This window comes from Bufo bufo, chromosome 6 (assembly GCF_905171765.1).
Source record: "Bufo bufo chromosome 6, aBufBuf1.1, whole genome shotgun sequence".
Taxonomy (NCBI): domain Eukaryota; kingdom Metazoa; phylum Chordata; class Amphibia; order Anura; family Bufonidae; genus Bufo; species Bufo bufo.
The window spans coordinates 291,495,181-291,639,359 of NC_053394.1; the positions used below are offsets into that span (position 1 = coordinate 291,495,181).

At 43.2% G+C, this 144,179-nt stretch overlaps 2 protein-coding genes across 4 annotated transcripts; one reads left to right on the forward strand and one right to left on the reverse strand.

Annotated features, from left to right (window-relative positions):
- Positions 1-5,891: 5,891 nt before the first annotated feature.
- On the reverse strand, positions 5,892-58,905 carry ABI3 (ABI family member 3). 2 transcript variants are annotated; one of them, XM_040437259.1, is made up of 10 exons: positions 58,546-58,904; positions 56,760-56,927; positions 53,980-54,153; positions 49,599-49,684; positions 48,886-48,954; positions 40,114-40,223; positions 34,388-34,492; positions 25,856-25,957; positions 6,003-6,091; positions 5,892-5,942 (listed from the first exon to the last, which is right to left on the reverse strand). In XM_040437259.1, exons 1-9 carry the CDS (start codon positions 58,699-58,701, stop codon positions 6,030-6,032), a joined length of 1,032 nt encoding a protein of 343 aa, XP_040293193.1. In that variant the 5' UTR covers positions 58,702-58,904; the 3' UTR covers positions 5,892-5,942; positions 6,003-6,029. The 2 variants fall into 2 exon arrangements, with proteins under 2 accessions (XP_040293193.1, XP_040293195.1); XM_040437261.1 differs by lacking the exon at positions 25,856-25,957 and having other exon boundaries at positions 58,546-58,905.
- On the forward strand, positions 54,741-66,797 carry GNGT2 (G protein subunit gamma transducin 2). 2 transcript variants are annotated; one of them, XM_040437263.1, is made up of 4 exons: positions 54,741-54,753; positions 60,947-60,955; positions 62,948-63,021; positions 66,654-66,797. In XM_040437263.1, the coding sequence occupies exons 1-4, from the start codon at positions 54,741-54,743 to the stop codon at positions 66,777-66,779; spliced, it is 222 nt and encodes a 73-aa protein (XP_040293197.1). In that variant the 3' UTR covers positions 66,780-66,797. The 2 variants fall into 2 exon arrangements, with proteins under 2 accessions (XP_040293197.1, XP_040293196.1); XM_040437262.1 differs by lacking the exons at positions 54,741-54,753; positions 60,947-60,955 and having other exon boundaries at positions 62,902-63,021.
- The last annotated feature ends 77,382 nt before the right edge of the window (positions 66,798-144,179 follow it).

Consider the following 144,179-nt stretch of genomic DNA (forward strand, 5'->3'; position numbering starts at 1 on the left):
TGAGCTGAGCCCTAGATAGTGAACAGGGCGGTGGGAACACTAGTCCGCACCACTAGCTCTAAAGGAAAACACCAAGGGGAGGACAAACAACACAGACTCAACATATAATCCCAGGTGGGCGACAACAGGAGACAACAAGAAGCCCAACAGGGATCCGGAGGGTAGCACTCTGGAACGACAACCAGGATTCACAACTCCAGTGGGTCAGTATAGAAGTCCAGGCAGGAAGCTCTATAACTGGCAACTAGAGAAGTGTGAGGGGAGAATATAAGGAGGTTGGGAGTGGCAGACAAGAAACAGCTGAGGAGGAGAAGCTACGGATCCCTGAGTGAGACAAAAAGGATAGCAAGGCAAACACAGAAAACAATCACTAAGAAACAACATGATCTTTAGATATAGAGCGCGCAGCCACCCGCTGCGACTTCCTGACCCCGGGTATAACGGAGTCAGACGTGGCTCTTGATACCCTCGTGACAGAAAATAAAGAAAACTCTTTGAATGAGAAGGTGTGTCCAAACTTTTGGTCTGTACTGTATATATATATTCTACATCATGGCAGAGAAGATAATGAAGCCTACATTTTTGTTGGTCATCTGTTCCACCAGCCTTAAAGGGGAACCCAATTTTCATAATTAATTTTTTTTATCTGCCCAGAGTACCCCAAACACTACATATTTTTGCCTCATATGCCTGTTGTTCATGTCAGCACTGTCCTTGTCTTTTTCTCAGCATCATGGAAGGATGTTTACATGCAGAATCTCCTGCTTTTATCTTCCAACCCAGCTTGCTTCTCTCTACAGGGAGTGCAGAATTATTAGGCAAGTTGTATTTTTGAGGATTAATTTTATTATTGAACAACAACCATGTTCTCAATGAACCCAAAAAACTCATTAATATCAAAGCTGAATATTTTTGGAAGTAGTTTTTAGTTTGTTTAGTTTTAGCTATTTTAGGGGGATATCTGTGTGTGCAGGTGACTATTACTGTGCATAATTATTAGGTAACTTAACAAAAAACAAATATATATAGCCATTTCAATTATTTATTTTTACCAGTGAAACCAATATAACATCTCAACATTCACAAATATACATTTCTGACATTCAAAAACAAAACAAAAACAAATCAGTGACCAATATAGCCACCTTTCTTTGCAAGGACACTCAAAAGCCTGCCATCCATGGATTCTGTCAGTGTTTTGATCTGTTCACCATCAACATTGCGTGCAGCAGCAACCACAGCCTCCCAGACACTGTTCAGAGAGGTGTACTGTTTTCCCTCCTTGTAAATCTCACATTTGATGATGGACCACAGGTTCTCAATGGGGTTCAGATCAGGTGAACAAGGAGGCCATGTCATTAGATTTTCTTCTTTTATACCCTTTCTTGCCAGCCACGCTGTGGAGTACTTGGACGCGTGTGATGGAGCATTGTCCTGCATGAAAATCATGTTTTTCTTGAAGGATGCAGACTTCTTCCTGTACCACTGCTTGAAGAAGGTGTCTTCCAGAAACTGGGAGTTGAGCTTGACTCCATCCTCAACCCGAAAAGGCCCCACAAGCTCATCTTTGATGATACCAGCCCAAACCAGTACTCCACCTCCACCTTGCTGGTGTCTGAGTCGGACTGGAGCTCTCTGCCCTTTACCAATCCAGCCACGGGCCCATCCATCTGGCCCATCAAGACTCACTCTCATTTCATCAGTCCATAAAACCTTAGAAAAATCAGTCTTGAGATATTTCTTGGCCCAGTCTTGACGTTTCAGCTTGTGTGTCTTGTTCAGTGGTGGTCGTCTTTCAGCCTTTCTTACCTTGGCCATGTCTCTGAGTATTGCACACCTTGTGCTTTTGGGCACTCCAGTGATGTTGCAGCTCTGAAATATGGCCAAACTGGTGGCAAGTGGCATCTTGGCAGCTGCACGCTTGACTTTTCTCAGTTCATGGACAGTTATTCTGCGCCTTGGTTTTTCCACACGCTTCTTGCGACCCTGTTGACTATTTTGAATGAAACGCTTGATTGTTCGATGATCACGCTTCAGAAGCTTTGCAATTTTAAGAGTGCTGCATCCCTCTGCAAGATATCTCACTATTTTTGACTTTTCTGAGCCTGTCAAGTCCTTCTTTTGACCCATTTTGCCAAAGGAAAGGAAGTTGCCTAATAATTATGCACACCTAATATAGGGTGTTGATGTCATTAGACCAGACCCCTTCTCATTACAGAGATGCACATCACCTAATATGCTTAATTGGTAGTAGGCTTTCGAGCCTATACAGCTTGGAGTAAGACAACATGCATAAAGAGGATGATGTGGTCAAAATACTCATTTGCCTAATAATTCTGCACGCAGTGTATAGTGTTTCTCAGGGCTTGTCCCACCAAACTAACTACTGCATGTGTCCACCATTCTTCTGGATGCACATGGTTTAATTGTAATTCCAGTCTTCATGAACACACTGAAAAACCGCAGGTGATACTTCTTCACAGCACTGTAGAAGTCACTATGTTGCGCAATACGCAATATTGCTCACCTTAAATAGCGAATACAAGAACCTGTGGTTCTTCAGCTTGTTCATGAAGACTGGATGAAATGTTAAACCATGTGCATCCAGCATAATGGTGGAGACATATAACACATCATGTAAAGTACTTTAGGAAATAATGACCTCGCATTAATCCTAAACAGGTCAAAACTGACATTTCCATTGCATTTCTGAGTAAATTCTAGTCAAGATTAATATATCATGTGACCTCCTTCCCATTAAAAACACTCCCCTGAGGTGAAATCAATGTGGCGGATTTCAAAATGGCAGCCGACAACATTTCCTCCACCAAATAACACAGCCTCTCTCCCGGTTAATACTTTCACACATTTTTACAAATTACATCAGTTAAAGGGTGCGTCCAGACTTTTGACAAACTCTCTGTATATACAATGCTTTTGGAGGTCTTTAGAACGCATTGACATAAGTATTTTGACCCTTTACTCAGGTTTTAGTTGAAGCCCCTTTGGCAGCGATTACAGCCTCCAGTCTTCTTGGGTATGACACCACAAGGTCTGCACACCTGGATTTTCTGCCATTCTTCACTGCAGATTCTCTCAGGTTGGATGGGAACTGTCAATGGACAGTCATTTTCAGGTCTCTCCAGAGATGTATTACAAGGGGTCCCTTAAAATGAAAGAGGTTTTGTTGTGACGCCAGTTGCATTTCAACAACAGGGAACGGAGTCCCCTTAAGTAGATGGTGTTGATGATAGATGGTACCCAGGTGTAGGAATGGCAGAGTGGGGCAAGGGTAGCCTAGAATGTCCCTTTAGGTGTTGTGGATGTGTCACGGTGCTCCTACTTGGATATCCTGAAACCCCAGGTGTTGTTATCCAAAGCAGTGCAAACAGGGGGAATGGTTGAGGGATTTGTAGAAAGGATTGAGTCCATACTTTGTATATAGGTGATAACAACTTTACTTGAATAAACTTGCATCAGAAAACAATCTTCCAACTTTATCTTGGTTACCATCAGGTTTTGGCATACATTCTGGCAGGCAAACACATTCGGCCCTGCTACATCTGTCACTCTCTTTAGCTCTGCTGTGCTATCAGGATTAAATAAAAACTTTTCCTTTCTGCTGAATTTAGCTTTCTGTAGTCTGGTCTGTTTTTATCTTTATCCAAGGAACATTACTCCTGGCTTGTGAGGCTTGCAGCTTGGGCCTCTATTCCCAGCAGAGCTGAAGGTGTGCTCTACTGGCTTGCACACACCCTTCCCCTTACAGGGGGTAAGCTAGACTGACCTTCAATAACTAAAACGCCTCTCTCTCTAGAGAGGGCTAGAATGGAAAGAGGGTTCCATTCTAGCTAACACAGCTCTGCTATAGGTGCCACCATCTGCTGGTGAACCAGGTACATTACACTTAAACATCATAAAGTAAATACAATTACACATTATGAAGGACCTGGAAATAAATACACATGGTGACACAGAATCAACCGTAGGAGATAGTAGGGGTGCAAAAGGTGGTAATGCCACTCTGGGGCGTTACAGATTCAAGTCAGGACCCGATATGGATATTCAAGGACATTCACAAAGTTGTTCCTAAGCCACTCCTGTGTGGACTTGGCTGTGTGCTTAGTGTCATTGTCTTGTTGGATGGGAACCTTCAGCCCAGTTTGAGGTCCAGAGAACTCTGGATACATTTTTCATTAAGAATATCTTTTTACTTTTCCAACATCATGCCTCACTGTAGAGATGGTATTGGGCAGGTGATGAGTGCAATCTTGGTTTATTCAGAAGAGATAATCTTGCTAGAGTGCTGCAGTGATAGTTGACTTTTTCGAAGGTTTCTCCCATCAGCACACAGGATCTTTGCAGCTAAGCCAGAGTGACCATTGGGTTCTCGGCCACCTCTCTTACAGAGGTCCTTTCCTTCGATTACTTAGTTTGGTGGTACGGCCAGCTCTAGGAAGAGTCCTGGTTGTTCCAAACTTGTTCCATTTAAGAATTATGGAGGCCACTTTGCTCTTGGGAATTTTCAGTGCAGCAGACATTTTTTTTGTACTCTTTCCCCAAATCTGTGCTTACACACAATCCTGTCTGAGCTCTACATGCAGTTCTTTCCTCATCATGACTTGGTTTTTGCTCTGAAATGCATTGTCAGCTGTGAGAGCTTATATAGACAGCGGTGTGTCTTTTTAAATCTTGTCCAATCAGCTGAATTTATCAGAGGTGGACTCCAATCAAGGTGCAGAAACATCTCATAGATGATCAAAAGAAATAGGAGGCCCCCAGAGCTAAATTTCAAATATCATAGCAAAGGGTCTGAATGTCCATGCAAAATTTTAGTATTTCCTTTTTAATAAATTTGCTAACATTTCTAAAATTCTGTTTTCATTTTCTCATTAAGGGGAACTGAGTCCAGATTCATGGGGGGAAACTTGACTTTTCTTTTTCTTTTCAGCACAAGGCTGCTACATAATGAAGTATGAAAAAATTGAAAGGGTCTGAACACTTTCCAAATATATATAATCTGGGTACTCTGGGTAATTAGCTGCTTAAAGAGGCTGCAGTGCTCTGGTGAGCATGGTGGCGTCTTCCTAGGCCAGAGATGTCAAGTACATCGGTCATCTGGCCCAGGTTTAGCTCAGTTCCATTCAAGTAAATACTGTAGGTCTGGGCTGCAACACCAAGCACAGCCGTTTTACAATGTACTGCACTGTGTTTGCTAAGTTGTGAGAGGGGCGCTGCGCTCAGCGGAGAGCCATAGCCTCTTCAAACTGCTGATTGAGAAAGTGCTGGGTGTGAGGGTAAGTCATCAATGTTCTACTCTCCGAAAACCCCTTTTTACTTGAGATAATGGTTGAACGTATCGATTTTAGAGCGTTTCGACCAACCATCTCGTGTATGTCCTGCTCTTTGCCTGTCAGGGTAGAAAGGGATGCAAATGAGCTCTTAACAACCTCTGCCTCTGATGCCACCAGATGTAAGGCAGCTATCTTATAAGTCAATGTTTGACCCTTTAAATAGGCCTTGAAACATGACTTGGATACTAAATAGGCCAGCATCTCATCTGCAGACAGCTGTTTCGGGATGATTCCCCCTCTTCAGTGCAGTACTGAGTATTGATTTAACTGGGTGAGAGGCCTAAGTCAGCATGTATGGCCTATAAGTCTCCTTATGCCGCTTAAGGCACTATCTCCCCAAGTAGAGATAGTACCCCCAAATCCTGAATTAGGCCTCTCACCAAGTTAAGCCAGTGCTCTCTGCACTGATGAGGGGCAATCACTCTGAAACAGCTGTCACTCCACTTAAGGCACTCTCTCCCCAAGGAGAGATAGTACCCCCCAAAGCCTGTCAGGGCGAAAGAGTGTACAATCAGATAAATGAACACAACCAACTTCTTATTCAACATGTTATGTTTATTAGTCAGAAAAAAACAGTTGTGAGGAAATGTTTAGATACATTGCTGGGTTGTAGGAACAGGAAAGTTGCGCTGCGTGCTGCTCTTACATCGTAGTTCTGAGTATGCCGCCGGTTGTTTACAAGTCACAAGGAGGAGGAGGGAGGTCATCCAAAGAAGTAGAGCTCTCCGTGATATCATCTTCAAGATTATAAAAAAAATAAAGCTTTTAATATTAGTATGAAAACTGACTAGAACAAAATATACGTAAAACAGTTTCTCATCTTAACAAATTATTAGGGAGTCACATATAACATTATTATGTGTGCAGTATATGGCATCATTATATTGCCATTACATGGCGGAATTATGTGGACACTGTATTTGGGCATAAAATGGAGGGAATTATATAACATTGTTATGTGGGCAATATATGGTAGTATTATTTGGATATTGAATGGCAGCATTATTATAGTGCTTTCGCTCTGGTAGATAGGGTAAGCGGGCGCAGTACAGAGGCAAAATACAAGTTCTTAACTCAAAACGTCAATGTTTATTCACTTTTGAGACAATTGCACAAAACAGCAAGTAACTTTGCAGTCTTGGTGTTAATTCTCACACAATGGAAAGTTCATATAACACAAGTCACCTTGCTGGCAGTTCTGCCTCCAGTAGTCCACAGGAGGCTTTAGGGGCCTGTTTCCCCAGCATGCGGCTCTCAGCCCTCCAGCACGGCACCAGGCCTCAGATCCCAAAACAGAGCCCAGCTGCCTATTTAAGGACAGCCAGGTGCTGCCAAAATCGGGACCGGCGCTTAAACTCTGGTCCGGTATTTGACCTCACTTGGCTGGAAACCAGCCCAGCCGCACATGCTGGGAGGAAAATACCTGCCTTGCCAGACACAACCCCTCACTGTGTCACATATTCCCCCCTTTGTTCAACCCTGAGTGGGTGGACACACGCCATACAATGCACCCGGGACAGGGCATCCGCGTTTCCCTGTAACCAGCGTGCTCTGTGTTCTACCGAGAACTTAAAGTTCTGCAGGGACAAAAAACATCTGGTGACCCGGGTATTCCTGTCTTTGGCCTGGCTCATCCACTTGAGAGGGGAGTGGTCGGTCACCAGGCAGAACTTTCTCCCCAACAAATAGTAGCGGAGAGACTTGAGTGCCCACTTGATAGCCAGGCACTCTCTCTCCACTATACTGTACCTGGTTTTGGCTGGGGTGAGCTTGCGGCTTAGGAAGAGAACAGGATGCTCCTCCCCGTTGACTTCCTAAGACTGTACAGCACCGAGGCATTTGTTTGTACCACGAACTCCCTCTTGAAGTCAGACGTCACCAAAACGGGTAACCCACACAGGGCCGACTTTTAAAGCGGCAAAAGCCTCCTCCGCCCGATCATCCCAGCGAACCATCACTGATTTTCGTCCCTTCAAGAGCCCTGTCAAGAGCACGGCTAGAGTAGCAAAGTGGGGAACAAACCTCATGTAATAGCCCACCATTCCCAGGAATGATTTTATTTGCCTAGCGGTGACAGGTCGGGGCCAATTCCGTATCGCCACTATTTTGTTCACTTGGGGTTTGATGACTCCGTGCCAAATGATATACCCAAGTTACTTAGTCTCTTCTAACACTATCGCACATTTTTTTGGGTTAGCGGTTAGGCCAGCTTTCTGAAGGGAGTCCACTACAGCCTGCACTTTGGGTAGGTGACTTTCCCAGTTGGTACTGTGGATGACAATATCGTTCAGGCAAGCCGAAGCGTACCGACGATGTGGACGAAGCACAATGTCCATCAGTCGCTGAAAAGTGGTGGGGGCACCATGCAGACCAATGGGTAAGACCTTATATTGATACAGCCCCTCAGGCGTGATGAAGGCAGCCTCTATTAAGGGCACCTGCCAGTACCCTTTCGTGAGGTCCAAAACAGAAAAATACCAGGCTTATCCTAACCTCTCGATGAGCTCATCCACCCGGGGCATGGGATACGCAAAGGGGGGCAAAAGAGTGATAATCCAGCAGTCCGACTGCCCCCTGGAACAATGCCAGAAGATGCCAGTAGCACAAAGGTTAGGAAATGACAAGCTCAGAACCTTGTCTACAAATGCTCACAGTTTAGGGAAAAGGGATCAATGAACTTGAGTCTATAATGGCATCTGAGAATATACAGGGTGGGCCATTTATATGGATACACCTTAATAAAATGGGAATGGTTGGTGATATTAAATTCCTGTTTGTGGCACATTAGTATATGTGAGGGGGGAAACTTTTCAAGATGGGTGGTGACCATGGTGGCCATTTTGAATCCAACTTTTGTTTTTTCAATAGGAAGAGGGTCATTTGAAACATCAAACTTATTGGGAATTTCACAAGAAAAACAATGGTGTGCTTGGTTTTAACGTAACTTTATTCTTTCATGAGTTATTTACAAGTTTCTGACCACTTACAAAATGTGTTCAATGTGCTGCCCATTGTGTTGGATTGTCAATGCAACCCTTTTCTCCCATTCTTCACACACTGATAGCAACACCGCAGGAGAAATGCTAGCACAGGCTTCCAGTATCCGTAGTTTCAGGTGCTGCGCATATCGTATCATCTGAAGGCAATCGTCTATGCTGTGAACATACGAGATGTGCAGCACCTGAAACTACGGATACTGGAAGCCTGTGCTAGCATTTCTCCTGCGGTGTTGCTATCAATGTGTGAAGAGTAGGAGAAAAGGGTTGCATTGACAATCCAACACAATGGGCAGCACATTGAACACATTTTGTAAGTGGTCAGAAACTTGTAAATAACTCATGAAAGAATAAAGTTACGTTAAAACCAAGCACACCATTGTTTTTCTTGTGAAATTCCCAATAAGTTTGATGTGTCAAATGACCCTCTTCCTATTGAAAAAACAAAAGTTGGATTCAAAATGGCTGACTTCATAATGGCCGCCATGGTCACCACCCATCTTGAAAAGTTTCCCCCCTCACATATACTAATGTGCCACAAACAGGAAGTTAATATCACCAACCATTCCCATTTTATTAAGGTGTATCCATATAAATGGCCCACCCTGTAGATTTAGTGGCTGTTACTGAGACATGGTTCAATGAGAGTAATGACTGGGATATAACAATACCAGGGTTCTCTCTATATAGGAAAGACATAAAAGGCAAGAAATGGGGAGGGGTGGCCCTTTATGTGAAAGATAGCATAAAATCTAATTTAATACAAGTTAGCGAGACCAATTTAGAGTCAGTTTGGGTTACGTTGCAGCTTAATAATCATAAGGTAACTTGTGTAGGTGTGATATATAGACCACCTGGACAGGTCAAAGAATTAGATGATCTACTAGTTTAGGAAATAGCTAAAATGACATTGAAAGGGGAAGTTATCATTATGGGAGACTTTAATCTTCCTGAAGTAAACTGGAAAACCAAAATAGCTAGTTTTGCCAGGAGTACAGATATTCTAAATTCCCTACTGGGATTATCTCTACAGCAAGTAGTTCAGGAGCCAACCGGAAAGGAGGCCATTTTAGATTTGGTATTCACAAATGGGAATTTGGTATCTGATATTACTGTAGGAGAAAGCTTGGGCTCTAGTGATCACCAGTCAGTGTGGTTTACTATAAGTACAGTGAGTCACACCACACAAAAACAAAAGTTTTAAATATTAGAAAAACTGGCTTTTCTAAAATTAGGTTAGTGGTATACGAGTCCCTATCAGATTGGAACAGTTTGAATGGCGTCCAGGAAAAATGGGACTACTTAAAAGTTGCACTATTGAAGGCAACAAATAATTGCATTAGGCTTGAAAGTAAAAGCAAAAAAAGGAAGAGACCACTGTGGTACTCAGCAGAAGTGGCCAAAATCATTAAAAACAAAAAGATAGCATTTAGTAATTATAAAAAAAAAAATAAAAAAACGGGAAATTTATAAGATTAGGCAGAGAGAGAGAACTACTAAAGCACAGGCAGAAGAGAAATTAGCTCAGTCAGTGAAAAAAGGTGATAAGACATTCTTCAGATACATAAATGAAAAAAGGAAACTAAAACAAGGAATTACCAAATTAAAAACAAAAGAAGGAAGGTATAGGGAACAAGATAAAGAACTAGCTGACTGCCTCAATGAATACTTGTGTTCAGTTTTTACAAAGGAAAATGAAGGAGAAGGACCTCAGGGAGGAAGACTAATGAATCTTTTGATGCATGTGTCTTTACAGAGGAAGAGGTTCGAAGTCAGCTGTCTAAAATTAATACAAATAAGTTACAGGGGCCTGATGGGATACACCCAAAGCTATTAAAAGAGCTTAGCGGTGTACTAGCAAAACCATTAACAGATTTATTTAACCAATCACTGGTAACAGGAGTCGTCCAAAAAGATTGGAAATTAGCAAATGTTGTGCCCATTCACAAGAAAGGTAGTAGGGAGGAATCGGGCAACTATAGGCCAGTAAGCCTGACATCAATAATGGGGTAATTAATGGAAACCATACTTAAGGAGAGGATTGTGGAACATCTAAAATCATGTTTACTTCAGGGAGATCATGTCAAACTAATCTTATTGATTTTTTTGATTGGGTGACTAAAATAATAGATGGCGGAGGTGCAGTAGACATTGCTTATCTAGACTTTAGTAGGGCTTTTGATACTGTCCCACATAGAAGGCTTATCAATAAATTGCAGTCATTGTGCTTGGACTCTCATATTGTTGAATGGATTAGGCAGTGGCTGAGGGACAGACAACAGAGGGTTGTAGTCAATGGAGTATATTCAGACCATGGTCTTGTTACCAGTGTGGTACCTCAGGGATCTGTTCTGGGACCCATATTGTTTAATATCTTTATCAGTGAAATTGCAGAAGGCCTCGATGGTAAGGTGTGTCTTTTTGCTGATAACACAAAGATTTGTAACATGGTTGATGTTCCTGGAGGGATATACCAAATGGAAAAGGATTTGGGAAAACTAGAGGAATGGTCAAAAATCTAGCAACTAAAATTTTATGTTGATAAGTGCAAGATAATGCACCTGGGGCGCAAAAACCCAAGAGCAGAATTTAAAATCTGTGATACAGTCCTAACCTCAGTATCTAAGGAAAGGGATTTAGGGGTCATTATTTCAGAAGACTTAAAAGGTAGGCATGCAATGTCATAGAGCAGCAGGAAATGCTAGCAGAATGCTTGGGTGTATAGGGAGAGGAATTAACAGTAGAAAGAGGGAGGTGCTCATGCCGCTCTACAGAGCACTAGTGAGACCTAATTTGGAGTATTGTGCGCAGTACTGGAGGCCATATCTCCAGAAGGGTATTGATACTTTGGAGAGAGTTCAGAGAAGAGCTACTAAACTAGTACATGGATTGCAGGATAAAACTTACCAGGAAAGATTAAAGGACCTTAACATGTATAGTCTGGAAGAAAGACGAGACAGAGGGGATATGATAGAAACTTTTAAATACATAAAGGGAATCAACACGGTAAAAGAGGAGAGAATATTTAAAAGAAGAAAAACTGCTACAAGGAGGACATCGTTTTAAATTAGAGGGGCAAAGGTTTAAAAGTAATATCAGGAAGTATTACTTTACTGAGAGAGTAGTGGATGCATGGAATAGTCTTCCTGCAGGAGTGGTAGCTGCAAATACAGTGAAGGAGTTTAACCCCTTAGGGACCCATGACGTACCGGTACGGCATGGTTCCCGAGTCCTTAAGGACCAATGACGTACCAGTACGTCATGTATAGTTCCGATCACCGCTGCTCGGCGGGCGGTGATCGGAACCCAGTGCCTGCTTAAATCATTGAGCAGGCACCTTGGCTAAATGCGCGGGGGGTCCCGTGACGCCCCCGTGTCAGCGATCGCCGCAAACCGCAGGTCAATTAAGACCTGCGGCTTTTACCTGGTGCGGCGGCGGTGGTGCCATCGGGTCCCCATGGGGCTGTAGGGGGGACCCGATGGCATGGAAGGCAGCGCGATGCCTTCCTGAGGCTTCGTGCTGCCTTCCGGTGAAAAGCCTGTGAGATCCAGCCCCCTGGATCTCACAGGCCGGAAGCTGTATGAGTAATACACACAGTATTACTCATACAGCCAATGCATTCCAATACAGAAGTATTGGAATGCATTGTAAAGGATTAGACACCAAAAAGTTCAAGTCCCAAAGTGGGACAAAAAATAAAGTGAAGAAAAAAAAGTTTAAAAAATAAAGTTTTCCCCCCAAAAAATTAAAAGTTTCAGGTAAAAATAAACAAAAACTTAATTTTCCCCGAATAAAGGTAAAAAATAGGGGGAAAAAGTATACATATTAGGTATCGCCGCGTCCGTATCGACCGGCTCTATAAACATGTCACATGACCTAACCCCTCAGATGAACACTGTAAAAAAAAAAAAAAAAGAACTGTGCTAAATAAACCATTTTGTCACTTTACATCACAAAAAGTATAACAGCAAGCGATCAAAAAGGCGTTTGCCCACCAAAATAGTACCAATCTAACCGTCACCTCATCCCGCAAAAAATGAGCCGCTACCTGAGACAATCGCCCAAAAAAAAAAAAAAATATGGCTCAGAATATGGAGACACTAAAACATAATTTTTTTTGTTTTAAAAAAGTTGTTATTGTGTAAAACTTGCATAAATAAAAAAAGTATACATATTTGTTATCGCCGCGTTCGTATCGAACGCCTCTTTAAAAATATCACATGACCTAACCCCTCATATGAACACCGTAAAAAATTTAAAATAAAAACTGTGCTAAATAAACCATTTTTTGTCACCTTACATCACAAAAAGTGTAATAGCAAGCGATCAAAAAGTCACACGCACCCCAAAATAGTGCCAATAAAACCATTATCTCATCCTGCAAAAATCATACCCTACCCAAGGTAATCACCCAAAAACTGAAAAAATTATGGCTCTCAGACTATGGAAACACTAAAACATGCTTTTTTTTTGCTTCAAAAATGAAATCATTGTGTAAAACTTACAGAAATACCAAAAAGTATACATATTAGGTATCGCCGCGTTCGTATCGACCGCCTCTTTAAAAATATCACATGACCTAACCCCTCATATGAACACCGTAAAAAATGTAAAATAAAAACTGTGCTAAATAAAAATTTTTTGTCACCTTACATCATAAAAAGTGTAATAGCAAGCGATCAAAAAGTCACACGCACCCCAAAATAGTGCCAATAAAACAGTCATCTCATCCCGCAAAAATCATACCCTACCCAAGGTAATCGCCTATGGCTCTCAGCCTATGGAAACACTAATAAAGAAATCATTGTGTAAAACTTACATAAATAAAAAAAAGTATACATATTGGGTATCGACGCATCCGTGACAATCTGGTCTATAAAAATAGTACATGATCTAACCTGTCAGATGAATGTTGTAAATAACAAAAAATAAAAACGGTGCCAAAACAGCTATTTCTTGTTATCTTGCCTCACAAAAAGTGTAATATAGAGCAACCAAAAATCATATGTACCCTAAACCAGTACCAACAATACTGCCACCCTATCCCGTAGTTTCTAAAATGGGGCCACTTTTTTGGAGTTTCTACTCTAGGGGTGCATCAGGGGGGCTTCAAATGGGACATGGTGTAAAAAAAAAAAAAAAACAGTCCAGCAAAATCTGCTTCCAAAAACCGTATGGCATTCCTTTCCTTCTGCGCCCTGCCGTGTGCCCGTACAGCCGTTTACGTCCACATATGGGGTGTTTCTGTAAACTACAGAATCAGGGCCATAAATATTGTTTTGTTTGGCTGTTAACCCTTGCTTTGTTACTGGGAAAAATGGATTAAAATAGAATTTCTGAAATTTCATCTCCATTTGCCAATAACTCTTGTGGAACACCTAAAGGGTTAACGACATTTGTAAAATCAGTTTTGAATACATTGAGAGGTGTAGTTTATAGAATGGGGTCATTTTTGGGTGGTTTCTATTATGTAAGCCTCGCAAAGTGACTTCAGACCTGAACTGGTCCCTAAAAATTGGGTTTTTGAAAATTTCAGAAAAATTTCAAGATTTGCTTCTAAAATTCTAAGCCTTGTAACATCCCCAAAAAATAAAAAATCATTCCCAAAATGATCCAAACATGAAGTAGACATATGGGGAATGTAAAGTAATAACTATTTTTGGAGGTATTACTATGTATTATAGAAGTAGAGACTTTTTTGGTAAATTTGGTATTTTTTTATAAATAAAAATGAATTTTTTTTACTTCATTTTACCAGTGTCATGAAGTACAATATGTGACGAAAAAACAATCTCAGAATGGCCTGGATAAGTCAAAGCGTTTTAAAGTTATCAGCACTTAAAGTGACACTTGTCAGATGGGTCAAATGGTTCTTATCTGCCGACACATTCTATGTTTCTATTTGGAAACCTCGTTAAGTTTTTGAAAGTCGTTACAAAACCGCAACGTCCCGTCCGGCATTTGGTATTAATACTATAGGACTGGCTCACTCACTTTTTGACTCCTCAACGAGGTCTAGCTGCAACATTAGCTGCACCTCCTCCGATATGGCTTGTCGCCGAGCCTCGGGTACCCAGTATGGTTTTAATCTGACTTTTGCCTGAGGCTCAGTGACAATGTCATGCTGGATTATGGAAGTGCATCCAGAGAGGTCCAAGAACACATCCGTGTTTCTACTAACGAACTCCCCGGCCTCCTGAGTCTGTTTAGAGGAGAGGCTGTCAGCAATTTTTACTGCATATGGGGCCGGTACCTCTTCTCCTAGAAAACCTGGCCACGGGCTGTCTTCTGTACAGGTTTCCCTATCTTTCCACTGTAAATTCACATGGTAAACCTGCTCCTGGCTTGTGTAACTTGTAATTTACATCTCCAATTTTCTCGAGTACCTAGTAGGGCCCCTGACACCTAGCCAGGAACTTACTGTGCGTGGTCGGCACCAGAACCAAAACCCGATCACCCGGGTTAAAGATCCGGACCCAAGCCTGCTGATTATAGACCCGACTCTGGGCTCGCTGAGCTGCCTCCATATGCTCCCTTACAAGAGGCAACACTGTCTCTATCTGGCCAACATACTCAATGACACTTTTATGTGGAGTGGGTTGTTGTTCCCACTCCTCTTTGGCCACGTCCAAGAGACCGCGAGGGTGTCTGCCATATAGCAGTTCAAAGGGTGAGAACCCAGAAGAGACCTGGGGTACCTCTTGCAGTGCAAACATAAGATAGGGCAGAAGGAGGTCCCACGTCTTTAGACACTACCTTTTTCAACATATTTTTTAATGTTTGGTTAAACTGTTCTACCAGACCGTCCGTTTGCGGATGGTAAACGGAAGTCCGTAGTTGTTTTATGTCCAGCAACTTACAGAGTTCCTTCATCACCTTGGACATAAAATGGGCCCCTTGGTCGGTCAGAACCTCTTTAGGTAGTCCCACTCGGGAAAACATCTCCATTAACTCCTTAGCTATTCGGTCAAACGGTACTTCAATAATCAGGAGAGGTACTAGGGGACTACGGAAATGTGGCTGGGGGCTAGTTATCTGGCAGGTCAGGCAAGACTTACAAAACTCTTCCACTTCTTTGAATATGCTGAGCCAGTAAAACCACTGTAGAATACGATCCTGAGTTTTCTGCAGCCCCAGGCGACCCCCGAGAACGTGTTGGTGGGCTAGATCAAACACAAGCTTGCGATAAGCCTTGGGGACCACCAACTGTTCAATAGGCTCACCCCGTAGTTGGTTTACCCGATACAACATCTTGATGAACCACAAAACGAGGAAACACTGACTCTGCCCCAGGTTGTTGTGGTTCACCATCTACTATTAACACATTTTCCCCAGGCACGGGATAAGGTTGGGTCCCGACATTGGGCGGTACCAAAATTATCCCCGGAGACATTGAGGTCTGCCAATTCAGGACCCGACGGCAAGTCCTCCACGTCTCCCACCATTACACTTAGCGGGGTTGTCTCCCCCTCTTCCACTGAAGTGGCGGTCACCCTTACCGATGGCCCTTCGGTCTCAGGTTCCCAGGGTTCTGGCCTCCCCCCTGAGCCGGGCCACTCTGCTAGGGTTACCCCTGTCTCATGGGTATCAGTCACTCTCATAGCATGCCACAGTGCCGGGAAGCCCGGGAAGTCTCTCTCTATTATAAGTTCATAGTGTAAATTTGTGGCAACTGCCACTTCGTGAGTCCATATGCCAGCCCCTTTTGGTTAGAGACACCAGGGCAGTGGGATAGTCTTTTAAGTGTCCATGGATGCACATGACCCTGACTTTCCGGCCAGTATACTCCGCTGACTGTACCAGGAGATCCCCAAGATCACCAGACTTCCTGAGTCCAGTAGAGCCTCCGCTGGAGTGTCTCCTACCTCCACCTGGCTCAGGTGGTTTAGAGTTTTTGGGGTACCTGCTGCACACAGCTTCCTGGCATATATCGACTGACGGTAGCCATAGTTAGTATCCATGGGTTCCACCTGATGGGGACAGTCAGCTCTTACATGGCTCGGCTCTTGACACCACCATCAGACTATCGGAGCCAGGTCCGTAGAGGGTACACCCTGGGTGGGTTTGGTTGGTACAAGTTGCCAGGTCTGGGATGGAGATTTACGGGGGTTGACTGCCCCCCTCCCAAAAGAACCCCCTGTAACAGTCTTAGTAGCCTCGTAGCGCTCCACCAGGTCCACCATTTCTAGAGCATTGCCAGGAGACACCTGGCCAATCCAGTTCTTGAGAGGGGGTCGGAGAGCCCTCCAGAACATATCAGCCAATAGAGCTTTTGTCTCTTTGGAGTCTCCATTCTCTTTGACAGCCTTCTCATCCTTCTCAGCTATGGCGTCATATACCGGCACTCTTAATTTCTTTGTTTCTTTCTCAAAGTTTGAGGTACAGGGAATATTGGGGTCCTTATCATCCTCTTCATCTTTCTCTTCTGGTATTCCCTCCAAAGGGTCACCTAGGACAGCCATCTCAGAGAAGTAGACAGCATCTGTATATTGGTCGTCCATCTCACTGTACTTCATCCCTAGAAGGCTGCAGACTTCTTGGAAGCCATTGATGGCGGAGGGGATGTTTCTCATGACCAGGTCCCTGTTACTCACTGCCATGCGTCTCTTGGCCTCCGCATCCACATCAGCCCTTTCAACTTGTTCAACAGAAACTTCTTCCATCTTCTCTGCCTTGGTCGGCACCGCAGCGCCACCATCTTCAGACCCAATCTCAACAGGTACTGGCTTGGACTTCTTGGCCTCTTTCAAAGGACTCTCCTTCTCAGGTTTCCCATTTACCTGCTTCCTCTTACACGGGTTAGCATAGGATCCCCGAGTTTAGCCATCCCAAAGTTAACTCTTGTAACTGACAATTCACTTTGCACCTTATCTGCACCATTGTTTTCAATAGTCATTTCACTTAGACCATTGGGTTCAATGTGCATCTCCCTCACACCTTCATTTAAAGGGATAGGCACAAGTTCTGCAGATGTTTCATCACTTGCTGCAGAAGTGTTTCCATTTCCCCACAACTTCCAGAATAATGGGAAATCACGGACCAACATTACATCATGCATGAGCGTATTTGCAACTTCAAGTTTATAAGTCCCAGTTCCCACTGGAGTCTCACCCTCAGTGAGAGCCACCGGATAGTCCTTGCTATCCACATGAATGTCCACCAATGCTTGGACCGGACTGCCATCCACCACAATGTCACACATATTTGTAGCAGTCTCCAGTCCCGACTCGGCAGGTGCAGCTGCCGCCGACTCACACCACAGTTCATGGCGTCTGAGGTACCAGGGCACTGGTCAGCAACATGCCCAATCTTCAGAGCCTTGCTCACTGTGCAGCCAGCCAGAACAGCAGGGGCAACATGTGAGGTGCACGGTGAGCCGATGAGGGGCCAAATAACAACACAGTTCATCAGTTTACTCACGGTTAGCAGAAAGCCTCCCTGGGCTGGCAGCACAGTGTTGAGGAAGACAGCACAAAATCCTCCGGTGCCCTTGATGGCAGTGGTGTTTAGGGTGCTTGTGGCGGCTGGGTCCCTTGGTGGTATTTGTCGTGACGCCAGTACCGTTAATGGTGGTACAACCAGTGGTAAGAATGAAGTAGACAGTGGTAGGATACAACTCACAACTTTTACTGATGTTGGTTCCAGTTGCGGCATATACATCCAGACAGAATACAGTCTTTTGCAATTTAGAGGAATTCTGTTGATCCACTGTTAATAGGTTTGGCTGGGTTTAGCTTAGCTTGAAGGTTCTGTATCAGTAGTTCTGGTAGGTGACTCTGCTTCAGGTCCCTAGTAAACCAGAGTTATTTGGTGAGGTTGCCTGTGGCTATAGTATCCTTCACCTTGGTTCCCAAAGGTCTTTTATGCCTGGTTTGTGACTTTTATCCTTTGGATTTCAATCTTTCCTTTCTTTTGTCCCTTCCTGGACTCGACTTTTATCTGAGCAGAAGTGCTAGATCTGCACTCTCTCAAACTCAGCAACAGACTACTGACTACTAATCACACTGTCCCACTAGGCCTGACCTAAGTATTTATATGACCTAAGTACTATCCCCATCTAGTGGTGGGATGTATAAATTACACCAGACCAGCCTATGAACAGGGATACAACAGGTTTTGCAATACAAAATGACATACAAGAGGATAATGCCATTTCACAGTAATTTTGCAGTTCCCACGTGTCCTGAGTGGGACGCTGCAACTATCACTTTGTCTGGTACCCAAGCAACAACAGGAACTGTCACTTTGTCTGCTACACAAGCAATAACAGAAATGCTCTTACCCATTAACGCCACAGGCTCGGCACTCCTGGGAGATAAGGGTGCTCCAGGAACATCTTTCCCGAAGTCATCATCCTTTTCCTGGATCTTAGGAACCTCCGGCCCTTGGTTCCTGGTGCCACAATCACATGTAGACTCCTCCATGCAGTGGTTGCCATGGGAAACACCTTGGCCTTGAATCCCGTCTTTTCCCGGACGATCAGTCCCACACTCTACTGAAGGCTATCCCTCAGATTTTCCAGCTGCTCAATTTGAAGCACTTTGCGCCCGTTGGCTGCCCTTAGCAACAGCACACATTGCCTTTTCCTCTGGAACCTTACAAAGTGTCCCCACAGCGTTGAAGAAAATTTTCTCCACAGATCGGTCTCTTTCACTGGGGCTTCTGGCCCTTTGAATCACTGCAAGATTTCCTTGCAACACAGCAAAAATTGTCCAAATCTGCAACAACAGATTCACCGGAGAAACAGGCTTCCGGCTGTTTAACTCCAACACCGTAGCATTCAGCAGCAACGGCTCTTTCGGTCATGTCGTTGCCCCTGGCAACACTTTGCCTTTTCACTTTCTGTTGCCCCTAGCAACAATGTTGGGCCCTTTTAGCATGGACACTTGCTGGATGCACGCATCCTCCACCAATTGTAAGGGATTGCGCTCTCTCAGGGGGTCACAATCACAGACTTTTTCGCAGACAACAGTATTTAATGTCCAAACTGGGGCTTTATTTTGGCACTTCAGCACCCACACAAACATAAACATTAAATAAACACCTGCCCGTCTAGGCACTTCCTAATACACAGTAGTTTTCCCTGACTCACCTCTAAGCACAGCTTGTACACAGGGTCTCAGGCTCCAAGCCTTAACAGGTCTGCTCATCAGACACAAGTCCAGACAGGGAAGAGATCGGGCTACATGTAGCCTCGTGGACCCTCAGCCTTCCTGGATGAGACCACCCAGAGCCTCTGTAGGCCTCTGTTTCCAAGTTTTCTCTCTACAGACTGACACACAGAGGGTTGGTTTTATCCCTCCTTGATTACAGCAGGCCTCACCTGCGATGACCTCAGGTAAAAGACAATATCCGGACTGGAAGGGTGTGGACTGGCAGATCCCAGTAGTGGCGTCGCTAGGGGGGGGGGCGAGGGGGGGCAATCGCCCCCCCTATGTTGTCCTTTGCCCCCCCGGTTGCCCCCCGCTGATTCCCCCACGTGAATACTAATGAGCGCTTCCATTATGGAAGCGCTCATTAGAACCGAGAGACCAGGAAGTGGTGAACGATCTGTACTCACCACTTCCTGGTCCTCGGCTGTCGGCTGTGCAGGGCTGCGCACAGCGTGAGGGCGCTCTGTGACCTCACGCTGTGCGCGCCATGTCAGAGCACAGTCGATTGAGGAGAGGCAGGCGGCGTCCAGGAGCAGGAGAGGTAAGTGATTTTTTATTTTATAAAATATGTGGCTGCTGGGGGCATAAGGGGGCTAATGATGAGAGGCATTTGGGGGGCTAATGATGAGAGGCATTTGGGGGGCTAATGATGAGAGGCATTTGGGGGGCTAATGATGAGAGGCATTTGGGGGGCTAATGATGAGAGGCATTTGGGGGGCTAATGATGAGAGGCATTTGGGGGGCTAATGATGAGAGGCATTTGGGGGGCTAATAATGAGAGGCATTTGGGGGGCTAATGAGAGGCATTTGGGGGGCTAATGATGAGAGGCATTTGGGGGGCTAATGATGAGAGGCATTTGGGGGGCTAATGATGAGAGGCATTTGGGGGGCTAATGATGAGAGGCATTTGGGGGGCTAATGATGAGAGGCATTTGGGGGGCTAATGATGAGAGGCATTTGGGGGGCTAATGATGAGAGGCATAAGGGGGCTAATGATGAGAGGCATATGGGGGCTAATGATGAGAGGCATATGGGGGCTAATGATGAGAGGCATATGGGGGCTAATGATGAGAGGCATATGGGGGCTAATGATGAGAGGCAGCATATGGGGGCTAATGATGAGAGGCAGCATATGGGGGCTAATGAGGCATAAGGGCTGATATGGGGGCTAATGAGAGGCATGGGGGCTAATAAGAGGCATAATAACAGTGTCATCCACAGATGCCCCCATAACAGTGTGTCTTCCACAGATCCACCATAACAGTACGCCTGCGCACTGACGAGAGACAGAAAGAAGGGGAAAGAATCCGCGGAAGCAAGCAGAGGACGGCACAGCAGACGACTGAATGGCTTCTTTTGTAAGTAAATAGTTTTAGTATAAATGTATCCCTGCAGACCGCAATTCTCTGGTATTTTGTAATCTTATTTATATATACTTAATTTGTTTTTGCCCCCCCATTTTTGACTGTGGTATCTTTGTGCCCCCCCTATATATTGATCCTAGAGTCGCCACTGGATCCCAGTAACAAACCTATCCACCAGTCCAAATGAAATCCAGCCCAGAACAAAATGTAAACAAAGCTGTCTCGGCAAGCTATGCTTTGCTGAAACCCCTGCAGCTTTCTGGATTTTATTTATCTCACCCAGCTGAGGTATCTGGGTGGGATATACACACCTTCCAGCACTCACACCGTACACACAAACTCTGTCCTAATCACACATATTCTATTAGTTGGTCCTGCTCCAGATGCTCACACTCTGTAGTTAGTAGCAGACATTTTATCAGGTGCACATCTTGGCTGCCATTACTCATGTGGCTCCTTCATGAACTACAACCAACGAGTTGCAATAACACAGTTGTACAAATCTCTAAGTAGTGAGACCCCTAGAGGCCATACACAGCATATAACATATTGCTACAAAACAGGAGGACAAGTTACTTCAAAGCACTGAGCTAAAGAGCTGCCTCATCCTCCTCTCTGCTCTACTTGTCAGGTATTATTATCCTGAATACAGCTGATAAGAGCTTAAGCTGAATCACTATAGGAATAGAGTTCATGAAGAAACATGAAGTACAGAGAGGGCGGACCGGACAGACTGTGGTAATGTGGGGCTGTGGTAATGGAGACTGCATACAAGTGCTGCTGCTCATTAGCCACATCCCCACCTCATCTCTGTACCTCATGTCTCCTCATTAGCTCCATTCCTACAGAGATTCAGCTGAAGATCTTATCAGCTGAATTCAGTATCATAATCCCTGACAAGCAGAGCAGAGAAGAGGATGAGGCAGCTCTTTTGTGTGTACTAATAGGATGGCAGCCATTTTTTTTGCCCTGATGATTGCTACCTGGACAAAATGAGCCATTATAACTAATGAAAGATATTTGGGAATATATTTATAATAAATTAATATTTAAGTATTTTCAGTAATTGTATTAATTCATGGAGAACCCCTTTAACGCCCCTAGGGACCGGGCTCATTTTCACCTTAAGGACCAGGCCATTTTTTGCAAATCTGACCAGTGTCACTTTATGTGGTGATAACTTTAAAATGCTTTGACTTATCCAGGCCATTCTGAGATTGTTTTTTCATCACATATTGTACTTCATGACACTGGTAAAATGGAGTAAAAAAAAAGAAATTTTTATTTATAAAAAAAATACCAAATTTAGGCTACTTTCACACTAGCGTTGTTTGAATCCGGCGTTCAATTCCATCACCGGAATTGCCCGCCGGATCTGGAAAAACGTGTGAAAACTGATTACATTTGAATCCTGATCAGGATTTTGATCACAATGAAAAAATGCATTGGAAAAAACGGATCCGCCATTTATGGACTTTAACTGTTTTTTCACATTTTTCGGGTTTAACATGCAAAAGCCGTTCCGGTTTGACGGAACACACCGCGCCGGATCCGGCATTAATGCAAGTCAATGGGAAAAAGGCCGGATCCGGCGTTCAGTCAAAGTGTTCTGGATTTTTGGCCGGAGGTAAAAATACAACATGCTATGGTTTTCTGAAAAGCCTGATCAGTCAAAAAGACTGAACTGAAGACATCCTCATGCACCCTGAACGGATTGCTCTCCATTCAGAATGAATGGGGATAAAACTGATCAGTTCTTTTCCGGATTTAAGCCCCTAGGACAGAACTTAGAGCCGGAAAAGAAAAACGCTAGTGTGAAAGTAGCCTTACCCAAAATTTGGAAAAATTTGCTAATTTCCAAGTTTCAATTTCTCTACTTCTATAATACATAGAAATACCTACAAAAATAGTTATTACTTTACATTCCCCATATGTCTACTTCATGTTTGGATCATTTTGGGAATTACATTTTCTTTTTTGGGGATGTTACAAGGCTTAGAAGTTTAGAAGCAAATCTTGAAATTTTTCAGAAATTTTCAAAAACTCACTTTTTAAGGACCAGTTCAGGTCTGAAGTCACTTTGTGAGGCTTACATAATTTACAGAAACACCCCATATGTGGTCGTAAACTGCTGTACGGGCACACGGCAGGGCACAGAAGGAAAGGAATGCCATACGGTTTTTGGAAGGCAGATTTTGCTGGACTGGTTTTTTGACACCATGTTCCATTTGAAGCCCCCCTGATGCACCCCTAGAGTAGAAACTCCAAAAAAGTGACCCCATTTTAGAAACTACACCCCTCAAGGTATTCAAAACAGTTTTTACAAACTTTGATAACCCTTTAGGTGTTCCACAAAAATTAATGTAAAATAGAGATAATATTTCTAAATTTCACTTTTTTTGTAAATTTTCCATTTTAGTATTTTTTTTCCGGTTACAAACCAAGGGTTAACAGCCAAACAAAACTCAATATTTATGGCTCTGATTCTGTAGTTTACAGAAACACCCCATATGTGGTCATAAACTGCTGTACGGGCACATGGCAGGGCGCAGAAGGAAAGGAATGCCATACGGTTTTTGGATGGCAGATTTAGCTGGACTGTTTTTTTGACACCATGTCCCATTTAAAGCCCCCCTGATGCACCACTAGAGTAGAAACTCCAAAAAAGTGACCACATTTTAGAAACTACGGGATAGGGTGGCAGTTTTGTTGGTACTAGTTTAGGGTACATATGATTTTTGGTTGCTCTATATTACACTTTTTGTGAGGCAAGGTAACAAGAAATAGATATTTTTTTGTTATTTACAACATTCATCTGACAGGTTAGATCATGTGATATTTTCATAGAGCAGGTTATTACGGACGCGGCGATACCTAATATGTACTATTTATTTATTTATGTAAGTTTTACACAATTATTTCATTTTTTAAACAAAAAAAAACATGTTTTAGCGTCTCCATAGTCTGAGAACCTTAGTTTTTTCAATTTTTGGGCGATTATCTTGGGTAGGGTATGATTTTTGCAGGATGAGATGACGGTTTGATTGCCACTATTTTGGGGTGCGTATGACTTTTTGATCGCTTGCTATTACACTTTTTGTGATGTAAGGTGACAAAAAATGGCTTTTTTTACACCGTTTTTTTTTTTATTTTTTACGGTGTTCACCTGAGGGGTTAGGTCATGTGATATTTTTATAGAGCAGGTTATTATGGATGCGGCGATACCTAATATGTATACTTTTTTTTATTTATGGAAGTTTTACACAATAATATCATTTTTGAAACAAAATAAAATCATGTTTTAGTGTCTCCATATTCTGAGAGCCATAGTTTTTTCAGTATTTGGGCGATTATCTTAGGTAGGGTCTTATTTTTTGCGGGATGAGATGACGGTTTGATTTGCACTATTTTGGGGTGCATATGACTTTTTGATCGCTTGCTATTACACTTTTTGTGATGTAAGATGACAAAAAATTGCTTTTTTTTTACAGTGTTCATCTGAGGAGTTAGGTCATGTGATATTTTTATAGAGCAGGTTATTACGGACGCGGCGATACCTAATATGTATACATTTTTAATTTAATTAAGTTTTATACAATAACAGCTTTTTTAAAACAAAAAAAATGATGTTTCAGTGTCTCCTGCCGGCCTATTTCCCATCTGTTTGAGCCATTTCCGTCTGAGATCTGTTTTTTAAGATGGGAAAAAAAGTCCTGCATGCAGGATCCTGGATCCTGAACAAGATCAGTTTTCCTTTGCACCAGTTTTGATAAATCTCCCCCAATGATTATATACATAAACTGGAAAAATCCTGAAGGGAGCTATTGTACTGCTGTTCTATACTGACATCTAGTGGTCCCATTGCAGTTAGCAAGGGTTCTGTATAGTTCTTTGGTTTTAAATATTTAGTGTTATTTACAGTATACATTTCTGTGATAGTCATAGTAGTGTGCCTAAACGGTGACACAAACAAAGGTTTATATATATATATATATATATATATATATATATTATATATACAGTACAGACCAAAAGTTTGGACACACCTTCTCATTCAAAGAGTTTTCTTTATTTTCATGACTATGAAGGCATCAAAACTATGAATTAACACATGTGGAATTATATACATAACAAACAAGTGTGAAACAACTGAAAATATGTCATATTCTAGGTTCTTCAAAGTAGCCAACTTTTGCTTTGATTACTGCTTTGCACACTCTTGGCATTCTCTTGATGAACTTCAAGAGGTAGTCCCCTGAAATGGTTTTCACTTCACAGGTGTGCCCTGTCAGGTTTAATAAGTGGGATTTCTTGCCTTATAAATGGGGTTGGGACCATCAGTGGCGTTGAGGAGAAGTTAGGTGGATACACAGCTGATAGTCCTACTGAATAGACTGTTAGAATTTGTATTATGGAAAGAAAAAAGCAGCTAAGTAAAGAAAAACGAGTGGCCATCATTACTTTAAGAAATGAAGGTCAGTCAGTCAGCCGAAAAATTGGGTAAACTTTGAAAGTAAGGGATATTTAACCATGAAGGAGAGTGATGGGGTGCTGCGCCAGATGACCTGGCCTCCAAAGTCACCGGACCTGAACCCAATCGAGATGGTTTGGGGTGAGCTGGACCGCAGAGTGAAGGCAAAAGGGTCAACAAGTTCTAAGCATCTCTGGGAACTCCTTCAAGACTGTTGGAAGACCATTTCAGGGGACTACCTCTTGAAGCTCATCAAGAGAATGCCAAGAGTGTGCAAAGCAGTAATCAAAGCAAAAGGTAGCTACTTTGAAGAACCTAGAATATGACATATTTTCAGTTGTTTCACACTTGTTTGTTATGTATATAATTCCACATGTGTTAATTCATAGTTTTGATGCCTTCATAGTCATGAAAATAAAGAAAACTCTTTGAATGAGAAGGTGTGTCCAAACTTTTGGTCTGTACTGTATATATATATAATATGGCATACAATATTGGCATCTACACCTGACATACCGTTCTCCCCTGGCCAGAATATCTGTGTGATTTCATAGTCTGGAGCAGGAGGTGGAGGGATGTCATCAGCAGAATGTTGTGTCCAAACTGAGGATGTCAGACCTGCAAGCATATGAATATATAATATTATATATACTATAGGACCATGGCGTTGGGATAGTCATGACCAATCTGCATAGCTTTGTTTTTGCCCCTGTTCAGGCATTGGTAGACTCCTCTGGAGAATTTTGTTACCTTTAGTTACCAATCCATATATTCTACATATGTTCTATATTTGTCCATAAGTCTATGGACACCTTTGAAGTTACTTTTATTTTTTATTTTTGCATTCTCATTATCTTGAGCTAAAAAAATAATTTTTTCCAATTGGTCTTAATAGGTTGTCCTCTGCCTTCAGTTTCACTGGATCTGCAGACTGTGGCTTCTCCTTCTCACTGAATTCTCCATCTGTAGCTCTGACCTCTAGTTTCCTGACAGCCAGGGGCGGATTGGGAACCTAAAGTGGCACTGGAAAAAAATACCTAAAAGTGTCCCCATATTGTAGGAGGGTCTAAATTGACAGGAGGCGGGGCAACAAAAGTAGGCGTGTCAGCAATACCATAGTGCAAAATACCACATACCACAGTGCCATTCAATGTACTGCCCCAAAAGCTGTCCCTCTGAGTTGGCCATCAATAGAGGCCATTTCCTATCCTCCTCTTCCAGTTGTCTCTGATTAAGATATGGAGAAGGGTGCTTAGGAGGTGAGATGAGGGACATAGTTGAATTCAGGAGGACATGTCGCTGGCTGGGTACATGAGTACCCAATTCTAATAGAGTTAATTACCACTGATAGCTTATTATGTACCCAGCCAGCGGCCAAAATAGGGGCTTGGGCGGCCCTCTGTAAGGTCTATGGCCAATCCGCCCCTGCTGACAGCTCATTAAAAACTCATTTTAACCATATTCGTATCAGCTTGATAAATATTTAGCTTAAAGTAGCACTCTGTTGTTTTTTTTTTTTTACATATATTTCTAACGGACCACCAGTATTCTAGCAGTGTAATATGTCACACCCTTAAAGGGATTCTCTGGGAATTAAGAAAATGAAAATACTTAAATATTACTTTATTATAAATATATTCCCAAATACCGTTCATTAGTTATAATGGCTCATTTTGTCTATGGAGCAATCATCAGGGACAGGGGCGTAGCTAAAGGCTCATGGGGCCTGGTGCAAGAGTTCACCTTACCCCCCTTCCCCTTCACTCAGCGCTGGCGCACCTAGCTTTTCTGCGGCCCGAGGCAAAAATGTAAACCCCCCCCCCCCCCATGCCAAATTCTCAACATAACCCCTTCCTTCCAGTCCTATTGTTAAAGGGGTAGTCCTCTTTTTACTACTGATGACCTATCCTCAGGATAGGTCATAAATATCAGATCGGTGGGGGTCAGATACCCAGCACCCCCGCCGATCAGCTGTTTGAAGAGAGGGCAGCGCTCATATGAGAGCTGCTTTCTCTGCTCTGTTCACCTGCTCGTTGCAGCATTTGCAGTGATGAGCAGGTAAACAGAGCAGAGAAGGCAGCGCTAGTACGAAAAAACAACAACTGACAGCCCCATTAAAGACATACTTGGAAAACATTCCATACAGCGCTACAGAACATACAGGGTCATGCAGCGCCACATATGTACCTCTTACATCTAGTGACTTCTCTTCTCTGATGTAGACGTTCTCTTTCCTCTTCTTTTCCTGTCAGACCAGACCACCATGGTGACTTCTTTCAGCCGTGCCTCGTCTCTGCAGAGTTTATAGGGCTTCTACCACCATAAATACTGTTATGTAGCTGACTGATATAGCGATGCGCTAATGTCAGCACTACATAACAGTATGTTTCTAACATTAGTTCCTGCAGCCGTTTTTGTAAAATAAGCACTTTTATAATATGCTAATGAGCCTCTAGGTGCTATGTGGGTGTAAAATCAGCACCTAGAGGCTCCGTCCACTCATGCTTTATCCCGCCCAGGTCCCCTGTTCTTCCCGCCCAGCTCCTCTTGATTAATACCACGGTCCACCGCATTGTTGACGAAATCCCGCGCCTGCGCCGTTTACTTCTGTCTTCGGCGCAGGCGCAGTGAGTGAATGATGCGCTTCTGGTGTCGGATTCCTCACTGCGCCTGCGCCGACTACGTCACAGTGAGGAAGCCGGCATCAGGAGAGCGGCCTTCACTCACTGCGCCTGCGCCGAAGACAGAGGTAAACAGCGCAGGCGTGGGATTTCGTCAACGATGCGGTGGACCATGGCATCAATCAAGAGGAGCTGGGCGGGCAGAACAGAGGAACTGGGCGGGATAAAGCGTGAGTGGACAGAGCCTCTAGGTGCTGATTTTACGCCCACATAGCACCTAGAGGCTCATTAGCATATTATAATAGTGCTTATTTTACAAAAAAGGCTGCAGGGACAAATGTTAGAAACATACTGTTATGTAGTGCTGACATTAGCGCATCGCTAATGTCAGTCAGCTACATAACAGTATTTCTGCTGGTAGAAGCCCTTTAACAAACAGACATCTTACTTTCCTACTTTTCCATCATCCTCCCACCTTCTCAACAGCCCATCCTGCCACCCCCAATACTGTGTCCACTGTGCTCCCCAGTACTTTTCTGCGGGAACAGTCCCCCTGAAAATACTGGTACCACACAGTACAAAAACACCCCTTTATATTGTGCGCTAGTAAAAAAATATACCCCCTTCCTTTCAGATCAGACCCCCATATAAAACCCTAAATAAGATCCCCCCATCTGAGACCAAACCCCATTTAACCTCTATGTCAGACCCCAGTTTTAGACCTCAGATCAGACCCCCATTAGACCTTCATGTAAGACCCCGACCCAATATCAGACCTCAGATAAGACCCTCTAGACCTCCAGACCCTCAGACCAGACCTTCAGACCCCCGTATCAGATCTCAGACCAGACCTCCAGAGCCCCATTACACTCCAGACCCCCATATCTGACCGCCAGTCAGACCTCCAGACCCCCATTAGACCACTCCAGACCCTGAGTCAGACCTCCAGAGCCCCCATTAGACCACTCCAGACCCCCAGTCAAACCTCCAGACCCCCCCATTAGACCTCCCCAGTGTGAAGTCTCCAGACCCCCAGTGAAACCAATCCAGACCCCCCAGTCAGACCCCTCCATTAGACCTCCATATCAGACCTCAGATCAGACTGTAAAATAATAAAGTAACTTACCTCTCCTGCCGCCACTCTCCTTGTCCTGGCTGTCTTCTCTTCTCAGGGCCCGCGCTGCAGTCACCTGACCTAATCTAGCTTCAGGTCAGAGTGCACTCTGTACGTCCTGATGCTGCAGGCAGCCAGGACACAGCAGCACGGGCCCTGAGAAGAGCTAGCAGGAAGAGGGGTAAGTACAGGACAGCACTCACAGCGCTTCTCTCTCCTCCTCCTGCATACTAGTGAGTGCTTCCGTTGTGGAAGCGATCACTAGTATTCCCTTTATAAGATGCATTGCATCTTATAAAGGGAAAGGTACAGTACAACTGGCAAGTGGGGCCCTACGGGGGGCAACTGCGACCACTGAGACCCCTATAGTTACGCCAGTGATCAGGAGAAATAAAATGGCCGCCGTCCTATTAGTACACAGAAAACCTGTTCTAATCAAACAGGAGAACAAGTTACTTCAGAAGACTGAGCTAAAGAGCTGCCTCGTCCTCCTCTCTGCTCTGCTTGTCAGGGATTATGATCCTGCATACAGCTGATAAGATCTTCAGATGAATCTCTATAGGAATGGAGTCACGAGGAGACATGAAGTACAGAGAGGAGGTGGTGATGTGAATAATGAGCAGCAGTCTCCATTACCACAGCTCCACATTACTACAGTCTGTCCTGTCCGTCCTCTCTGTACTTCATGTCTCCTCATGAACTCCATTCCTACAGAGATTCAGCTGAAGATCTTATCATCTATATTCAGGATCATAATCCCCGACAAGCAGAGCAGAGAGGAGGATAAAGCAGCTCTTTAGCTCAGTGTTGTGAAGTAACTTGTCCTACTGTGTGATTAGGACAGATTTGTATGTACTAATAGGATGGCAGCCATTTTATTTCCCTGATTGCTCCTTATACAAAATGAGCCATTATATCTAATGAAAGGTACTTGGGAATGTATTTATAGTTAAGTTATATTTAAAGGCGTTGTCTGGGTTCAGAGCTGAACCCGGACATACCCATAATTTCACCCAGGCAGCCCCCCTGATGTTAGCATTGGAGCATTTTATGCTCCGATGCTCTCCTTTGCCCTGCGCTGGATCGCGCAGGGCAAGGGCTCTTTTATTTACAATAACACACTGCCGGGCGGAGGCTTCTGCCCAGCAGTGTGTTCGGTGATGTCACCGGCTTTGATGGGCGGGCTTAAGCGCTGCCCTAGACGTTTTACAGGCTAGGGCAGCGCTAAAGCCCGCCCATCAGTGCCGGTGATGTCACTGGGCTCACTGCTGGGCGGAAGCCTCCGCCCGGCAGTGTGTTATTGTAAATAAAAGAACCCTTGCCCTGCACTATCCAGCGCAGGGCAAAGGAGAGCATTGGAGCATGAAATGCTCCGATGCTAACATCAGGGGGGCTGCCTGGGTGAAATTATGGGTATGTCCGGGTTTAGCTCTGAACCCGGACAACCCCTTTAAATATTGTCATTTTTTTAATTCCCGGTGAACCCATTTAACTAAGATGCATCCATACATTTTTTAGCTTTTACATTATGAGAACTTTCTGACCCACACTGCCTGTTCATACTATGTGTGCTGACTCTCCAGTGTAGTTCTATGGGATGTAGCTTAACACTGGTCTTCCTGCCTTCTGCATGTAAGAGCTGACAGGGCAGACAAGCTAAGGCCCCATTCACACGACCGTATTTTTGCTCCGCATCCAATGTGGATTGGATGTGGACCCATTAATTTCAATTGGGCCGCAAACAATGTGGATAACACATCCTAGTCTTGTCCATTTGTGGAAAAGAATAGGAATTATTACAATGGATCTGCAAAAAACAAGCAAAAAAATATAAAAAAGCCTAACAGGACACCAAACTAACATATGCCATTACTGGTGTACTTTATGTGGCAGAGGGGCCTTTGGACCCTCCCAGGTACCAGGGTCCAGGTGCAACTGCTAATACTGCACCTCCCATAGCTACCCCTCTGGGTTCCTTCTTACAGTCAACCATGAATGAATAATAGCATAACTCTCTGGAACTTACTGCAGTGCCTGCTTCTGATGTGTGTGGTACTGCAGTTCATCCCCATAGCACCAGATACAGCCACACGGAGGTGCTGTGTTAGGTACTACCATGGTGTTCCAGCAAGTGTCATGGTCTCTCCATTCTGCTGGTGAATGAACGGACTTGCACCAATTACATATTTATGGCCTGCCCTACCCTACATATGGACCAGCAATGTTCCATAAAAACTTCTTTAAACTTATCTTACACTCCATATTCCAAATGACAGAAGCCCCATATTTAAAATGTACATAATATTCTCAATTTGTGCAAAAAACATTTATTCACCACTGGAAATGTGTTATAAATAGAGGTTGGATCAAAGGTAAAATAACATACTATTTCCTAATGGCCATAGTAAATGCTCTTCATTGTCAAAGGCTAGTGGAGGTTGGAAACATTTACTACTGTGGATTTACTGTGGATTTACAAATGGGCATTTGGACATCTAAAAAGGGTGAAATTATTGCAATCAGTACTACAAGCCAGATAAAATGAATGAAGCCTCAGAAAACCTCACTGTGCCATCTAGTGGTAAAACTGATAACTGCATTCATCTCTGCAGGTTATTTACTAAGGGCTGTATTACACCAACAGATTATCTGACAGATTTTCTGACCAATCATTGGTCAAATGGCTGTTTACACACACAGATCTTGTGTTATACACACACCAACTATTGGTCTGATTGGACAGAAATTGGTCAGATAATCTGTTGGTGTAATACAGCCCTAACACATATTTTTTTTTGATCAGGGTTGGTGGAACCTGGATTTTTCTAAGGCCTCGTTGACATCTCTTTCAAGGAGATGCGGCTGCTTGATCTGGCACAAATACCGGCGGTTGGCGGGGCAAAAAACTGTTGCATCCAGTGTTTTTTGACTAGCCGAAACCTGGTATTTATACTGGAAAGTGGCTGGATCACTGCTGAACCTCATTACAGTCAGGGCCAGGATGAGGGGTAGGTGAGTAGAGTGGCACAAAAGGTCAAGCGCCCACGTACACCGGATTTCGCATGATCATGTCATAGTGTGGCCTGCATCCATCTCAAATGGCGGCGGAGGAATGGGAGTGAGGTATGTGGTTTTTTGTTGTTGTTTTTTTTATATACTGGCACTACAGGGGGAGGGGGGTGCATCATATACTGGCACTACAGGGGGGAAGGGGGTGCATTATAAACTGGCACTGCAGGGGGGTTCATTGTATACTGGCACTACAGGGGGTAGGGGGTGCATTATATACTGGCACTACAGGGGGAGGGAGTGCATTATATACTGGCACAAGGATGGGGAGGGGGAGCATTATATACTGGCACTAGGATGGGGAGCATTATATACTGGCACTAGGATGGGGAGGGGGAGCATTATATACTGGCACTAGGATGGGGAGGGGGAGTATTATATAATGCCACTAGGGTGGGTGAGCATTATATACTGGCACTAGAGTGGCACTTTGATGGAGGGGGGAGAGCATTTTATACTGGCACTAGGGTGGGGGGATGCATTTTATACTGGCACTAGGATAGGGGGAGAGCATTATATACTGCTACTAGGGTAGGGGGAAGAGTATTATATACTGCAACTAGGGTTGAGGAGAATTATATACTGGCACTATGGTGGGGGGAGCATTATATACTGGCACCAGCGTGGAGGGGGGGGGGGGGCGGGGCATTATATACTGGCACTAGGGTCGGGGAGAGCATTTTATACTGGCACCTGGGGTTGGGGGGGATGCATTTTATACTGCCACTAGAGTGGGAAGAGGAGCATGATATACTGGCACTAGGGTGGGGGGAGGAGCATTATATACTAGCACTAGGTTGGGGAAAGCATTAAATACTGGCAGTTGGGTGGGGAGAGCATTATATACTGGCACTAGTGTAGGAGGAGGAGCATTATATACTGCCACTAGGGTGGGGGGAGGAGCATTATATACTAGCACTAGGTTGGGGAAAGCATTATATACTGGCAGGGGGTGGGGAGAGCATTATATAGTGGCACTAGTGTAGGAGGAGGAGCATTATATACTGCCACTAGGGTGGGGGGAAGAGTATTATATACTGCTACTATGGTGGGTTGAGCATTTTATACTGGCACTAAAGTGGGGGAGAGAGCATTATATACTGGCGCTAGGTGGGTGGGGAGGCATTATATACTGGCACCAGGGTGGTAAGTATTAAATACTGACACTAGGCTGTGTGTGTGTGTGTGTGTGTGGGGGGGGGGGCATTTTACTGTAACAGTCCCCTATCTACCATGTGTCATATAGTAATACTGGTCTTATGTGGCAGATGGGGCTGCAGACCCCTGACCAAAGGCGTGCCCATGATGGTCTGGAGTCTGGACCAAATGGGGAAGAAAAGGAAAGTGAACAAATTAAATCCATGGGGACTTCACCTGTAAGTCACTGGATCTGCCCTTCACTGCTTCTTGTGTGCGTTAATATTTTTATTAGTAGTAATGTTGCTTTTAATTGTTTTTATTTTTTATTTTTTTTGGGGGAGGAAGCAATTTGCCTGCTCCACCTAGGGCGACGAAATACATTGCCCCGGCCCTGATTACAGTCAATGGGGATCCAGCAGTCTACTCTGTGCTGGAACAACCTTAGTGGTTTTGTCAACCCAGGATATGTCATAAATGTCACACCTCTCAGACCCCCACCTATTGGGAGAACGAAAGACCCCCCGATCCCCCTTTGCTGGTTGCTGCATTGAGTAAGAAATTAAATGAAGACATGGCCATGCATGTCTCCAGTGTGGCGCTCTCCATACAAGTGGTTCTTCATTCCATTCTACATCACTGGAACTCTCATAGACTTGAATGGAGAGAGCTGTGAACATGAGTGGTCACCTCTCCATTTGGTCTTCGCTTAGATACAGCAGCTTCCTCATCTGGCAATACAGGTATCAGAAGACCTCCTTACTCTAGATGTGGGACCTCAACCTATTATGGACATGCCATAAATGTCTATGGCAGGAAAACCTATTAAAGTTATATTAAATGTTTGCGGAGGGGTCAAAAAAGTCCTGCTATGTACAATAGCTCCACTAGATGGCACCAATCTACACAAACTTCAAGTAAAGAAATAAGCTGAATGTAAATATGCTGAGTGTAAATATGCTGAGTGTACAGTATACTGTAAAATATGTAAGAACAGCTTCAGTGTTGCTCTTTTGGATTCTGCCTGTCTGTATTATTCAGTGATGCTTCCCATTTTTATAGGGCATGATTAGGATATAAAGTTCCAAAATAAGTTTGCAAAAATACCTTCTATAACAGGAGCAGGGAGCCACAGTGAACCATTTACTTCAGGCTCTGGAGGAGGAGGGAGGTCACTGCTTTGTAGAAAACATGGGTCAGGAAAGATGGAGCCTGAACAATGAAGGAAATAAAAAGCAAAAAACTATTGATGGGAATAAATAGTAACTCTGATATCTGTCACTGAAATTAATGCAGCAATAAGCAAAGGGTTTATAAAGATTTGATGCTGCTCCTGGGTTGTAAAAAATATATTGGAATATTGATGCTGTCTGAATTATTAAAAAATGCCGCACAATGCAGCAATTTTCTTAAAAGAATGTATACTCACCCATTTCATCCCCGAGCACTTTTCCAGTGTTGCCTTTACAGTGATTACTTGGCCCTGTGTAGTACCCCAGAGGGGGCACTACCATTCCTACACCTAGCTACTGTCTCTTATGGCTAGCAAAGAATGTCACATGTGTATTTAATTCCAGATCCTGTGATACTGTATCTGGCAGAGAGTACCTTTAGATAGAATGGAACTTACCATTCCATTCTCCCCTTTTTGGGCAGAAGTGGGCTAGTCCTGTTTCCTACCAAGGGGAAGGGGGGTTGGAGGAATCTGTAGTAGATTCCAGTGTGGAGAAGTTGAGAGTTGGAGCAAGAAAGTGAAGTAGCATGATGTGTTGAGGGAGTGTTTCCCTTGACTGCTGCAGGAGGTTTTGGAAAGTAGCTCAGAGAGCAGCACACTCCTAAAATATAAAAGGACTTAGTACCTCTAAGAGGCAAAACAGAGCCAAAGACCACTACTCAGCAAAACAGGTCACAGGTCACAGGTCACCTCACTCTTATAAGAGACAGCGAGAGATTAGAACAGCAGCAGAAAAATAAAGCAAAGTATTCAAGTTTACTTGATTAGAAAGTAGTATGGCACACCTTCATTCAGCTGCACATGGGGAGTTTGTGTAAACAATATATTTTATTCAAACCAAATGGTATGTTATATCACATAAAATCCTTATTAAACATATATAATCGCATGCTATATGGTATTTATAAAATCAATAAATGAATATAAATGAATATAAATTAAAATGAGAATAAGATCATAGAGGAATTAGTCCTGGTGAATTCCTCAGTTTAAGGCCTCATGCACACGACTGTTGTGTGCATCCGTGGCCGTTGTGCCGTTTTCAGTTTTTTTTCGCGGACCCATTGACTTTCAATGGGTCCGTGGAAAAATTGGAAAATGCACCGTTTTGCAGCCGCATCCGTGATCCGTGTTTCCTGTCCGTCAAAAAATTAGGACCTGTCCTATTTTTTTGACGGACAACGGTTCACGGACCCATTCAAGTCAATGGGTCCATGAAAGAACACGGATGCACACAAGATTGGCATCCGTGGCCGTAGGTTACTTTCATACAGACAGATCCGAAGATCCGTCTGCATAAAAGCTTTTTCAGAGATGAGTTTTCACTTCGTGAAAACTCAAATCCGACAGTATATTCTAACACTTATAGCCCCCTATAAGAGATCAGGGGCTGCCAGGAAGCAGGGGGCAGACCCCCCTCCCTCCCCAGTTTGAATATCATTGGTGGCCAGTGTGCGCCCCCCCCATTTTGTAATATCATTGGTGGCCAGTGTGCGGCCTCCCCCGCCCCCCCTCTATTGTAATATCATTGGTGGCCAGTGTGCGCCCCCCCCCATTGTAATATCATTGGTGGCCAGTGTGCGCCCCCCCCCATTGTAATATCATTGGTGGCCAGTGTGCGGCCCCCCCGCCTATTGTAATATCATTGGTGGCCAGTGTGCGGCCTCCCCTCCCCCCCCCAATCATTGGTGGCAGCGGAGAGTTCCGATCGGAGTCCCAGTTTAATTGCTCTGGGGCTCCGATCGGTAACCATGGCAACCAGGACGCTACTGCAGGCCTGGTTGCCATGGTTACTTAGCAATATTACAATATTAGAAGCATCATACTTACCTGCTGGCTGCTGCGCTGTCTGTGACCGGCCGGGAGCTCCTCCTACTGGTAAGTGACAGATCATTAAGCAATGCGCCGCACAGACCTGTCACTTACCAGTAGGAGGAGCTCCCGGCCGGACACAGACAGCGCAGCAGCCAGCAGGTAAGTATGATGCTTCTAATATTGTAATATTGCTAAGTAACCATGGCAACCAGGCCTGCAGTAGCGTCCTGGTTGCCATGGTTACCGATCGGATCCCCAGAGCGATTAAACTGGGACTCCGATTGGAACTCTCCGCTGCCACCAATGATCGGGGGGGGGGAGGCCGCACACTGGCCACCAATGATATTAATACAATAGAGGGGGGGCCGGGGGGGCCGCACACTGGCCACCAATGATATTACAATTGAGGGGGGGGGCGGGGGGGGGGCCGCACCCTGGCCACCAATGATATTACAATAGAGGGAGGGGGGGGGCTGGGGAGGCCGCACACTGGCCACCAATGATATTACAATAGAGGGGGGGCCGGGGGGGGCGCACACTGGCCACCAATGATATTCAAACTGGGGAGGGAGGGGGGTCTGCCCCCTGCTGCCTGGCAGCCCCTGATCTCTTACAGGGGGCTATGATACACACAATTAACCCCTTCAGGTGCGGCACCTGAAGGGTTAATTGTGCTGATCACAGCCTGTAAAAGATCGGGTGCTGCCAGGCAGCAGGGGGCAGTCATGTACACAGTTCATCGTATATTCTAACTAGAAGCGTCCCCATCACTATGGGAACGCCTCTGTGTTAGAATATACTGTCGGATCTGAGTTTCACGATGTAACTCAAATCCGATGGTATATTCTAACATAGAGGCGTTCCCATGGTGATGGGGACGCTTCAAGTTAAAATATACCATCGAATTGGAGAAAACTCCGATCCTATGGTATATTAACTCCTGACTTTACATTGAAAGTCAATGGTGGACGGATCCGTTTAAAATTGCACCATATTGTGTCAACGTCAAACGGATCCGTCCCCATTGACTTGCATTGTAATTCAGGACGGATCCGTTTGGCTCCGCACGGCCAGGCGGTCACCAAAATGACTTTTTTTTCATGTCCGTGGATCCTCCAAAAATCAAGGAAGACCCACGGACGAAAAAACGGTCACGGATCACGGACCAACGGAACCCCGTTTTGCGGACCGTGAAAAAAAACGGTCGTGTGCATGAGGCCTAGTTATGGCTTCCTACAACTCTGTATAAACGTATTGCATTGTTCATCCAGAAAATTTAGTTGCCCAACTAAACATTACAGTCGGCAGTGTTAGAGTTAAGGAAGATAGTTATGAGCAAACTTCATTATGGTCCAATAGAATCTTTAATATAGTCACTTGTATTTCTTTGGTTAGATCATTAGTGTCTCAGATACCTCTGTCTGCATGTGCACTAACTCGGCATTTAGTTTTACTCGCGGTTTTGCAGAGTTTTGCCGGTTGTGCTGCGACTATCGTGGCGTCCCACGTGTAGTACGATTACTGCAGGCAGTGTTATGGCTTCCGGGAGGTTTCTCTGTAGGTTTGCTTAATCAAGCGTCAGGTCAGGTTTTCACTGCGGCTTTCAATTTTCGATTTCTCCTTTAAAAGTTTCGATACCGATCCCTCTCCTTGTATTCAGCTTGAAGCGCTTCAATATCCCAGTCCTATGCTTGATTTTTATGGGGTCATCATTCACCAGGTCATTCTGGTGAATGATAACCCCATGAAATCAAGTATAGGACTGGGATATTGAAGCGCTACAAGCTGAATACAAGGAGAGGGATCGGTATCGAAAATTGAAAGCCGCAATGAAAACCTGACCTGATGCTTGATTAAGCAAACCTACAGAGAAACCTCCCGGAAGCCATAACACTGCCTGCAGTAATCGTACTACACGTGGGACGCCACGATAGTCGCAGCACAACCGGCAAAACTCAGCAAAACCGCGAGTAAAACTAAATGCCGAGTTAGTGCACATGCAGACAGAGGTATCTGAGACACTAATGATCTAACCAAAGAAATACAAGTGACTATATTAAAGATTCTATCGGACCATACTAAGTTTGCTCATAACTATCTTCCTTAACTCTAACACTGCCGACTGTAATGTTTAGTTGGGCAACTAAATTTTCTGGATGAACAATGCAATACGTTTATACAGAGTTGTAGGAAGCCATAATTAAACTGAGGAATTCACCAGGACTAATTCCTCTATGATCTTATTCTCATTTTAATTTATATTCATTTATTGATTTTATTGATTTTATAAATACCATATAGCATGCGATTATATATGTTTAATAAGGATTTTATGTGATATAACATACCATTTGGTTTGAATAAAATATATTGTTTACACAAACTCCCCATGTGCAGCTGAATGAAGGTGTGCCATACTACTTTCTAATCTGCTATACTTTTTTCTTGAAGATTGGGTGAAATCTTCCTTGTAGGTGCACCCACTCCATTTTTGTTTGAGAGATGAGCCTTCTCTAAATACATTTCTCATTCAAGTTTACTTGCCAGTTTACCATTAGCCTGCTGGAGCCAAGAGAAAGATCAAATATTGTTTGGATGACACAAGTTTATTGCAAGTTCATTCAAGTAAAAAATGTTAAACTTCACCAATTCTGGATTCTACTTACTCCACCTACTGCAACTCCTTTGTTGCTATGACCCGGTCGGTCCTGGGGCGCGGCACGCCGCACCTATACTCCATGTGACTGCTGCAGGTAGTGACTGGGCTCTTGTGATGTATAATACTCAGGTCAGTGATTGGCTGCAATGAGCATGTACAAAACACGTTTTTACAGCTCACCATATCTTTCCCATGCGTGGAACAGACCGGACCAGTCTTCCCTTGAAACACAAAGAAGAAAAATGTTCCAGCATTTAGGGTAAAAACCTTACCTAACTCGTAGTTACGAGTAAGGCAACCTTGGCGTGGTGAGAGGGCTTATGCCTTTTGATCAAAATGTACACTAAGGCCTCATTTAGCATATAGCATAGGAGGCGGTACACATGCGCTATTTAGTGCTGTCTCCTGCAGTGCCAGTAGTAATAGGGATGAGATCAAAGCATTAGCAGTGGATGTGCGATTCATTTCTTGTCTCTTCTCCCTTTAGTAGTTACGAGTAAGGACTAACAAGCCCGAAACATGTCAACCTAGCAGTGGAGGGAGATGTTGTCCACGAATGTGAATTGTGACCATTACAAATAAAGAGAATGGCAAGGTTTTTACCCTAAATGCTGGAACATTTTTCTTCTTTGTATTGGCTGCAATAGTTTCTGGTGTGTATGGGAACATACGGTAATTGCTGCATTGAAGAAGATGACATCATGGCTGCAGTAGAGGGGAGGATTGGAGCAGCATCTTTGGAAGTCGCAGAGGATGAAATACTGTAGATACGTTTCTTCTATTTTAATATGATTGCTGACTTGGGGAACACTTTATAATATTTGGGACAACACCTTTAAACAAAGACTGTTTCTGAACTATAAATACATGACTGTGAAATATAAATGGAAACCCAGCACTGTCAGTCAAGATGCTGAGAGAGATGGAAAGAAACCTGCTTTACACCAGTTTCGGATGAGTGTTTTCCCAACTGCGAGTTCAGGCAGGGATGCTCATCCACAATAGGGATGCAGAAATTCGTCCAGAATGCTCTAATTTGAAACTGGCCTAATGCTGATTTCACATGCGATTTGCAATGTGAAATATTGATTATAAAGGGCAAACTAATCACCCGTCTTCACTCACCTGTCTCTAGTGATTGTTGTGTCTGAAGGTTAGAAAGAGGCGGGGGCAAAGGTAAGTCATCGTTCATTGTAGTAGAATAAAGGAAACTGGGAGAGATCGTGTCTGGACTTCTGCAAGCAATACAGGAAAGATATAGTTATGTCACCTAATGGTTGTATAGAGTAATATAGGAATATGTTATATGGAGTAACAGGAGGAGATATAGGGAGAGGTTATATGGAGTAATAGGAGGAGATATAGGGAGAGGTTATATGGAGTAAAAGCAGGAATAATAGTAGAAGATATAGGGAGAGGTTATATGGAGTAATAGGAGGGGATATAGGGAGAGGGTATATGGAGTAATAGGAAGAAATATAGGGAGAGGTTATGTGGAGTAATAGGAGGAGATATAGGGAAAGGTTATATGGAGTAATAGGAGGAGATCTAGGGAGAGGGTTTATAGAATAATAGGAGGAGAAATAGAGAGTGGTTGTATAGAGTAATAGTAGGAGATATAGTGAGTAGTGATGAGCGAGCACCAAAGTATTCGGGTGTTCAGCCTGAACACATTGCTATATTCGTGTGCTCGGCCGAGCACCTGAGTATAATGGAAGTCAATGGGAAACAACCAGGCACCCCATGCTCGGAAGAGAAGAGGGTGTCTGGTTCCTAAAAAAGGTTAGAAATTGATGGAAACCCCATCAAAATGGCTTGGAAATAGCATTAAGAGGATAGCTGGATGCATCTTAGACTCCTATTATGTACAACATATAACCACACAAAGGCTACATGCCAAAAGCCAGGTATGTACAAGCCATCCATCTATCCATGAGACAGATAACAGCCAGCATCCCTTACAATGGCAGCTTTGCACACTATGAGATATTCCAAACCAGCTTTCATCTGACTGAGAACCAGTAAACCTCAAAGTTATTTTGCATCTGTTGGATGGCTTGGGTGGACCTGCACACCTAGATCAATATCATTAGGGCGACAAAAGGTTTTCCGATTGTTCTAACATAATATTCAATAACCTTTCTATACAGTTTTGTCATGTAAAAACGAATTTGCATAAACATGGGCATATGGGAAAGACATGCAAATGAGCAGAATCTGTCTTGTTTTTCAGCTGTCATAAGACTATGAAAACCAATAGATGGCGCTATTGAGTTATGAATAGCGCCCTCTATTGGTTTTACAGTCTTATGACAAGACAAATATTCTTGTCAGAAGACTATGAAACCAATAAAGGGCGCTATTGAGTTATGAACAGCGCCCTCTATTGGTTTCACAGTATTAGAATGTTCGCAATCTACACTAGGATGATATCTGACACTGGGAAAGCTAGGTAATAACTCGTGATCTACACTGAGTTATTACCCAGCTTCTCCAGTGTCAGATATTATCACTGACTTACCGTATTTTTCGCCCTATAAGACGCACCGGCCCATAAGACACACCTAGGTTTTTGAGGAGGAAAATAAGAAAAAAAATATTTTGAACCAATAGGTGTGCTTTTGGTGGGTTTTGAACTAATTGTGGTCTGTGGATGGCACACTGTTATGGGGGATCTGTGGGTGACGCACTGTTATGGGGGATCTGCGGGTGACGCACTGTTATGGGGGATCTGTGGGTGACGCACTGTTATGGGGGATCTGTGGGTGACGCACTGTTATGGGGGATCTGTGGGTGACGCACTGTTATGGGGGATCTGTGGGTGGCTCTTATTGGGGTCTCTGGATGGCACTGTTATGGGGATCTGTGTATGACACTGTTATGGGGGGGATCTGTGGATGACACATATATAGCATCTTATGCTATGTGTCATCCACATATCCCCTCCATAACAGTGTCCCTGTAGTGAATGACCCTCAATACAAGGGGTGGGGGTCGCATCTGCTTTTATAATGACAGCGGGGCCTGTGCAGTGACTGTATTCTACTACACGGGCCCCGCTCACTGTATAATCGTATCTGTATTCTGTAATAGTTAATTGTGTATATAATGTAATCGCATATTCAGCGCTACTTACAACTACAAGCGCTCAGTAGGTAGCAGAGAGGAGGGAGGAGGCAGGCCGGGAGGACGGGCGCTGGCAGCGTGAGTCACTACGTCATGCGCCCACGCCGCCTGCTTCATTCATAAAGTGGGCGGCGCAGGCGCGTGACGTAGTGAGTGACGCGCCGCCCGCCCGTCCTCCCGGCCTGCCTCCTCCCTCCTACCTACCGAGCGCTTGTAGTTGTAAGTAGCGCTGATTATGCGATTACATTATATACACAATTAACTATTACAGAATACAGATACAATTATACAGTGAGCGGGGCCCGTGTAGTAGAATACAGTCACTGCACGGGCCCCGCTGTCATTATAAATGCAGATGCGACCCCCAGCCCCTCCTCCCTCACAGCTGATACACCCGCCGCGCGTCATCGCGGCGGGTGTATCATTGAAAATACGGCAAAATCAGCAGCATTCGCTGTATAAGACGCACTGCTATTTTCCCCCCACTTTTGGGGGGAAAAAGTGCGTCTTATACTGCGAAAAATACCGTACTACATAATTTATGTAGTAAGTCAGTGATAATATCTGACACTGGAAAAGCTGGGTAATAACTCAGTGTAGATCGCGAGTTATTACCCAGCTTTCCCAGTGTCAGATTTTATCACTGAGTTATTACCCAGCTTTCCCAGTGTCAGATATCATCTTAGTGTAGATCGCAAATATTCTAATCGCGATTTTCCATGCAAAAGGCTGCACTAATAAGCTTGTCATAAGACTCAGTCTAATATTCTTGTCAGAAGACTATGAAACCAATAGAGGTTTCATAGTCTATTGAGTTATGAAAAGTGCCCTCTATTGGTTTCATAGTCTTCTGGCAAGAATATTTGTCTTGTCATAAGACTGTAAAACCAATAGAGGGCACTATTCGTAACTCAATAGCGGCATCTATTGGTTTTCATAGTCTTATGACAGCTGAAGAACAAGGCAGATTCTGCTCATTTGAGGTTTACTGGTTCTCAGTCAGATGAGAGCTGGTTTGGAATATCTCATAGTGCACAAGGCTGCCATTGTAAGGTATGCTGGCTGTTATCTGTCTCATGGATAGATGGATGGCTTGTACATACTTGTCTTTTGGCATGTAGCCTTTGTGTGGTTGTCTATTGTATGTCGTACATAATAGGAGTCTAAGATGCATCCAGCTATTATCTTAATGCTGTTGCCAAACCTTTTTGATGGGGTTTCCATCAATTTCTAACTTTTTTTTAAGAACCAGACACCCTCTTCTCTTCCAAGCAGGGGGTGCCTGGGGTTCTCCCATTGACTTCCATTATATTAAATTGTATTCGAGCACTTGGATCTGCTGAGCATAGCGATGCTCGAGCCGAACAGGTATTCGGCCGATCATGCCCGCTCATCACTAATAATGAGAGGTTATATGGAGTTATAGTAAGAGATATATAGGGGAGGTTATATAGAGTAATAGGAGAGTATATAGCAAGAGTTTATATGGAGTAATAGTAGGAGATATATAGGGACAAGTTATAGGGAGTAATAGGAGGAGATATAGGGAGAGGTTATATGGAATAATAGGAGGAGATATAGGGAGAGGTTATATGGAGTTAAAAGAATAAAAAATAGGGAGAGGGTATATGTAGTAATAGGAGGAGATATAAGAGGAGGTTATATAAAGTAATAGGAGATATAGGGAGAGGTTATATGGAATAATAGGAGGAGATATAGGGAGAGGTTATATGGAGTTAAAAGAATATAAAATAGGGAGAGGGTATATGTAGTAATAGGAGGAGATATAAGAGGAGGTTATATAAAGTAATAGGAGATATAGGGAGAGGTTATATGGAGTAATAGGAGGAGAAATAGGGAGAGGTTATATAAGGTAATAGGAGGAGACATAGGGAGAGGTTATATGGAGTAATAGGAGGAGATATAGGGAGAGGTTATATGGAGTAATAGGAGGAGATATAGGGAGAGATTATATGGAGTTATAGAAGGAGATATAGGGAAAGGTTATATGGAGTAATAGGGGGGTATAGGGAGAGAGTATATGGAGTAATAGGAGGAGAAATAGAGTGTGGTCATATGGAGTAATAGTAGGAGATATAGTGAGAGGTTATATGGATTAATAGGAGGAGATATAGGGGCATGTTATATAGAATAATAGGAGGACTGGAGATATAGGTAGAGGTTATATGGAGTAATAGAAGGAGATGTAAGAGGAGGTTATATGGAGTAATAGGAGGATATATAGAAAAAGGTTATATGGAGTAATAGGAGGAGATATAGAAAAAGGTTATATGGAGTAATAGGAGGAGATATAGGGAGAGGTTATAAGGAGTAATAGGAGGAAATATAGGGGCATGTTATATAGAATAATAGGAGGACTGGAGATATAGGTAGAGGTTATATGGAGTAATAGAAGGCAGGTAAGTTTATAAACATTATGCTCCTGGAAAACTTCTTTAATTTTCAAGGAAATATTACAATTTCGTATGGTCTGTAATTCAGACGTGCCATAGTAGATAGTGTCCTTTATATGATAAAAATTTAAATATATATATGTATTTAGTTCCATTCAAAAGTTTGGACTAGAGATGAGCAAATTTCCACTCATGAAATTCGTTCACACTTCGTTTGGTGGTAAAAGGTGAATTGCGTTATGGATTCAGTTACCACGGACCATAACGCAATTCTATGACGTCCCATTTCCATTATGCAGGAGAGGACTCCCCTGCATAAGAGAAACGGGACAGATCCGTTTTACTGCCCATAGACCTCTATTATGACGGAATGAATAACGGAATTCCTCTAAAGGCATTCCGTTATGCATTCCTTCATAGAATTGTGTTACGGTCCGTGGTAACGGAATCCATAACAATTCACCTTTTACCACCAAACGAAGTGTGAACGAATTTCAAAATATGAAATTCGCTCATCTCTAGTTTGGACACCTTTTCATTCCATGTTTTTTTTTCTACATTGTAGATTCATATTGGAGACAATGAAGCAACACATATGGATTTAAGTAGTACACAAAAAGTATTAAATAAGCCAGAATATGTTGTATATTTAAAATTTTTCACAGTTGCCCGACTTTGTTTTCATGACTACTTTGCACACTTGGCATTCTCTCAATCATCTTCATGAGGAAGTCACCTGGAATGGTTTTCATTTAACAGTTATGCCTTGTTAGGCTACTTTCACACTCGTGTTTGGTGCGGATCCGTCATGGATCTGCACAAACGCATCCGTTCAGATAATACAACCACATGCATCCGTTCAGAACGGATCCGTTTGTATTATCTTTAACATAGCCAAAAATGGTCCATCTTGAACTCCATTGAAAGTCAATGGGGGACGGATCAGTTTTTTATTGTGCCGTGATGTGTCAGTGAAAACGGATTCGTCCCCATTGACTTACATTGTGTGTCAGGACAGATCCGTTTGGCTCAGTTTCGTCAGACGGACACCAAAACGCTGCAAGCAGCGTTTTGGTGTTCGCCTCCAAATCGGAATGGAGGCGGAACGGAGGCAAACTGAGCCAAACTGATGCATTCTGAGCGGATCCTTATCCATTCAGAATGCATTAAGGGCAAAACTGATCCGTTTTGGACCGCTTGTGAGAGCCCTGAACTAGGGAGGTAATTTGTGAAATGTCTTGCCTTCATATTGTGTTTGTGACTATCAGTTGTGTTCTGCAGAGGAAGGATTCGTACACAGTTTCATACAATGTTTAGCTCTATTGTACTATTATTCCAATCCACATTATGACAATAACCACTCAGCTAAGTAAAGAGAAATGACAGTCCATCATTACTTTAAAGAGGGCCTTTCACTACAATAAAAAATCTAAACTAAGCATACAGACATGGAGAGCGGCGCCCAGGGATCTCCCTGCACTTACTATTATCCCTGGGCGCCGCTCCGTTCTCCCAGTATAGGCTCTGGTATCTTCAGATTTTCGGCTCAACTGGAAGGAGCCTGCTGGCGTCTCCTTCTCTTAGGCTGGAGTGATGGCCAATCGCAGTGCTCAGCTCATAGCCTGGCAGAAAAAAGGCTATGAGCTGAGCGCTGCGATTGGCCAGCGCTACAGCCTGGGAGAAGGAGACGCCGGCAGGCTCCTCCCAGTTGACCCGAAGATCTGAAGATACCAGAGCCTATACCGGGAGAACGGAGCGGCGCCCAGGGATAATAGTAAGTGCAGGGAGATCCCTGGGCACCGCTCTCCATGTCTGCATGCTTAGTTTAGATTTTTTATTGTAATGAATGGTCCTCTTTAGGACATTCCAGAAAATTTCCTGAACTTTGAAGGTATCCTCAAGTGCAGTCATGAAAACCATCAAACTCTATAAACTGGCTATCATGAGGACTGCCCCAGGAAATGAAGACAAGGAGTTACCTCTGCTGCAGAGGATAAGTTCATTAGAGTTACCAGCCTCAAATGAACAGCACCTCAAATTAGAGCCTATATAAATGCTTTATAGAGGTCAAGTACCAGACACATCTCAACATCAACTGGTCAGAGGGGTCTGAGAGAATGAGGCTTTTATTTTTCTGTGACACAGAAAAGGTGTGAAGCATGAAGAAGGAGGTGTGATGGTGTGGTGGTGCTTTGTAGGTGACACTATTGGTCATTAATTCAAAATTCAAAGCACAATTTACCAGCATGGCAATCACAGTATGCTGCAGGGGCGTATTGCCATAGACCTTACAGGGAAATCTCCTGGTGGGCCGATGCCCTGGGGTCCGCCCGAGCCCTCCTCACTGCCTCTGGCAGAGTACATAAGAGCTCTCAGCAGTAATTAACACTGTGAAAATCAGGCATTCATGTACCTGGCCAGTGACCGCACATGCCCTCATAATTCAACTGCTCTGGCCCACATGTCACCTCTTAAGTCCCCTGCTCCATTTCTTAATCAAAGACAACAGGAGGAGGACATAAAATGGCAGCTATTGGTGGCCAACACAGAGGGACAGCTTTTGAGGCTGTATATTGCGCTGCACATGGGATAGGCCATTAGCACATGGGACTGTGTTTTTTGCTATGGTATTGCTAACCCCGCCTACCTGTGTTGCCATGCCTTCTGTCAATTTGGACCCACCTACAACAAGGGGCCACTTTTAGTTTTTTTTCCAGGGCCACTTTAAGGTCCTAGTCCTTCCCTGGTATGCTGCAGTAACAAGACATGACATCCAGTCTGGTTTGCGCCTAGTGGGACCATTTGTTTTTGAACAGGGCAATGACCCCAAACACACCACCAGTCTGTGAAAGGACTATCTGGCCAAGATGGAGAGTGATGGAGTGCTGCATCAGATGACATGGCCTCCACAATCACCTGACAGTCAAATTGAGATGGTTTGGGATGACTTGGACAGCAGAGTGAAGGAAAAGCAGCCAATAAGCGCTCAGCACCTCTGGGAACTCCTTCAAGCCTGAAAAACCATTCCAGGCAACTACCTTATGAAGATAACTGAGAGAATGTTAAGAGTGTGCAAAGCTGTCAACAAAACCAAAGGGGGCTTATAATCTAAAATACAAAACATATTCTCGTTTTTTCACTACTTCATTCCATATGTGTTCCTTTATCATTTTCATGTCTTTAATATGAATCTACAATGTAGAAAATAAAAAGAAACAAGAAAAAACATACACACACACTAGATACCAAAATTATTGGGACAACTACACATTACACCTACAGGAGCTTTTATGATATCTCATTCTAAATCCCATTCATCCACAAGAGCATTTGTGGAGTTAGACATTGATGTTGGACAACAGGCCCTGGATCTCCATTCTAGTTCATCCCGAAGGTGTTCCATGGGGTTGAGGTCAGGCCTCTGTGAAGACCAGGCAAATTATTCAACAGCAAACTTGGCTAACCATGCCTTTATGGACCCTGCTTTGTGTACTGGGGGAACAGTCATGCTGGAACAGAAAAGGGTCTTTTCCAAACTGTTGCTTCTAATGACTGGCCACAGTGGTGACATGTCCCCAAGTAGAATGTCACTGCTAGGTTATGTGTCACACATCATCGCCGAGGCCAGTCATTGGCTGTAGTGAAGCACATGATCCCATCCATTCTGTAAGTTTACATGTGTGGCCTGTTAACAGTAGTGGACCTAGGGAGCCAAAACCGAGTAGTGGGGAATAGGTATGTATGCTTCCCTTTACAGATTAAGCAGGGAGGGGGTAATTTAAAATATAAGAGAATCATGGACAACCCCTTTAGCCCAATGCCTTAAAAATAACCTCATTGAATTATCCCTCCTCCACCAAACTTTACAGTTGACACAATGCAGTCAGGCAGGTAATGTTCTCGTCATTTGCCAAATCAAAATATTACTATAAAGAACGCGTTTCTACTTTTCCAGAGTCCAGTGGTAGTGTGCAAGAATGTTGTTTACTTTTATAAACTATGTGACCCCGCTCTGTAACTTCACATGGTCTGCTACTTTGTGGCTGAGTAGCCGTGGTTCCTGAAAGCTTCCACTTTGCAGTAATACTACTCACAGTTGATGATGAGATATCTAGGAAGGAAGAAATTTCACAAGCTAACTTGTTGCAACGGTGCCACTCTATAACAGGACCACGTTCAAATTTAGTTAGCTCTTTAGAATGAATCATTCTGAAAGCAGGCTGCATGGATATGGGCTGGATTTCATACATCTGTAGTAATGGGACTGAATGAAACACCTGAATTCAAAGATTAAGAACTGTGTCCCAATACTTTTGTCTATATATTTTACATAATGAAAACAAAATTCAATACCTACATTGGACATGGAACCTTTCGTGCTGGGATGAATGGAGGGGCTATAGGTTCCCTGACTTGAGAATTTCTCCTGTAAGAAATGATGCCTTATTACTAAAACAAAGTAACGTTACTAAATATTGCACATTACTATTTCCTCATCAGTTATCAATCACAACATAATGGCAATACTCTGAATCACAAATAAGTGCTTATAGTATATTTTGCCAGTGCATTATCTATACAATAGTCTAGCTACATGTACATGTCCAAAGAGTGGTACTATATCTAGTAGTGGGCATGTAATTGTGCCAGAAGCATACTGTGGGGCACATTTATTAAGACAGGCGTTTTAGACCCCAGTCTAAAGCCCCATAGAAGAGGTGCTGGCCTCTCCATAACTTCAGTGCATCCACCGCCAGTCTAAATGTAAGACAGCTTCCTTTCTGTCTTACATTTAGACCATTCTCTACGCCTAAAACAGGCATTAAAAATGATGAATGAGACAGGCCTGCCGGCCTGTCCCCTTCCCCACCCACGCCACGTCCACAATTTTAGACATGGTGTGAACGGGGAGAAGTTGCCTGAAATATGTCTAATATCGGCGTATTTACCAGCCCCCCAACTACACACTTGGTGATAATTTGCATGTTACTATTACTGTACAATACATCTTCATATATTCTAATCTCTTTCAGGCGTTGATATCTGATGCCTTTACCATACTGTACTTACCCCAGTGAACTATGTGTCTGGGTCATGTTTTTCATACTTATCTTGCGGGACATAGTTCCAGTTCTAGATAATTGTGAGTCGGAATCCTAAGATATTGGAAGCAGATAGAAGTCTCTAGTTATTAGTGTGAACATATAGGGTCCTCCAGATGCAAAAAATGTACCATGGCCCTCATCATTTATAGTAATGACTGCTCATATGGGACAGAGAGGTCTTTTGGGCCCTCTTAATGAAATTCAAAACCATTTGAAAAATAAATCTGGTCTAGATCAGGGATTGACGTCTCAAAGAGCTGATCTTTTGCAGGGACATACATATCATGAAGTCAGCCAAGGCTGCTTCTATGTGGGCCATGAAATAAGGGGTCCAATTGATTTGTATCATGTTTCCTAAACATGGTTAGTGTTAACCTGAGAAGGGATCCTTCCAAGGTGTGGGTGAGCAAGAGTACATAGTGGCATGAACCAGGAAGGGGTGGGCATTTTGTTCTCAATATGATGCAAATTCTCTTATTCGTACACCCCATGAATTTAACCTTTTTTTTTTCAGGAGAACCATCTATGTAGAAGAACATGGTCATCATATATACTTGATTCATCATAGGTCTTTGTGTCTCAGGTCTAGCCTTTTGGTCAAGCATATGCTTCATCCTGGGTAGCCATTTCCTTGCAATATTCTCAAGGCAAATTGCTATTTTCTAGAATAATGAGGCTGTATAAGCAGCATGATCAAGTATGAAGAAAACCAGGTCTATACACAAACTTCCTTAAAGAACATTTCCACCATTGATGTGAATAGGACTGAGATGTAATGCTACACACAACCGGTTGACAAATGTTTTTCTTTAAAGCGGTTTTCCAGGCTCCTGATATTGATAACCTATCCTCACTAATATCTGATCAGTTACTGGGTTACTTCCGCTCATCTCCCATGAAAGAGAATGTATGGCCAATACACTTTGAACAGAGCAGTGATTCCTGTTCCATTCAAAGTGCTAGTTCCAGCATCAGAGGCTGCAGGAAACAGCTGATCAGTGGGGGTTCAGGGTATCTGACCCTCACCCATCTGATATTAATGACCTATCCTGGCGATAGGTTATCAATGTCAGGAGCCAGGAAAACCTCTTTAAAGTGAGGGTCTACGTTTGAGTAGCTTTTTTCCGAAAGAAAGGCAATAGAATGTGTTAGAGCTGAACCTGGACACAATCTGATCTACACTCATTCACCATGAATGAGAGGAGCATTGGAGCTTTTTACACTTCTTTTTTAGATTTTTGTTTTTAGATCCGGTGATGTACCAGGCTTCTGTGGAGATTTCTGCCTAGCAATGAGCCTGATGACGTCACCAGCACTAATGGGCGGTCTTTAGTGCTGCCCTAGCCTGTTTTTTCAGGTTAAGGGCTCATGCACACGACCGTTATTGTCTTGCGTTCCATTTTTCACGGATCTGTTGTTCCGTATCTGAGTTGTTTTTTCTCTGATTTAAGTCCTCTTCCGTTCCATTATTTCACAAAACCGTATGGTTTCTCTATTTGATCCGTTTTTTGCGGATCGGAAACAGTAACTTATCAATCACCAAACACATGAGCAATATGGGCTGGGCATAGCATTTCTACAGTATAGATCCGCAAAATACGGATGACATACGGATGTGTTCTGTGTGCGTTCCGTATTTTTTGCGGACCCATTGACTTGAATGGGGCCTCGGACCATGATTTGCGGACAATAATAGTGCATGCACTACTTTTTTGCGGAACGGAAATACGGAAACGGAAGTCACACAGAGTACCTTCCGTTGTTTTTGCGGACCCATTGAAGTGAATGGCTCCGGATACGGTCCGCAAAAAAATGGAACGGAAGAGGAAAGAAAATACGTTCGTGTGCATGAGCCCTAAGGCAGTGCTAAAGACCGTCCATTAGAGACAGTGACGTCACTGGGAACACTGCTAGGTGGAGGCCTCTGCTTAGCAGTGTTGAAATGTACAGCCCTTGCCCTGGGCGATGCTGTACATTTCAACACTGGAGGAGCATCGGAGTACCCATTCTCCACTCATCATGGTGAATGAGTGCAGATCAGGTTTTAGTTTCTTTTGGTCTTGGTGGAGACAGCTGCTGACTCCACCAAGGAGGAAGTGCTCTGATATCAGTCTTCTGCCTGGAAACAACAGACATAAACTCAGTGTCTTATTCAACAAAAGGCACATAGAGAAGTGTAGTGCAAGCTGGGTGGGACAAACTCAAAGGCAGGGGCTTCACAATGCACCATCACACGATTATAGATATTCTTGTAACAGGCACTGTTCTGCTACTAATGAGTGTTTTCCCTGTTCACAACCCCGTACTACTAATCAGAGAGGAAAGGTGCTACAGAGGGTGTCTCATGCTCTGGAGGACCCACCACGTCTGTACATTATGTGGACAGTCCATTGACTTAAATGAGAACTGTCAACAATGATCAAAATAGCACTCTGCAATAATACATATACTGTATATATAAAAAAATACCATCTTTATTGCAACGACTAGATAAGAACACATATAATCAAAAGGACACATACACCACAAGGCGAGTGCCTAGTTAGTTCAATCATCAACTGTTGCTCCACCTGTAGTATACCATGACCTGATTCAGAACCTCACTCAGGTTCCACAATTATATCCACATAATCCACTCAGTCGTATTAAGGCTCATGCACACGCGGATCCGTCTCACAAATGCATTGCAAGGACGGATCCGTCTCTCCGCTTGTCATGCGGACAGACGGATCCGTCTTGTATCTTTTTTCACATTTTTACCGGTCTGTGCATGCGCAGGCCGGAAGGACGGATCCGGCATTCAGTTTTTTTGAATGCCAGATCCAGCACTAATACATTCCTATGGAAAAAATGCCGGATCTGGCATTCAGGCATGTCTTCAGTTTTTTCAACGGATTACTCTCCATTCAGAATGCATGGGGATAAAACTGATCAGTTCTTTCCCGGTATAGAGCCCCTGTGACGGAACTCTATGCTGGAAAAGAAAAACGCTAGTGTGAAAGTACCCTTAGTTGCCCACAGCAACATGAAAGCTGTGCTGATTGGTTGCTACAGGCAACAAGGACAGTTTTTCTTTTAGACAGTTTAATAAATCTTCTCAAAAGTGGTTTCTTTTTAAAGGTATTAATTGTGCAGCCCCATAATAGTGCTTAAGGTGTCTGGCTAAGCTGCCCCTTCCTGCTTGTGCCAGTCACGTTGCATGGCGATACAGACCATTCAAAGTACGCTCCTGCCAGATACTGCACCAACAACACGTGGTCACTGCAGCTAATCACTGGCCTCAGCAGTGCTCCCAAAGAAGCCAGGGATTGGCTGCAGTGGTTACATGTGGTCAATATGACATCCCCACTGCTGTCCGACTGGGAGAACTGGAGTGGCAGAGTGGCATTTGGCAGGTAAATACTTTCCCATTCTTCAATGCAAATTTTTTCAGAGAGTTGTCTGGTTTAATCCTGAGACTTGACAACCCCTTTAAGGTACTCTTTTTTTCATGGCGCTGTTATGATAGGCAAATCCCCCAGTGTTTCTTTCATGCTCTCTTGGAGGTCTGGGTCTACAACTGGGAAACTGTTTCGTTCATATTTTTGTCTCTTTATAACCACTTCTCCTTTTCAGTATTGCTCAATGTTCCTGTAGTAGTCTGGATGGCGCCTCTCTGTACCGCTGACACTAGTGTAATATCAGGGAGGATGCCTCTGATAGACAGAAGTAATATTTTATTACACAGTCTGATCTATTTGTGAAGACAGATTTTTTTTAGTTATGAAACCGCACTGATGGCTATCGGACATTAAATGTGTCTCTACATGAATGGATATGAAAATATATTATATCTGTCACTTTTCTATCATTTGTATGGGAATGCCCATGGTGCAAGCTGGAGACCAAGGGAAAGGTATAAAAATGTCTGTGAATCTAAACAAGATCCGATCATAGGTCAGAACATGGCCCAGAACAACAAGCAATGTGTCCCTCTCTCTCCATTTTAGACATGATCATAGTGAAAGGATTCATTGTAAATTCTCTAGTGGTCTAGCCCAGTGAAGGAGTCAGTGATAAATCTAGGTTGCTTCTGGCTGCTCCCATCCTTGGTAGGTCCTTATGAAATTATGGCTGTGGGCAAGTGCCCGGTTTGCTCCACTTCCCTAGAGCTGCTCACAAACATTCAATCTGTATGAAATCAAAAACACCATTGCAATGAATCTGGTCACTGGAATCATCACATCAGGTGACCACATAGGCCAGTAGCTGATATCATCCACAGTGACATCATCATCATAGTGGCCAGCCATTAACTACTGTAGTCTTGTGATAAATGTTCACATTTAGAGCAGTATAAGTCTCACCATTATCCCATGGCCAGTATTATCAAGAGAAGTGAAGTTAATTGGTATTCTGGTATAAGAGGCCAAAAGTCTGTTCTGTCCATTCTGGATTTTCTGAGTGTGCTGAAATTTCTTAGCTGTTGTCAACTTCCCAATGTTCTGGCGGGCAACTTTTTCCACATGGATGTCTAGTAACTGCAGATATAAAGCATTAGTCTTTTGGCAAATAAGTTCTGTAATTTTATTTTACAAACTGTTTTTATTAAGATTTTTGAATGCATAACACAGGGTTACAGCATAGGCGATGTTGTATGGATAATTGAGGTCTATACAAGAAAAATAAAATGCATATTCATTGTTATTGCCTCATTCCTGTATAATAATGTAATGTATAACCTTTCTGCATAGATAAGGCTTCCAGGGCCAACTGATTTAAAAGTAGGATAGAAGGATCTGGAAAACAAACTGACAATAAAGGGTAGACAGACCGATGATGTACTAGGAAAAAAGAGGAAGGGTAGCGGGGGGTTCTCGCAGGGTGGTAGGCCTAGCAGGTATAAGGTATGCAAAAGCAGGGGCTTCACTCCTGCTTGTGGGCTTTGACCTATGGGAACTTGGGCAACCAGCGACAGAAATAAGAAAAAGGTGGACAGACGAGCAAGCCCAGACCAGACACCACAGGACCCACGAGAAACCAGATCCTAAATAGAGACAAGTGAAGTACGAGAATGATCCTGAACAGAATAGTCAAACCAGGGTGTCCAAATCTCCATGAACCAGTCATGCCAGTCCTTGGTGATCACAGTTAGTTTCTCATTTATCACGTAGAAGTCCAGTCTGTACTTTACTGTGGATAGTCTAGGGACGATTTCTTCCAAACTGCTGCTATTGTCGGTTTTGCGGGCAAAAATAAAAAACTTATTAATCGTCTTGAGTGTGCAGGGATTTGTGGGATCTTTTTATTGAGTAGTGCTTCCCATGGATCTTTTTTATGTTACAACCTGTCACTGAATGAACAAGGTTGTACACCTGTATCCATTATCTATTCAGTCTCGGACAATCCCACCAGTCGTGGAACATATCACCTGGTGAGGGGCAACCCCTAAAGCATGTTGGAGGGTAGCCTGGCACTGCATGGGCTATACAGGAGGGGACTAGGTACCAATGGAGTAGTACTTTATAGGAGGTTTCTAACATTAGAGTATTCAGGGCACACTTGTATGTCGCTTCCCAGATTTGTTTCCATTGGGCATCAGGTAGAGTTGGGCTGATATCAGCTTCCCATTTAGAAACATAGGAGTGACGTGTTATGCATGAATTATGGGTGAGGTCAGAATATATGGCCCGAGATGAGGCCTCTAGAGTGGGGTTAACGGAGGCAATAGGTCTCAAAATCGGTCAAAGAAAGTGGGGAGGATGTGTTTCTAAGGGAGCTGACAAAGTGTTTTAGTTGGAGATTGCTCATACTTGCTTTGCAATGAAGCAAAGGAGGCGATACCATTATGGGTAAGCAGGCGATATATCTTTACCAGTCCTTTTATAGTCCAGATTCTGAACGAGCCTGTAGAATCCTGTCCTGGAGGTAATAATGGATTATTCAATATTGGTAGCAGTGGTAAGTGGGGTGATATTAGTCCGGAGTCCCAGATGGCTAAGGAGTGTTTGAGGATGGGATTAGTAATTGTTGGTCTAGAAGTCAGGGGTTTCCATAATATGGAGTCAAGGGTAGGGGGTCACATCCAGGGCTTCCAAAGAAAGCCACAGTGGGGCCTCTTTAGTGGATTGAAGTAAAGATAACTGAGCTATCTGGGCTGCTTGGTAATATCTCTAGTAGTTGGGGACGCCAAGACCTCCAAGTCTGTGTCTGTATAGAGTGGAGCGTGCTACTCTGGGGATGGAATCGTAGGGACATTGGTTGTAGTGTCTTCAGGATATGGGTCGGGACTGCGACCGGCTCTGAAGAAATAAAGCAATTTAGGTAAGAAGAACAAAAGTTCTGCAATTTTTAATGAAACAATTTTCTGAAAATTCCTTGCTGTTCTTAAGAGCTCTTCTTGTGATAACTAAATTGAAAGTATTGTTTACTTCCAGAGGCTGAAAACCTTTCAATGTCACATGATGATCGCAAGGAGTGGATTTGCCATAGACCCTACAGGGAAATTTTGCAGTGGGCCGATGCCCAGGGGGCTGCCTGAGTCCTCCTCACGGCTGCTGGCCGGGTACATCATGATCTGATGCTCTCAGCATTAACACTGGGAGCACCAGGTACTAATGCACCTGGTCAACGGCTGCAAGTGCCCTCTTGACATCAACTGTATCCTCAGGAAGGCGATAAAGTTGAAAACTGTGGCAGTATTTTTTGCTACACTGTAGTACTGTGGCAGCATTTTGTCTACTTCTGTCAATTTGGACCCACTTACAACATTGGGCCACTTTTAGGTTTTCTCCAGGGCTACTTTAACTTCCTTTTCCACCCCTAATGATCACTCATGTACAGTACATGGCTTGTTACAAGGCAGTTCTGAATACTGTGCCAAGCCCTGCACTCGTGTGATCGCCACATCACCTGGACAGATCTTAAGAAAGTTAAACAACGAACATTCCCATTCAATGACAGCAAGCATAGATCTTGAAAACGTTGAGAAATTGATATATAATGTATATTGAAAAATGCCATAACTTTTAATGATACACATCTGGCTACTTGTTATATGCATTAGTGTGTATCTACATCTCCATAATCCCTGCAAAACAGGCAGACTTTGTTTTAGCATCATAATCAGATTTCTTAGATGACTGACCTGAGAGACGTATCGAACTCTTGCTTCTTCCTTCTGCAGCATCAGGCTCTGTACCTCCAACATGTCCGACACATGGCGGGCAGCTACGCCTACTTGACAAGCCACACTGGCCAGTGTCTGTGTGACAAGGGACATGGTGCTCTTCAAGGCCTTACGCTTGTCAGGAGCCTGGAAAGAAAATATGGAGGGAAACATTGTAAGGATAGTGTTTCCTGAATTCCATAGAATTTTCCATATGAGGCAGAGAAGCAGGTTCCCCGGTAACCGCTAAGCTTCTTTGTCCCATCTCTGCTGTCAGCTCAATACCAATCTGCTCTGCTGCTGAAAGCCTGAGTGATATGAGGCAGACTGGTTGCTAGCAATACATTGCCTGACAACTTTATATACAAAACCCCATCATTACCAATTACAGTCTGCATTATCAATCAGATTTTTCTAAAAATAAATTTAGGTGGGGACCTATTTAAAAAGGAGAAATTTTGTGATAGCTGTGGTGGCCCAGTGTGTGACTTCTTTTCACAGTCTAGTTCTCCATCAATTAACCAAAGTATAGCAGCTACAGAGAATCCCCCTCTCTCTGTAGGCCCTTGGTAAATATGTGCATTACATCAACAGCCTATTGTTTTCAGTGGGGCCTGATGTAATGCTTTATTTGCCCTGTGGGGGAGCTGCAGGAAAATTAAATACTTGCTTCCAGGTTCCCCCTGGAGACTACAAACAATCGCTCAGGATCTCAGCAATGGGAAACTCTGTGATCAGCTTATCACTAATAGTAGTATAGACAATTACTGAATGAATGGTGACTACAAGAGGCAGGTGGTTCTGTCCTTTGTAAAAGCAGATAATGGATCCAGCATGTTAATGCTGTGTTAGTAGCTGTCACATCTAATAGATGTTTTAACGGTATATGGAGGGTACACTAAGCCAGAGATTAATGAAACCACATAATGTTGCATAGAATGGAAAGGAGATGCTGGATTAAGATACCTAATACCATGTTCCTCTACATTGCTCGAAATCTTCCCTTTCATGACCATTCGCTATATGCTGAGCTCATATTGATCTTTTACACTGACACATTACTACCAATATAGAGCAAGGGCAAAACCTAATTTTCTACATTAAAACTCAAAATATTCTTTATCTGGAAAAAAGTTTCCTGTTTTGAGCAAGACCGTTACCTCGATCTATGGAGTCTTGTTTGCAAAAAGTACATTTTGCAATGAGGTGTCACACAATTCTATTTCCTACAGGAGATAGTGTTCTGTGTGCCATAAAACCATTTTGATGATACAGTATTGAACTTGCTGGCACAGAATACAATTGGATGACTTATTTTTTTCAAGTTATTACATTGTAGCAAAGATTAATATCTCACATGACAGAATATAATTTAGTGGTACTAAATGTAGTTTTGTGAAAGTTAGGTTTCATTCATCTGTCAAAAATGTAGTTGTTTCCACAAAAAATGGACTGTTTGAATGATAACCTATAAAGTTGTCACCATGAAATATTTTAAACGTAGCCATAAGTACCTCCAAATCTTTCAAAATTGTGTAAGAGATCAATATGTAATTTATTCTATACATTATCCCACCTATTAACATTAGCAGAACTAGAACTCATCCACATGCTTGAAAGATTGTCCCATGTGTTCTTCCAGCCATACCAGGTAAAACCACTAAATTCTAATGAGTCTTCAAGATGAGTCACTTGAAAATCCTCAATCCCCCTTGCCTATCCTGCTTTATACCCTGGAGTTAATGGTCTTCTTTGGTCTACCTACCTCCATGTAGTTCTTTTCGCAGTAATCTGCAACATTCTGCAGGTTTTGGTAGCTGTCCTTCAAGGCTTGCCTTGCTGTAGACACTTCTCTGTAGATGTCCTGCATTTCATGTCTAGGTGTAGAGATATCTAGAGTATTATTCATCATGTCAGCCATTCTGCTGTAGCTCCTTCAAAGCATCTTATATACTGAGCCTGAGAACAGACGGTGCCTCTGAGACACTTCCTCACATAAAAACCACAATGTGCTGTGTTGCCTGCAAGACAGTCACGGTATATGTCATGCTTCTTTGTCTTTGCTACATGCTCTTCTTACATGGTCACACAGCAGAATTTTATAGGTCCGATATAGACAACACTCAAAAACTACTTCTCTGTTCGATAAATGTAGAAGTAAAAGACAAAACCTACCCCCACCCATAAGAACAAAGTGTGACAATGTACTGCTTCTCATGACGTTTTTTAAATTAGTCATCCTTGGTAGGTATGTCCCCAAAGGATAACTACGACTTAAATGGTCTTACATTGTACATAGTAGTTAGAAAAGACCAGAACATCTCCATACAAATCTTTATAACAGTCTTCTACATCTACTATGATTAAACAAGATCAGGGGCGTACATAAAAATCACTGGGCCCCATAGCAGGAATCTAAATTGGGCCCCCATTCCCCTTTTATAGCCCCTCCCTTTGTTCCATGAACTATTCTTGCTGCTGCGTTTTATAATTTATGCCATCAGGGCCGGATTGGGATTACAAAACAGCCCTGGCACACAAAAGAGGTATAATAGATGCAGTGTGTACAGATGTATATTATATACAGCAGTGTACAGTTATATGAGGTACGCGGTATAATATATGCAGTGTGTACAGGTATATAGTATATTCCCTAGTGTTCTGATATGTGAGGTACAGGGTATAATATATGCAGTGTATACAGGTATACAGTATATACAGTAGTGTAATATGTGAGGTACGAGGTATAATAGATGCAGTGTGTACAGGTATATAGTAAATACAGCAGTGTATTGACACCTCGTACCTCACATATCAGTACACCACTGTATATACTATATATCTGTACACACTGCATCTATTATACCTTGTACCTCACATATCAGTGCACTGCTGTATATACTATATATCTGTACACACTGCATCTATTATACCTCGTACCTCACATATCAGTACACCGCTGTATATACTATATATCTGTACACACTGCATCTATTATACCTCGTACCTCACATATATAGTATATACAGCAGTGTACTGATATCTGTACACACAGCATCTATTATACCTTGTACCTCACATATCAGTGCACTGCGGTATATACTATATATCTGTACATATTGCATGTATAATACTGTATAATATATGCAGTGTGTATGTGTGTATATATATATATATATATATACAGTACAGACCAAAAGTTTGGACACACCTTCTCATTCAAAGAGTTTTCTTTATTTTCATGACTATGACTGAAAATTGTAGATTCACACTGAAGGCATCAAAACTATGAATTAACACATGTGGAATTATATACATAACAAACAAGTGTGAAACGGAAAATATGTCATATTCTAGGTTCTTCAAAGTAGCCACCTTTTGCTATGATTACTGCTTTGCACACTCTTGGCATTCTCTTGATGAGCTTCAAGAGGTAGTCCCCTGAAATGGTTTTCACTTCACAGGTGTGCCCTGTCAGGTTTAATAAGTGGGATTTCTTGCCTTATAAATGGGGTTGGGACCATCAGTGGCGTTGAGGAGAAGTCAGGTGGATACACAGCTGATAGTCCTACTGAATAGACTGTTAGAATTTGTATTATGGCAAGAAAAAAGCAGCGAAGTAAAGAAAAACGAGTGGCCATCATTACTTTAAGAAATGAAGGTCAGTCAGTCAGCCGAAAAATTGGGAAAACTTTGAAAGTAAGGGCTATTTGACCATGAAGGAGAGTGATGGGGTGCTGCGCCAGATGACCTGGCCTCCACAGTCACCGGACCTGAACCCAATCGAGATGTTTTGGGGTGAGCTGGACCGCAGAGTGAAGGCAAAAGGGCCAACAAGTGCTAAGCATTATTGGGAACTCCTTCAAGACTGTTGGAAGACCATTTCAGGGGACTACCTCTTGAAGCTCATCAAGAGAATGCCAAGAGTGTGCAAAGCAGTAATCAAAGCAAAAGGTGGCTACTTTGAAGAACCTAGAATATGACATATTTTCAGTTGTTTCACACTTGTTTGTTATGTATATAATTCCACATGTGTTAATTCATAGTTTTGATGCCTTCATAGTCATGGAAATATAGAAAACTCTTTGAATGAGAAGGTGTGTCCAAACTTTTGGTCTGTACTGTATATATATATACACACACACAGAGCAGTGTATTGATGTGAGACATAGAAGGTATAATACTGTAGATGCAGTGTTTACAGAAATATGTGGTCAGTTATACATTATGGTCACTGTGTGTGTGAGGTACATGAGGTAGTGGTCACTGTGAGGTACATGAGGTAGTGGTCACTGTAACTGTCTGAAGTATTATACATGAGTGATCAATGAGTAAAAACAGGGCATGGAGGGGGGGTAAATGATGAAAAGTGGAGGACCTCCTCTTACCACTCCATTCCAGTCTGTATGGATCAATGCAGAGCTGCTTGTGAACTTCTAATACTTGCTGTTAGGGGTTGAAGAACCTGTGATGATGTCATCACAGGTCCTAGCAGATATACCGTTGAAACCTAGGAACTACACCATTTTTGATGCAGTTCCTTTGCTAGATTCTGCAGGACCTGTGATGTTGAAGATGATGTTATCACAGGTACTGGCAGATGCACTGTTCTAACCTGGGAACTACACTTTACACTGTGCAGTTCCCTTACAGGACCTCTGATGACATCATCAAAGGTCCTTTAGCTTTAGAAAGATAAATAGGAGCAATTAGGGGGCGGGGCCTCTCCTCCACTTCGGGCCCCGTCTGCCTATATGGTAGGTACGCCACTGCTCAGGGGGAGGAGACTCAAGGGAGGGTAGGGCTGGCAGCAAGGAAACTCAACACTGGGGGGCGGGCCCCGGGCGCCCGGGTTATACAGGCACAGTACTACTGCAGGGCGGGTCCACACACGGCCGGGCCCCCTGGAGTGCCGGGCCCGGTCGCAAGTGCGACCCCTGTATGTACGCCACTGAACAAGAATATTATTATTCAAAGTTGCCAGACATGGGAGTGGTGCTCTGACAACTACAGCTCTGACAACTACAACTATTAAATTGAGGTCCTTTATTTGTAACCTCCATGAATGAACTGCAAGGGAAAGCAGCTACAAAGAGCGTCTGGGAGACCCTGCACGTCTCCCAGATATGGGTAAAGCTTTTTTTGCAGTATGGTGGCAATTTAGAGGATATTAACCTTTGCTGCTAAGCTTCCCCATAGATTACAGTGATAGGACACCCTGAAACCAATATATCATCATCATCAGTAAGGTCAAAAAAGATTATTTGTAAATCATGCCATAAAAACTAGAACCTAGTGATGAGTTATTGGCTCCAATGTATGCTCCAAATGGGATCGCCCTTATCTTGGTCCATATAACTTACCTCATTGGGTCAATAAATTTACATCACTTCCTATCTGTGTTTTAATCAACCCGTAGTAATATAAAATCTTCTCAGTCAGTAATCTGCCCATAGCAACAATGACACATATTCCTCTTCAGCCCAGTTCCTTGTTGTTAAAAGGAAAGAGACAATAATACTAAGTAGACTAGATGTGGGCTTCATCTTGCTTAATGAGCAGAGAAACAATTAATTGTGATGGATAAAGGAATACAAATAACCTCTAGTGATATTCTGATCTACATATAATATATTTTGGAAAAGTTCTTGTATGCCTGATAAGGGTATGTGAACTGAACACCCTTCAGGTTGTGCTAGACATCAATAATTTTTGTCTTCATTCAAAAGATAGATGTATATACTGTATATCCCCACAGAGCTGTAAGCAGGTTAGATGCTAAGCCCTTTTATCAGATTAGGATTAAAGGGGATCTTCCATCTGTGGTCCTCTATAGCACGGGACTGAGTGACAGGGATGAGACATGAGAGGAACTAGCGGGGCCTGGCTCAGAATCCTCTGTACATGAAGACATCAACATTCTTACTGTACATTTAGATGAGCAGCAGCATGCCATCATCAGAGAACCATTTTTGAGTTTTCTTCACATTAACTTGCCTCTTCTTGTTAGAGCCATAGAGTTCCAATCTATTACTATATTGAGGACTACTACATCAATATCAACCACAGGTCACAATTTCACTGACTTGTGAAGGCCACTAATTTTCCTTACGTACCTGGGACTATACATTCTGGACAGTTCATATAGAGTTGTGGGATGGCACAAGACATGACGGAGAAAGACCTTCTGAAGATGGAGGTTGAGCAGTTACGGAAAGAGATCAAAACAGAAAGGGTGTTGGTAAAGTATTCAATTTTTTTTTTCCATCAGACTTATTCTTCACCTGGAGCTGCTTTCCACCCATTTACTGTATGTGTTTGTGTAGCTCTGTAACCTTGTTTTTTGTTCTTCTTTGCAGTTGTATGTTCTCTTATGTAGTTGTATGTCGTCTCATGTTATGTTCTCTTGGGTAGTTATATATGCACTTCGGTTATGTTCTCTTGTATAGTTTTATGTGCTCTTATGTTATGTTCTTTTGTGTAGTATATTCTCTTGTATGTTCTCTTTTCTAGTTGTGCTGCCATGTATAGTTGCATGTTCTCTTGTGTCCTTGTAATTCTTCTAGGTAGCAGTGTTTTCCGAAAACAGAGGTTCCTGTGTGTGCATGTAATACGATATCTGGTAACATATGATATTTACAGGGTACAACAAATCCATAAGTTACCTTTAAAAGTACTTTCCCTTATTAACCCATTTACTAGTAGCTTAGCAACTTATATATGCTAACTGTATATACAATGGTGTATTAAAAGCACAAGTCTGGCTCATGTGTGTTTTCTATCAAATTAAAAACAATTAAAATAAAAAAATCTCTATGGACTTTTTATGAAATTCACAAATTTCGTTTTTTGGAAGAGGGTTTAGGGCAGATTTTCTTGCAGGTTTTTCATCCACAGCCATAAGTGGATTCTAAAGAAATCAGAAAAAAAAAAGGAAGGACTTATATTTCTCCTTCCTGCTAGATCCACTTCTGACTTTGGCTGAAGAACCTGCAGGAAAAGCTTCCTCAAAACCTCTTCCAAAAAACTGTGTGAATCTACCAATAAAAGAGCACTAAACCTAAAGTAGAGAACATAAAAGAAAAGCTTTAATATTGGTCACAGATGTGCACATCAGTGATTTGAATGGTTCTTACACTTGGGGATACAACATTACTGCAGATAAAGTGTTCTACCTTTTTTTTTTACCCTTACATGTTTTACATTCTTGGCCTACATAGTATTTTCCAGATGATAACTGATTTCATTTGTGAGGACTATAGTTTGTTTAAGGAAGTCACAAAGTGATTTAAGAACTTCCTACTTTCTATTTTGTGTTCCTCAATCTTCTCCTTGGGTACCAAATAGTGCTTAACTTGATCTTGCTGTTTTCTTTTACTCTTAATTTAACTCTAAAAATCCTGAAATATTGCTGTCTTCCATGCATACAGGGATCATAGTTAACACATCTTATTTTCATTAAGGGTAGGATTACAATGAAAGGTAACATAAAACTCGAAGATATAACAGTGCTCATGCCACTGATAATAGATGATGGAGATTGCTAATTCTCCTCCTCTCATCACAGTAACCTCTAAACATTTCACAGAGCATGTTCACAACACACAACCTCTACACACTTCATAGAGCATGCTCACAACACACAACCTCTACACATTTCATAGAGCATGCTCACAACACACAACCTCTACACATTTCATAGAGCATGCTCACAACACACAACCTCTACACATTTCATAGAGCATGCTCACAACACACAACCTCTACACACTTCATAGAGCATGCTCACAACACACAACCTCTACACATTTCATAGAGCATGCTCACAACACACAACCTCTACACATTTCATAGAGCATGCTCACAACACACAACCTCTACACACTTCATAGAGCATGCTCACAACACACAACCTCTACACACTTCATAGAGCATGCTCACAACACACAACCTCTACACATTTCATAGAGCATGCTCACAACACACAACCTCTACACACTTCATAGGACATGCTCACAACACACAACCTCTACACATTTCATAGAGCATGCTCACAACACACAACCTCTACACACTTCATAGAGCATGCTCACAACACACAACCTCTACACACTTCATAGAGCATGCTCACAACACACAACCTCTACACATTTCATAGAGCATGCTCACAACACACAACCTCTACACATTTCATTGAGCATGCTCACAACACACAACCTCTACACATTTCATAGAGCATGCTCACAACACACAACCTCTACACACTTCATAGAGCATGCTCACAACACACAACCTCTACACACTTCATAGAGCATGCTCACAACACACAACCTCTACACATTTCATAGAGCATGCTCACAACACACAACCTCTACACATTTCATAGAGCATGCTCACAACACACAACCTCTACACACTTCATAGAGCATGCTCACAACACACAACCTCTACACACTTCATAGAGCATGCTCACAACACACAACCTCGACACATTTCATAGAGCATGCTCACAACACACAACCTCTACACATTTCATAGAGCATGCTCACAACACACAACCTCTACACATTTCATAGAGCATGCTCACAACACACAACCTCTACACATTTCATAGAGCATGCTCACAACACACAACCTCTACACATTTCATAGAGCATGCTCACAACACACAACCTCTACACATTTCATAGAGCATGCTCACAACACACAACCTCTACACATTTCATAGAGCATGCTCACAACACACAACCTCTACACATTTCATAGAGCATGCTCACAACACACAACCTCTACACATTTCATAGAGCATGCTCACAACACACAACCTCTACACATTTCATAGAGCATGCTCACAACACACAACCTCTACACATTTCATAGAGCATGCTCACAACACACAACCTCTACACATTTCATAGAGCATGCTCACAACACACAACCTCTACACATTTCATAGAGCATGCTCACAACACACAACCTCTACACATTTCATAGAGCATGCTCACAACACACAACCTCTACACATTTCATAGAGCATGCTCACAACACACAACCTCTACACATTTCATAGAGCATGCTCACAACACACAACCTCTACACATTCCATAGAGCATGCTTCCAACACACTTCCACAGAATGGGATGAAAATGTAGAGGAATGAGCAACCTCCAAAGCCCTAATCTATAGTCTGCATAGTGCAAGTACCAGTCAAGGCTTGGTCTAGCTGACCCACAATAAACAATAGCAGAATGCAAGTAAAGGATGGGTGTCACACTTTGATACAATTTAAATCATAAAATTTTATTCCTGTTGTGCAACTTTTTGGCTGCATAACAGTCCTTTATAAAGCATATAGATCAGTATAAGACAGAAGAGTCCCGCAGAAGTTAATACAATATTTTCTGACTTCTGTATGTTGTGTACTGTCCCCTTAGGCCCTTTATTGGACATAGCTCATTTTATTATTTGTTCTCTATGTTCCTATAATGCTTTCAGGTTAACTAGAAATTGTTTGTCCAGTGGAATACCAGAGAAATTGAAGACCACTTGTAGATTATTCTCCTGCACATTGGCCTCCTCTGACTTTCTCTGCTGCACACTAGTCTGTAGTATATGCAGTCAGAGGAGATTATCATCATAATTATTTGTGGTGTAAAGCAGTATTGAGTGGTTTTCATTACCATTTGGGGTCTGAGGTGAGGTGCTGATGTGCAGAAGTCTGATTTCTCAGGTCTAAATGCTCTGGTATGGGTATAGAGGTCTTTAAGGGCAGTTTGAGTGGACCATTTATGGTCCAATTGTGGTTAGGGAATTTTAGGGGCATGACCACTGTCAGGGGATGGGGATATTTATTTTCTTTAAATTTCTTTTAAGGTCTCCAAATCTGCTCAAGAAATGAAGGCCTTTGTGGAATCTCTAGCAACAGAAGATCCTTTGATTAAAGGAGTACCAGAAGATAAAAACCCATTTAAAGAGAAGGGAGGCTGCGCTGTGTCCTGACACTAACACTAAATTGGATTCCTGGAGCCATACAATAAACATTTCCTATTTTCCTGTTGTAGTCCAGTCATTAAATTGTGTTTGTAAGATTTTGCCCAGACTTTGGCTTGCAGAAGAAGATCATGGGATATGTGATAGGAATGTCAAGCAAACCTAATTCACTCACAATTGGATTTTTAAAGTATCTGTAATTAAACTTACCAGTATCTCATTATATTTGAGCAGTGTATTATATTTTACATTGACATTCTGGTGTACTGGGTAAAGCAAGCAGATCTACTGTGAAGGCTGAGTGTCTAGACCTACGAAGTTGTATCAGATCAAATCAGAACTATTGATGTAAAGGGGTATTCCCACCATAGACAATGATGGTATATTTACCTTTAGATATTGTTGACTTCAATGAGAGCTGAGTTGCAGCATGTCAAAACACAGGGGAGCGCCTAGCATTTCTGGTGCCTGAGACAAAAATTTAAATGGCACCCCTCCCCCCAGCACCATGTGTGCCAGTACAAAAATGCCCCATTATAAAGTGAACTAGTACAAAGTTGTTCACTTATAATGTGCACCCTTACAAAAAATGCCCCTTGTAATGTATGCCAGTACAAAAAATACCTCCTCCAAGTGCCGCCAGTAGAGCCAAAGTCCCCATAGTGCCCCATAACATGTGCCAATGTCCCCTACTGTGGGCCAGTACAAAAAATACCCCTTCTTAGTGTCCCCAGTCAATATCCCCATAATGTGTTCCAGTACAAAAATTGCCCCCTTCTTTGTGCCAGTACAAAAAATACATCCTCTTAGTGCCCCCAGTAGCGCTAAAGTCCCCATAGTACCCCATAATGTGTGCCAATGCCCCTTTGTGCCAATACAGAAAATACCCCCTCTTAGTGCCCCCAACTGAGCTAATGTCCCCATAATGTGTGTCAGTATAAAGCACCCCTATATATTGCCCCAAGTAGATGCCTTCATAGTGCTCCTCTCCCCCCTTCACCATAGTGCCCCCCAGGGCCGGCGTTAGGAGGGGCAAACTTGGCAATTGCCTAGGGCCCACATTGTCTAAGGGGCTACCTGCTTCAGTGCTGCTGTTAAAGGGAACCTGTCATGTGGATATTGTCATGTGGATTATAATCTAACTAATTATATACAATCATTAACTACTAAAAAGTACCTTAGATGTATTCACTTACTGGTGTGACAGATGGTTACCTCACAATATACACACAAAGATGCCGCATGCCGCATGCTAATGAGCTGATTGGAGTCCGGCGTGATGTCATTGAGTCCAGCGTATATTTAATTCGGAGCTATAGGCACTCCCCTGCCCACCTGCTGCTGATTCATATGGAAAAAAACTGTCACTCAGCAGCAGGTAGGCGGGGAGAGTCAGGAGCTCATGAATATTCATGACTCATCATTATCAGCTGGAGCTTTTCAATACAAGATGTTGGCAGATTGACTGGGTCAATTAAAGAAAGTGACCCAGCATTGTGCTAAGAGAATCAATCACTTATTTATGTTACCCTTAGTTAGGACACCATAAAACTGGTGACAGGTTCCCTTTAAGCTGAACTTCTGAGGAAGCAAACGGGCGGACAGCTGAACAGCTGCACTTTACAATGCAGTGTAAGGTCCCCTCCCTCACATATAAGAGAAATCATTACCACAGTGCTGACAGGACCTGCCATAATGTCAGATGCAGGAAGCGGACCTCAGCAGAGAAGAGGGGATGAAGGACCTGCGATGACCTCACCATCATGTGACCAGAACAGGAGGCGGATCTTAGCAGTGCAGTAAAGTAATGAAGAAGAAGAAGAAGAAGAAGACCAGCCATGCATGTGAAGAAGTATGGATTCAATGTAAGTGCCAGGGAAATGCTGGGAGTTGTAGTCCTCTCCTATTATACCTCCTGTTATGTAATATCAGAGTACATTACAAGAGGAGGTATGAGGAGAGAACTACAATTCTCAGCATGTCCAGGCCATTATTATATAATATCAGGGTACATTACAACACCCTGAATATGCTGGGAGTTGTATATCTCTTCTTATAATGTACTCTAATTTTACATAATAACTGCTTGGACATGCTGGTAGTTGTAGTCTTCTCTTATACCTTCTCTTGTAATGTACTCTAATATTATGTAATAATGGCTTGGACATGCTGGGAAGTTGTAGTCCCATCCTCTTATACATCCCCCTGTAATGTCCTCTGATATTAAATAATAATGGCTTAGACATGCAGGGAGCTATAGTCCTCTTCTGTTATACCTCCTGCAGTAATGTGCTCTGAATTAGGGCCGGGACGATGGATAGGGGAGGGTAGCCATCCACCTAGGGTACCACTTCGCTACCCATAAAGGGGAGCGCACTCATGGCGGTCCAACTTCACAAGCCTCATGCTGCTAGGCCTCAAGCCTGTGAGGCATTAGAACAGAGCAAGAAGCCGCAATGTCATCACGGAAACCTCCTGTTCTGGGTCTCGCATGATGACGTTATCACGCGAGACCCGGAGCAGGAGTGGTGATGTCATTGGGACAGCATACATCAGGACGCAGCAACACAAGCCACAGATAAAACTGTGGTCTGCATCGCAGAAAGCGGCAGGGGGACAGGAGGGAGGCTTTTTTTTTTTTTATACTAAATGTCCACACTGCTAAGGGCACCAGGGATGGGGGAAGGAATCATTATATATACTTGCCCCTACTGGGGAAGAATGAAGGGGCATTATATACATACTGGCACTACGGTGGAACATTATATATATTGGCACTATGGGGGGAAGCATTATATATTGTAACTAGTGGGGAGCACTACAGGGGGAGTGGTTATATTATTACTACTAGAGTACTGTAGGTGCGTTATTATTATTTGACGCAATATGGAGGGCATTGCTACTAATGGGGGCTATCTTGGGGAGTATTATCACTATTGGGGGCATCATTGCTAATGAGGGCAGTCTGGGTGTATAGTATAGTATAGTCTTTGTGGATATGGGGGAGCACAACAGGCACAGTATTGGGGGAAGCTTCCATAAGTTCTCAGTTTTTTTTTTATATTGATGACCTATCCTTGTGTTTTTAGCACATTATTACAAGATGTGGACCCCTCTTTTGATTTTGCCCAGGGTCACATTTTGTCTAAAACCGGCCCTAGTGCCCCCATGATGTTTACCAGTATAAAATGCCCCCTATACAAGGAGTGCAGAATTATTAGGCAAGTTGTATTTTTGAGGATTAATTTTATTATTGAACAACAACCATGTTCTCAATGAACCCAAAAAACTCATTAATATCAAAGCTGAATATTTTTGGAAGTAGTTTTTAGTTTGTTTTTAGTTTTAGCTATTTTAGGGGATATCTGTGTGTGCAGGTGACTATTACTGTGCATAATTATTAGGCAACTTAACAAAAAACAAATATATACCCATTTTAATTATTTATTTTTACCAGTGAAACCAATATAACATCTCAACATTCACAAATATACATTTCTGACATTCAAAAACAAAACAAAAACAAATCAGTGACCAATATAGCCACCTTTCTTTGCAAGGACACTCAAAAGCCTGCCATCCATGGATTCTGTCAGTGTTTTGATCTGTTCACCATCAACATTGCGTGCAGCAGCAACCACAGCCTCCCAGACACTGTTCAGAGAGGTGTACTGTTTTCCCTCCTTGTAAATCTCACATTTGATGATGGACCACAGGTTCTCAATGGGGTTCAGATCAGGTGAACAAGGAGGCCATGTCATTAGATTTTCTTCTTTTATACCCTTTCTTGCCAGCCACGCTGTGGAGTACTTGGACGCGTGTGATGGAGCATTGTCCTGCAAGAAAATCATGTTTTTCTTGAAGGATGCATACTTCTTCCTCTACCACTGCTTGAAGAAGGTGTCTTCCAGAAACTGGCAGTAGGACTGGGAGTTGAGCTTGACTCCATCCTCAACCCGAAAAGGCCCCACAAGCTCATCTTTGATGATACCAGCCCAAACCAGTACTCCACCTCCACCTTGCTGGCGTCTGAGTCGGACTGGAGCTCTCTGCCCTTTACCAATCCAGCCACGGGCCCATCCATCTGGCCCATCAAGACTCACTCTCATTTCATCAGTCCATAAAACCTTAGAAAAATCAGTCTTGAGATATTTCTTGGCCCAGTCTTGACGTTTCAGCTTGTGTGTCTTGTTCAGTGGTGGTCGTCTTTCAGCCTTTCTTACCTTGGCCATGTCTCTGAGTATTGCACACCTTGTGCTTTTGGGCACTCCAGTGATGTTGCAGCTCTGAAATATGGCCAAACTGGTGGCAAGTGGCATCTTGGCAGCTGCACGCTTGACTTTTCTCAGTTCATGGGCAGTTATTTTGCGCCTTGGTTTTTCCACACGCTTCTTGCGACCCTGTTGACTATTTTGAATGAAACGCTTGATTGTTCGATGATCACGCTTCAGAAGCTTTGCAATTTTAAGAGTGCTGCATCCCTCTGCAAGATATCTCACTATTTTTGACTTTTCTGAGCCTGTCAAGTCCTTCTTTTGACCCATTTTGCCAAAGGAAAGGAAGTTGCCTAATAATTATGCACACCTAATATAGGGTGTTGATGTCATTAGACCACACCCCTTCTCATTACAGAGATGCACATCACCTAATATGCTTAATTGGTAGTAGGCTTTCGAGCCTATACAGCTTGGAGTAAGACAACATGCATAAAGAGGATGATGTGGTCAAAATACTCATTTGCCTAATAATTCTGCACGCAGTGTATAGTGCCCCCAGTAGATGCCCTGATAATGCTCCTCTCTTCCTCTTCCCCTTAGTACCCTCCATAATGTGTACCAGTATAAAATATTCCTATAAAGTGCCCCCAGTAGATGCCCCCATAGCGCTCCTTCCCCCCCCCCTCCTCATATTGACCAAACAGCATGGTGCCAAATAAAAAAATAAAATAAACAGAAATATTTACCGATACTTGCACTGCTTAAAATCAGCCTATGGGACAGATAGGTTAGCTAGGAGTGCATGACCAATGGAGTCAGCCACATCTCCAATGAAGACCGCAAAGAAAAAATGGGGTTACTCAGCACATCCCAGTGCGCAGGTGCACGTCACTATGACTGAAAGCATAAAAGCAAAAACAATGCAATAACACTCTGCAAACACAAATGATAAAGTAAATACAATAGTGCCATACTCACTATAGAAAATGTACTAATGCTAATGCTACATTGCAAATGTGAGATTCTTGGCAAATACATTTTGTACAGTTATTTGTGCCTGTCTGCCACCGGCAAGGTGATGTCTAGGACAAGTATAAAGCTGTAGCCTGCTCTCCCTGCATTTATTGGAGGCTATTTGGCACCAGAAGAGGTAAAATACAGAGTTGAATCTAATGTGTATAATCAGCAGCTCACCTATTCGGATAAATGGATAAGGTGCTCTATCCAAAGGCGTACCCACCGCCTTATTTAAACAAGGAATGTAATTATAAGACAAATGGATGGCACTCTAAACATTTGTGAAGCATGGCTCTAATGTTAATTTATTAATAATTATGACAAATAAATAAAAAAAAATAAAAAGAGTTTAAAAAGAAGAAAAATATAATCCTCTAAGAATAGTATGAATATATATATCAATACAAAAATAAATATGGTTGCATCAATAAGGTAGATAACTCAATGATTTATATATGAAAAGGGGAGGATTTACCCTCAGTCCATATATAAATATGCATATGCAATTATTACGACGTCACATCAAACAAATAAACAGTAGCAATGAGATATCATCAATAATAACAATGCGATAATGATGTCGAAAAAGTAGTATCAATGAACAATAGAAATGCGATACCACCAATAAATAGTATCCAAAAATAGCAGCTATAAAAAAACTGCTAAAAACAGCAATAGGTCAATGTCAGCAATAAATGAGTGACAGCAGGGATCCTATAGCGACAATTGAAGTATAAATCTCTGGTAGCAGCAAGGATAATAGCAGCAACAGTGAAAATAGCAGCAATATCTAGTCTGTATGGAGGAGTAAAAGGGATGGATCCTGCAAGTATCCAAAATGTTGGATCCAAATGATGGGATACTTTCTATTTGATTGCGAAAAGAGGTTGAAAGAAATCCAGCTCCACTTGAATAAAGGAATGTAGATTTATTTAGCTTGCGGTAAAAACTCATCCATGAATTACAAAAATAGCAGTCTTGTCTACGCGTTTCGGGCTACCAAAGACAATTCCAGCCCTTCCTCATGACACCTGGTGTCATGAGGAAGGGCTGGAATTGTCTTTGGTAGCCCGAAACGCGTAGACAAGACTGCTATTTTTGTAATTCATGGATGAGTTTTTACCGCAAGCTAAATAAATCTACATTCCTTTATTCAAGTGGAGCTGGATTTCTTTCAACCTCTTTTCGCATTTGCTGCCCGTTACCTGACACGGGTCTTCCATGCTCACAGCTGAAGGAGGGGCAGGTGAGAGCTGCTGAACTTCTCTTTTCTTTCTATTTGATTAGTCTGAAAATTGATCAGAAATGCCAATATTAGCGTTCTATTATAACAATCAAATTGTCATTCAGATATGTCGGTCACTGTAATCCCAAGGGTATACTTTCCAGGCCTTCCAGGGGTTACAGGGATAAAAAATGTTTGTATATCAAGGTGTTTTATATAAGCAATATTGTTCCTTTCATAGAACAATGCACAATGATATTGCTATTTTATGGGACCTTTAATAATGTTATAGGTACATTACCGCTCCTGGATAAATGATGTGTCAATAAGGATCTGCGGTGTGGATCTGCACGGCGATGCTGGCGATGTTTGCTCTCCGCAGCGTCCCGGCTCAGCGTCCCACGTAGTTAGTATAGTATCCGTGTTAGCAATGTATGCTCTCCCAGGCGTCCCAGCTCGGCGTTCCACGTGGCGTCCAACGTGGTCGGGAGCAGGCTTTTCAATTTAGATGTGGGCAAAAGTAATCCTGCTGATGTTAGGGAATACTTGCTCCACTTGTGTGCTGTCCGGATTCAAAGTTCTTCGGCACCTTAATTAATACTGCTTTTCGTTAGCCTTCTGCGGCTATTTGGCTATTGTATTTCCCAGATGCATTTCGGAGCCCCGTGCTCCTTCATCAGTGGGTATACATAGCCATTTCTTTCCACAGGCATATATCCAGTGTTTAATTAGTAATCAATTAGTAAAATGGGCGGTGTAGACCTTTTTGATGATATGTAAAGCTCGGACTGGATTATTTTGTCAGAATTAAAGTAAATAAATATATTCCCATTAGAATACTTCTATTGTTCCATATAATATGATAGAGAGGGTAAATTATGAATGTATAATATATGATGTTCAACATAATTTAGAATACAATGTATATACTGTATATACTCAATAGTGGAGTGCAGGACCCACAGATTGAGGGTAATTTATAGAGGATCGGATTTTTTAGTAAATGTGGGTGTTAATTTTCCTAATTTTTTCATATTTCTATAATATATGCCTTTTCATGTTTTTTCTTCTTATTTTTTGCCTATTGTATTCTAGTGTGTAAAGTATATTTATGGAGGTCAGGGATATCTTACACACTAGAATACAATAAGCAATTACCCTATTAGTGATAAGCAAGTATGCTCGGCCGAATACCGGTTCGGCTCAAGCATTGCTATGCTCGGCACATGGCGGTACTCGGTACTAAGCAGCCAATAAACGTGCAGGCAAGTTCTGCCATCACTGTAATGCCACTAGCCATGTTGGCCACTGGCCGAAACTCTATATAGCACCCGATGACACGTGCTCGGATCATTCATATTCAGGGAGAGCAGAGCGTAGGAAGGGAAAGGCAGTGTAGGGAGCGAAATTCACAGTTATTATTCTAAGAAAGCTTTTCAAAGACCCTAAAGTCCTTTTAAGGACTACTGTGTGTGTGTGTCTTTTAGAGCAGCAATATATTTTTACCTGCGCTAAATTGATCAGTCTCAGGGACATCCGTGCTGAGGAAGGGACAGATAGTGCAGGGAGAGAAATTTTCATTTTTTACTACCAAAAGGTTTTCAAAGATCATGTTTGACAGCAGCAAGATATTTTTCTTTAATACCTGTTAGTGACATATACTGTACATCATCCGCAGACTGTCTTTTTGCGTAAATTAAAATAGTCAGCGCCACATTTATTGTCTATAGTGTGCGTTTAATACACATCAGTGACATATACAGTACTCAATCCGAAACCTGTTTTTTTAGCGTAAATTTAAATAATTAGGGGCGTGATGCTGATGGTGCATGCAGAGGCTGTGGCATTGTGCGCAATGAAACTGTGCCTGCTGCCAGTGCACCAGAAAAAATATAAAAATTACCATACCCAACTTCATGTCCAACTTAGCTGGGCGGCGCAGGACAACACTGTCCAAGTCGGAGCAGTGCGAACAGTTGGTTGGTTGGAATGCTGAAGATAATGCTTCCATTCGGTTAAGCACCACCCTCTCTTCCACCAAGTTCAGTCTCTGTAGCCAAGAGTCTGGTCAACTGAATCCTCACTCTGATCATCTTTCCTCCCACCATGGAGAGGCTTGCCAAACGAGTGATCCCACACTCGGATATTCCAAGGAGCTTTTTCCAGCGCCACTATTACATTTGGCCCTCGCGCTCAGCACGCTTGAAGAGGGACCTGAGATATTGGGCCCTCATTCCCAACCTCTTGAACCTTCACATTCTCAAGAAGATGACGGTGTTGAACGGAAATCATTCATTCACGAGGTGGATGATAATGAGACACAGTTGTCAATCACTGAGGTTGTTGCTACGTCAAGTGAGGAGGATGAGCAGAGTGAGGAAAAGGAGGTGGTGGACGATGAGGTCACTGACCCAACATGGGAAGGTGAAAAGCCGAGCGAGGACAGCAGTACAGGGGGGAGGGATCCACAGCACCGCAACTGGCTGGAAGAGGCAGTGGGGTAGCAAAAGGGAGAAGTCGGCCCACACCAAACAGGCCCGCAACCGTTACACCGAGCACCCCCATGCGTAAATATACCTTGCCATGGGGTAGGTGTTCCGCAGTATGGCGCTTTTTGGAGGAAAGTGCAGACGACAAAAGGGTGGTAGTTTGCAACCTGTGCCGTACCAAAATGAGCCAGGGCGTGAACAATAGCAACCTCACCACCACCAGCATGATCCGCCACATGGCATCCAAGCACCCCAATAAATGGGCCGAACGCCTGGGTCCACAATCTGGGTCTGCGGGTCACACCATTGCCTCCTCTTCCCCTGTGTTACGCACTGCTGGCCAATCCTCTGTCGAAGGCGCAGGCTCGGATGCCCCTCGTTCTGCACCTGGACCTTCGCATGAACCATCAGCAACAACATCCACTTCCCTGTCCCAGCGCAGCGTCCAAATATCCACAACACAGTCTTTTGAACTCAAGCGCAAATACCCAAACCTCCCACCCACAGGACATAGCACTAAATGTGCAACTTTTGAAATTACTGGCCCTTGAAATGTTGCCATTTAGGCTTGTGGACACTTTAATTCCATCTGTTCAGTGTGGATGGGCAGAAGAGGAGGAGGAGATGGAGAGTCATCCTGATGTCGACATCGACGTCTTGCCTGTTGGTACTCTGGCACACATGGCTGACTTCATGTTAGGCTGCCTTTCCCACGACCCTCACATTATACGCATTTTAGATAACACAGATTACTGTGTGTTCAGCCTACTCGAGCCCCGCTACAAAGAGAACTTCTCATCTCTCATTCCTGTGGTGGAGAGGACGAGTAAAACAGTGCAATACCAGAAGGTACTTGTTAAGAGATTGCTCCAAAATTTTTCATCTGACAACGCGGCCGGCAGAGTCCGTACTTCCTTAGGCAACTGAGGAAGGGAGACAAGAGGAACACACAGCAGTTCCAACAAAGGCAGGGCAACACTGTCCAAGGCATGGGGCACTTTCATGACACCCCGCCAGCAACCTCATCCTGAAGCGCGGCCTAGTGGTACAAGAAGGCCTTACAACTACTGGGTGTCCAAGCTGGACACGTGGCACGAACTTGCACTCTATGCCTTGATGGTGCTGGCCTGCCCTGCCGCCAGCGTTTTGTCTGAGCGTGTATTTAGTGCTGCTGGTGGCATTATAACAGATAAGCGTATCCGCTTGTCCACTGGCAATGCTGACAGGTTGACTCAGATAAAAATAAACAAGGCCTGGATTGCCCCTAACTTCTCAACTCCACCAGAGGAGAGCTGAGCTGATGATGAACATAAAGGCAATTTCAATCTATCATTTATAATGTACTCAATCTAATGTAGTGTATTCCCATGCACCTTTTCCAGCAGAAAAAAAAAAGAGTATATGGTTGAATCTTGTTTTCTCCTCCTCATCCAGATTGTATATATTCCCAAAACTCTAATTTTTTTAATAGGGTCAGCTCAACTGCAGGCCCTCAACTCAAATTTTTTTTATAGGGTCAACTCAACTTCAGGCCCTCAACTAAATTTTTTTTATAGGGTCAGGTGAACAGTATGCACTCGCATATAATGTTTTAGAGCGTCAGCTGAACAGCATGCACTCGCATCTAATGTTTTAGAGCGTCAGCTGAACAGCATGCACTCGCATATAATGTTTTAGAGCGTCAGCTCACCTCCAGGCACTAGCATATGTTTTAGAGCATCAGCTCACCAGCAGGCCCTCGCATATAATGTTTAACAGGGTCAGCTCAAACTGCAGGCTCTCGCATATAATGTTTTACAGGGTCAGCTCAACTGCAGGCCCTCGCATATAATGTTTTACAGGGTCAGCTCACCTGCAGGCCCTCGCATATAATGTTTTACAGGGTCAGCTCAACTGCAGGCCCTCGCATATAATGTTTTACAGGGTCAGCTCACCTGCAGGCCCTCACCTACAATCTTTTACAGGGTCAGCTCACCTTCTGATGAGTACAGCGAAGTCTTGCCTGTTGGTACTCTAGCACACATGGCTGAATTCATGTTAGACAACCTACATAAATATACGAGTCTACATGTAAAGAACTATATCAACACAGTATATGTATCAAAAGGATATTTTATTAGTACATCAATTCAAATTTGCATTCACATGATTGACAATACACAGCAATTAAAATAAAGGTAAAAACAAAAAAATGACTGGTGGTGCATGACTGTTAACAGGTGCTATACCAGAAGGTTCTTGTTGAAAAATTGCTCCAAAGTTGATAGGGCAGACATCCAAATGGATCGTCGCAGTCACAGGGATGTGTGATCGCCTAGAAGTTATCTAGAGTCAACAAAGCGGCAGCAGGACCTCACCTACAAGTCCAGTCTCAGTAGCCAAGAATCTGGTCAACACAATCCTCACCATGATGGCACACTGGCTGAACGTTGTGGAGGCCGGAAGAAAGTTGGCTGCTGGTACCAGACTTGCCCTCCAATAGATCCTCGTTAACGGAAATTCCAATAACAGGGCCGCTTAGGAGTGCTGTATTGTTATTTATCATCACTACCTCCCCGAGTCAGGAGTGGGTAATTGCCGCACGCCTGCTGCCTTACTTGGATTCTTGTGCTTTAATAACTTGACCCACCCTCTCTGGGTGGTTTACAATTAGGAAAAAAAAGGGGCAAGGCAACAACAGCCAATTATATTTCAGCCATTGACCTCCCTTGGATGTGGTAGCCCTTTCTTAGGCTCCCTCTCCGGCATCAAACCCTGATTCCCCGTTACCCGTTATCAACATGGTAGGTGCAGAAAAGAGCATCGTAAGTTGATAGGGCAGATGTCCAAATGGTTTGTCGCCATCATGGGGACGTGCAATCGCCCAGAGGTTATCTAGAGTCACCAATGCGGCAGCAGGCCGTCGCCCCTAAGGTTTTAGATGGTCAAATGTTTTTGAGGGTCACCAGCAGGCCACCAATCATAATTTTTCAAGGGTGTGTATGATGCCCTCCTTTATGTGTAATAAAGGGTGTATTGTAGTGTCGGTTCCTTATAATTTTTGGCAACCCTTTCACTTAGTGCATAGGCTTTATGAGTGTATGAGTCCCACTACCTCAACAATTGTACCACAATATGAATGAGGTCCTCCTTTATGTATACAGGCTGTTTCGGAGTGTCTCTTGCTTGTTATTTTTTGCAGCACTTGCACTTTATATACAATTGAATATATAGGAAAGAATGTTTCCTAACAATTTTTCCTGTAAAATAGATTTTTTGGGGGATTTTGTGTGTATTTTTGTCAGTCTGTAAAAGTGGCGTACAACTCGGACAACATGGTTCCCAGCAGCGACTTGGGAGTCCAAGATGCATCCAGACATCGTCTCATGCTGTTCCCGATCCATTTCAGTGGTGTTTCTGTCACTTTCTGACTTTTTCCAATGGACCAGGCACCCTCCCCTCTTCAGAGCAGGGGGTGCCTGGTTGTCTCCTATTGACTTCCATTATACTCGGGTGCTCGGTCAAGCATACGAATATAGCAATGTGTTCGGGCCGAACAACCGAATACTTTGGTGCTCGATCATCACTACTCCCTATCTAGATAACATGGACATTTGGGGCTGCATGGAGAAGAAATGTAGAACCATTGACAGATACATGTTTGATCAAAAAGACAATCCCACTTCATACAACATAGCAGGTAGGCCTAGCTCAGATATCTTTAGGGAGCTAGAAAAACTACTCCACAGACAACTAAGACAGAAATGGGAAATTAAAACTCTCAATGGATCCATACCAAAGGGCCTAGCATTTACAAAAGACCTAGTGCAGCGTCTCACTCAGGACACGTGGGAACTGCAACATTTACTGTGAAACGGCCTAATCATATTGCATGTCATTTTGTACTACAACACCTGTTGTATCCCTGTTCATAGGTTGGTCTGGTGTAATTTATACATCCCACCACTAGATGGGGATAGCACTTAGGTCATATAAATACCTAGGTCAGGCCTAGTGGGACAGATCAGTGGTTGTTGATTAGTAGTCAATCTGCTGAGTTTGAGAGAGTGCAGATCTAGCACTTCTGCTCAGATGAAAGTCTAGTCCAGAAAGGGACAAAAGAAAGAAAAGATTAACATCCAAAGGATAAAAGCCACAAACCAGGCATAAAAGACCTTTGGGTATCCAGGTGAAGGATACTTTAGCCACAGGCAACCTCACCAAATAACTCTGATTTACTAGGGACCTGAAGCAGAGTCACCTACCAGAACTACTGATACAGAACCTTCAAGCTAAGCTAAACCCAGCCAAACCTATTAACAGTGGATCAACAGAATTCCTCTAAATTGCAAAAGACTGTATTCTGTCCGGATGTTAATGCTGAAACTGGAACCAACATCAGTAAAAGTTGTGAGTTGTATCCTACCACTGTCTACTTCATTCTTACCATTGGTTGTACCACCATTAACGGTACTGGCGTCACGACAAATTCCACCAAGGGACCCAGCCGCCACAAGCACCCTAAACACCACTGCCACCAAGGGCACCTCAACCTCCATCTAGGCTGGTGCTTCCCTACCACAGAGTATGCCCCGGAGGATTTCGTGCTATCTTTCTCAACACTGTGCTGCCAGCCCAGGGAGGCTTTCTGCTAACCGTGAGTAAACCGAGGAACTGTGTTATTGTTTGGCCCCTCATCGGCCCACCGTGCACCTCACTTGTTGCCACTGCGGTTCTGGCTGGCTGCATATCTTTTCTTGGCGTCACGAACAGGATATTAACCCCTGCGCCATATTTGAAAGACTGTCGCATGTGAATAAGCCCCTTTACTTTATTGAGAGACTTTTGCTTATTGTGCACTGTATTGGGCCACAGAACAGTTTAAACTGCTTGGAAATTGCATGGAAGTGCTATACTAGTCACCAGCATAAAAATCGCAGTGTTAAAAGTGAGAAAATCAGACAATTGTGTGTCACTAAAACGACTTGCTGTCATTGAATAGACTGTTTCTATACACTTAAGATGGCCGCCGGAGGCCTTCTTGTTTGAAAAAAATACTGCGCCATCACTGTGGATAAGTTAGCGACACTCCCTGAAGAGCGGGAAAACGTAGTGCCGCCTATTTATGCAAAATTGTCCGGCCAAACCCGTCCTACCTTTATTGTGTCCATTCCGAGAGGCCAGCCCTGTATGCAAACGCAGCGCCGCCTCCTCTGCCTGTTGCCACATCAAAGTGAGACGCCGCGCACTGGAGGAGAGTGTGACGTGCGTGTAGCCTAAACATCGCGAGATTTTTCACATGCAAGTTAGCGGAGAGGATCGCATTGCCTGCGGTCCCCCAAGTAGAGATCACAACCTGTGAGTACTCCGATTTGCCCCTGCTAACCCTAAGTGAGCATCGATAGCCAGGAGCACTGTCAGAGACTTAAGCTAGCGCTGTTCAAACACTGTATTCAGCCGGCACCAAGTTTCTTAAAGGGCCATACACCCGCAAGATAGCGGTTGCCCATAGCAACGCCGCGTAAAAAGTGTCTACAGCCACAGTTAACATATTTAATCATAATTCACCTGCTGTTACCATGTCTGTGCAGGAAGATAACGTGCAGCCTGACCTCCGCGGACCCCCTGCGGCAGCCGCAGCCGGTCCCGGCGCAATACCAACTGCTGCAGCACCAAGTTTAATGCTTTTAACCATGCCTTATTATTTTGGGGCCCCCTGGTTCCCACGGTATTCCGGAGAAGTTCACACTTTAAGGACTTTAAAGAAAAAATTCTTGCTGTATTCAGATTGTACCCTGAATCCCCAGAACAACAGATGGAGATTCTCCTTCCGCAATTAGAAGGAGCTGCTCTCAGAGAAGTGAAAGCCTGGCCAAGCTCAGAGAGGAGGACACCGGAGCAGATATATGAACGTCTCTACACCACCTTTGAACCCAGGACCATGTCAGAGGTCAAGATGAGATTCTTCAGTAAGAAACAGCAATCGGGTGAGTCACTCAGAGACTTTGCATTATCTTTGCAGGAAGCCCTTAGAGCTGTTGTCCAAGTAGACCCCCGTGAGGCAGAGAATCAGGATAAAACCCAAAGAACAATTTATTGAAGGCGTCAATACAGACAACTTAAAGAGCCAGCTAAGAATGCTAGCCGCCCAGCATCCAAGTGCTGCCTTCTTAGATTTTAAAGAATTAGCTATCAGTATACTGGGAAAAAGTCCACCAACAGAACCTGTTGGATCCGCTGTAGTGCCAGTAGCACAGCTGGTCACCCCTGTAAAACCTTTACCTGTCGTCAGTCAGGCAACTCAAGCCCTAATCCCTGACGCAGTTGCTGCCCTTACTGAGCAAGTCCAATTCCTGACTAAAAGTCTGGAGAAAGTCCACCAAAAGTTGGAACAGTGGTAAAAAACATTATTGCTGGAGGATGAGAAACCTGTGTCCAGAAGGCTCTTCTCTCCTGACTATAAAGAGACTTATTCCAGAAATTCGGGTGGACGCCCACCCGACCGCACTAGTACCCCTAAGCGGCCTATCTGCACATACTGTCACAAGCCAGGTCATACTGAAGTGATCTGCTGGCAGTTAAACGGGCGACCCCTGAGGCCAAGGACCACCCCTTGGGAGGTAAATCAATAGGTCCAGAAGATCCCTATTGGATGCCAATAAATGGAGTTCCTTTTGTTGCCCTAGTTGACACAGGATCCCAAGTCACTACCATCCAACAAGCAGCATTTGAAAAATACTGTGACCAAAATCAGCTTACCCAGCCCCCAGAATCCTGGCTGAGTCTCATAGCCAGTAACGGCAAACCCGTACCAATACTTGGTTATTGGGAACCTATCATTAAAGTAGGAGGAACTACACTATCCCACCAAGGCATTATTGTGGTACAAGTCAAAGAAAAAAACAATAACCCTCCAATAGTACTAGGAATGAATGTCCTTAGGAACTGTTATGTTGAAATGCTGGAAGCCTTGCACCAGTCAGTGCCTACTGCCTCTTCTGCTTCTAAGAAGGTGATCCAACAAACCATCCGTGTACTAAATGCACAACAGAGATTCGCCAATGAAAAAGGAGAAATCTGCTGTGTCCGCATCCGAGATAATCAACTTGTGACTCTCAAACCCAACACCGAAACCCTCTTGTGGTGCCGAGCTGTAGTCGGAATTCAAGGTCAAGACTACCAAGCCTTGGTAGAGCCAGTTGTCTTGGAAGACTATACTCTAGTTAGAGCCGCAAGAAGCCTAGTAACCGTCTCTGAAGGTAAAGTTCCTATTCGTCTCTTAAATTTGAGTGATCACAGTGTAACACTAACCAAATACCGTCCCATTGCACAGCTGATCCAAGGTACATTTCAGGATGTGATCAGTGTGGCTACAGATACCAAAGAGCAACTTACTAAGAAACAACACCCACAGGACCAAAATTGAAGCACCCCCTGGTAAAAAGAACTTCATGTGGGAGATGCTTCAACACCAGAACACCAATTGGAGGTAGTACTGAAAATTGTGATAGAGCATCACCGTGCCTTCAGTAAGCATTCTACAGACTATGGAGAAGTGGATATCATAAAGCACTCCATCCCTACAGGTTCACACCCACCGATCAAAGAAAGGTATCGGCCTATACCACCAACGATGTATCAATCCGTAAAGCAAATGATCCAGGAGATGAAAGACTCTAATATCATCAACGACAGCCAAAGCCCATGGGCTGCCCCACTAGTCCTTGTCCGGAAAAAAGATGACAACATCAGATTCTGTGTGGACTACAGAAAAATCAATCAAATCACTCACAAGGATGCTTACCCTTTACCACGCATAGAGGAATCCTTGACAGCTTTAGGATCTTCAGCCTACTTCTCTACTCTTGATTTAACCAGTGGATACTGGCAAGTACCAATGGCATCTGAAGATCGTGAGAAGACTGCATTTACCACCCCTATAGGCCTATTTGAGTTCAACTGCATGCCTTTTGGACTTTGCAATGCGCCTGGAACTTTTCAAAGATTAATGGAGCGTTGTCTGGGCCACAAAATTTTTTAAACTGTCCTGTTATACCAAATCTTATAAAGATCACCTGAAACATCTGGCCGAAGTTTTTCAAGTCCTCATTAAACATGGACTCAAAGTCAAACCATCTAAGTGTTATCTACTGAAGCCAGAAGTCAAATACTTAGGGCATATCGTCAGCTCTGAAGGTGTTAAACCCGATCCAGTGAAGATAGCCGCAGTCCGAAATTGGCCTACTCCTACTACGGTGAAAGAAGTGAGAAGTTTTCTCAGTTTCGCAGGATACTACAGACGTTTCATTCCTCACTTTGCCCAAATTGCAGAGCCAATATTAGAACTTCTCAGAGGACATCCTAAAAGATATCAGAAATCTCCAATACCAGTTGAATGGAACACTGAGAGAGAAATTGCCTTCCAGCTCCTGAAAAAGAAGTTAACAGAACCACCAATCTTAGGCTATCCGGATTACCAACAGCCATTTCATCTTTACACAGATGCCAGCAAGAAAGGCCTGGGAGCTGTTTTGTCACAAATACAAGAAGGTAAAGAAAGAGTCATTTCCTACGCTAGTAGATTTATTAGAGGTACTGAAAGAAACGACCAAAACTATAGTTCCTTCAAATTGGAATTCATCACACTCGTGTGGGCTGTTACAGAAAATTTTAAAGATTATCTTGCTGCAACACCCGCTAGTGCATCTTAACACCGCTAAGTTGGGAGCGTTAGAACAAAGATGGGCCTCACGCCTTGCTAACTACAATTTCACTGTGAAATACAGAACAGGTAAAGCAAATGAAAATGCGGATGTATTATCCCGTCTGCCAACCCAAGAAGACTCTACTACACAAGAAGATGTTTGGGAAGAGGTAGAGATGCCATCCTTCTACAAAAACTTTGCCCACCAAGACATCATCACTGTCAAAGGGAAAAAGGTCCTTAACCTTTAACAAGTGGATCCAAAATCCTAAATGGACAAAGAAAGATGGATCAAGTTGCAAAACGAAAGTAGAGTGTTAGGTGAACTGCAAGATTTCTTCACCAGCGGAAGAACACCAGAAAGAATCCGCAGGAGGAATGCTGATCCAGAATTGTCAAAACTATGGAGACACAGAAAACACCTCTTTCTACAGAAGGGCCTACTCTAAGGGCCCCTTTCACACGGGCGAGTATTCCGCGCGGATGCGATGTGTGAGTTGAACGCATTGCACCCGCACTGAATACCGACCCATTCATTTCTATGGGGCTGTTCAGATGAGCGGTGATTTTCACGCATCACTTATGCGTTGCGTGAAAATCGCAGCATGCTCTATATTCTGCGTTTTTCACGCAACGCAGGCCCCGTAGAAGTGAATGGGGTTGCGTGAAAATCGCAAGCATCCGCAAGCAAGTGCGGATGCGGTGCGATTTTCACGCACGGTTGCTAGGAGACGATCGGGATGGAGACCCGATCATTATTATTTTCCCTTATAACATGGTTATAAGGGAAAATAATAGCATTCTGAATACAGAATGCAAAGTAAAATAGCGCTGGAGGGGTTAAAAAAAAAAATAATAATAATTTAACTCACCTTAATCCACTTGCTCGCGTAGCCCGGCATCTCCTTGTGTCTCCTTTGTTGAAGGACCTATGGTGAGCATTAAATACAGTTACAGGACCTTTGATGACGTCACTCCGGTCATCACATGGTACGTCACATGATCTTTTACCATGGTGATTCACCATGGTAAAAGATCATGTGACGTACCATGTGATGACCGGAGTGACGTCATAAAATGTCCTTTACCCAGGTCCATACAGAAGCAGATGCCGACCCCTCCAGTGCTAGTTTACTATGCATTCTGTATTCAGAATGCTATTATTTTCCCTTATAACCATGTTATAAGGGAAAATAATACAATCTACAGAACATTGATCCCAAGCCCGAACTTCTGTGAAGAAGTTCGGGTTTGGGTACCAAACATGCACGATTTTTCTCACGCGCGTGCAAAACACATTACAATGTTTTGCACTCGCGCGGAAAAATCACGGGTGTTCCTGCAACGCACCCGCATATTTTCCCGCAACGCCTGTGTGAAAGAGGCCTTAAGAAGGACTTTAGATCCAATTACCTGGGATCGTCTATATCAAATCCTAATACCACGCCGAGATGCAAGAATAATTCTTGAGATGTACCATGATCAATCAGGACACTTTGGCGTGCAGAAAACAGAAGCCACCATCCGTAGAAGATTCTACTGGATCGGGATGAGAGGAGACATTGAAAAATGGTGTCGAGAATGTTCCACCTGTGCTGTTGGAAGAAATGAAAAACATGGCCAAAAAGCACCCTTACATTCCATTGTAAGCCGAACACTAGAAATAGTTGCAATTGACCATGTGAAGCTGGAACCAAGTCGCTCAGGTTACACATATGCTATGACCATCATTGATCATTACATTAAATATGTTGTAGCCGTGCCTGTCAAAGACCGCCAAAACAACTGCAGATGCTTTCTGGAAACATTTCTTGTTGCCATATTGATGCCCAGAAAGAATCCTTACAGATCAGGGATCTGCCTTTGAGTCGCAACTCTTCAAAGAACTGTGTACCTTTCACAACTGTCAGAAAATCAGGACCACAGCCTACCATCCCCAAGGGAATGGGCTTTGTGAAAAAATGAACCAAACCTTGATTGAGATGTTAAGAGCAGTACCACCTGCTACAAGAAATGATTGGCCTACTTTATTGCCTCAATTGATGTATACCTACAATAACACTATTCATTGTTCTACTGGGTATACACCCTACTACCTTATGTTTGGTCAACAAGGTACATTACCAGCTGATCATACTTTGGGCGTACAAGTGCCTGATGCAATCAACCCTCTACCAAAAACTGATTGGGTGAGTGAGCACCAGAGACGTTTGATTAATGCCCAAGAAATTGTTCAACAACGCATGGGACATGCTCATGAACCTCTCAAAATTGGTGATCGTGTGTGGTTAAAAAATAACCATCGTACCAGCAAATTAGATAGCAAATGGGAGAGAGAACTTTATACCATTACCGCTATTCCCAATCCATAGACTGATACTTATGAGATTACCCAAGAGGACAAATCACGTGTAGTGCATCGAAATCGCCTTAAATTGTGTCTCAAAGAAGATACTCCAGAGGAAACTCTCCAAGAAGAAGCTGTTCAAGAGGAAATTCAATCCATAGAGCCAGAACTTAAAAAATCTTCTGAATTAGAGGAACCAATACAGTCTTTGGGAAAAACGTTATTAGACTCTGATCCGTTGCAATGGTTCTTAACCCCATGGTTCAACATCTTAGTGCCTGCCAAGACCAACACAACCGCACTTCAACCAGAAGTTGTATCTACTACAGCTCAGGAAACACCAAGTTCCCTTGAAACAGGGCCTGCAGAGTCTCAGCCGCTTCGTAGATCCGACAGGATTACAAGAGGACAACCACCTGTCTGTTATAAAGATTTCCTGCCCCAGCAGTGGAGAAGACAACTTCCAGCTCTGCCGATTCAACATTGAGTACATCCTTACATCGACTGGAGTTCCAGAATTCAAGAAAAAGACTGACCTACATTTATTATGTTCCATTTTCCTTAAAGGACTTTTTAAGGGACTATTTACCTTTCATCTGTTTTGCAACGTTCAAGCCTGCACCCGGAGATAGACTTTCACGCACCTGAGCCTCCGTGATATACTCTTTTGACATTTACTTGTGCCCAGGGAACAGACTCATACCCTGTGAGCCTCCTAAGATGTTATTTTTGTTTTCTTCATCATTATGGACTATTTTGGTTTTCCGATACATCATCAGTCTTCAGAGGAAATTACACCCTATTTGTCACATTTCGTTGTTGCCTGAGATATGTTTGCCTAACCCATTTTACTTGCAGGTACAAGTAGTACAAGAAGGGAGTTATGGTATTGTTTCCTATGCATGCATGCTTTTCCCCTTCTTATATCTTACAGGAAGATACAACATTGAGTCAAGAATGTGTCGAGGTCGACTCATATTTTACCATGGGTGTATGCAGTGTCCCACTCAGGACACGTGGGAACTGCAAAATTTACTGTGAAACGGCATAATCATATTGCATGTCATTTTGTACTACAACACCTGTTGTATCCCTGTTCATAGGTTGGTCTGGTGTAATTTATGCATTCCTCCACTAGATGGGGATAGCACTTAGGTCATATAAATACCTAGGTCAGGCCTAGTGAGACAGATCAGTGGTTGTTGATTAGTAGTCAGTCTGCTGAGTTTTAGAGAGTGCAGATCTAGCACTTCTGCTCAGATGAAAGTCTAGTCCAGAAAGGGACAAAAGAAAGAAAAGATTAACATCCAAAGGATAAAAGCCACAAACCAGGCATAAAAGACCTTTGGGTATCCAGGTGAAGGATACTTTAGCCACAGGCAACCTCACCAAATAACTCTGATTTACTAGGGACCTGAAGCAGAGTCACCTACCAGAACTACTGATACAGAACCCTCAAGCTAAGCTAAACCCAGCCAAACCTATTAACAGTGGATCAACAGAAAACCTCTAAATTGCAAAAGACTGTATTCTGTCCGGATGTTAATGCTGAAACTGGAACCAACATCAGTAAAAGTTGTGAGTTGTATCCTACCACTGTCTACTTCATTCTTACCATTGGTTGTACCACCATTAACGGTACTGGCGTCACGACAAATTCCACTAAGGGACCCAGCCGCCACAAGCACCCTAAACACCACTGCCACCAAGAGCACCTCAACCTCCATCTAGGCTGGTGCTTCCCTACCACAGAGTGTGCCCCGGAGGATTTCGTGCTGTCTTCCTCAACACTGTGCTGCCAGCCCAGGGAGGCTTTCTGCTAACCGTGAGTAAACCGATGAACTGTGTTATTGTTTGGCCCCTCATCGGCTCACCGTGCACCTCACGTGTTGCCCCTGCGGTTCTGGCTGGCTGCACTAGCGCAGGACCTCTGCAATGAAACATTCAGACAAGAATGGGATTATTTTTTAAAACACAGTCATGTATACTTATACAAATGATAATCAAGAGACGCATGCAGATTTTAGAAGATACTATAAAACAAATTGCAAAACTGAGAGAAATAATAGATAAATTACCACAAGATGAGGATTTCAATAGGTGGCAAGAGAGGATATGCACCAGTTTTAATACCCTAGAACGAGAAATTATAACCAAGATGAACAGGAAATTAAGACAGAGGAAACAAATGGAACACACAATTAATCATTCAGTTAGTCCACAAAATCAGGATAAAGGCCAATACAGAAAAACCCCAATGATAAACTCAGAAAAAAGAAAGACAATCAAAACAATAACTATACATCAACTCGATATAATATCCCCACCACCAATCGCTTCGAAACACTTTCCACGCCCCATTTTTTAGATCAGACCCCACCACATCACAGGACGAGAACTCTATATCACTCCCGATCCCCGAGACGACACACAAGAGCACAAACCCCTATACACAGATACAACTTGAGACACAGGAACAACACTCAGACAGAAACGCGACCATCGAACACACCTCACAATCACTATCACCACTGGGAACACAAACAAATAGAAGATCAGAGAATAGAAAACATGACCAGATTCTTGAGACACAGATTCCAAAGAAAAACACAAAAAGGAAAACACAAAAATAAATCACCACAGACAACACAGGACACACTAACCACAGCCGATATAATTGTTAATCTCAGCAAGATAGACCTAAGAAACACAGAGAAAATTACTGAATAAAGGTTTAAAATTTTCTCCAACTAACAAATTAGATAAATTCAGTGCATACATAGGGATTGCAAAATTTGTGAGGAAACTCTTTCTAAATAAATATTTTATAAAAATCCCATCCCCCGGGAAATAGCAGACCATGTAAATGGCAGCTCGGGTTTAAGTGAAAGGCTTGTTGGATTCTATTGGCTAATTCAGGTAATTTTTTGGAAATATCTCGGGAAAGGTATGTTCTAGAGAGCTGAGACCCGGTCTAAAACCTTCCCGGACACCTGATGTACCTGTGTGCCAAATTTGGTGAAGATCGGTCCAGTCGTTTGGTCACGCATAAAGAATGTCTAGACAGACAGACAGATAGAAACTCATTTTTATATATTTAAGAGATAATCTTACTAAGAGTGAAAAACAAGCTATAAAACAACTACAGTCTGCACACAACCTTACTATCAGGCCAGCAGATAAAGGAGGAGCAATTGCTGTTCAAAACACAGAGGACTATAATAAAAGTGTAGTAGACAACTATTAGATCCATACACATATACCATTTTAAAAAGAGATCAGACAGATGATTACTATAAGGAAGTATTGAAATATGGTCAACACGAATGGGATAAGAGTATCCTTACGGAACAAGAATTTAGGTTCATCAGAGGGTTCAAAAACCGATCACCAATGTTCTATTGCCCACCAAAACCCCACAAGATTAAAACTCACCCACCCGGTAGACCAATCATTTCCGGCATCGGATCGGTGACTTCTAATCTATCACAGTACATCGATATTATCCTCCAACCAACAGTTAAACAATTGCCTTCCTATATCAAAGATACAACAGACATCATAAAAACTCTCGATCATATAGAATATCAAGAAAATTGGATATTAGGTAAAATGGATGTCAATTCTCTATACACAATTATCAACCATAACCAAGGTATATCAGCCCTCAAAAAACAGCTTAGCTATAACTAAACATTACATGAAGGTCAAATAGATTTTGTGATTGAAGGTGTACGCTATATCTTAACTCATAATTACTTCAATTTTGAATCAGATTTCTTTTTACAAAAACGAGGAACTGCCATGGGTACCAGGTTTGCCCCCAGCTATGCCAACATCTTTATGGCCCAGTGGGAACATGAGACCATTGGGCCCCTACTGGGGGAGAGTCTGGTACTATGGCATCGCTACATAGACGACATAATTTTTATTTTGCAAGATACGGAAGAAAAACTGAATTTATTCCTGAAAGAAATTATTGAGAACAATATGAACCTAACCTTTACAATTAATGTGAGCAGAATACAGGCCTAATTTCTAGACCTGACAATAAAGATTGTAGACGGGAGATAAATATGCAGTTCGTATCAAAAACCCACTATGAAAAATAACTACATATTATATTCTAGCTGTCATCTACCAAGATGGCTCATTAACATCCCAACCAGCCAGCTCAGGAGATTAAAAATAAATTGCACAGAGGATAGCCAGTTTGAAGAAGAAGTAAACAATTTAAAACAGCAATTCCTAGTCAAGGACTACCCATTAGAAACAGTTGAGACTTCTCATAATAAAGTAAGATTGATGCGCAGACAAGACTTCTTCTCCACATCAGAAAAAAACAACTGGAAAAGACGACAACATTTAAGTTATATTACCATTTAATTCCCAACATAAAAAGGTAGAAAAGATTATATACAAACACTGGCACCATCTTTTGAGGGATAAAATTATAGGACCTCTTTTACCCAAAAATCCATACATCACATATACCAAAGCTCCTAACTTAGGCCTAAGGGTAGCTTCAACTGCAAGAAGGAGAATAACAGAAATTAAACCGAACTGGTTGTCACTTAAAGGTTTTTTCAGATGCGGTCAATGCAAGAACTGTAGAATCACCAACTTCCCTAAAAAGACCATCTTAATCAATTCAACACATAATACGTTCTCATATCAAATTAAGGAACATCTATCTTGTGACTTTACAGATATCATATATCTATTACAATGTCCATGTCGAAAACAATACATTGGGAGGACCAAGAGACCATTTAGGAAAAGAGTGCCAGAACATATATCAAATATTATAAGAGGATACGATCGACATTCCGTTTCAAAACATTTCAAAGACCATCACAATAAGGATCCCACATTACTCACCTTTACAGCCTTTAAAAAGGTTAAGAGACACTGGAGAGGTAGGAACCATATAGCTAGGATTTCAAGGATAGAATCCATAATAATTTTTGAATTTGAGACGATAATTCCAATGGGTCTAAACGCCGAGAAGGAGATTTTCGGATTCCTGTAGATTCGGGCTGGGTGCCTTATGGGGACGTGACATTGAGGTCCGGCTGTCTACCAGCACCTCGATCTCTCCTCCCTGGGGGGCCCCCAACCCTGACCTCCATAAATATACTTTACACACTAGAATACAATAAGCAAGAAATACGAAGAAAAAACATGAAAAGGCATATCTTATAGAAATATGAAAAAATTACAAACAGGAAAACAACACCTACATTTACAAAAAATTCGATCCTCTATAAATTACCCTCAATCTGAGGGTCCTGCACGCCACTATTGAGTATATACATAAATTTTTTATTATATTTTATCTTTTCATTTTATTGTACAACATAATTTATTATTTTTTTTATTATTTTTTTATGTATTTTTATCTATATTTTAAATACTGTTGAACATCATATATTATACATTCATCATTTCCCCTCTCTATCATATTATATGGAACAATAGAAGTATTCTAATGGGAATATATTTATTTACTTTAATTCTGACAAAATAATCCAGTCCGAGCTTTACATATCATCAAAAAGGTCTACACCGCCCATTTTACTAATTGATTACTAATTGAACACTGGATATATACCTGTGGAAAGAAATGGCTATGTATACCCACTGATGAAGGAGCACGGGGCTCCGAAACGCGTCTGAAAAATACAATAGCCATATAGCCGCAGCAGGCTAACAAAAAGCAGTACTAATTAAGGCGCCGAAAAACTTTGAATCCGGACAGCACACAAGTGGAGCAAGTATTCCCTAACATCAGCAGGATTACTTTCGCCCACATCTAAATTGAAAAGCCCGCTCCCGACCATGTGGGACGCCACGTGGAACGCCGAGTTGGGACGCCTGGGAGAGCATACATTGCTAACACGGATACTATACTAACCACTTGAGACGCTGAGCCGGGACGCTGCGGAGAGCAAACATCGCCAGCATCGCCGTGCAGATCCACACCGCAGATCCAAACCTTTAAGTTGTCACTTAAAGGTTTTTTCAGATGCGGTCAATGCAAGAACTGTAGAATCACCAACTTCTCTAAAAAGACCATCTTAATCAATTCAACACATAATACGTTCTCATATCAAATTAAGGAACATCTATCTTGTGACTTTACAGATATCATATATCTATTACAATGTCCATGTCGAAAACAATACATTGGGAGGACCAAGAGACCATTTAGGAAAAGAGTGCCAGAACATATATCAAATATTATAAGAGGATACGATCGACATTCCGTTTCAAAACATTTCAAAGACCATCACAATAAGGATCCCACATTACTCACCTTTACAGCCTTTAAAAAGGTTAAGAGACACTGGAGAGGTAGGAACCATATAGCTAGGATTTCAAGGATAGAATCCATAATAATTTTTGAATTTGAGACGATAATTCCCATGGGTCTAAACGCCGAGAAGGAGATTTTCGGATTCCTGTAGATTCGGGCTGGGTGCCTTATGGGGACGTGACATTGAGGTCCGGCTGTCTACCAGCACCTCGATCTCTCCTCCCTGGGGGGCCCCCAACCCTGACATCCATAAATATACTTTACACACTAGAATACAATAAGCAAGAAATAAGAAGAAAAAACATGAAAAGGCATATCTTATAGAAATATGAAAAAATTACAAACAGGAAAACAACACCTACATTTACAAAAAATTCGATCCTCTATAAATTACCCTCAATCTGAGGGTCCTGCACGCCACTATTGAGTATATACATACATTTTTTATTATATTTTATCTTTTCATTTTATTGTACAACATAATTTATTATTTTTTTTATTATTTTTTTATGTATTTTTATCTATATTTTAAATACTGTTGAACATCATATATTATACATTCATCATTTCCCCTCTCTATCATATTATATGGAACAATAGAAGTATTCTAATGGGAATATATTTATTTACTTTAATTCTGACAAAATAATCCAGTCCGAGCTTTACATATCATCAAAAAGGTCTACACCGCCCATTTTACTAATTGATTACTAATTGAACACTGGATATATACCTGTGGAAAGAAATGGCTATGTATACCCACTGATGAAGGAGCACGGGGCTCCGAAACGCGTCTGAAAAATACAATAGCCATATAGCCGCAGCAGGCTAACAAAAAGCAGTACTAATTAAGGCGCCGAAAAACTTTGAATCCGGACAGCACACAAGTGGAGCAAGTATTCCCTAACATCAGCAGGATTACTTTCGCCCACATCTAAATTGAAAAGCCCGCTCCCGACCATGTGGGACGCCACGTGGAACGCCGAGTTGGGACGCCTGGGAGAGCATACATTGTTAACACGGATACTATACTAACCACTTGAGACGCTGAGCCGGGACGCTGCGGAGAGCAAACATCGCCAGCATCGCCGTGCAGATCCACACCGCAGATCCTTATTGACACATCATTTATCCAGGAGCGGTAATGTACCTATAACATTATTAAAGGTCCCATGAATTGGCAATATCATTGTGCATTGTTCTATGAAAGGAACAATATTGCTTATATAAAACACCTTGATATACAAACATTTTTTATCCCTGTAACCCTTGGAAGGCCTGGAAAGTATACCCTTGGGATTACAGTGACTGACATATCTGAATGACATTTTGATTGTTATAATAGAACGGTAAGGCTACTTTCACACTACCGTTTAGAGCGGATCCGTCTGGGAGTAGCTTCAGACGGATCCGCCCAGACTTTACATTGAAAGTCAATGGGGGACGGATCCGTTTGAAAATTGAGCCATACTGTGTCAAATTCAAACGGATCCGTCCCCATTGACTTACATTGTAAGTCTGGACGGATCCGCTTGCCTCCGCACGGCCAGACGGACACCCGAACGCTGTTTGCAGCGTTCAGGTGTCCGCCTGCTGAGCGGAGCGGAGGCTGAACGCTGCCAGACTGATGCATTCTGAGCGGATCCGCATCCACTCAGAATGCATTAGGGCTGGACGGATGCGTTCGGGGCCGCTTGTGAGCCCCTTCAAACCGAGCTCACAAGCGGAGCCCCGAACGGTAGTGTGAAAGTAGCCTAATAATGGCATTTCTGATCAATTTTCAGACTAATCAAATAGAAAGTATCTCTCTTTTTTCCATATCAAGATCCCATCATTTGGATCCAACATTTTGGATACTTGCAGGATCCATCCCTTTTACTCCTCCATACAGACTAGATATTGCTGCTATTTTCACTGTTGCTGCTATTATCCTTGCTGCTACCAGAGATTTATACTTCAATTGTCGCTATAGGATCCCTGCTGTCACTCATTTATTGCTGACATTGACCTATTGCTGTTTTTAGCTGTATTTTTTATAGCTGTTATTTTTGGATACTATTTTCTGGTGGTATCGCATTTCTATTGTTCATTGATACTACTTTTTTAACATCATTATCGCATTGTTATGATTGATGATATCTCATTGCTTCTGTTTATTTGTTTGACATGACTGTCGTAATAATTGAATTCTATATGCATATTTATTTATGGACTGAGGGTAAATCCTCCCTTTCCCCTTTTAATATATAAATCATTGAGTTATCTACCTTATTGATGCACCCATATTTATTTTTGTATATATATATATATATTCATACTATTCTTAGAGGATTATCTTTTTCTTCTTTTTAAACTCTCTTTAATTTATTTGTTTGTGATAATTATTAATAAATTAACATTAGACCCATGCTTCATAAATGTTTAGAGTGCCATCCATTTGTCTTCAAATAAAAATACAGAGTTGGCTCAGCATGCATGTGGAACCTGCATTCCCTGAATTTAATGGAAACCGGTATGGCACCAGAGGAGGTAGTATTTAGTGTAGGTTCCTGTCCTAAAGACATCACCTTCCTGTCCTAAAGAGATCACCTATGCATTAGGATGTGCCGACTACCTCCCAATTTCCTCCTCTCCGGGCACCTGCACTGCAATAAGTCCTGGCAGCACACAGCTTCAGGACGGGATGTAGTGAGAGTAGGAGCACACTATTGGGGTCATTTATCAAAGTAGAACTGGCTTCGTTTCTCCTGGCAACCAATGAGATTCCACATTTCTTTTTCCAAAGGAGCTGTCAAAAATGAAAGGAATCTGATTGGTTTCTATATGTAACTAAGCCAGTTCTACTTTATACCAGTTTGATAAATTATCCCATATGACTTGATGCTGTGTGCCATCAGGTCTCAGTGTAGTGCAGGCATAGACACAGTGCTGCCTGAAGAGCGGAGGCGCTTGTAGGAGGAGAAAAGAGGTGAGTAACTTTTAGTTACGCCACTGGTGGGGGATATGTCATCAATTGCCTGTGAGACAGTTATGTTTAGGTTCTTTGATGAGAAGAGAAGCTAGGATTTCCTTCACCTGGGGTAGTTTACCCTTTCAGGACCTACGTCATACATATTTTTTTTTGCGTATAGGTTGCGGACCCGTTAATTTCAATGGGTCTGCAAAAAATGCGGACAGCACACCGTGTGCTGTCCGCATCAGTATGTCCGTTCCGTAGTCCCGCAAAAAAAAAATGTATGTCCGTTTTAGGCATTGTTACAATGGATCCGCAAAAAAAATGGATGGCATGCGGATGTCATCCTTTTTTTTTTGTGGATTCGCAGTTTGCCGCAAAACACACGGTCGTGTGCATGTAGCCTTAAACTACAGACACCTGGGGCTAATAACTGCAACTGGGGATAACGCCAATTGCAGACATTTAACCCCTCAGATGCTGTGGTCAATTTTGACCACTGCTTCTGAGGCTGCCTCAACGACCCTCCTATGGGGCATTTAGGGGAGCTATTGGTTGTTTGTGAAAGCCCTGTTCTCTGTGAAGAAACCAGGGCTTTCACAGCTGTAGTTCATAAGGAGCCCTGCAGTTCCATAAGAACATAGTACTGCAGCCCGCCTCCGCCCAGGGTCCTTTAAGAGGGAAAAGAGTAGTACTTGTTTTCGTGATGCCAGTTGCAGTGAAGCAACAAGGGCACAGGGCATCTTTTAGTGATACTGTGGATGGTACCCAGGTGTAGGAATGCCAGGGTGGTGTAGGTTGGCCTAAATGTCTCTTAATGTTGGTGCACGTGTCACGGTGCTCCTACCTGGATACGCTGGACCCTAGGCGTTGGCTCCGAACCAATGAAAAGGGGGTTGTTGATGAATGGGATGGAGAAATAAATTGAGTCCAGACTTTGTGGTGAAGTTGATAACAACTTTACTTTCAATGAACGTTCTTCCAAACAGTTTCAGGCTTTATCTTGGCTCCAGCAGGCGTTAGCATTCCTGTAAACTAGGACAGGCAAACTCCTCTCTGCTACATCAGTTGCTTTCTGACTCTGCTGTGCTGACAGGATAGCTGCATAACTTAGCTTTCTCTGGATGCTGCTACAGTATTTCTCTCTTGTAGTCTGACTCTTAACTGATCCAGGGAACTTTACTTCTGGCTTCAGAGGCTTCCAGCTGTGGACTCCACATCCAGCAGAGCTGAAAGTTCTCCAGCTGGTCTAGACAGGACTCGTCCAACAGGGACGTGCTCCTGCTTCCTTCCCCTAGCAGGGGGTAAAACTCGAACCTTCCCCTAGTAGCGGGTAAGCTGAACTGACTCCTAACTAGAACTCCACCCTCCCTGCAGCAAGTTTGGACAGGCCCACCACACCACAGAGGGGGGTGTTAGAATATAAGGGAAATCTCCATTCTCTGTGAGATAGCTCTGCCATGTTTGCTACCACCTGCTGGTGAACCAGGCATATTACAATTGAACAGTTACATAACAAGATTAGGAATGCACATTGTACAGGACATGGAAATAAATACATAAATTACATGACACTAGCCCATTAGAGATAGTAGCAGTGTTCAGAAGTGGAAATGCACTGGGGCGTTACAATAGCAAATCTGCAATGAATTACCAAAGCAACTTAATGCAATTATAGTCAGTTATAGGCATTAAATAAAAGCAAAAAAAATGTTTTTAAAACTATATAAAAATTCTAATCATAAACTAAAATAAACAATAAAAAACATCAGCCATTGCCATGTCCCAAAACACCCGTATTATTAAAATATAAAAATATTCCATGCAGTGAACAATGTAATGGAAAAAAAAATCTAAATGGCCGATTTGCCATTTTTTGTTCCTTCACCTCCCCAAAAAATTGTCTAAAAAGTGATCAGAAAGTGATATACATTCCAAAAAAATATACAGATCACTCTGCAAAAAAGGAGCCCCCACACAGCTCCATAGATGTAACTATAAGGGCTCATAGAAACATAGAAAGCGTCGGCAGATAAGAACCATTTGGCCCATCTAGTCTGCCCAATATACTGAATACTTTGAATAGCCCCTGGCCCTATCTTATATGAAGGATGGCCTTATGCCTATCCCATGCATGCTTAAACTCCTTCACTGTATTTGCAGCTACCACTTCTGCAGGAAGGCTATTCCATGCACCCACTACTCTCTCAATAAAGTAATACTTCCTGATATTACTTTTAAACCTTTGCCCCTCTAATTTAAAACCATGTCCTCTTGTAGCAGTTTTTCTTCTTTTAAATATTTTCTCCTCTTTTACCTTGTTGATTCCCTTTATGTATTTAAAAGTTTCTATCATATCCCCTCTGTCTCGTCTTTCTTCCAAGCTATACATTTTAAGGTTTATCCTGCAATCCATGTACTAGTTTAGTAGCTCTTCTCTGAACTCTCTCCAAAGTATCAATATATGGTATCAAGATATGGTCTCCAGTACTGCGCACAATACTCCAAATTAGGTCTCACTAGTGCTCTGTAGAGCGGCATGAGCACCTCCCTCTTTCTACTGGTAATTCCTCTCCCTATACACCCAAGCATTCTGCTAGCATTTCCTGCTGCTCTATGACATTGTCTGCCTACCTTTAAGTCTTCTGAAATAATGACCCCTAAATCCCTTTCCTCAGATACTGAGGTTAGGACTGTATCACTGATTTTATATTCTGCTCTTGGGTTTTTATGCCCCAGGTGCATTATCTTGCACTTATCAACATTAAATTTTAGTTGCCAGATTTTTGACCATTCCTCTAGTTTTCCTAAATCCTTTTCCATTTGGTGTATCCCTCCAGGAACATCAACCCTGTTACAAATCTTTGTGTCATCAGCAAAAAGACACACCTTACCATCGAGGCCTTCTGCAATTTCGCTGATAAAGATATTAAACAATATGGGTCCCAGAACAGATCCCTGAGGTACCCCACTGGTAACAAGACCATGGTCTGAATATACTCCATTGACTACAACCCTCTGTTGTCTGTCCCTCAGCCACTGCCTAATCCATTCAACAATATGAGAGTCCAAGCACAAAGACTGCAATTTATTGATAAGCCTGCTATGTGGGACAGTATCAAAAGCCCTACTAAAGTCTAGTAACCCAATTAAAAAAATCAATAAGATTAGTTTGATATGATCTCCCTGAAGTAAACCCATGCTGTTTTTCATCTTTCAATCCATGCGATTTTAGATGTTCCACAATCCTCTCCTTAAGTATGGTTTCCATTAATTTTCCCACTATTGATGTCAGGCTTACTGGCCTATAGTTGCCCAATTCCTCCCTACTACCTTTCTTGTAAATGGGCACAACATTTGCTAATTTCCAATCTTCTGGGACGACTCCTGTTACCAGTGATTGTTTAAATAAATCTGTTAATGGTTTTGCTAGTTTACCGCTAAGCTCTTTTAATAGCTTTGGGTGTATACCATCAGGCCCCTGTGACTTATTTGTTATTATTAATTTTAGACAGCTGACTTAGAACCTCTTCCTCTGTAAAGACACATGCATCAAAAGATGCATTAGTCTTCCTTCCTAACTGAGGTCTTTTTCCTTCATTTTCCTTTGTAAAAACTGAACAGAAGTATTCACTGAGGCAGTCAGCTAGTTCTTTATCTTCTTCCATATACCTTCCTTCTTTTGTTTTTAATTTGGTAATTCCTTGTTTTAGTTTCCTTTTTTTATTTATGTATCTAAAGAATGTCTTATCGCCTTATTTCACTGACTGAGCTAATTTCTCTTCTGCCTGTGCTTTAGAAGCTCTTATAACTTGTTTGGCCTCTCTCTGCCTAATCTTATAAATTTGCCTGTCATCCTTTTTTTATTTTTTATTTTTTTTATTTTTTATAATTACTAAATGCTATCTTTTTGTTTTTAATGATTTTGGCCACTTCTGCTGAGTACCACAGTGGTCTCTTCCTTTTTTGCTTTTACTGACAAGTCTAATGCAATTAGACACATTCTATGTTTCTATTTTGGTTTTCCAGTTTACATCAGGAAGATTAAAGTCTCCCATAATGATAACTTCCCCTTTCAATGTCATTTTAGCTATTTCCTCAACTAGTAGATCATCTAATTATTTGACTTGGCTAGGTGGTCTATATATCACACCTACACGAGTTACCTTATTATCAAGCTGCAAGGTAACCCAAACTGACTCTAAATTGGTCTCGCTAACTTGTATTAAATTAGATTTTATGCTATCTTTCACATACATGGCCACCCCTCCCCCTTTCTTGTCTTCTCTGTCTTTCCTATATAGAGAGAACCCTGGTATTGTTATATCCCAGTCATTACTCCCATTGAACCATGTCTCAGTAACAGCCACTAAATCTATATTCTTAGATGCCATTATTGACTCAAGTTTATTGATCTTATTCCCTAAACTGCGAGCATTTGTAGACAAGACTCTGAGCTTGTCATTTCTTAACCTATGTGCTACTGGCATCTTCTGGCAATGTTCCGGGGGCCAGTCGGACTACTGGATTATCATTATTTTGCCCCCCTTTCCTAGTTTAAATGCTCCTTAGCAGATACTTTGAACTGTTCACTGAGGACATTCGTTCCCTTGAGAGAAAGATGCAAACCATCTTTCTTGTACACTCATGCACACGAACGTATTTTCTTTCCGCTTCCGTTCTGTTTTTTTTGTGGACCGTATGCGGAACCATTCACTTCAATGGGTCAAAACAACGGAAGGTACTCAGTGTGCATTCCGTTTCCATATTTTCGTTCCACAAAAAAGTAGTGCATGTCCTATTGTCTGCAAATCATGGTCCGAGGCCCCATTCAAGTAAATGGGCCCGCAAAAAAATACGGAACGCACACGGAACACATCCGTATGTCATCCGTATTTCATCTGTATTTTGCGGATCCATACTGTAGAAATGTTATGCCCAGCCCATATTGCTCATGTGTTTGGTGATTAATAAGTTACTGTTTCCGATCCGAAAAAAACGTATCGCATACGAAAACCATACGGATATGTTTTGTGGAATAACGGAATGGAAGAGGACTTAAATCAGAGAAAAAAAAACTCAGATATGGAACAACGGATCCGTGAAAAACGGATTGCAAACCAACAACGGTCATGTGCATGAGCCCTAAAAAGTATATGTATTTTTTCCCCAATTTTTTTTTTCAGAATCAAAAATTATGTATGACAGCAACAGGTCAGTTTTACCACAAAAGGGATGCCATAAAAACAAAAAAAAAAAACCTGTGGAGGTATAACTTTTTTTTCCAATTCTACCCCAGCTTCCCACTACACTGTATGCAATATTAAATGGTGCATTTAGAAAGTACAACTTGTTCCACAAAAAAAACATGCACCTATACAGGGAGTGCAGAATTATTAGGCAAGTTGTATTTTTGAGGATTAATTTTATTATTGAACAACAACCATGTTCTCAATGAACCCAAAAAACTCATTAATATCAAAGCTGAATATTTTTGAAAGTAGTTTTTAGTTTGTTTTTAGTTTTAGCTATTTTAGGGGGATATCTGTGTGTGCAGGTGACTATTACTGTGCATAATTATTAGGCAAATTAACAAAAAACAAATATATACCCATTTCAATTATTTATTTTTACCAGTGAAACCAATATAACATCTCAACATTCACAAATATACATTTCTGACATTCAAAAACAAAACAAAAACAAATCAGTGACCAATATAGCCACCTTTCTTTGCAAGGACACTCAAAAGCCTGCCATCCATGGATTCTGTCAGTGTTTTGATCTGTTCACCATGAACATTGCGTGCAGCAGCAACCACAGCCTCCCAGACACTGTTCAGAGAGGTGTACTGTTTTCCCTCCTTGTAAATCTCACATTTGATGATGGACCACAGGTTCTCAATGGGGTTCAGATCAGGTGAACAAGGAGGCCATGTCATTAGATTTTCTTCTTTTATACCCTTTCTTGCCAGCCACGCTGTGGAGTACATGGACGCGTGTGATGGAGCATTGTCCTGCATGAAAATCATGTTTTTCTTGAAGGATGCAGACTTCTTCCTGTACCACTGCTTGAAGAAGGTGTCTTCCAGAAACTGGCAGTAGGACTGGGAGTTGAGCTTGACTCCATCCTCAACCCGAAAAGGCCCCACAAGCTCATCTTTGATGATACCAGCCCAAACCAGTACTCCACCTCCACCTTGCTGGCGTCTGAGTCGGACTGGAGCTCTCTGCCCTTTACCAATCCAGCCACGGGCCCATCCATCTGGCCCATCAAGACTCACTCTCATTTCATCAGTCCATAAAACCTTAGAAAAATCAGTCTTGAGATATTTCTTGGCCCAGTCTTGACGTTTCAGCTTGTGTGTCTTGTTCAGTGGTGGTCGTCTTTCAGCCTTTCTTACCTTGGCCATGTCTCTGAGTATTGCACACCTTGTGCTTTTGGGCACTCCAGTGATGTTGCAGCTCTGAAATATGGCCAAACTGGTGGCAAGTGGCATCTTGGCAGCTGCACGCTTGACTTTTCTCAGTTCATGGGCAGTTATTTTGCGCCGTGGTTTTTCCACACGCTTCTTGCGACCCTGTTGACTATTTTGAATGAAACGCTTGATTGTTCGATGATCACGCTTCAGAAGCTTTGCAATTTTAAGAGTGCTGCATCCCTCTGCAAGATATCTCACTATTTTTGACTTTTCTGAGCCTGTCAAGTCCTTCTTTTGACCCATTTTGCCAAAGGAAAGGAAGTTGCCTAATAATTATGCACACCTAATATAGGGTGTTGATGTCATTAGACCACACCCCTTCTCATTACAGAGATGCATATCACCTAATATGCTTAATTGGTAGTAGGCTTTCGAGCCTATACAGCTTGGAGTAAGACAACATGCATAAAGAGGATGATGTGGTCAAAATACTCATTTGCCTAATAATTCTGCACGCAGTGTAAGGATATGTGAATGGAAAAATAAAAAAGTTATGGATTCAGAATGACAGTGAGTAAAATAGGAAACTTTCAGGGTGATGAAGGGGTTAACCAGATAAACTGGGAGGTATGAGTTGACCCCATGTGTTCACACAGATTAGTCTGCTCAAAATGGTAGACTCCACTGATATGACATAACTGCATGCAGCCAATCCCTTTCATGCTATAGACATGTCATAAAACAATCAAAGCTCCACCCAAATCGAGCATTTGCACATTTGCAACTTTTCATATAGTCCCAGTACATCCAAATAAAGAAATTAAGCAAGTTGCAAATAGTTTTGCTGAAAAATCTTCTACCATTTTGTTTATACAGCTCGTATGTAGTCCTACGTGTGGCACGTCACAAACAGATCCTGCATGTAGCCTAATTCTGCAGTCATGTGTTATTTGCTTTGCGGCATTTCTAAGGTTTTTTCTGCAGAGGACTCTGTCTGGGAAGGGTTTATACTATAACAAACACTTATGCCTACACGGCTAACAACGACTCTGGGACAAGAGTGGTTATTAGCCGTTTAGGCATAAGGGTTTGTTATTTCTAAGGCTTGAATGTCCCATGGTGATGGATCATGTGACGGACCATGTGATGAGCGCAGTAACGTCACCACAGGTCCTTTTCCTCAAAGAAGAAGAAAGAGGAGAAGCCGGGCTGCGCGAACAAGTGGATTAAGGTGAGTTAAATTATTTTAAATTTTTTTTAACCCCTCTACCACAATTTTACTAAGAATTCTGTATTAAGAATGCTATTATTTTCCCTTATAACAATGTTATAAGGGAAAATAATAAAATCTACTCAACACCTAACCCAGACCCGAATTTCTGTGAAGTATTCTGTGGGTATTTTTCTCACGCGCGTGCAAAACGCATTAAAATGTTTTGCACTCGCGCGGAAAAATCACGCATTTTCCCGCGACGCACCTGCCTCTTATCCGGCCCAAATCCGTGACGCCCGTGTGAAAGAGGCCTAAGGCAAAAATAACGGAATGTACTCCGTATGCATTCCGTTTTACGTATTTCCGTATATACATTTCGCTGAAAGATAGAACTTGTCCTATTATTGCCCGCAAATAACGATCTGTGGCTCTATTCAAGTCAACGGGTCCGCAAACAATACGGAATGCATACGGAACACATTCGCATGTCATCCGTTTTTTGCGGATCCATGCCCACTTTGCTTATGTGTATACTGTTAAAACACATTACTGTACATTACATTAATGATTAAAAATGTTATGTTTCTGTTTGCGATCCGCAAACGACGGATCGCATATGATTTTTTGCGGAACTACGGAACAGAAACACAATGGAAACATAAAACTGAACAACAGATCCGTTAAAAACGGACCGCAAAATACTGAAAAAGCAATACGGTCATGTGCAAGAGGCCTAAGGGCTCATTCACACGACCGTGCGTGTTTTGCGGTCTGCAAATTGCGGATCCGCAAAACACGGATGCCGTCTGTGTCCCTTACGCAATTTGCAGAGAGGAACAGAGGGACCATTATAGAAATGCCTATTCTTGTCTGCAAAACGGACAAGAATAGGACATGATTTATAATTTTTGCGGGGCCACGGAACAAGCAACAGATGTCCACACCCGAGCCACAAAAAATGCGGCTCAGATGCGGAACCAAACCAAGGTCGTGTGAATGAGCCCTAATTACTAGAAATGACTATTTTTGTCTGCAAGCCGGACAAGAATAGGACATGTTTTACAGTTTATGGAACAGACATACGGATGCAGAAAGCATACAGATGACATCCGTGTGCTGTTTGTTTTTTTGTGGACCGATAGAAATGGGTCCATGTGCAATCCGCAAAAAATGCGGATCGGACACGGATGCAAAATACAGTCCTCCTGTGCATGAGGCCTAAATGGTTGTTTCTGGTCTAAATTTTCCATCCTTTCAGCACATCAGAGATTACCTTTGATCTTTCTATTTCATGTCTATTTCGTTTTGTGTCAGGGGAGGATTGAACAATCCCTGTCACTAATCATTCAGTTAAGAAGGACTTCTCAGGCTAAGTCCGGATACCCTGATAGCCTGATATTAAACTACAAGTAATCTCATTGGGGCTTCTTAGCTTGGCTGCCACAGACTTTAAGATTTATGTCAATCACTGCAGATGTTGCAGAAAATCAGTGTGACCTAATGACATAGACTATAAGAAATTCAACCATGGACATGGACAAGATTGACACTGTGTTTGGAACTACAAAAGGCTTCTCCTGTTTAGGTGGCCTCAACAGAACCATGTATCACATGGTCCCCCATCCATGTGCAGGCACACAGAGCATTCAGATGTTTGTCAAGGGTGCAAAAATCCAAACACACAACATGGTCTACCATAGGTATGGACTAACAGTTTGTCTCTCATTCCAATAAGGCTTCTTGCACACGACCGTATGCCCTCCGAGACATTGATCGTGCGCATGGGAGCACACAGCATCATAGATTACAATGATGCTGTGCATGTCGGGCCGCCCGTGGGGCTACTGTCCCACACTCATATGATTTTATGAGTGCGGGGCAATAGTCCTGCGAGCGGGCCGACGTCCACAGCATCATTGTCATCTATGATGCTGTGTGCTCCCATGCGCACGATCAATGCCGATCCGGGACATATGGCCAGTTCACGGACCTCATATCTCGGAGGGCATACAGTCGTGTGCAAGAGGCTAACACATTGGAATACTGAGTATTCTAAGGCATTATGTGAGTTTTCTGGTGGAAAAAGGAAAAAATGTAAAGTATTTTCTCACAAACAAACGATGGTGGAACTGCAGTTTTTTCTTCAAGCCCTGCATAAAAAATTTACTTAAACAACCAGGGTAGGTTTGCATCACGTTTTTGTCATATATTTAACGTAGACAAAAAACGTATACCGTATTTTTCGCCCTATAAGTTGCACCTGCCCATAAAACGCACCTAGGTTTTTGAGGAGGAACATAATAAAAAAAATATTTTTAACCAAAAGGTGTGCTTTTGGTGGGTTTTGAACTAATGGTGGTCTGTGGATGACACTATCATGGGGGGATCTGTGGATGACGCACTGTTATGGGGATCTGTTGATGACGTACTGTTATGGGGATCTGTGGATCACGCACTGTTATGGGGGGTCTGTGGATGATACTGTTATGGGGATCTTTGGATGGCACTGTTATGGGGGGATATGTGGATGGCACTGTTATGGGGGGATCTGTGGATGGCACTGTTATGAGGGGGGATAAAGTGAATGGCACTATTGGGGGGATTTGTGGAAGGCACCTTTATGGGGGATATGTGTATGGCACTGTTATGGGGGCATTTGTGTATGACACTGTTATGGGGGGAATCTGTGGATGACACATACCGTATATAGCATCTTATGCTATGTATGTGTCACCCACAGATATCCCCCATAACAGTGTCCCTGTGTACGGTAAATAGTGACCCCAATACAGGGGGTGGAGGCTGGCAACTGGTGTTGAAATCTCGGTGGGGCCCGGTGCAATCACTGTATTCTAATACACCGAGCCCCACACACACCAGTATTCATATGTAAACTGTAGGCAATCCATGTGTAAACTGCAAGGTAGCGCAATCCACATAGTACTCACTATGAAACTCTGGTACTAGCAGGTGTGAGATTGTGGATCAGCTCTGCCTGTATGATATTTATGTTTAAATTGTATTGGAGCTGTCATTTGGCATTTCGGGCACTAGAGGCCACTGTTTTGCAGCACAGTCAGCACACTCTGGGATCTGCATCTGCAAAGCAGATGATGACTCATGCTTCTGTGTGAACCAGGAAGTGTTGATCTGACATGGTGGAAGGATTGTGCTGTGAGGGACTGAATCCGATTCCATCCTGGCTTGCGGATGTCCGGCAGTGAATGGACACTCAAAGGAAGGAGAGTATCTGCTGTCCCCTGTCTGGATCCAGCTCTTTGAAAGAGAGGTTGTCCCAGGAAGACCAGTTCCAGTGTATGGGCAGAAAACCTTATCATCAAGCAAGGCCGCACGGTTGCTGAGAGCTTGGTGGCCATCCCGGGTAAGCGGCATCCTAGGGCCCAGAACGGACGCAGGTCAGTACACCTGATTACCAATTGTTTGGCGCCTAAAGTAACAGAGACTAGCCTAGGCCTTGTATTAGCTAGTTAGATAGGGTTATAGCCTTGTTAGGCTTACTGTACTGGACTGCAGCTCAGTTATTGACTTGCAGGCTCTGCTGTGCCTGCCACCGGTTAGGTGTGTCCTCTAAAGCGGCACAGTATGACTTGTAGGCTCTGCTGTGTACGCCAACGGGCTAGGCCTGTCCCTTGGACAGGGACGGTGACTGTGGGCCTGGGGTATTACTTATACTGTTTGTACTTGTGTTAATACTGTTTCCAAAGTAAAGTTTATATTCTTGCATAAACGGCTGGTGTGGATTGCGCTACCTTGCAGTTTACATATGGATTGCCTACAGTTTACATATCGATTGCCTACAGTTTACATATAAATACTGGTGTGTGCGGGGCCCGATGTATTAGAGTACAGTGATTGTACCGGGCGCCGCCGCGAGTTGCCGGCCTCCAGCCCCTCCTCCCTCCCCGCTGATACATCGCAGCCGGCGATGTATGGCCTCATGCACACAGCCGTTGTTTTGGTCTGCATCCGAGCCGGCTCGGATGCGGACCCATTCACTTCAATGGGGCCGCAAAAGATGCGGAAAGCACTCCAAGTGCTGTCTGCATCCGTTGCTCCATTCTGTGGCCCTGCCAAAAAAATATAACCTGTCCTATTCTTGTCTGCGCTTTGGGCAGTTATATTAAAGTTATATTGGGCAGTTATATTAAAGGCTGTCCGTGCCGTTGCGCAAATTGCAAAACGCGCACGGACGCCATCCATGTTTTGCGGATCCGCGATTTGCGGACCGCAAAACACACCACGGTCATGTGCATGTAGCCTATCAGTGTTAGCGGAGTAAAAAAGTCAGCATTCGTCCCATAAGACGCAGGAGCATTTCCCCCCCAATTGTAGAGTCCCATTGTAAAAAAAATGCATACATTAACATATCCGTTTTTTAACTGGACTTTTCAGGGTGGAAAAGTGTAGTATACTACACCTTTCTGTCCTGTGGGTCCTACAAAAAAAAATACAGAAAATCTAGAACCCATACTTAAAAAAAAGTTTCCATATGTTTACATCCATGGAAAGGAGCACGCGTTCACAGGAACCGGAGGTAAACGAGTGGATCTACAGCCTGCCAGCGGCGATCATTCGCTGGCAGGCTGTAGATTCGATTTTTTTAACCCCAAAAAGGTATATTAGACGCTGTTTTGTTAACAGCGTCTAATATACCTGCTACCTGGTCCTCTGGTGGTCCCTTTTGCTTGGATCGACTACCAGAGGACACAGGCAGCTCTGTAAGTAGCACCAAACACCACTACACTACACCCCCCCCTGTCACTTATTAACCCCTTATTAACCCCTGATCACCCCATATAGACTCCCTGATCACCCCCCTGTAATGCTCCATTCAGACGTCCGTATGTGTTTTGCGGATCCGCGGATCCGCAAAACATGGACAACGCGGATCCGCAAAACACGGACACCGGCAATGTGCTTTCCACATTTTGCGGATCCGCACATTGCCAGAACTATATCAAAAATGCCTTTTCTTGTCCGCAATTGCGGACAAGAATAGGACATGTTCTATAGGCTCTACAAAAAACGCAGTGTTCGCCCGATCAGGCCTGATCTTGTGCGCACACTTGCAATCAGTCCGCCCCACCGCAGGGACAGAATATTTTTTTTATGATCACTGCAAAAACACAGTAAAATCGCTGCGGCGCTATAAAGATCACTTTTGAGGGGTTCATAGAAGATTTTTTTTATTTTGGCACAAGTTAGCGGAAATTGATATATATTTTTTTTCTTACAAAGTCTCATATTCCACTAATTTGTGACAAAAAAATAAAATCTCACATGAACTCACCATACCCCTCACGGAATCCAAATGCGTAAATTTTTTTAGACATTTATATTCCAGACTTCTTCTCACGCTTTAGGGCCCCTAAAATGCCAGGGCAGTATAAATACCCCACATGTGACCCCATTTTGGAAAGAAGACACCCCAAGGTATTTCGTGAGGGGCATGGCGAGTTCATGTAAAATTTTATTTTTTGTCACAAGATAGTGGAATATGAGACTTTGTAAGAGAAAAAAAAAATAAAAAATCATTTTCCGCTAACTTGTGCCAAAAAATATTCTAGGAACTCGCCATGCCCCTCACGGAATACCTTGGGGTGTCTTCTTTCCAAAATGGGGTCACTTGTGGGGTATTTATACTGCCCTGGTATTTTAGGGGCTCTAAAGCGTGAGAAGAAGTTTGGAATCCAAATGCGTAAAAAATGCCCTGTGAAATCGTAAAGATTCTTATTGGAATTTGGGCCCCTTTGCGCACCTAGGCTGCAAAAAAGTGTCACACATGTGGTATCTCCGTACTCAGGAGAAGTAGGGCAATGTGTTTTGGGGTGTCTTTTTACATATACCCATACTGTGTGAGATAAATATCTCTGTAAAAGACAACTTTTCCCATTTTTTTATACAAAGTTGTCAATTTACAGAGATATTTCTCTCTCCCAGCATGGGTATACAGTGGCGGAAATAATTATTTGACCCCTCACTGATTTTGTAAGTTTGTCCAATGACAAAGAAATGAAAAGTCTCAGAACAGTATCATTTCAATGGTAGGTTTATTGTAACAGTGGCAGATAGCACATCAAAAGGAAAATCGAAAAAATAACTTTAAATAAAAGATAGCAACTGATTTGCATTTCATTGAGTGAAATAAGTATTTGAACCCCTACCAACCATTAAGAGTTCTGGCTCCCACAGAGTGGTTAGACACTTCTACTCAATTAGTCACCCTCATTAAGGACACCTGTCTTAACTAGTCACCTGAATAAAAGACACCTGTCCACAGAATCAATCAATCAAGCAGACTCCAAACTCTCCAACATGGGAAAGACCAAAGAGCTGTCCAAGGATGTCAGAGACAAAATTGTAGACCTGCACAAGGCTGGAATGGGCTACAAAACCATTAGCAAGAAGCTGGGAGAGAAGGTGACAACTGTTGGTGCGATTGTTCGAAAATGGAAGGAGCACAAAATGACCATCAATCGACCTCGCTCTGGGGCTCCACGCAAGATCTCACCTCGTGGGGTGTCAATGGTTCTGAGAAAGGTGAAAAAGCATCCTAGAACTACACGGGAGGAGTTAGTTAATGACCTCAAATTAGCAGGGACCACAGTCACCAAGAAAACCATTGGAAACACATTACACCGCAATGGATTAAAATCCTGCAGGGCTCGCAAGGTCCCCCTGCTCAGGAAGGCACATGTGCAGGCCCGTCTGAAGTTTGCCAATGAACACCTGAATGATTCAGAGAGTGACTGGGAGAAGGTGCTGTGGTCTGATGAGACCAAAATAGAGCTCTTTGGCATTAACTCAACTCGCTGTGTTTGGAGGAAGAAAAATGCTGCCTATGACCCCCAAAACACCGTCCCCACCGTCAAGCATGGGGGTGGAAACATTTTGCTTTGGGGGTGTTTTTCTGCTAAGGGCACAGGACAACTTATTCGCATAAACGGGAAAATGGACGGAGCCATGTATCGTGAAATCCTGAGCGACAACCTCCTTCCCTCTGCCAGGAAACTGAAAATGGGTCGTGGATGGGTGTTCCAGCACGACAATGACCCAAAACATACAGCAAAGGCAACAAAGGAGTGGCTCAAGAAGAAGCACATTAAGGTCATGGAGTGGCCTAGTCAGTCTGCGGACCTTAATCCAATCGAAAACCTATGGAGGGAGCTCAAGCTCAGAGTTGCACAGAGACAGCCTCGAAACCTTAGGGATTTAGAGATGATCTGCAAAGAGGAGTGGACCAACATTCCTCCTAAAATGTGCGCAAACTTGGTCATCAATTACAAGAAACGTTTGACCTCTGTGCTTGCAAACAAGGGTTTTTCCACCAAGTATTAAGTCTTTTTTTGTTAGAGGGTTCAAATACTTATTTCACTCAATGAAATGCAAATCAGTTGCTATCTTTTATTTAAAGTTATTTTTTCGATTTTCCTTTTGATGTGCTATCTGCCACTGTTACAATAAACCTACCATTGAAATGATACTGTTCTGAGACTTTTCATTTCTTTGTCATTGGACAAACTTACAAAATCAGTGAGGGGTCAAATAATTATTTCCGCCACTGTATGTAAAAATACACCCCAAAACACATTGCCCTACTTCTCCTGAGTACAGCGATACCACATGTGTGACACTTTTTTGCAGCCTAGGTGCGCAAAGGGGCCGAAAGTCCAACGAGTACCTTTAGGCTTCACAGGGTTGCTCACAATTTAGCCCCGCCCAAAATGCCAGAACAGTAAACACACCCCACAAATGACCCCATTTCGGAAAGTAGACACCCCAAGGTATTTGCTGATGGGCATATTGAGTCCATGAAAGATTGAACTTTTTGTCACAAGTTAGTGGAAAGGGAGACTTTGTGAGAAAAAAAAATTATTATCAATTTCGGCTAACTTGTGCCAAAAAAAAAAAAACTTCTATAAACTCGCCATGCCCCTCACTGAATACCTTGGGGTGTCTTCTTTCCAAAATGGGGTCACATGTGGGGTATTTATACTTCCCTGGCATTTTAGGGGCCCTAAAGCGTGAGAAGAAGTCTGGAATCCAAATGTCCTCCTAAAAGATTCTCATTGGAATTTGGGCCCCTTTGCGCACCTAGGCTGCAAAAAAGTGTCAAACATGTGGTATCGCCGTACTCAGGAGAAGTAGGGCAATGTGTTTTGGGGTGTCTATTTACATATACCCATGCTGGGTGAGAGAAATATCTCTGTAAAATGACAACTTTGTATAAAAAAATGGGAAAAGTTGTCTTTTACAGAGATATTTATCTCACACAGTATGGGTATATGTAAAAATACACCCCAAAACACATTGCCCTACTTCTCCTGAGTACGGTGATACCACATGTGTGACACTTTTTTGCAGCCTAGGTGCGCAAAGGGGCCCAAATTCCAATGAGCACCTTTACGATTTCACAGGGCATTTTTTACGCATTTGGATTCCAGACTTCTTCTCACGCTTTAGGGCCCCTAAAATGCCAGGGCAGTATAAATACCCCACAAGTGACCCCATTTTGGAAAGAAGACACCCCAAGGTATTCCGTGAGGGGTATGGTGAGTTCATGTAAAATTTTATTTTTTGTCACAAGTTAGTGGAATATGAGACTTTGTAAGAAAAAAAAAAAAAATATAAATCATTTTCCGCTAACTTGTGCCAAAAAAAAAAAAATTCTAGGAACTCGCCATGCCCCTCACGGAATACCTTGGGGTGTCTTCTTTCCAAAATGGGGTCACTTGTGGGGTATTTAAACTGCCCTGGCATTTTAGGGGACCTAAAGTGTGAGAAGTAATTTGGAATCCAAATGCGTAAAAAATGCCCTGTGAAATCCTAAGGCCTCTTTCAGACGGGCGTTTCGGGAAAATGTGCGGGTGCGTTACGGGAACAACCGCGATTTTTCCGCGCGAGTGCAAAACATTGTAATGCGTTTTGCACTCGTGTGAGAAAAATCCCACATGTTTGGTACCCAAACCCGAACTTCTTTACAGAAGTTCGGGCTTGGGATCGGTGTTCTGTAGATTGTATTATTTTCCCTTATAACATGGTTATAAGGGAAAATAATAGCATTCTGAATACAGAATGCATAGTAAAACAGCTCTGGAGGGGTTAAAAAAAAATAAAAAATAATTTAACTCACCTTAGTCCACTTGATCGCGTAGCCCGGCATCTCCTTCTGTCTTCATCTCAGCTCTGTGGAGCAACAGGACCTGTGGTGACGTCACTCCGGTCATCACATGATCCATCACCATGGTAAAAGATCATGTGATGGATCATGTGATGACCGGAGTGACGTCACCACAGGTCCTGTTGCTGCACAGAGCTCAAATGAAGACAGAAGGAGATGCCGGCTACGCGATCAAGTGGACTAAGGTGAGTTAAATTATTATTATTATTTTTTAACCCCTCCATCGCTGTTTTACTATGCATTCTGTATTCAGAATGCTATTATTTTCCCTTATAACCATGTTATAAGGGAAAATAATAATGATCGGGTCTCCATCCCGATAGTCTCCTAGCAACCGTGTGTGAAAATCGCACCGCATCCGCACTTGCTTGCGGATGCTTGCGATTTTCACGCAACCCCATTCACTTCTATGGGTCCTGCGTTGCGTGAAAAACGTAGAATATAGAGCATGCTGCGATTTTCACGCAACGCACAAGTGATGCGTGAAAATCACTGCTTATGCGAACAGCCCCATAGAAATGAATGGGTCGGTATTCAGTGCGGGTGCAATGCGTTCAACTCACGCATCGCATCCGTGCGGAATACTCGCCCGTGTGAAAGGGGCCTAAAGGTGCTCTTTAAAATTTGGGCCCCTTTGCGCACCTAGGCTGCAAAAAAGTGTCACACATGTGGTATCGCCGTACTCAGGAGAAGTTGGGTAATGTGTTTTGGGGTGTCTTTTTACATATACCCATGCTGGCTGAGAGAAATATCTCTCTAAAATGACAACTTTGTATAAAAAAATGTCACCCATTTTTGCAGCCTAGGTGCCCAAAGGGGCCCAAATTCTAAAGAGCACCTTTAGGATTTCACAGGGCATTTTTTAGGCATTTGGATTCCAGACTTCTTCTCACGCTTTAGGTCCCCTAAAATGCCAGGGCAGTATAAATACCCCACAAGTGACCCCATTTTGGAAAGAAGACACCCCAAGGTATTTCGTGATGGGCATAGTGAGTTCATGGAAGTTTTTATTTTTTGTCACAAGTTAGTGGAATATGAGACTTTGTAAGAAAAATAAAAAAAATCTGCATTTTCCGCTAACTTGTGACAAAAAATAAAAACTTCTATGAACTCACTATGCCCATTAGCGAATACTTTAGGGTGTCTACTTTCCGAAATGGGGTCATTTGTGGGGTGTTTCTACTGTCTGGGCATTGTAGAACCTCAGGAAACATGACAGGTGCTCAGAAAGTCAGAGCTGCTTCAAAATGCGGAAATTCATGTTTTTGTACCATAGATTGTAAGCGCTATAACTTTTGCGCAAACCAATAAATATACACTTATTGCATTTTTTTATCAAAGACATGTAGAACAATAAATTTTGAGAAAAATTTATATAGAAATTTAGTTTTATTTGAAAAATGTTACAACTGAAAGTGAAAATTTAATATTTTTGTAAAAAATTCGGTCAATTTCGATTAATAACAAAAAAAGTTAAAATGTCAGCAGCAATGAAATACCACCAAATGAAAGCTCTAATAGTGAGAAGAAAAGGAGGTAAAATTCATTTGGGTGGTAAGTTGTATGACCGAGCAATAAACCGTGAAAGTAGTGTAGTGCAGAATTGTAAAAAGTGGTCTGGTCATTAAGGGGGTTTAAGCTAGGGGAGCTGAGGTGGTTAACGGAACAGCATCATAGACTTAGGCTTCATTCACACGTCCGCAATTCCGTTCCGCATTTTGCGGAATGGAATTGCGGACCCATTCATTTCTAAGGGGCCGCACGATGTGCGGCCCGGATCCGGAAATGCGGACTCGGAAGTGCAATCCCCCAAAAAATAGAACATGTCCTATTCTTGTCCGTAATTGCGGACAAGAATAGGCATTTTCTATTAAGTGCGGAACGCACATTGCCGGTATCCGTGTTTTGCGGATCCACGGATCCTTGGATCCGCAAAACACACACGGATGTGTGAATGGACCCTTACTCAGGGCAGAAATGATGTAGGCGGAGCCAACTCCTCCCTCCATATCAGTGATTGGTAGTTTGGGTAAAGCTGCCTGTGTGCAGCACAACGATTGGCTGGAACACCTCAAAGGTCCTGTCCTGCTTCTTTTCACTTGCTGTATGGCAGGTCCTTTCTCTTCTCTCTACTCCCAACAGTGGGTCCGGACAGCTGGTGTTCCCAGTCTAGATTCGGACCGCGGTCCGCAAAACAAAAAATAAACAGTGGTGGAAATATAATTTTATTCTCCATTCCATGTCCCAAAAAAATAAATAAAAGTTAATCAATACATTTTATATACCCCAAAATCATGGCAATATAAACTAGAAATCATCTAGCAAAGCCACCATACACATCCATCAATAATAAAAAATTAAAAGCAATGGATCTTGGAATGAGAAAATGAACAAAATTGCTCTGATAGACCTCTCCTTAAAGGGAATCTGCCACCCCGATTATGGACTATTATCTACAGTAATACATGAGAAGTAGAGATGGCGGCGAATTTTGCTCGTTCGTGATGCGCCGAACATGCGAACATATGGCGATGTTCGCAAGAGCCATATTCTTTTGCATTGCGCCGAACTTTGACCCATGACACATCCATCAGGTGGGACAGGACAGCCAATTGAGACGTTTCAGCACATGGACACACCACCACCCTATAACAGAACCCGATCTGGCAGACATTTTACATTCTGTGTGTAGGGAGAGGTTACTGTGTGGAGCAGGGACAGGCTGTTAGGGACACCAAACGCTAGCTAATAGGGCCACAAAAGTACTTTTAAGGACTGGTATAGGTGTACTATCAATAGGTGTGATATACTGAGGGGTGTGCAGAGGTCGCAATAACGCCTTTACAAGTATCATAGACGCCTGTTCAGGCCATTTTACTCCCTGGAAAAAGTCTAAGGCATACCAATATGCCTTAGGGCTCATGCACATAAAAAAAATATTGCGTTCTGTATACTGGCCGTATTTTGATTCCGTATACGGAACCATTCATTTCAATGGGTCCGCAAAAGATGCGGACAGCACTCTGTGTGCGGTCCGCATCCGTTGCTCTGTTCCGTGGCCCCGCAAAAATTATCAGGCATGTCCTATTCTTGTCCGTTTTGTGGACAAGGATAGGCATTTCTATAATGGGCCCCCTGTTCCGTTCCACAAATTGCAGAAGGCACACGGGCGGCATCTGTTTTTTGCGGATCCGCAATTTGCGGACTGCAAAAAACGGCACGTTCGTGTGCATGAGCCCTTAGACTTTTCCCTATGATTCATCAGCGATGGCCGCGCTGGGAACGATACGGGCAGCACAGGGATGCTGCCTGTGCCTGAAGTAACCAATAACAAAGCTTCTTACAGCAAGGAGCTTTGTCATTGGTTGTTTGAGTGGGCTACCGACCATTTGGCACGCCCCTCTGGTCCCAGCTACTGCTCAGGATGAGCCCAGTAAGTTAGCTCCTCTTCTACTGTGGTGAAGGGCGCTGTGGCTAGGGGGGCACCAGGTAACACCTCTACAGTGTGTACCACTGATAATGCGCCAAAGGAGTGTTCTGAGGTTTACCCCTTCAGTGGATCTAATCCCGTCATACTGTAAGATCTTATATCCCGTTTCCTTTCCCTTCCGTTCCCATTACAGATTGTATGGGCATTGTGGGTACAGCTTGGGTAGCTTCAGCTTATTGATCTGCACACATGCACCAAGCTATATAAACTCTTGCTGTTCCTTCAGAAGAAAAAAGGACCCACATAAATGAAACTTTGCATTTCCCCTTTTCATTCTGCGATTTGGTGACATAAAGGTATTGCTCTGTCTCAGTCAAAACCTTGGGCGATTTCCTGCTCAAGATGTGCCCAGTAAGTTATCTCCTCTTCTCCTGTGGTGATAGGTGCTGTGGGCAGGGGCACCATGTATTATCTCTACAGTATGTGTATTCATTCATGGTGTATAGGCACAGGTGTATAGGCACAGGTGTATAGGCAGAGTTGTGGCCCTGCAGCCTCCAGTGTGTGTATGCTCTGAGAAGAGCAGAGGGCATGCCCCTGGCACTGGTGTTCTGAAGTTGCCCTGTGCATGTGGAGGGCAGGGAGGTTTGTAAGAGGCAGGCAGTGTCAGGAAGGCCTGTGCCCTGCTGTGGCTCTCATGCCTTTCCGCAGTACTTAGGCTGGAAGTGAAGCTCTGCTTCACTCCCATGTAAAAAGTCATAGGATCCACTGGTGTGGACAAGGATAGGGTCCCAGTGCTAATGGGACCCTGCCTGTAACTCCCATAGATCTACGTGCAACTGTATGCCACCTAAAACCAGAGGGCTGTTGCGGCCTACTGATTCTGTCAGGGGAGCTGTCACTTTTATGACTGACCTGCCTGACTAGTGATTAAGTACAGCGAAGATCCACTATACTGGACTATACTTTATCACTTTGCTATAATTGCCTGCTGTTATTAAGACAAGTAACGGTTCCCTGCATACCCACCTCTTAGGCCCCGTGCACATCACCACTATTTATTTCTGTTGTTCTGCAGAACAATGAAAATAATGTAAGTGCTGGATCAGGCACATAACTGAGATGAACAGACACCATTTACTGTTATGGAGTCTATTCCGTTTCTGTTCAGGATCCTGTCTTTTTACCAGACAAAAAAGTCCTCATGTAAGGTTCTTTTGTCCGGTCTTTGACAGAATCTGTGACAGAGCCTTGTACAGAGCCTCCAGCGCAGATGTGATCCAACCCCTAATATTATGTAGGCCTAATATTAGTTACTTCTACCACTTCAAGTTTCGTACTCCTCCTCGCCTAAAAATACTCCTCAAAAATGGTAAGAGAAGTATTTTTACTCTTCCGAAAAAAAAATGATGTGCGACCTCTGGGGGTGTGATATACCTATAATATACTTTCTAACATAGAAAGTATATTATAGTGCATTTGTATTGTGCAGCAGTTGAGTGAGGTTCTGCTGCGATACCGCAGCTATATAGTGGGATAAACGCTATTGGAATAACTAATTGCAACTGGTGTGATATACCTATAATATACTTTCTAACATAGAAAGTATATTATAGTGCATTTGTATTGTGCCGCAGTTGAGTGCGGTTCTGCTGCGATACTGCAGGTATATAGAGGGACAAGTGTTATTGGAACAACTATTTGCAACGGGTGTGATATACCTGTTTCCCCCAATAAAACTAATTGAGGGGTGCGATATACCAGCTTCCACAAAATACTGATTGAGGGGTGTGATATACCTGCTTCACTCACTCAGCCTTCCGCTTCTGCACCCTCCTCATCCTCTATATCTGTACCCTCCTCACTCTCTGCTGTATGCACCCCCCAAAGACACCACCACCATAGGCCCTCCACTCGAGTCAGAGGAATTATTTTCCCATCCATTCCCAGACCTTACCGATGTGCAGCCATTCTTGGCAATGGATGGGGAAGAGAAGGTAGCAACGGCCGCCACCCAGCGGTCTTACGACAGTGCCCAGATCAGCCCAAGGAAGGTGATCCCCGCTGTTGCTGCCTACTCCGAGATCTCTAATGTCAGTAGTGGTGAAGGTGACTATGATGACGTGTTGATGGACATCACGTGGGTGCCCACAAGAGAGGAAAAGGAGTGGAGTTCAGAGGGAGAGACGGAGCAGCAGATAGGGAGGAGAAGGAGGAGAAGCAGGCAGAACTCGCAATGCACAGGAGGCAAAAAGCAGACTGCAAATGTATCTGGAGCGAGCCATCCAACATGCATGGTCACATCTTGCACTCCCAGGATGCTGGCACATGGCTCTGCAGTGTGGACTTTTTTTAACGTGTCAGCTGCTGACAATAGTGTTGCCATCTGCAGCCTGTGCTATCAACGCATAAGTCGCTGTAAGTCCAACACTCACCTAGGGACAACCTCCTTAAGATTAGAAGGCACCTGGCCTCCCATCACCGAGCCCAGTGGGACCAATGCCGTCAGAACCCACAAAGCCACACTTCTGGAGCACCACGTCCTGCCTCTTCTCTACTCCCATTTGTCCTCCATTCCACCTTCCACCATGCCGTCGTCGTGTTCATCTGGCAGAAGGCAGGCTTCCGTGGCGCAAATGTTCGAGTGTAAAAAGTTGATGATGCAGGATACCCTTTTCCCTAACGGCTGACCGCTGGCTTCTCGGAACTGCTAGCCCGCCAACTACTGCCAAATAAACTGGTCGACTCGGATGCTTTTAGAAAATTTGTGGCCATTGGCACACCGCAATGGAAGGTCCCCGGAAGGAAATATTTCTCCCAAAAGGGCATCCCAGAGCTATACGGCCACATTTAGCAGCAAGTGAATATATCTCTGGCACACAGTGTCAGTGTCAAGATACATCTGGCCACAGACACGTGGTCTAGCAAACACAGGCAGGGAAGGTACATAACTTTAACTGCCCTTCTAACGGCTGTCAAGCATGTAACCCGTGGCACCCATGTGGATTTGGTGTTACTGCCACTGCTTACATGCAGGCCTGCCTCTTCTTCTCCACCTCCTATTCCATCCTCCGTCTCCTCCTCGGCTGACTCCTCCTTTTCCACTGCTACTGCCTCTTCTGCTGCACCCCCCCCAGCTCCCTAGAACCTATTTGATGTGCCAGGTGAGATGTTTCCATGCTGTGCTGCGGCTGTTGTGCCTGGAAGCCAAGAGCCACACCAGTCCTGCACTGCTTTCAGCTCTCTGGTCACAGGCCGATCAGTGGCTAACCCAACTCAATTTGACAGTTGGTAAAGTGGTTTGCGACAATGGTGCCAATCTGCTGAGCTCGCTGAAACAGGGCAAAATGACACACGTGCTGTGCATGGTACACGTCCTGAACTTAGTCGTGCAACGATTCATTGCCAAATACCATGGGGTACAGGACGTCTTGCGGCAGGCCAGGAAAATCTCTGGCCATTTTAGAAGATCTTACATGGCCATGGCTCGCCTTGCTGTCGTTCAGTGGCAAAACCACCTGCTCGTCAGACGTCTGATTTGTGACAGCCCGACGCGCTGGAACCCGACCTTGTATATGCTTGATAGGTTACTCCAGCAGCAACGTGCTGTTAATGACTACCTGTACGAACTCTGTAGCAGGACAGGTTCTAGGGAGCTTGGTTTCTTTTCACCGTGCCAGTGGCTGCTCATGCGTGACGCATGCAGACTTCTGCGGCCATTTGATGAGATCACCAAACTGGTCAGTCGCAGCCAGGGCACCATTAGTTACATCGTACCTTATGCCTTCTTTCTGGAGCGTGCATTGCGTCCTGTCATTGATCAAGCCGTTGTGGAGCAGGAAGATGAGGAAGTCGCAATGCTGAATAAATTTCCGGGGGGGGGGGGCTTCTCCATCTGAGACAAGTCAGGAGGAGTCTGAAGAGGAGTCAGAGGAGGATTGTGGTTGGAAGGAAGAGAAAGAAGAGCAGGCTTTGAGGGGGACTTTAATATTTTCAGGGATCCCTGATGTTGTCTGTGGCTGGGGGGAGGAGACCGGGGATGACATTATCCTGGGCGATGAGCAGGAGCCAGGGCGCACAACCGCTTCCAATTTAGTGCTCCAGTGTTTAAAGAGGGACCCCCGTATAAAAAACATAAAGGGCAAGGACCAATACTGGGTGGCAACGTACTTAGACCCCCGGTGCCAACAAAAAATGGCGGACATGTTACCAGCATCACAGAGGGCTGTCAGAATGCATAATTTACAGGCCTTGCTGCGAGAGAGGCTGCATTCTGCTGTTGCGGACGCTGGCAGAGGAATTTCCACCCACAGCAAAACAGGTGCCAGTGCTCCAGACAAAAAAAAATGACCAGGAGCCATTGGCTCCTAAACTAAAAAATTTAGGAGCCAAATTACATTTTTTAGTCGCCAAATTTAAAATGCATATCATTTAAAAAAAAGGACTTGGAGAAGATGAGACACAGGTCACAGTAGTCAGCCAGCACTACATATAGGAGAAAACAGCACCACATACCTCTCATATCCAGTGACATCTTCTGGGGGACAAGGTGACTAAAAATGGCGAATTGCGTGGTTTAGAGTTTTTTTTTTCTGTTACGGCCTTCACCGAGCGGAAATATTTTTTTATATTTTAATAGCTCACACAATTTGGGACGTGGCGATATGTAATATGTTTATTCTTTATTGTTTGTAAATTTTATATGTAAAACTGGGAAGGGGGCCATTTAAACTTTTAGTATTTTGGTGGTTTTTTTTGTTTTTTTTTTACTTTTTTTTATTTAATAACCATTTCTTCCCTTAGGGACTAGAACCTGGATCTTTTCATCCCTTGTGCTATTCACCCTGATAGAGCTGTATCTCACATCTCCCTGCTGCCCTGTGCTCTGTGCACACAGCAGCAGGGAGCTGAACATGGCAGCCAGGGCTTCAGTAGCGTCCTGGCTGCCATGGTAATGATCTGAGCCCCAGCAGTGTAATCTGCCACTGCCACCAATGAAGGGGATGGGACCCTGTGGCCACCATATAACAATGGGGGGGGACGGGGGGACTTGTGGCCAGTGATAATGGGGGGGGACTTGTGGCCAGTGATAATGGGGGGGGGGACACTTGTGGCCAATGATAATGGGGGGGGGACTTGTGGCCAGTGATAATGGGGGGAGGGAAGAGGCTTTGGGGGGGCGCACTGCACCACCAATGAATGTAATTAAAGAGGACCTTTCGTGGGTCCAAAGAATATAAACTTAGTAGCAGGCTGCATAGAGCGGCACCCAGGGATCTCCATGCACTTATTACTATTCCTGGGCGCCGCTCCGTTCACCCGCTGTGGCCTCCGGTAATTTCTCAACATTCAGAGCAAGTACAGTTGTGTTCAAAATTATTCAACCCCCAATGCTGTAAAGGGTTTTAGGGAATTTAGTGTACATTTGTAATTGTGTTCAGAATGAAATCTTACAAGGACTTTTTAAAGAACCAAATGCAACTAAAATGACATCAATTGTTTTTGTAATACAGTATTAAATGTTTTTTTTGTGATTTCTTCATTGACACAATTATTCAACCCCTTAAAGACTACCTCTCTTAAGAACAGAGGTTCATTCAAGTGTTTTCGATCAGGTATTGAAAACACCTGTAGATATCAAGGAGCAGCAATCAAGCATAATAAGCACCAATTAGGCAGATTTAAAAGGACTGTGATACTCAGCTCCTTCTAGACATTTACTGGTGTGTTTACAAACATGGTGAAGTCAAGAGAATGGTCCAGGTAGACAAGAGAAGATGTGATTTCTCTTCACAGGAAGGGCTATGGCTATAAGAAGATTGCAAAGATGTTAAACATACCAAGAGACACCATAGGAAACATAATTCGCAAATTCAAGGCAAAGGGCACTGTTGAAACGCTACCTGGTCGTGGCAGAAAGAAGATGCTGACTTTGACTGCTGTGCGCTACCTGAAGCGCAAAGTGGAGAAAAGTCCCCGTGTGACTGCTGAGGAACTGAAAAAAGATTTGTCAGATGTGGGTACTGAAGTTTCAGCTCAGACAATAAGGCGCACACTGCGTAATGAAGGCCTCCATGCCAGAACTCCCAGGCGCACCCCCTTGCTGTCTCCAAAGAATAAGAAGAGTCGACTGCAGTATGCCAAAAGTCATGTGGACAAACCACAAAAGTTTTGGGATAGTGTTCTGTGGACTGATGGAACAAAATTAGAACTGTTTGGGCCCATGGATCAACGCTATGTTTGGAGGAGGAAGAACAAGGCCTATGAAGAAAAGAACACCTTGCCTACTGTGAAGCATGGCGGGGGGTCAATCATGCTTTGGGGCTGTTTTGCTTCTACAGGTACAGGGAAGCTTCAGCGTGTCCAAGGTACCATGAATTCTCTTCAGTACCAGGAGATATTGGATGAAAATGTGATGCAGTCCGTCACAAACCTGAGGCTTGGGAGACGTTGGACCTTTCAACAGGACAATGATCCCAAGCATACCTCCAAGTCCACTAGAGCATGGTTGCAGATTAAAGGCTGGAACATTTTGAAGTGGCCATCGCAGTCACCAGACTTAAATCCGATTGAGAACCTCTGGTGGGACTTAAAGAAAGCAGTTGCAGCGCGCAAGCCTAAGAATGTGACTGAACTGCAGGCTTTTGCCCATGAAGAATGGGCGAAGATACCTGTAGATCGCTGCAAGACACTTGTGTCAAGCTATGCTTCACGTTTAAAAGCTGTTATAACTGGAAAAGGATGTTGTACTAAGAACTATGATTGAATGTCACTTGGGGGTTGAATAAAACTGATAATGATGTGAGCACAGAAAAGACATTTGTGGTTATTTCATTATAAATGTTATGTTATATTTGTCTGACTTACAAGTGCCTCTTTGATTTAATTGTAAACAAGATGACTGAAATGATCAAAATCAATGTCAAACTGGCCAAAACACTCAATTTCAGTGGGGGTTGAATAATTTTGAACACAACTGTAGGAGGAGACGCCAGTGTCTCTTCGTCTCCATGACAGCAGCGCTGTCCAATCACAGCGCAGAGCTCAGAGCCAAGGAGAAAAAAATTCTCCCTGGCTCTGAGTTCTGCGCTGTGATTGGACAGCGCTGCTGTCATGGAGACGGAGAGACACTGGCGTCTCCTCCTCCTTGCTCTGAATGTTGAAAATACCGGGGGCCACAGCGGACGAATGGAGCGGCGCCCAGTAGTAGTAGTAAGTGCACTTAGATCCCTGGGCGCCGCTCTATGCAGCCTGCTACTAAGTTCATATTCTTTGGACCCATGAAAGGTCCTTTAACTCCTTTATACAATTGTCTGCAGCGGTATCACAGACCCGGCCTCAATTACAGGGCATGCGATCTGTGGCACCTGAGGGGTTAATTGCCGCATATCGCATGCCCTGTTATAGAGGCCGGGTGCCGGATCTGTGATACCGCTGCCTATACTTATGTTTTACATTCATTGGCGGCGCCATGGCGACAGCTCCTCCCCTCCTCCTCCCCTGCTATCTCTCCATTAGTGGTAGTGGCGGCCGCGTCACAGTGGAGAGGGAGGGACTCCTTCCTTCTCCACTGTGCTACTGATTGAATAGAACTTGGGCTGCGCAGGATCGCGGCGGTACAGTTGCAAATGGCGACAAGACTAAAAAGTCTTGTCGCCATCTGCAAATTTTAAGGCGCATTGGTGACCGTTTTGGTCGCCATCTGGAGCCCTGGGTGCGGGTACCAATCCTACCGCACCTGCAAGAAGAGGGCGGTTTGAAGATGTGTTGGTCACTTCTGATATGAGATCATTCTTGCAAACAACCCATCGACAGCCGCTATCCAGATCCAGCCTCAGGGAACGCCTAGACCGACAGGTGTCCGACTACATCGGGTTAACGGCCGATGTGGATGCTCTGAGAAGCGAGGAACCCCTGCACTACTGGGTGTGCAGGCTTGACCTTTGGCCAGAGCTGGCACAATTTGCCATGGAACTCTTGGCTTGCCCCTCGTCGAGTGTCCTGTCCGTAAGGACGTTCAGCGCAGCAGGGAGGATCGTGACCGATAAGCACACTCGCCTAGCTAACGACAGTGTGGACTACCTCACATTTCTAAAAATGAATGAGGCATGGATCTCAGAGGAATTCAACACCTGTGACGACCACACATATCCCCACCACCCAGAACAAAGAATGGTCCTTGTCTTATGTACACTGCTCAAAAAAATAAAGGGAACACTTAAACAACACAATGTAACTCCAAGTCAATCACACTTCTGTGAAATCAAACTGTCCACTTAGGAAGCAACACTGAGTGACAATCAATTTCACATGCTGTTGTGCAAATGGGATAGACAACAGGTGGAAATTATAGGCAATTAGCAAGACACCCCCAATAAAGGAGTGGTTCTGCAGGTGGTGACCACGGGCCACTTCTCAGTTCCTATGCTTCCTGGCTGATGTTTTGGTCACTTTTGAATGCTGGTGCTTTCACTCTAGTGGTAGCATGAGACGGAGTCTACAACCCACACAAGTGGCTCAGGTAGTGCAGCTTATCCAGGATGGCACATCAATGCGAGCTGTGGCAAGAAGGTTTGCTGTGTCTGTCAGCGTAGTGTCCAGAGCATGGAGGCGCTACCAGGAGACAGGCCAGTACATCAGGAGACGTGGAGGAGGCCGTAGGAGGGCAACAACCCAGCAGCAGGACCGCTACCTCCGCCTTTGTGCAAGGAGGAACAGGAGGAGCACTGCCAGAGCCCTGCAAAATGACCTCCAGCAGGCCACAAATGTGCATGTGTCTGCTCAAACGGTCAGAAACAGACTCCATGAGGGTGATATGAGGGCCCGACGTCCACAGGTGGGGGTTGTGCTTACAGCCCAACACCGTGCAGGACGTTTGGCATTTGCCAGAGAACACCAAGATTGGCAAATTCGCCACTGGCGCCCTGTGCTCTTCACAGATGAAAGCAGGTTCACACTGAGCACATGTGACAGACGTGAGAGTCTGGAGACTCCGTGGAGAACGTTCTGCTGCCTGCAACATCCTCCAGCATGACCGGTTTGGCATTGGGTCAGTAATGGTATGGGGTGGCATTTCTTTGGAGGGCCGCACAGCCCTCCATGTGCTTGCCAGAGGTAGCCTGACTGCCATTAGGTACCGAGATGAGATCCTCAGACCCTTTGTGAGACCATATGCTGGTGAGGTTGGCCCTGGGTTCCTCCTAATGCAAGACAATGCTAGACCTCATGTTGCTGGAGTGTTCCAGCATTTCCTGCAAGACGAAGGCATTGATGCTATGGAGTGGCCCGCCCGTTCCAATTGAGCACATCTGGGACATCATGTCTCGCTCTATCCACCGTCACAAACGAACAAGATGTGCTTTAACTGCAGACTGTCAGCTTTAATTTGAGGGTATTTACATCCAAATCAGGTGAACGGTGTAGGAATTACAACAGTTTGCATATGTGCCTACCACTTGTTATGAAACCAAAAGTAATGGGACAATTGGCTTCTCAGCTGTTCCATGGCCAGGTGTGTGTTATTCCCTCATTATCCCAATTACAATGAGCAGATAAAAGGTCCAGAGTTCATTTCAAGTGTGCTATTTGCATTTGGAATCTGTTGCTGTCAACTCTCAAGATGAGATCCAAAGAGCTGTCACTATCAGTGAAGCAAGCCATCATTAGGCTGAAAAAACAAAACAAACCCATCAGAGAGATAGCAAAAACATTAGGCGTGGCCAAAACAACTGTTTAGAACATTCTTAAAAAGAAGGAATGCACCGATGAGCTCAGCAACACCAAAAGACCCGGAAGACCACGGAAAACAACTGTGGTGGATGACCGAAGAATTATTTTCCTGGTGAAGAAAACACCCTTCACAACAGTTGGCTAGATCAAGAACACTCTCCAGGAGGTAGGTGTATGTGTATCAAAGTCAACAATCAAGAGAAGACATCACCAGAGTGAATACAGAGGGTTCACCACAAGATGTAAACCATTGGTGAGCCTCAAAAACAGGAAGGCCAGATTACAGTTTGCCAAACGACATCTAAAAAAGCATTCACAGTTCTGGAACAACATCCTATGGACAGATGAGAGCATGATCAACTTGTACCAGAGTGATGGGAAGAGAAGAGTATGGAGAAGGAAAGGAACTGCTCATGATCCTAAGCATACCACCTCATCAGTGAAGCATGGTGGTGGTAGTGTCATGGCGTGGGCATGTATGGCTGCCAATGGCACTGGTTCTCTTGTATTTATTGATGATGTGACTGATGACAAAAGCAGCAGGATGAATTCTGAAGTGTTTCGGGCAATATTATCTGCTCATATTCAGCCAAATGTTTCAGAACTCATTGGACGGCGCTTCACAGTGCAGATGGACAATGAGCCAAAGCATATTGCAAAAGCAACCAAAGAGTTTTTTAAGGGAAAGAAGTGGAATGTTATGCAATGGCCAAGTCAATCACCTGACCTGAATCTGATTGATCATGCATTTCACTTGCTGAAGAAAAAACTGAAGGGAAAATGCCCCAAGAACAAGCAGGAACTGAAGACAGTTGCAGTAGAGACCTGGCAGAGCATCACCAGGGATGAAACCCAGCGTCTGGTGATGTCTATGCATTCCAGATTTCAGTCTGTAATTGACAGCAAAGGATTTGCAACCAAGTATTAGAAAGTGAGTTTGATTTATGATTATTATTCTGTCCCATTACTTTTGGTTCCTTAACAAGTGGGAGGCACATATGCAAACTGTTGTAATTCCTACACCGTTCAAATCCATTGTGGTGGTGTATAGAGCCAAAAATGCTAGAATTGTGTCGATGTCCCAATATTTATGGACCTGATGGTATATCTGAGGTTTAACTAATAGTTCTACTTGCTGAATTTGGTCGCAATGTGCAGTATGCAGTTAGCAGTAACTATTTGCAGATTATGATCTGGTATGGTTGTATGCAATTTGGATTGTAATATAGAATTTGAATTTGTATAGATTGGTTTGCAGTTTGCTCTATACAATTGCTTATGATCTGGTATGAGCAGTTCGCATTTGTATGCAATTTATTTGATTGTTTGATTGTACGATTGTATGGCTCAGTATGGTGGAACTGTAAGTAAACATACATATAATCATATAAGTATACAGTTCTAATCACTATATTAACAGTAGGAACATTATATAACTGTTTTAAATCCCTTTTTTGACCTCTTGCTTCCATAAAACACAGCTCTTAGTGGAGAGTGTGTCTGTTCAGCCCCTCTCTCTGGTGAATAATGATTCCAGCAGCTCCTGCTAGGGGAATTTCCCAAACAAGCTGTGTGTGAGGCTGGCTATAATTGGTCAAAACTACTGGACTCTGTGAGACTAGCTAGGATTGGTCAAGGCTCCTGCTTAGCAACAACAGTTTAACTCTATGGTTTCTGTTGTGTCTGCTGCGTCATTGATCCTACCTTACATTATATAATGAAAGGCACATTATATTTTCTGCTTCTGTGGACACAAAATATAATAAATACTACATGACATCCAAACATGAAGTCACTGTAAATAACTCTGCTTTTGTCTTTAACACATAAACATAGGAACTGTATTAAGGTTATTGGCAGGTCTGGCTATATACACATATAAGCTATATTAGCAACGTAGGACAGGTCTTAGCCTGCCAGCTACACTCCCACCAAAATTATCTATAATTCTATGTTCTTAGTGGTAGGACTTAAACATGAATTTAAGGGATTTTCTATCAGGTTCTCAACTTCCAAGTGTCTTTTATCACTCTCATGTAGAACAACTAGCTTCTGTATAATACGTTCCAACTTGAGTGGAGTAGTGAGACGTTTTCCCTTTTTGTAAAGTTTTGAGTCTCCTATTTGTAACAACACTCTTCTTACTAGTGTGTCTTCATCCTTTTGAATTTCTAGAACTTTGGCCAATTTCCATTGACTTCTAGGTAAATCATCTTCTTTCACTAACACTATGTCACCAACTTGGACATTTCTTCTGGGTGTTTGCCATTTACTTCTTAGCGTCCGATTGGATAAGTACTCTTTATCTATTCCAAAACTGTTCTGATAGATATTGAACTCTTTGCCATCTCTTTTTGACATTTGCTAAATTCAATGGAGTGGCTCACTTGCTGATTGTGGGTGGTACGGTGCTGCAAACTCAAATTGAGGACACCCTACCTCAATTAATATAATAAGTAAAAAAATAGTAATAGGAGCGAGCACTCACTCTATGGCATAAAGTGGTATTTATTAAATGTAAGTATATCTATCAGTGATTTATACAATAAAATATATCATCTAAAATACACAATCACATAAAATGTGTTAAAATTCCTAGGATTTGGTCAGAACGACCATAAATAGTATATAGGACCACAATGGATATCTGGGAAGATGGACGATAAATAACAATTGTAACAGACTAGTGGATAGCAGCAGCAATTAAATAACAATTGTAGCAATAGATAGCAACAGCAATTAAATAACAATTGTAACAATAGATAGCAGCAGCAATTGATGTTCAGATAACAGCAATCGATGTTAAGATGACGTGTGGTATGCACCACAATGACTGTTGTGGCAAAAAAAAGCTCAGTGATTATATATAAAGGAAAAAATGATGGAAAAAATAATAATAATCAATCCTGGGATCCAAATTTAGTACAAGTGTCTTTGTGTTCATACAAAAATGCAGTGAAAAAAATGATTCAAAGTATAAAATTATAAAGTCTTTGTGTCACTGTGAATTGTCTGGTGGTACAATGCACGTTGATAAGTGCTGCGATAGTTGTTTCACCTTCTGCGGCTGATAGTAATTACCACAAAAAATTTAATTGTCCCAGTTAGTGTGTCATCCGCATAGAAAAATTCGCGTATACCACTCTGTGAACTCGTGGTCTTGAGCAAGGCTTTAATCAGCCGTCTGTAACAAGCGGTCCAACTAAGTGTATATGCAACATATAGTCTTGGGAAAGGAGAAGATGCTTACCTCCTTACACGCTTCATTCAAAGTCCTGTTCCTGGCTGTATGCAGGCGGTAGGCTGGGGACGCCAATACGTCCTCGTTGCTCGTGTTGGTCGATGATCTCACCTAATCTCGCGATGGTATGAGCGGGACTTCCGTCCGGTGAGCCGAGTCACTTAGCTCTGTTAGTCGATTATATTTAAATTCGGTTCATACGAATATAAAATCTAGCATGACCATGCAAAGATTAGTTGTAGCGGAGGTTTCACCAGAGTGTCCGATATCCCAGACGCGTTTCAGGATGATTCCACATCCCTTCCTCAGTGGTCATAATTTGACATTTAAATCATCTTTGGTGAACTTGCCAGGCGGTGGCTGTACGTAATCAGACTTAAGGTGAAGTAGATGGTTGGGAGTTAAAGGGTCCAAACTTGTTGGATCGTTGATGTTATCAACTGTAAGTGGACGACTGTTAACAATAGACATTACTTCATAGAATAGGGTCCTAAGTGAAGCATCATCTATTCTTCCGGCATTCATTTTCAACACTGAACTTAACACATTTCTTACAGTTCTGATTTGTCTTTCCCAAACTCCTCCTGTATGGCTTGCATGTGGAGCATTCATGTGAAAATCAAACTGTTTCTCTAACAAATGCTCAGTTACTTTTTCTTTATCGGTCTCTTTTAGAGCTTTCTTCAATTCATTCTTTGCTCCGACAAAATTAGATCCTTGGTCAGATCTAAGGTCTCTGACAGTACCTCTAATGGCTATAAAAACATCTCAAGGCGTTGATGAATGCGTCAGTTGACATATCTTCTAACATTTCCAGGTGAATTGCTCTGGAGCTTAGACATATAAATATTAGTCCATATCTCTTGTACTCCTTGCGGTTCTGTTTGGTGATGAATTGGCCAAAATAATCCATTTCCGCTATAAAGAAATGGTGGTGGTGGGTTTACACGATCTGCCGGTAAATCTACCATTCTTTGCTCTTCGGTAGGTCTACATGCCTTTCTGCAGACTACACATTTACTTATATACTTTACTTCCTTTCACTATCCAGTAACCACCTTCTCTCAAACAGCTTTGGGTAAAGCTTCTTCCTTGATGTAAGGATTTGTTGTGGTAGTGATCAATAATCAATCTTGTGAAGGTAGAGATTTTGGGTAGAATTGCTGGATGCTTAACTCTGCTAGGTAACGATGCATTTCCAGTCTCCCTCCCACCTTCAGAATACCATCCTGCAGAACAAGATTAAGCTTGTACAATGGGTGGTTGTTTGGAAGCCTTTTAGGTTCTTGACTCAGTCTCTTCAACTCTTCACTCTAGATTCTCTGTTGAATGATTCTTATGACTGTTTCTTCAGCTTTCATTATTTCTTCTACATTCAACAATTCCTTCTTTCTGATTCCAAACGTTGAATTTGAGCTACTACGTTTATGACTGTATTCCATTTTGAACATCTGGCTAGTCTTTCAAGTATGCCATCTTGACACTTGGCAGCAGCACTTAATGTTTGTACAACTTTTACTTCTGGATCACCCATAGACAATTCTGTGTAACCTTTACTGGGTCGTGATTTCCATTTCCCAAAGGAACTCTGAACTAGTGAACCAGTTAGAATTTTTCAATTCTGTTACATTCAGGCCTCTGGATTTCCCGAATTTTCTCAACTCTGTTGGCAACAAAGATATGGAATCTTCGAGCTTCGTTGTTTATGTATCCTAGGAGAACTTGTGAGTCTGTCCAAAAATTCTTCATTTATTTTCATGTCCAATTCTTCTTTCAGAAACTTGCTTACTGATGCTGAAACTACGGCTGCTGTCAGTTCAAGTCTTGGTATTGTCTGAATACTGGTAGGAGCAACTCTTGCATTCCCCATAACCAAGGCACAGTGTATCTTTTCTTCTCCTATCACTCTGATGTAGGAGCACTGACCATAACTACTGGCATCTGAAAAGTGATGAAGTTCTATTTTCTTGTACTTTCCGAAATCATGAGGTACAAAACATCTGGGTGTCCGAACTTCTCAAGTTTTGCAGGTCTCTTATCCAACTCTCCCACCTTGGCCTCAAATTTTCAGATATGGGCTCGTCCCATCCCAACTTCTGTCTGCATAATTCTTGTAGTATTTCTCTTCAGGACCGGACTGGCCTACCGGGAAAATCCCATTAGGCCGGTAGCCTTTACTGCCGCACGGCCGGCTGTGCTGACAGCGAGGAGGCTCCTTGCGACTGCCACAAACACCACATACTGTAACGACGGCGGCCTTCTCTCACCTCCCGGCAGCGCCCTTACTACTGTATAGATGCCCTGCCTGTGTCACACGCTACAGGAATAGTCATCTGTATTGCTGGGACCTTGCCTGTGCTGTAGCAGGAGAGATGTGTCTTTTGGGATTCAAACCCGAGACCTTCTGTATCAGAGGCAAAGCACTTACCCACACAGCTGTAAGAGCTGCATAGACACTGACTGAAAAAATATGAGACTTCTACTGTAGACTCTGTTATAGCTGTTATAGCCAGTGTACATCCATACACATGACAGCTACCCCAACACACCCAGCACTGCTATATCTCTATATGACAGCTGCCCCAGCACACTCAGCTCTGCTATATCTCTATATGACAGCTGCCCCAGCACACTCAGCTCTGCTGTATCTCTATATATGATAGCTGACCCAGCACACCCAGCTCTTCTACATCTATACAGGGAGTGCAGAATTATTAGGCAAGTTGTATTTTTGAGGATTAATTTTATTATTGAACAACAACCATGTTCTCAATGAACCCAAAAAACTCATTAATATCAAAGCTGAATATTTTTGGAAGTAGTTTTTAGTTTGTTTTTAGTTTTAGCTATTTTAGGGGGATATCTGTGTGTGCAGGTGACTATTACTGTGCATAATTATTAGGCAACTTAACAAAAAACAAATATATACCCATTTCAATTATTTATTTTTACCAGTGAAACCAATATAACATCTCAACATTCACAAATATACATTTCTGACATTCAAAAACAAAACAAAAACAAATCAGTGACCAATATAGCCACCTTTCTTTGCAAGGACACTCAAAAGCCTGCCATCCATGGATTCTGTCAGTGTTTTGATCTGTTCACCATCAACATTGCGTGCAGCAGCAACCACAGCCTCCCAGACACTGTTCAGAGAGGTGTACTGTTTTCCCTCCTTGTAAATCTCACATTTGATGATGGACCACAGGTTCTCAATGGGGTTCAGATCAGGTGAACAAGGAGGCCATGTCATTAGATTTTCTTCTTTTATACCCTTTCTTGCCAGCCACGCTGTGGAGTACTTGGACGCGTGTGATGGAGCATTGTCCTGCATGAAAATCATGTTTTTCTTGAAGGATGCAGACTTCTTCCTGTACCACTGCTTGAAGAAGGTGTCTTCCAGAAACTGGCAGTAGGACTGGGAGTTGAGCTTGACTCCATCCTCAACCCGAAAAGGCCCCACAAGCTCATCTTTGATGATACCAGCCCAAACCAGTACTCCACCTCCACCTTGCTGGCGTCTGAGTCGGACTGGAGCTCTCTGCCCTTTACCAATCCAGCCACGGGCCCATCCATCTGGCCCATCAAGACTCACTCTCATTTCATCAGTCCATAAAACCTTAGAAAAATCAGTCTTGACGTTTCAGCTTGTGTGTCTTGTTCAGTGGTGGTCGTCTTTCAGCCTTTCTTACCTTGGCCATGTCTCTGAGTATTGCACACCTTGTGCTTTTGGGCACTCCAGTGATGTTGCAGCTCTGAAATATGGCCAAACTGGTGGCAAGTGGCATCTTGGCAGCTGCACGCTTGACTTTTCTCAGTTCATGGGCAGTTATTTTGCGCCTTGGTTTTTCCACACGCTTCTTGTGACCCTGTTGACTATTTTGAATGAAACGCTTGATTGTTCGATGATCACGCTTCAGAAGCTTTGCAATTTTAAGAGTGCTGCATCCCTCTGCAAGATATCTCACTATTTTTGACTTTTCTGAGCTTGTCAAGTCCTTCTTTTGACCCATTTTGCCAAAGGAAAGGAAGTTGCCTAATAATTATGCACACCTAATATAGGGTGTTGATGTCATTAGACCACACCCCTTCTCATTACAGAGATGCACATCACCTAATATGCTTAATTGGTAGTAGGCTTTCGAGCCTATACAGCTTGGAGTAAGACAACATGCATAAAGAGGATAATGTGGTCAAAATACTCATTTGCCTAATAATTCTGCACGCAGTGTACACATGACAGCTGCCCCTGCACACTCAGCACTGCTATATCTATATATCTCTAAGTATTACTATATAGAGATATAGCAGAGCTGAGTGAGCTGGGGCAGCTGTCATGTGTATAGATGTAGAAGAGCTGGGTGTGCTAGGGCAGCTGTCGTGTATAGATGTAGCAGAGCTGGGTGTGCTGGGGCAGCTGTCATATATAGAGATATAGCAGAGCTGAGTATGCTGGGGCAGCTGTCATGTGTATGGATGTACACTAGCTATCAAAGCTATAAACGAGTCTACAGTAGAAGTCTCATATTTTTTCAGTCAGTGGCTATGCAGCTTATATAGCTGTGTGGTTAAGTGCCTTGACTCTGATACAGAAGGTCATGGGTTCGAGTCCTAGCAGAAACTTTTCTGAAATACACAAGCACTGACTCCATATATGGACATACAGCGCGGGACACACACCGGAAGAGGCCTGCATCGCATCGCTGACATGGAGGTAAGTATAAGTGTTTTTTTTTATTTTTATACCGGACTGTTACTGCCACATGGGGGGAGCGGGAGGCACTTAATACTGGCACATAAGGGGGAAGGAGAGAGGCACTTTATACTGGCACATGGAGGGGGGGGGGTTGGCACTATGATACTGGCACATGGGGGGATGGGTGGGAAGGAGAGAGGCACTTGGTACTGGCACATTGGGAGGGGGGGGGAGATGGCACTATGATACTGGCACATGGGGGTGTGGGTGGGAAGGAGAGAGGCACTTGATACTGGCACATTGGGGGGGGGAGATGGCACTATGATACTGGCACATGGGGGGTAGGTGGGAAGGAGAGAGGCACTTGATACTGGCACATTGGGAGGGGTGGAGATGACACTATGATACTGGGACATGGGGGGGAGGATAGAGGCACTTGATACTGGCACATGGGGGGGGGGTTGGCACTATGATACTGGCACATGGGGGTGTGGGTGAGAAGGAGAGAGGCACTTGATATTGGCACATTGGGGGGGGGGAGATGGCACTATGATACTGGCACATGGGGGGAAGGGGAGAGGCACTTGATACTGGCACATTTGGAGGGGGGAAGATGGCACTATGATACTGGCACATGTGGGGGAGGAGGAGAGAGGCACTTAATACTGTCACATTGGGGGGGGGGTGGCACTATGATACTGGCACATGGGGTGGTTGGGAAGGAGAGAGGCACTTGATACTGGCACATTGGGGGGGAGATGGCACTATGATACTGGCATATTGGGGGGGGATGGCACTATGATACTGGCACATGGGGGGGAGAGAGGCACTTGATACTGGCACATTGGGAGGGGTGGAGATGACACTATGATACTGGGACATGGGGGGGGAGGATAGAGGCACTTGATACTGGCACATGGGGGGGGGGGGGTTGGCACTATGATACTGGCACATGGGGGTGTGGGTGAGAAGGAGAGAGGCACTTGATATTGGCACATTGGGGGGGAGATGGCACTATGATACTGGCACATGGGGGGAAGGAGAGAGGCACTTGATACTGGCACATTTGGAGGGGGGAAGATGGCACTATGATACTGGCACATGTGGGGGGGGAGGAGAGAGGCACTTAATACTGGCACATTGGGGGGGGGGAGATGGCACTATGATACTGGCACATGGGGTGGTTAGGAAGGAGATAGGCACTTGATATTGGCACATTGGGGGGGGAGATGGCACTATGATACTGGCATATTGGGGGGGATGGCACTATGATACTGGCACATGGGGGGAGAGAGGCACTTGATACTGGCACTTTGGGGGGGGGGCAAGATGGCACTATGATACTGGGACATGGGGGGGAGGAGAGAGGCACTTGATACTGGCACATGGGGGGGGGTTTAGCACTTGATACTGGCACATGGGGGGTAGGCACTATGATACTGGCACATGGGGGGGTGGGAAGGAGAGAGGCACTTGATACTGGCACATTGGGGGGGGAGATGGCACTATGATCCTGGCACATGGGGGGGGGTAGCACTATGATACTGGCATATGGGGGGGAGAGGCACTTGATACTGGCACTTTTGGGGGGAGGCGAGATGGCACTATGATACTGGGACATGGGGGAAGGAAAGCGTCACTTTACACTGGCACATGGGGGGGTTTGGTACTATGATACTGGCACATGGGGGGTGGGAAGAAGAGAGGCACTTGATACTGGCACATTGGGGGGGAGATGTCACTATAATACTGGCACTTTGGGGGGGCGAGCTGGTACTATGATACGGGGACATGTGGGGGGGGGGGGAGAGAGGCACTTGATACTGGCACATGATGGGGGGCATCTATGGGGACACTTAATGGCACATTATTGGGGGGAATTATGGGGGTCCCTTTTTACTGGCACATTATTGGGGGGCACTATGGGGGCATCTACTGAGGCCACAAAGGGGTATTTTATATGGGGGGCTCTGTGTGGTACTAGTATTATCAGGGGGTTTATCTGTTTCTGCAGTATAATATTGGAGAGCACAGCGGCACAGTATTGGGGGTGGTAGGTTGATTTGTCCAGATGATGGGAGGATGATGGAAAAGTAGTAAACTAAGAATTTGTTTGTCAAACTGCAGAGACGAAAAATGGCTGAAAAATGGAGGTCTGGTCTGAAGGTCTGAAAGGAGAAGATGAGGAAAGAGAACATCTACATCAAAGAGACGTCACTGGATGTAAGAGGTATGTGCGCTATATTACCCTGTTTTTCCAATTTTTTTCTAATCCAAATCCGAATACTTTTAAAAAAAAGGACTCTTTATTTTTTCATATTAAAAGAATATTAAGTTTGGATCACTTTGTTTCTTACACCGTTCACACAATTCTTATGTACAGGATTCGAGATTCGAAAGATTCGAGAGATTCGAGAACCTTTTCGGATGCGAAAAAAATTGGATTCGTCCCACCTCTACTTTAAAATAAAGTTCTTTGATTATTCTTAGTTCTGACCCAATTGGATGGGATAATGGTCTACTATAGTGTTTCCCTACCAGGATGCCTCCAGCTGTTGCAAAACTACATTTCCCAGCATGCCCTTACAGCCAAACGCTGTCTGGGCATGCTGAGAGTTGTAGTTTTGCAACAGCTGGAGGCATCCTGGTTGGGAAAAGCTGGTCTACTGTGATAATATAAACAATGAGGGTTCTACAAAAGAGCTATTGTGGGACAAAGTTCATATTTGTGTTTACACACGTGTTTTAAAATGAATGCTTTCCCCTTTTATAAACAAGTAAATAATGACGCAAAGCTGTGGGGCTGTTATGCAACTTTTTCCAGGGCTGGTTTTTATCCCCAGTCCGGCCCTGTTTCTCTTGCTGTAAGGATTACTGGGGCCAAGAATCCATAAGGATCATATATGGAAGCCACTGCAGCAAGAATGGTGCATCTAGTTGCAACTTTCACTTCCATAGATACTTCAAAGAAGAACTTGTCGTTCTCTACATTCCATCCCAATCCAAGTACGTTCTGGACTGGAAGATGATCATAATTGAGATCTACATGCTTCATTGTTGATGCACGTTCAGAGTCACTGATGGATTCCAGTACCTCTCTGTTGTTTGAGATGAATTTGTGAAGGCGCAGGTTTCCTCTTGCGCATAACTCTTGGCTTTCTTTCACTAGTTCGATTTCAGATTCTGTGGACTCTAGACTTATAAGACCATCATCTACATAAAAGTTTTTCTTCAGAAAATTTGCTGCTGATGGGCAATCCTTTTCATTCTGATTGGCCAGGTACTTCATACCATAATTGGCTCAACCTGGAGATGATGCTGCTCTGAACAAGTGTACTTTCATTCTGTATTCTGCTGGCTCTGTATCTGTATCTCCGTCCTTCCACCATAGGAACCTCAGGAAGTCTCTATCTTCATTCTTCACATGAAACTGGTGGAACATCTTTTCAACATCACACATGACCACTACGGGATACTTTCTGAATCTACAGAGTACTCCAGGCAGAGTGTTTCTAAGATCTGGTCCTTTTAGTAGATGATCGTTCAATGCAACACCATCGTACTTTGCTGAGCAATCAAATACTACTCTAATATTATCTGGTTTCTTTGAGTGGTAAACACCTTGATGTGGGATGTACCACACTTCTTTTTCTTTAGGTTGGTTATTAATTTTCTCTGCATGTCCTTCTTCAAGGATGCCTTCCATGATTTTCAAATAATCATTCTTGAGTTTGAGATATCTTCCCATCCTTTTCTTCAAACATTTCAATCTTGCTAGGGCAAGATTTCTGTTATTTGGCAGACGAGGTCGTTCTCTAAAAGGTAAGGGCATTTCAAGATGACCTTATTGATTCTGCTTAATACTTTCTTCTAGAGTGTGTACGAACTTTATGTCTTCTTGGGATACACTCTTTTCTTAAGAACTTATGTCTGCAAAGTCGGATTCAAGGATCTTGATTACTTTTGTTGGACTTACAATTGGTAACTCTTGGACAGATATTCGATGACACAATCCTTTCACCTGTCTTGAGTTTGCGATCTGCTGTTTTCCTCCAACAACACTCCATACTAGATCCGTTTGAACAGCGTAGGGTTCACCCTTTCTCCTGTGATTACCTTTGTGGTACCAAGGCTTCGGGACAATCGTAGCCTATCAACAGTCCAACACCAAACTCCTTCAGCGGGGACATTTAATGAGATATGACAGATAGGTGCTCCCGTGCTCCCATTCATTGGCTGTTTCACAGGTAGGTATGCGATCTCGATCTAGAGGTACAGTACAGACCAAAAGTTTGGACACACCTTCTCATTCAAAGAGTTTTCTTTATTTTCATGACTATGAAAATTGTAGATTCACCCTGAAGGCATCAAAACTATGAATTAACACATGTGGAATTATATACATAACAAACAAGTGTGAAACAACTGAAAATATGTCATATTCTAGGTTCTTCAAAGTAGCCACCTTTTGCTTTGATTACTGCTTTGCACACTCTTGGCATTCTCTTGATGAGCTTCAAGAGGTAGTCCCCTGAAATGTTTTTCACTTCACAGGTGTGCCCTGTCAGGTTTAATAAGTGGGATTTCTTGCCTTATAAATGGGGTTGGGACCATCAGTTGCGTTGAGGAGAAGTTAGGTGGATACACAGCTGATAGTCCTACTGAATAGACTGTTAGAATTTGTATTATGGCAAGAAAAAATCTGCTAAGTCAAGAAAAACGAGTGGCCATCATTACTTTAAGAAATGAAGGTCAGTCAGCCGAAAAATTGGGAAAACTTTGAAAGTAAGGGCTATTTGACCATGAAGGAGAGTGATGGGGTGCTGCGCCAGATGACCTGGCCTCCACAGTCACCGGACCTGAACCCAATCGAGATGGTTTGGGGTGAGCTGGACCGCAGAGTGAAGGCAAAAGTGCCAACAAGTGCTAAGCATCTCTGGGAACTCTTTCAAGACTGTTGGAAGACCATTTCAGGGGACTACCTCTTGAAGCTCATCAAGAGAATGCCAAGAGTGTGCAAAGCAGTAATCAAAGCAAAAGGTGGCTACTTTGAAGAACCTAGAATATGACATATTTTCAGTTGTTTCACACTTGTTTGTTATGTATATACAGTACAGACCAAAAGTTTGGACACACCTTCTCATTCCAAGAGTTTTCTTTATTTCCATGACTATGAAGGCATCAAAACTATGAATTAACACATGTGGAATTATATACATAACAAACAAGTGTGAAACAACTGAAAATATGTCATATTCTAGGTTCTTCAAAGTAGCCACCTTTTGCTTTGATTACTGCTTTGCACACTCTTGGCATTCTCTTGATGAGCTTCAAGAGGTAGTCCCCTGAAATGGTCTTCCAACAGTCTTGAAGGAGTTCCCAGAGATGCTTAGCACTTGTTGGCCCTTTTGCTTTCACTCTGCGGTCCAACTCACCCCAAACCATCTCGATTGGGTTCAGGTCCGGTGACTGTGGAGGCCAGGTCATCTGGCGCAGCACCCCATCACTCTCCTTCATGGTCAAATAGCCCTTACTTTCAAAGTTTTCCCAATTTTTCGGCTGACTGACTGACCTTCATTTCTTAAAGTAATGATGGCCACTCGTTTTTCTTTACTTAGCTGCTTTTTTCTTGCCATAATACAAATTCTAACAGTCTATTCAGTAGGACTATCAGCTGTGTATCCACCTGACTTCTCCTCAACGGAACTGATGGTTCCAACCCCATTTATAAGGCAAGAAATCCCACTTATTAAACCTGACAGGGCACATCTGTGAAGTGAAAACCATTTCAGGGGACTACCTCTTGAAGCTCATCAAGAGAATGCCAAGAGTGTGCCAAGCAGTAATCAAAGCAAAAGGTGGCTACTTTGAAGAACTTAGAATATGACATATTTTCAGTTGTTTCACACTTGTTTGTTATGTATATAATTCCACATGTGTTAACTCATAGTTTTGATGCCTTCAGTGTGAATCTACAATTTTCATAGTCATGAAAATAAAGAAAACTCTTTGAATGAGAAGGTGTGTCCAAACTTTTGGCCTGTACTGTAATTCCACATGTGTTAATTCATAGTTTTGATGCCTTCATATGAAAATAAACAAAACTCTTCGAATGAGAAGGTGTGTCCAAACTTTTGGTCTGTACTGTATATCATCTTTTGTATAAGCTGGAGGTAGATCTAATGTGAAGTTTGAATGAAGTCCTCTAACTCTCAGTCCTTTGACCCTTTAACTGTTCACTAATGTGTCTCTCCCCATCATTGTGGTGAGTTTGAGCTTCACTGGTTCTGTAACCACTTGTAATTTCTTGCAGATTCCTTGATCAATGAAGGTGACGTCACTCTGGGCATCCAGTAGCGCATAGGCATATACCTTCTTGTTCCTCCTTTTAGGATTTGAAATGCACACTGGTACAACCATTGATGTAACGTTTATTTCTCTTTCCCTTACTCTGCAAGAGAATACAGATACTTTCTTTTCTTCCTCAGTATCTTTAGGTATTGAGGATTTATGTTTTTTTTGGACGTTCTTCATGTTGTGGGGTAGGATGGCGTCCTTTGCAAACACTGCATGTGGCCTTTTTCTTACACTCCTTAGTAACATGGCTTTTTGTTAGACATCCGAAACACAGTTGGTTATCCAGTACAATTTTTTTCTTTTCTTCTGGGGACTTCTCCTTCAATTGTTGGCACTTGTATATAGAGTGGTTCTCTCCACAGAACATACATTTGAAGGTAGTCTGAAGATTTGTCGGTTCTGTCTCTCTACTGATCCCAGTAGTGACTTTGGAGTTGCTCTCGTAGGTATCTGAACCTTTAGTTGCTGTTTTGGTTGCAAAGCTAGTTGCTCTTGCGCATCTTATATCTCTCACAGGCCTTTCTTCTAAGGATTTTAAGATGTAAGATGCTGTTACTGGATTACATGCTATCCGTGCTTCCTTATTGACGAACTCAGAGAACTCTTTAAAACTTGGGAAGTCCTTACCTAGATCTAACTGTTCAGTCACATAGCGATTCCATCTAGAAGCCACTTCATCAGGTAGCTTAGTTAGCATCCTGTGGTTTTCGAGATAATCGTTCAGTACTTCTAGTCCTCGTACATGTGGGATGGCATTGCTTGCTGCATGCTTGCAGGAAGTCGCCATACTTCTGGAGTTTGAAGTGTTCTTTAGGATCTATTTTAGGCCAGTTATTCAGTTTCTCTCTAAAGGCTATTTGTATTAAAAAAGGATGACCATATCTTGCATTCAATTTTTCCCAAGCTTGCTTGTAGGCTTCTTCATCTTTTCTATAGAAGTTACCTTCAAGAACTTCCTTGGCTTCTCCGCCAACATATCTCTGAAGGTAGAATAACTTGTCAACTGGACTGAAGCAATGATGCTCAATGATCATCTCAAAACTTGCCTTCCACTCTATGAACTTCAGTACGTCTCCCGAAAATACAGTAGGTTTCGGAATGGGAAGTCTAGCTAGGACTGTTCTCTGTGGTCTTGCTGGGACAATGGTTGTAACATTCTCCTGAGCATTGCCGTGACATCTAGGAATAGAATCATCCAGTTCTATTTTCTCACTTACTTCTCAATTAGATGATTCCCTTTCTTTACCTTTTCCGGTAGAGATAGAGGGTAAATTCTCACACCTTTTTCCTAACATTGGACTAGGCCTCTCTTTGTCTTTCTGAGCAGGGATGGAAGGATAATGACTTCTTTCCTCACTACAAGCTGGAGATTTCCTTCCATTCTCTTGGGCGTATGAAGGAAAGTAGGAGTCTGTTTCTTCACTTAGTACAGATTTGAACCTATGACTACTCTGACTCATATCCTCCTGTACTCTGAGTCTGGCTTCTATGATCTTAAAGGGCTTCTGTCACCCCACTAAAGTCCTTTTTTTTTTTGGGCTAGTTAAATTACTTATACTGCGATATATGAAAATATAATGCTCTTACTTACTTTGATTCAGCAGTTTCTTCTAAAAACGAAGTTTTATAATATGTAAATTAGGTCTCTACCAGCAAGTAGGGCGGCTACTTGCTGGTAGCAGCTGAAGAAAACCGCCCCCTCGTCGTGTTGATTGACAGGGCCAGCCGGGATCTCCTCCTCCGGCCAGCCCTGTCGGCATTTCAAAAATTGCGCGCCTGTGTTCATTCGGCGCAGGCGCTCTGAGATGAGGAGGCTCGCCTCCTCAGAATTCCCTCAGTGCGCCTGCGCCGATGACGTCTTCTATTTCGGTGATGTCATCGGCGCAGGCGCACTGAGGGAGTTCTGAGGAGGCGAGCCTCCTCATCTCAGAGCGCCTGCGCCGAATGAACACAGGCGCGCGATTTTTGAAATGCCGACAGGGCTGGCCGGAGGAGGAGATCCCGGCTGGCCCTGTCAATCAACACGACGATGGGGCGGTTTTCTGCAGCTGCTACCAGCAAGTAGCCGCCCTACTTGCTGGTAGAGACCTAATTTACATATTATAAAACTTCGTTTTTAGAAGAAACTGCTGAATCAAAGTAAGTAAGACCATTATATTTTCATATATCGCAATATAAGTAATTTAACTAGCCCAAAAAAAAAAATGACTTTAGTGGGGTGACAGAAGCCCTTTAACTTCCTTCTGCCTTTCCAGACTTTTCATCTGTTGGCACTGTGCTTCCATTTCAGCTTCCATTTGATGGTGCTGTGCCTCTATTTCAGCTTCCATCTGATGGCGTTGTGCATCCTTTTCAGCCATCAGTTGGTGCTGCACCTCAAAGGCAGCCTCCATCTCAATCTCTGCTCTCTTGACAGCAAGTTGTTCAGCTAATTCCTTTCTTTTGGCTGACGTATTTGAGGACTCTGATATGTGGGTGGCACTTCTGCTACCGAAGGAAGTCGCACTTGAGATTGTGGTACCACCTAAGGACCTAGCATAGTCTCTCATAAAAAGCTCATTCATTCTACTTCTTGCTTTAACTTCATCTTAGTTTTCTGCAGATGATAGTTCTATCATGAGCTTTACCAAATCTTTAGTGACCGCAGTACATGTGTCCATGTTCCTTACAATATCCTGGGAAGGTGTTGTAATTGACCGCATGTTGACATATGCTGCCATAAGCTCTGATTCAGATTCTTGTACCGTCTCTACCATATCACCCAAGTTCCTTTTTATACTTTCTTGCTTTAGCTTTCTACTAATGTCTTTAATGTATGATTTCCACCTATCATACATCCGGGCAAACTTTTTCACTTTTAATGTTGCTTCTTGCTCCAAATTTTCGAGCATCTTTGAGGTCAGTTTTCTGGCACGTGATGAACGTCTTAGTTCATCTGTTTGGGCTATATTTGTTTGAGGCAAGACTAATGCTGCATTAGACTCTTCTACCTCAGACAGTTTCCCTTGCTCTTTAACTTCTACTCTGCCTATCTTTGTATCCTCTAACAGTGGCATGGTAATAATAGTCTCAGACATTTTACTTTAAATGCTATAACAATTAATAATATTAATAAAATGCCTTTCATTTTAAAGCAATATTGACAAATGCAGGCAATAAATGACTTTCACTTTAAATGCAATAGAGTCCGTGTATTACAAACTGTCCTTTGTCTTTTATTCCTGAACACGAAAATGTCACTTTATACCAAAAACTATGTGCAATGATAAGTAATAAGGAAAGCTATGACCTTATTCTGAAGAGCAAGAACAAATGTCTGTCTTAAAGGAGACGTGTCTTTTCTTGATGCTGCAATGCTCTGCGCTGACTTGCGATGCTCTGCGATGACTTGCGATGCTCCGTGATGACTTGCGATGCTCTATGATGACTTGCGATGCTCTGTGATGACTTGCGATGCTCTGTGCAGACTTGCGATGCACTGGCTTGGATACGCTGCTGCAGGATTTGGGCCTAGTGGCAGGAAACTAGGTGGCTGCAGTACGTGGTCTCTCCATGGATATCGGTGCGGGCACTCTAGCTCTGGACTTCGGCCTCCCACCATGCGTCTCTTTCTTTCTCTAGGGATCGCAGTAGGGTTGGCACTCTTTCTCTGACTATTTTGCCTTTGCCGTTCTGCCACTTTAAGAGTCAGCTGCAGATTGACTAATGCACACGTTCTATGGCCTCTATGGTAGCTCCACTGAGTTGTCTTTGCTTGCTCAATCAGGGAACAGTTGCTGCACGGTGGTATATGCTGGCGCTCTGCTGCTCTAATGCGCTTTTTACTGTGCAAGTTGAGGAGTGCTATCACTTCGCCCTCTGATG

Bases quoted from the DNA above. Each gene is read 5' to 3' on its own strand.
- ABI3 (XM_040437259.1), bottom strand. From the start codon at position 58,701: ATGGCTGACATGATGAATAATACTCTAGATATCTCTACACCTAGACAT. The intron at 49,685-53,979 runs GTGAGACTTATA...CCAATATCTTAG, and splicing joins ATACTGGCCATGGGATAATG to GATTCCGACTCACAATTATC. The intron at 6,092-25,855 runs GTATGTCAGGTG...ATAATCTTGAAG, and splicing joins ATTCTGGCCAGGGGAGAACG to ATGATATCACGGAGAGCTCT.
- GNGT2 (XM_040437263.1), top strand. The intron at 63,022-66,653 runs GTAAAGTATTCA...ATTTCTTTTAAG, and splicing joins TCAAAACAGAAAGGGTGTTG to GTCTCCAAATCTGCTCAAGA.